The sequence below is a fragment of the Poecilia mexicana genome, unplaced genomic scaffold, assembly GCF_051168715.1.
Source record: "Poecilia mexicana isolate PSO_F unplaced genomic scaffold, ASM5116871v1 scaffold_3, whole genome shotgun sequence".
NCBI classification, from domain to species: Eukaryota; Metazoa; Chordata; class Actinopteri; order Cyprinodontiformes; family Poeciliidae; genus Poecilia; species Poecilia mexicana.
Genome location: NW_028263372.1, coordinates 29,245,894 through 29,390,072, shown reverse-complemented (window position 1 = coordinate 29,390,072; position 144,179 = coordinate 29,245,894). Strand labels below are relative to the sequence as shown.

At 39.4% G+C, this 144,179-nt stretch overlaps 1 protein-coding gene across 2 annotated transcripts; it reads left to right on the top strand.

Annotated features, from left to right (window-relative positions):
* The first annotated feature begins 79,818 nt into the window (after positions 1 to 79,818).
* Positions 79,819 to 134,742, top strand: sall1a (spalt-like transcription factor 1a). Of its 2 annotated transcripts, XM_014980553.2 has the most exons (4): positions 79,819 to 79,920; positions 90,782 to 90,940; positions 128,824 to 132,233; positions 133,062 to 134,742. In XM_014980553.2, the coding sequence occupies exons 1-4, from the start codon at positions 79,914 to 79,916 to the stop codon at positions 133,506 to 133,508; spliced, it is 4,023 nt and encodes a 1,340-aa protein (XP_014836039.2). In that variant the 5' UTR covers positions 79,819 to 79,913; the 3' UTR covers positions 133,509 to 134,742. The 2 variants fall into 2 exon arrangements, with proteins under 2 accessions (XP_014836039.2, XP_014836040.2); XM_014980554.2 differs by lacking the exons at positions 79,819 to 79,920; positions 90,782 to 90,940 and adding an exon at positions 122,798 to 123,980.
* The last annotated feature ends 9,437 nt before the right edge of the window (positions 134,743 to 144,179 follow it).

Here is a 144,179-nt window from a genome sequence, read left to right as displayed (position 1 = left end):
TATCATAACTGCTTTTCACCACGGCTGCACAGAAACCAAGTTATTCTTTGTTATTGTGACTTATATTTTCTTTTTTTTTTGCTGTATTTACACTCTGCAGAATTTCATGGATGCTCTAATTTTCTCTACTGCTGCCTGGCTTCAGGGTGCATACCACTTTAAATAAAGAATGTTAGTAAAGGCTGAAAGTTTTATGCGAAAACATCAGTAACTCATAGTACACACGCACACTTGCTGGTTGTGAAGAAACAGAATTAAAATTTTAAATGTCAATACTATATTTGCTTAATTATTCTTTAATTGACATACTGCGGACATATTGCAGAATAAATTTAAATGCCACCTAAGTTTGCTGGGATCTCTGTAGAGATATTAGCTGAATGCTGTAGAGAAAAAAGGACAAATAACTAAAATTATGGTAAAGAGTTCTGCTGCCCCAACACAAAGGGGAATGCTGTTCAACAAACATATCAAACCAACAACAAAATTATGAGTTCTGAGTCCTACACTGTCTGGCAATTTGCTCTTTCTAAATTATTCAGGGGCAAGGCTTTTTTATGTCAGCAACTGTGTGTTTTCCATTGAAAAAGCTAGCCTCACCTAATAGTTTCACTGTGTCTGCCGTTTTATGACTGACATAGCAATAAGCTGATTGTCCAGCTATTTATGCCATCTGCAGCTAGGAGAGATAATTAAAGTATATAAATTAATCAAGTGCAATTAATTAAAGGCTTTATGTTCACAGCAGTACATCTTTGCATGTATAATTTATATTTATTGATTTGTTTGGTTTCATTAGCCCATAAGATAACAGTGCAGATGCATTAGAGAGGAAAATGCACAATTAGCATGCGGTAAGGGCTGCTGGTAATTGATACATCAGCGAGCACTCCCTGCAGATATAAAGCTGTGTAAACTGTCATAAGCAGTTACGATCGATGACTGATATTTCGCGCCATATCTCCTGTTTGATTAATGGTGTTTTTGAAAGCAGCCCCCCACTTAATGGGACGCTGATAGGCGTTCAGAATTTACTGTTTAATCAGGGGGAAAAATTTATTGCAGTGCAGAACCTGCACCGTTGCTGGCGGAAATGTATGATTGGTCTCGGTAAGTGCTATGCTGATGTTATTTGCTCCCGTCAGCAGCCAATATGGCTGAGCATTTAGAGCTTTGTGCTTCCCAGTTGATTTTTCATTGACTGTGCTGCCATCGTTCATCACTGGCTGGTTTCCCTCTGTTCTGCAGGGCTGAGAAGAAGTCAAGCCGTGTAGTCAATAGCAGTGGAGGTGTGCTCTGCTTTTCTGGGACTCCATGAAATGCTAACAGTGTTTAAAATGCACTGAAAGAGAAGGACACATACTTATTATCCTGATGGCGAGAGTACATGCTTATTATAATTTGTAGATTAGAGGAAGTATTTTTTTAGAAGTTTATAATTTCACTTATTGATCTATTTACGTAATTATTATGTGTTGTTTTTTAATTTTTCCATCCAATGAATTGTGGGGCAAAAGTTATGTATGTGTTATGTAATTGTAAATAAACATAGTTATTTATGAAATAATAGTGTTTTTATTCAAATACGCTATAAAGTGATCAAGTTAACAAATAAATAAATAAATAGAAAAACAACCAATCAGCCTGATTACAAGAAAGCAATACATGCCACCAAATGCAGAAAACTGATGTGGCAAACCGTTATCTAAATGCTTTATCAATTTATTTTGTATCTGAAAGGATGCAATTTGAAAGGATGAAGTTTTTTGATTGTTTTTTCTAAGAAACAAAGAACTTTATACACCTCTTACAGATGAAGATGCATATGTATGAAAAATAATGATAAAGCATTTGATTCCTTTGCATTCCCATCTAGCATGAACAACTGGATTATTGAAAATATATTTAAAGAATTCCATAACCTGCAACCTTAAGCACAACGACACAAAAATAACACAAGGGCCACTCAAATTTATTAGCAATAACTCAATAATACCGTCATGCAGAGGTTCACTCTGCATCAATGAAGAATGAATTCATCTACACAGTCTGGCAAACTCTGACCTTCAAATTAAATTAGTGAATAAGTTGACCAACCAAGGGAACTCAAATTTGATTAAGACTAAAGCATTAATTACTATAAGTGGGACCAAGTTGTTGTCTTGCAAGTCTCAAGCAAGTTTCAAGTTTTTATCCTCAAGTCTTGAGTAAAGACAGATAACTGTCAAGTCTAGTACTGTGTTTGAAACTTGGAATTTCAAGTCCAATTATAAATGATTATTTATCTCAAATTGTAGTGAAACATATGTAACTGCACTTACAAAGAATAAAATCGCATGTTGTACAGTTCAGTTAAACGTAGCTGCACCAATAGTCTTCCTTTAAAATATAAAAGCAGAACTTCATGTTCAGACTTAATGCATAGTCTGCAGTAAACAATCCATTTATTCTCAATATGATTTCCTAACATAGATGTATTAAAATATATATGACCCATCCTCTGATGAAACTGGACCTGTTTCAGGGCGATGAGGAGGAGACAGAGCTAAACTCTCTTCCCTCAGCTGAGATACAGAACTCGCTTTCTGAATCAGCTCCCCACACACTGTCTACAAGTAACCTTGAGCTAATAAGCTACATGTTATTCTTGATTGCTCTACAAACATAGCATGACAAAAATAGTATACATGCTAAAACAAAACTGTGTAATCAACCTAGCCTTGAGAACACTTGCAAATAAAATGAAGCTAGCTATAGTTAGCTTTGTCATCATAGCAAAAGAAAAGTATCACCTAGTACCATTCTTCATTGAACTTCAAATGTGAAATTGTTCTATCTCACTCTGTTATTTTTTGTGCATATTTTGCACGCTGCACTTTGTTTTATTTATTTTATTTTATTTTTTTTTGCTGAGTTCTGCACAGTTTATGTACCTGAACAAAATAAAATAAATGTATTAATGTATCTCACTTTTTAAATATAATATTGTTTTAGATAATTTCAAGTCCCAAGTCATTATTGCAAAAGTCCAAGTCTAGTCACAGGTCTCTCAACATGTTTTCAAGTAAAGTCTAAAGCTAGGCTTTATGCATACATAGTGCCATTTATAACAAAATAAAGTGACCATGTTACCTTCAGTTGTTATAAAAATGATGTATATGTGACTGGCCATGGGAAAACTGGGACCAAGTCTGTCTGGGGGCATTTTGATTTTTTTTTTGTTTTGTTTTACAGATTCTTAAAATTTGGACTCTAAGCGTTGTGTAATGATGTCAAACATATTGGAAAAGAAAATTAAAAATGTTGGCTGCCAATCATTCTAGGGGTTTGTCAGCAACTGGCCAATCAGTGGTGGCAGTTTGTCCGGAAGTACACGCCCCCCATGTGGAGGAACTGAACTTCGTCATTGCTAACACGCTGCGGTTATACAGATTTTGAGGAAAATAATAAGAAAATTATGATGTGTTGTCTGTTGGGAACATGTAATTCCGACAGCCGTTACCCAGAGAGTTCAGCGAGCGGAATATAATTTATTACATTTACAAAATCCAAACGGAGTCTGGAATAATTCAAGAAATTAGTCAAGGTCTGCAGCCGACCTCATATCAAGTTGAATGACCAACGGCAACTACCACGTTCTTCTGCACAAAGCTAACAGGTTGTAAACATCCTATTTTTTTTTTGTTTAACGACACTCATTGATTGTCAAATTAAAAATGATTAAGTGAAAGTGGTTATGCTTAATTTTATCTGTGTATATTCCAATGGTAGCTTTATGGCAGAATGGAAGTATGTGTTGCTGTAGTATTTACATTTAAGCACCTTTTTATACTAAAGTGTATTTTTAAGCAGGCTAGTAGTATTCAAGTCATTATTCACTCCTTTTTTTTACGTCCAAAGTGCGTCTGACACAGCTTTCACTGTAAAACCAATGAACTTTTGTGCCCCTCATTCTTCCTCTGGCTGCGAAAGACTTGAGCTTTAATGTTGATTTTTCTCTGTTGTTTCCCGGAAATAACCGTACAGACGTCATGAAGGACTCGTTGGAGAATTTTCTTGCCTGTCTTCTTTGCCTCAGTGTCGCCTTATAAGGCAAAAATGAATCAAAAAATGTTACGCTGACGCATTGAGTTCAGCAACCACTGTTTTAACAATGTTTGTCGGAGGTTTGCTCTACTAAAGCATGGGCGTCATGTCAATTACTGAGAAATAGCTCTCAAAGTTTCAGCTGAACTTCATTTTACCGAAGGAGATAAACAGAGGCTATAGCTTAATTTTGGTGACTCCACAACCTTGATTTTTACTGAAAATTATACAAAATTATCATTTAATTCACTGATAGAAAACGTCTATGTTACACCATCATCCTCTACTGAGTGGTATTCTGTGCAGTGGCTTTCCAGTGTTCAGAAAATGTGCCCCGAATGTCACCATGAATGTTTAATTAATGTTGGCAGAGAACATTGACCTGTATTAAAGAATTAACAAGGAAAAACATTAGTAATAAAATATAACTTTATTTAATGAATATTTTAATGTATGCTTTAATGTATGTTTCAAACATTATTTGTTAAACTTTTATTAGAAAAATTTAAATGGTGCTAAAGGGATCGAGGGTGGCCATGTGGTATTTATTCAGTCATGTAACAGTGATAACATAGAAGCAATGTAAACATCGTGGTCACTTTTACACAGTGTCAAAAGTGTAGGGAAATAAATAAATAATACATTAGATATCTGTAAATATGGCTATAACAGCAATATCAATATTGGATATCAAAATTTTCACTTTTGTGTGTCCCTAGTAATTGCTCATCTGCAGCTTAGAAAATTAATTTAACCTGGACAAGAATTACAAAAAATGTGAAACAATAGTCAATGTAACTACAAATATAAGAGGGAGGAGTCTCATAGAAACATATAAAAAGAAAAGCATTATTATTATTTTTTTCATTAAATTGACTGATTAAATTTCAGTCAATTTAATAAATAAACTCAGTCTAGTTTCTGTGTCCGTGTAAACTACTGGATCTATGGCACCTCTGTCACATTTGGCAACATATGCCAGCTATGTGAACGTTGCGCTCTGCCACCCATTTGTTGTGATCAGCACCATATATAGGAAATTTATTTTCCGGTTCATCTGTTAAGCATCTTGTAAACATCATCAGCAGCGCAGTGGAGCGACTCGCTGGATAAAAACCACCCACTTGGCTGCAGCTTGGAGAGGATGTCATATTAACTGCTATGCATGTTGTATTCTATGCATAGAAGCAGTCAATTTAAGTATGCCCTGAAAATGATCAAAGCCTGGGCATTTTCATCAAAGAAAGACTCCTGGATGCCCCAAACAGATCGTGTAAAGTGGCCGCTACAGCAGCCCACTGTACCTTAAAAAGATGAAAAAGTTCAACAGATAATTCTGCTTTTGTGAGATGGTGTAGGGTATATTCACTTTAGACTACTAAAAATGTAGTTTTTATTCTCTTTTTTTCCCCCATAAAACCTTTGGTTATCTTCAAGTGTGTGAGGGCTGTTTTAGTCATCCGAACTGTTGCTTCTGACGTATTTTGAGGATGTAGTCACTACATGTTGCGTCATTGATAATTCATGTGGCTGTTGCAATTTAATTACTCTTAATAGGATGTGGGGTATATGGACACCACATGTTGTTGCCCAGGCACAGCTTCTGTGCAGTATTCATGAAAAGTGAGTGGAGGAGGCCATGTAAAATTAACCAGGGTGCTGCCTACTATATATGCTTTGCATATACTTCTGAAACAATGAGTTTCAGGAGCTGCTTTCTCCAGGTGGGTGCCAGATCCACATACATTGTTTCCCTCTGTCTGAAACAATTTCCTCCACTTATGTCAATGTAAATACCTATAGCAACACCGCCTCCTGTTTAGGGGTGTATATGTGCTATATCAGAGGAAGAAGTTATTTGGCCTCTGGTGATGTGCTTTAAATCAGGACCTACACCTGTTCTTATCTGCTTCCTCTTCCCACCCTTAGGTTATTTTCTGAGTTGCATCAGTGGAGAAAATATTCGGTCTTTTCCTGGGCTTGCATTGAGGAATCTTCCACACATGGTTGTGGCAGCATTTGGAGAAGGATGATGGAGGAAAGCAGCAAATAATGCAAAAGTAAGAAACTGTAAGAGAAACCTTTTGACCTCCCCTTCCCTCCATCCTGAAGCAGTACTGAAATTTAACAGCTGGATATTTTTGTTCCTCTCATGTGTTCCTTTGATTTTGCTGCTATAGCTGGTAGAGAGTTTGACCCTGATAGTTTAACCATTTTGGCACCTTTGTTCAGTTGTTTGTTCAGTTGTCTGGCTGCATGTTTAGGGTTGTTGAAAATATCCTTTTCAATAGTCAGTGGCAAAATCTTTGCATTACTGCAGGTAAATTCTTATAACAACTGCTGACAAATAAGCTCCAAGATTTTGAGGTTGATCTCAAAGTCAAGCTGACTTTGAGACTTTGAAGCTGACTCTAATTGGGACTCTCCAAAACATTAATATTACTTCCAATCAGAAGGGTTTCCCCCAGTGTATTATAAGCCTGGCGGGCCACCAGGCTTTATTTGTACCCCCACCAGGACAGGCATTATTTCTTTATACGTTTGTCTTTTTTAAGACTTTATAGTTGGTGTTTAGGTATTAATAATGTTTTAATACCTAAACCTCATGATATTTTAAAATTCCCCGTCAACTTTAAAAGGTTTTTAACTCAAAAGCAGAAGGTCGCTGGATAACTGCCCTAGCACCACAACCACCAGGCGTAGCAGGGTTTCTGTGCGAATCCCTGGGTACATTGTTCTGCATATTTAAGTGGCAAACTGTAAGAGAAACCACTTGACCTTCTGTGCTACCCCTTCCCTGAAGTCGAGCTGAGATGTTTGTTTCTCAGCTGGCTGGTTGACCCACCTGATAGTAAGACCATATTGACACGGACGGATCGCCACAACCTTAAAGCCATAACAGGCTATCTGATTTCCTTCTGAGAGATCCCCAGAGAGTGAGAGGTTCCATTTTTTTATTTAATTTTTTTTAAACTTGTGTATAAGGAAACTGCAGGGCCCGGCAGGGAGGTCAAATCAATCTCTGCTATTTATTACACAGAAATGTGACACTCCATCCTAAATGCTCCCATCCCAAGTGATTTAGCATCTTGTCTGCGCTGTCTGCTGAGCGTGCGTACTGCTGTGTGTATTTCTGTGTGCCAGTGAGGTGAGGAGCTCTGCGTTTTACGACCGTTGTGCCAAACTGTCTTCTTTCTCCGACTCGTCTCTTGTAAACAAAGATAGCTTAATATGCTCTTTGGAGACAGTTTTATGTAAAGCTTTTAGCCCTGGTGTATGTATCATATTTACTGTAAGTACACTTCAAACACAAGAGCGGCTTAATGCAACGCAAATGAGTAAGGATTGCAGGGTCAACTCTTGAACACAGCGGCTAAATATGATCAGTGTCTCATTCTTTGATGCTCATTCAGGTTTTGTCTGTATTAAGTTGTCTAAACTGTGCAGGATACTGGGACAGCAGTCCCATTTCAGCAGGAATTAGAGCTCTGTTTACTGCGTGACAATGTGATATTGTGTGGCTCATGCTGTCTTAATTGGAAACAGTCTCACCCCTCAAAAAGGTGCATGAGACCCCTGGTTTGATGAGGCAATCCCAATGCTCCCCTTTCCCACCACACTTCCTCTCACCCACCTCCTTTTTGCCTGTGAATCGCAGCACAATTCCCTGAAGCATTTCCTTAATCCTCCAGAAGATCATGCTCTCCCACTAAATATGGTACCTGTGGACAAACAATGGATTTTTCCATAATAATAAGCTGAAGATTTCATTATGACTGGCTAATGGATGGGCAGGTCTAGGTCTAGCAGACACTCAGAGAAGCTTCCTTTTGATCAGCAGCACAGGGTTAATCCATGGTAAGAAATAATGGAGACTTGGAGAGAGAGGAGGGGGAGAAAAGTATTGAGCTGGGCTGAATTTACAGCTGAGAGGGCTCAGTAAAAGGATGATTTTTAGAGCCTCTTGCTGCGTATTGAAGGGAAGGCTGTCTGACAAGTCATCAATGAGCCCTGGCGCTGTACTAAACTAATGAAAGCTGCATTTGATCTTCTGCAAAGAGGTTCAATACTTCTCCTTCTATTATTTAAGTCCTCAGCTCTTCCAAACCTGTTTTCAGATCCACAAAATCAGTAAATTGCACAGGGAAGTAAACTGTGTTTGTAAGTATCGGACGGGGAGGAAATATTCAAACTGCTTCTAATGTATCCCTGTTGATTGCACCATGTATATGCTTCCTTATTTGTTCAAGTCTTTTCTTCTCAACCTGGTTGGGCAGAAACGTTTTAGGTTGGGTCATTTAGATTCAAACGTTAGGTACACGGACAGTTTTTGTTATGCACTTAGCCGTTATCGCCTTTCTTTTTATTTTCTCTGGTCATCTTGTGTGGTCTGCTGTCTTTGGTTTGCTTTTGCTCTTGAATATGAACCAGTGTATAGCAGTCTAACAGCACTTGAAGCGTTTAATGTGTTTTGACCTTGTCTGTGCTCGGCTTTCCAACGAGTCCAACTCTTCTTCCCAGATGTCTGCATCTTATCTCCTGTTCACACATTGAACAAAAACTCTAAAATCTGTTGCCAGCCATATTATTTTCTCATCGAAGCCAAATCAAAATAAAGCCTGGCTGTGGAATTTATATTAATGCCCAAATGTTACAGGCCCACCCCAGCTGCACTTGAGAGTCGAAGCTGGATGAAAGATTTGGTCTGAGCTTGTGCCAAGGAACAGGGCATGCGTCATCTGCTAACATCAATGATGGGGCTGGACCGCAAGGAAAACAACCCATCCTTGCACTTGAACTGCTGTGATTCAAGGTTATGTTAACTGAAACATGTTGAAGCAATAATATAAACACTGTGATAAACCAGCAGTTTGGTAGATTTCAGTAATAAATCTGGCCAGAGGGGGCCTGACTGAAATTTGTGACACCAAGTGGTTGTAACTGTTGAAGTCTCCCATTATGCAGCTGTTCAGCTTCACAGTTCATTGCAGCAGCGTTAAAGGTATTATTTGCAGGTTTTATCTTTGCTTAAAAATAAATTACAAATGCATGCTCTAAATATAAAGCTTTGGGTTACATACGGTGCTGTGAAAAGTATTAACCTTTTACAGATTTATTACTTTTTGCCCTTTTTTGTCACACCTAAAAGGTTCGCATTTAATTAAACTCTGATAAGAAAATATGAGTTAATGCAAAATGTCAAATAATGATTGTTTGCCCTATAAATACAGGCTGTTGGTTCGATTCCCAACCTTGAGACCTTTTCTGCGAAACAAACTGGTAGAGACAGAACCTTTTTTCAGGGAGAAGTGCTGAAAAGAGGGCAGTGCATCTGAATGAGATAGGCCTGCTAATCCTCACATATATATTCCCCTAATTAATCCTGATTACTACATTTTAATCAGCCTGCTAAAGCTGCCCTGGAATAAAGTGACACTTCCTAATGAATTAAATCTACAGTTACCAGTTGGTGCTCTCTTTTTTCTGACTGGTTTCTTTTTAGCGTCCCATGTCAGTTTTGTGTGGAGGCTTCCACTGTTTCAGCATGTGGTCTCACTCTACAGCAGTGAACTGCTAAATGCCTGGGTCACACCTGCGCCCCTTTTATGGGGTCTGCAAGTCACTTCACTGTTAAATCCAAGATTTAGAACTTTACAGCGATTTAAAAAGTGTTTTTGCACATTTTGCGCAAAAGTTCATAAACGTCCAATCCACAAAATTCTACACATTTTATTGGGATTTCAAGTCAATAAACATAAAGTAACACATGATTGTCTTTTCTTTGATTCTTTGATAAATAAAAGTACAAGTAAACCCTGTGGTTCAGTCTCACTGAGTAATTAATTTCTTTTGTGGTGTGTCTACCACCAACTTTGCATGTCAAAAGACAAAATTACCTCAGTCAATTGAATTTAGGTTGGACTTTGACTGGGCCATTTTAACACATGGATAAATCTTTCACTGTAGCTCTGGCTGTTTAAGAGCTGCCGTTCTACTGGAAAAACAACCTCCAAGTTATTTGTTTGGGTTAGTTTTCTAGTCAGCTGTTATAGCTCAACTGTCCCTGCTGAAGAAAAAAACAGCATGATACTGCTGCACACCTGCACAGTGAGGTGGTGTATTTAATGTGTAGTTAGTTTTCCTGCATCCACAACCTTTGCTCTATGGTAACCTTTACATTGGATAGCCTGTCTTTCTTTCAACCATAGCTTTTTTTTTTTAACCTTTCTTCCAGGTTTATGGAGTGCATGACTTAGCTGTCCTGTCAAAACCCGAGTTCCTGAGGAGCTACATCTATGTAGCACATCAGGACCTGATTTTTCTCTGACGAGTTTAATATGTTTCTGGATCTTTATGATTCCGTTTGTTTACAAATTTTCTCTAAAATCCTCAGAGCCTCTAACACAGGGGTCCCCAAACTTTTTCCTGCGAGGGCCACATAGCTGTTCCTTTCTCTGGTCGGGGGCCGGTCTTAGTTTTTGGAGAAAGAAACCTTAGAAAATTCTTGTCGACGGGGGGGGACTGCTCTGTCTTTGAAACTGTCGAGCGGGGGGGCGGGGGGGGGGGAGATGGGGGCGCGACGACACATTCGCGCTTTTAGATAGATTTTTACCCAGAATGCAAATGGAAAAAACCGTGAGTGAAACGGTGACTGGGACTGACGAGTATATTGAGGGAAAGTTAGTTTCACATCTGCTCAAGAGCCCCCCTGGTGGTTGAAGAAAAATCCACATATAAACCGGAAAATACAATATATGAAAAAAAACACTGAATGCTCTCTGGTATGAGGAGGCGGGCCGGATCCGGCATTGTTCAGGGGGCCGGACCAAATGACGTGGCGGGCCGGATCTGGCCCGCGGGCCGTAGTTTGGGGACCCCTGCTCTAACAGAACAAAGTCTAAAGGGGCAATATGCATTTTCCAGGCACATAGTGCCATTTTGTAGCACCGCTACATAACTGTATTACCTTCAGTTGTTATAAAAATGCTGTATATATGAAACATAACCATACAAATTTGACTTCACAATTTAACAGATTGATATAGAAAAAAAGTCAATTTTACATAACACCCTCCCCTTAAACAAGGCCTAAACTACACATAAGTGGAGTCAGCTGACCAGTTAGTTGACTTCTGAAGGCAATTAGATGCACTGAATTTTTTGGAGTATCAGCTTAAAGAAGGCTCACTAAAAATCCATCGATTAAAAAAAAAAATCCCTAGAAATGCTTAGAAATGTGTGGTTATTGTGTGACAAAACAGGGAAAAGTTCCTGTGGAATTACCTCAGCAGACATTGTATATTTTAAGTCTTTTTTTTTTTTTCTTTTTTCAAAACAGTGAAGGCTTTTTGAATGTACCGAATGGAAACTTGTACTTATTCAAATCCCCAGCCTACCTTTGAACTTCAATTGAAATATTCTTGATTCTTGAAAGCAGTGATCAACCGTAACCCCCTTGCCAGTCAAATGTCCAGTTCAATGCAGTGTGTTTTTAGCTGCAGAAAAAAAAATAAACAGATAGGTGACCCCGCTTTTCCTTCCGGGTCAGCAGCTCCCGGTGGCCGAGTGGTTTGAGACCATAGCCGTAATGAAGTCTGTCCCCCTGCGGTCGGGCCCTCTGCCTCCCTCATTTGAGTGGTCCATCCCTGGAAGATGGGATCCTGTGAAGCAGTGATTGTTTCCACAATTAGGTGAGCAGAGTGGAGCGGGAGTGCTCGTGGATCCCTCCCGCAGATTTGCTCCCTCAACTCAACCTGCCCTGAAAAACAATAGCTAGCTGTCGCCCGTCGGCTGATGTGCCTTTGATCAGCCAAATGAAGGCTGCTGGCATTTCTTATGGAGTGGAGATTGCTTATCGATCTATATCAAAATATTCATGCTAATCCCGGGCAGTGGGAGACTATTTTCAAGCTGGGTTAGCAATCAGAGCTGCCGTCCTGTCTGGAGCAATTCGCTGAGCTGGGAAGTCTAATCAGCTCAGGGTCCTGCAGTCAAATGCACTTTGCTGTTTAAATTTGGACCCCTGACATTGATGGAGGAGTCCAGAGAAAGGTGTTGACAAACCAAATTGTTTGTTCCAGCACTATTTTGCTAGAGATCAAGTCCAGAGTAATGCGCAGTGAATTTGTTCATTACTAGCTGAGGTTGGAGAGGAGAAGGCTAAGATTTCACCCTCACTCCAGCGGAGAAGGGCTGCTGCTTCAGACTTGTAGGGGAGGGCTTGATCATGGTGCTGAGTGTGTGCATGTGTTTAGGGTGTGTGTGAATGGTAGATGAGACGTATCATGTGGACAGTTTGGAGGCAGGTCTTTTGTGTGTGGTGGAGTTGGAGAGAGTGTTGAAATTTTGAATTATCCACATGATTCTTCATTTCCCCACTTCCTGGCCATTTCCTTAAATATCACAGTGCAGCAACTGCAGAACATATTCATTGGGTTAATAGAAAAAATACATTCTGAGAGGTTTGGTGTGCATTTGTGAATTTGGCCATCTTGAGCAGGTACCTTCTAGAACAGGGGTGGGCAATCCTGGTCCTGGAGGAGCGGTGTCCTGAAACTCTTAGATGTCTCCCTGGTCCAACACGCTTGAATCCAACAGCTGAATCACCTCCTCAGTACAGTTAAGTTCTCCAGAGTCCTGCTAATGACCTCATTACTTGACTCAGGTGTGTTGAAGTTGAGACACACCTAAAAGTTGCAGGAGACCGGCCCTCGAGGCCTGGAGTTGCCCACCCCTGTTCTAGAACCACCATTCGCTTCATGTCCGCTGTGGTATCTCTTGTCCAGCTTTGCACCTCTAAAGGCTGAGACGCCTCTACAGGTTTTCTCCAAGCATCAGAGTATAATTGGCTCCGTCCAGGTTCCCATCCACTATGGCTACCCTGATCATGCTGGAGAAAAAAACATTCCCACAGCATAACTCTGCCACTACCATATTTTACAATATTAGTTTCACTTACCAGAGATAGTTTTGCATGTAGGTCAGAAAGTTCAGTTTTGGTCTCATCTGATTAGAGAATCTGCTTTACTAATTTAGCGATCTGTGAAGGCAACTGGTTGAGCATTAGTTTTATTTAAAGTATCTTACTACGTAGCTTTTTATTTGAAAAAAAAATAGAAGTATCGTTTTCCTTCTTCTTTAGCTATCCATTGCTTTATATTGGTCTATCACAGAAAATTCTGGGGATAAACATGGAAGTCTGGTATTATGTGAAACTGACTTTTTGAACTGTATATAACTAGCCTCAGCAGCAGCATTAGCAGATACCTGGTGGAAATCTGCAAATCTGCTGAGCTAATCATATAAACTATTTCTCATTCAAACGCTTCTAAGACTGATTGTTAACGACAGAATGAGAAGCAATGTGTTAGGATCTGTGTTTTCTGTGTAGTTATTTTTTAGGTTTTTCTGTGTTAGTCCAGTTTCCCCTGTGAATCTGTCTTCCCTGTTGATTGCTCCCAGCTGTATCCAGTTCCCTGATTACCTTCCCTGTGTATTTAACCCCACCTGTTGTCTTTGTGTCGGATCCTCGTCGTGTGTTATGTCGTCAGTCTGTTCCCTGTGCCGTCTCTGTTGGACTTATCAGTAAAATTAATTATTTTCATCATCATCCTGGGCCTGCCTGCGTCTTATCTCACCTCACCAAAACCTGAATCATGACACAATGTTGTTGTGATGATGTGATGAAGGTGGAGTGTCTTAGAATAAGAGCTTCTTAAAGAGACAGAGGCCAATTTCAAGGCATCACATTGTGAAGTCACATTCCTTTTAGATTGTATTTGATAGACAGAATCTTTGTTGCAATATAAGGTAACATAGTTACTTCATTGTGCTATAAGATATTATTATGTGGCTGGAGAATCCACAACACTGTCCCTTTAAACCATGACAAAAACTGAAAAAGTTCAAGTTGTATGAATGGTATAAAGCTGAAAAAAAAATCTGGAGAAGAGCACTTCACCAATACAAATAAAGCAAAACAAAAAGTCAGGGTTAACCTGAATGACTTCAATGTGCATGACTTTCTTGATCACAAATGATTTGTTTCTCTCTGCCTCTGGCTAAGGCCCCTCCTCCTGTCCTGTGACGCAGGACATGCTAAATCTGTCTCAGCCAGTTAATACTGTCATGCAACAATTGTGCAAAGAAATCTGAGAAGAAAAAGCATTGCCAGAATGGAGAGATTATCCTGCTGGAGGGTTGAAGGGCTAATGTCTTGCCATATGGCCCAGATTGTAATGTGCAGTGTCCTGCTTCAGGGTCAATCATACATCAAGTATTAGTGTCAGGTGGGGATTAATGCTTAATGTTTCCTCACCTCCAACATACAGTAGTGCAGCACACTCCACCTGGCATAATGGATTTCCCGTCAGCCAAGTTATAAAACTGGAGTTTTGTCGAGGAAATAAAAGAACAATAAAATATATGTAACATATATATTCATGGCTAGTAACTGTTATGCACTTTTTTGGTGAAAACAAAACAATCACCTCTTTCATCTGTTTTGCTGCTTGTTTGGAAACATATTTCTGCTGGCTGTTGCTGCATAAACTACTGATTAGTGAGATTATTGCTATTGTTGGCTGATGCCGAGTCGTACGTTTTCACAGAGCGTGATTTACGCCACACTTAGGCTTGCGGGCGCTACAGCCAGAGTGGTTTCTCTGTGCATAATAAAGATTTATTTTTCTCAGTTTCCGTGCTGATATTTAGCTCATATCGGTCGTTATCATTCATCCAATAGAATGCGCTCACGCTCAGGCCAAAGAAAAGCTGTAATTTGATGCAAAGTGGAGTGGATGTAAACTGGGACTGCACAATCTTATATTATTTGATTATTGCTGCAGTTAAAAGGATCTTAGCTTCGCTTTAACACTTCTCTGGACACCTCTTTGTAGAGATAGTAATTTCAATGGATTTGGCAGTTGCCCTATAAGTGGCCTTCTACTGTTTGTCACCTGGCAAAGCGTTAAGCCAAGTCCTGGCTAAGGAATTAACCTGAATCACTATATAAGTAATTACCCTCATAATCCCTTTTTGACTGATTAGAATTGATGGGTTGTTTCTCAATTGACATGCGTGCCTGTCATTATGAATCCTCTCCAAACAAAGTGGCAAACGCAAATGTCAGAGGAGAAGGAGAGGGGTGGGGGCAAAACACATTGTGTATTGTAACCTTGAAAAATGTGTTGATGGAGATGAGGGTGTGACATGGGAAGGTGAGGCGTTTCTGCGTGTACGCGCGTGTGTGTATGTGTGTGAGGTTCACATATGTCAGACGGCAGGATGTGAGGTGCAGGTGTCGCTAGGCTTTGGTGCTGCTTGTCACCTTGTGAATAAACAGCAGTTGTTCATCGGGGAAAGGCGGGACTGATTCATGTGAGACGGGCGGATCATGGCAGATGGATGTACTTTTTCATATGTGTAAATAGTCGCAGCTAGCTATTAACATTCCTCTGTGCAGATGGCAAACTGTAATAAAGTACAGGCGATAAAACAAGGCTGCTCGTCTATGGCTGATGCCCAGCCGATGTTTGTTCATTTTTACATACAGTGCAATATGTTCTCTATAGCACAAGGGCACAATAACTAGTGGGGGATATTTAGAAGTGCCTGTTGTTCCTGAATAGTAAACAGTTTTAATGTCACACTAAAAAGCCATTTGATCTGTTTTGATTTCACATGGCAGAACTTGAAAAACTTATAATTGCATGCTAGTTCATATTCAATCCAGTGAAATATTTTTATTTAGGCACATCTCAGTAAATTTGAATATCAATAAAGAAATAATTTATTTCAACGATTTTATTAGGTGAAAGTGATACACTGATTTACTTTTTTTAACAAATACAGCTGTGTATTTCAAGCATTTATTTATTTATTTTTTATGATTACAGCTGACAATTAAAGAGAACCCAAATTCAGTTTCAGAATTGTGAAGTAAATTACTTTCCGCCTAAAACATCAATTTCTTAGACATTAATAATATTAAAAACGGGCTACTTAAAGAAGTGAATGATAGTATACAAATGTTAATCCACTGAAAAGTAAGTACATGCACTGTACAATTTTTTTTATTTATTTTGACACAATGTTTAATAGATGTTGACACTTTTGACCAGGTCAGGACAATAAATCGATAACAATATACATGGCAGTAGACAATTGACCAATATCAATAGAAAATACGTCTTATAGAATGTTCAGTAATTTCGCTGAACTTAGAGCCAGAAACGCACAGAATTGTGGGGGATGTAGGCAGAGGAAAGGCTTTTAGTTGCTCAACCTCTCAAGGCCAGCTTAACGAGGTTGGTGGCATCATTTAACCCACTCATGCTTTGGTTACCTAGCAACAACCTATTGAGTAATTTGCGCAGCAGCAGTTTCAAGTTTTGCCACTTATGTGTTTCATAAATGCTTAGTTAAAAATAAAAAAAACAACAACAGTGAAGTGAAAGGAGAAAATTAATACAACAACTCTAGAGGAATTTGAGGATAAAACAGGAAAGGTCACGTAAACAATTTGGCAATATTTCAGATATTTAAAACAAAAAAAATAATTAATTATGATACAAAGTGCCATATTTCAGCCATATTTCCCAACTAACCAGGAGCCAAATCCTGTTGGAAAATATAATGATCTGTTTTGTAAATGTTGTCAGACGAGAGGGCATTCATGAATCATAAGGATGCTTAACGTGATTCTGCACATTTCAAAGAAGTATTGAGATGATAACGTTAGTTCTACACATACTCTCTCTATGCCATTGTTTTCAAAACAACTACAGTGGCAGAGTTGGTGTAGCAGTCTTAGGAGACTTATAATCTCCATCAAATGCTTCAGACTTAAATTATTTATCTCACATTTTTATCCTTTATTTTGATGTTTGCTTATACTTCTAAAACCCATCAAGCCATCCTTCATTCCCTCAACCTTTGACTTTACATGCATCAAATCAACGTTACTATGATATTCTAAACTATTAAGGTGCACCTTTATTGCATTATAGTCATATGATGATATTTGGCTTATGGTTGTACTGTAGACTGTGCAGCATCAGGAGTTGGCACATCCCGGATCAGGGGAGTACGCTGATGTCAGAGCAACCTCGGTCCACAGCTGGTTCCCCTCCAACGAGATGATCGGCTACTTCCTGAGACCTAGAGGAAGAGAAAAACCAAGGCAGCAAGTGAAAGCAGCAGAGCCAGATGTGTAAAAAGATGAGAAATGGAGGGAGGAAGGGGACAGAGAAATGCTGGTGAAGATGTGTGGGCACAAGTCCTCGGCATGCACAGCGTCCACTCCGATGTGTGTGTTTGCGGCGGATCGAGCGTGTGTCCGCCAAGCCATGGGTCTGTCTGCTGGTTGTGGCAGCCAGCTGTCAGGGGGAGCTCAGAGGAGGGGACAGGGGAGACCAGGTGAAAGCAGGGCCAGCGGCAGACAAGGACTGGAGCCAGGGCTCGCTCACTCTAAATGAATGGTGACAAGAGCGCGAGAGCCATTGATCCACTGGTCAAAGCACCCCTAAGGCTGCAACCTAATGTGCTGAAAAAAAGAAACATCAGCCCCAGTAGGGGCTCTTGAAGAGAGACAATCCTCATCGGATGAAACACACCTTACACACAACACAGAGGGGATCAATACAGAGCTGATGGACATGGTTATTTAATACATTTGCATCCATTATAGACTAAAGTCAAATAAGAAAATATATAAATATGTTTTTACAAATTAAAAAAGAAGTTACAGTGTAATCTTTCAACTGAACTTTTATTCTGCTTTTCTACTGTGGCATAACAGCAACGTAATTATCTCCTTACAGATTAGTCAAAATAAATTAAATATATAACACCCTGGTGAGGAATAAGTCCCTCTGTTGAAGTTAAAATCTTTGAAATGTAATTATTCATCATTTTGGAGCATTTGGGATGCAATATAACACATATTATTGCCACATCCTTTGTCTTTCCAAAGTCTTCTGAAGCCAAGGCAAGCCAAGTGGACACTTTCAAGCTCACTGATAAATTCCTACGATCTGTCATAAAACATGGCAGGGCGAAGTGACGATAGTTCATGGTGACAGCTGCACTTCATTAAACAAAAAATAGGTGAACCCTTATAACTCCTACTTTTTCATGTAAATACTTTCCCCTAACAGTCTGGAAAGTCTAAATATTTCACATAGAATGCAAAGTAGGATGTAACATAGGACAGTCTGCAAAGCAGCTTGTGAGCATAAAAAAATGCATTAACCTAGCTCTGTTAGATAAGGGCAGCTACCAACTCTCTGCTATATTGGGGCTAATTACCTGAGCTGCTCCACCTGGCTCTGTACTATTCATTTGTCATGACAAGAAATAAAATTACATGAATATAAAGCATTCCATACAATTAGTTCTCTGGTTGAGCAATTGAAAATTCATCAGTTGTTCCCTTATTATTTAGCTCATTCCCAGTTGCTGTGATTTGGGTTCTGCTAGGCGCTGGGACACTTGATTGGGCGGTGTAACTGGAGCCAGGCGGTGGAGCAAAGAAGAGGGCCCTCTGAAGGTGCAGCGCCAGCTGATTGATTGGTGATAGGAGCTGAGGGAGATGATTGATTGATTGAGGTTGGTTAGGTGACAAACAATGCAGCGCCTAGCCTATCAAGGTGCAGCCCTGTCAGTGGCAATAAGCCCTGATTGCCTCTCTTTGCTGGACTCCCCTCCTGACTCCCCCCCATCCTCCCTGTCCACCTCCTCATCGACTCCTTCAGGAGTAGGCGTATTTGTTGTTGAGTCTGTTCTGCACAAACATAAAGATAAACACGCAAGTTTATTTTCATTTATACAAAATGATGTACAGTAAAATAAAGTTGATAAAAATGATGATGTTGGAATGTAACAACATCTGTAAACGACAATGTGTTCAGTTCTGATTCAACAGTGAGTGAACTGGTCACTTATGATCTGAAGGTCTATATAGTTAATATCTGTCTATATAGTTAATATAGTTAATATCTGACTTGTATTTTTTTTTCATTCAGTAGCTCATAGACATTAGGATATGTAGCAATTTAAACACTGCTGTGATATGCAATTTCCCGATGTTAGTCAGTATACTATTAAGATTTTGGACGAACTTTTTGATTTATTACACAGATCAGTTTTTTTTTTATAGAAGAGCAAACACACTTTTAGAAAATCCTAACTTACTGAAATTAAAAGCATGCACTCATTTCTGTGTTTTGTTTATTCTAGCAATGCTGTTGGGATGGTCGCAGGCCAAGTTCCTGACGCCACAAACGTTTCTTTATCTCACTGGTATTTTTAACCTCATTGAGCCTATTTGAGTCCTTATTCTAATCTTGCATTTTTGGGACCAACACCAATAAGTTATGACTTATAACTTATGAGCTAATATGGACACACTAAATCTGTGACGGAAATCAGCGGCAATGACACACAGGTAGGAAGTTATGAGCTATTAGTAAATTTCTTGCAAAAGATATTGTTGTACTTTGACCATTTGGTTTTTATAAATTCAACAAAGTAATACTGGTCTGCAGAAGAAGATCTGAGCAATCAAAAATATCAACTGTGTTAAATGTACCACAGAGATCCAGTAAAACAGATGTTTTAAATGTTGTGTTAAGATTTAAGACCTTTAAAACCTTTACCAAGAACAGTTACGTTGTTGAAATCCTGAGTGGAAAGCGTTAAAGAGCTTATTAAACGTGTCAAGCATATCTGAACATTACTGGTATTCAAGTGTGTGAGAATGAGATTAGCATGTTGTTTCCCTTCTTACCGCTCCTGTTCTGTTAGCATTTGCAGACACCTCTGCCTTTCAGAGACTCAGACCTGCAAAGTGCACATGCCCGTGCCTGTTTCAGCCATGTGTGCAGAACTGTGAGTGATCCTCTGTCTGTTTCACTGCAGAAAATATTACAAGTAGCCAATGGTTATGAGTCCCCCCCCCTCCATCCTCCTTCTTCCCACTTGCATATTACTTCCATTACTGTCGATTTTGAAAAATTAGTTTCCAGGATATGAGTGCAAGATTGCAGAGATTATCAAGATCAACTTCAAATACTTCCCAGATTCAGTCAGAGCACCACAAAGCATGTCTGAGCTGGTGATTGTTTCAGGGCATCAATCAGGTGCTGTTTTACATTGGCTGAGGCGAATCACTGGTGATGCGGTTTCCCTTTTTATTTTTATACTTCCTTTAATAAATAAATGGCTCGGTCATACCATTTTGCATAGATTTATCCAATAATATGAATTTTCGCCATAATTTCATTAAGACTTTCACAGCAACCTTTGTTTCTGCTTTAACTAATTCAAGATTTCAACTTTGCTTCCTCCGTGTCTGACAGACTGCCCTGGAGCTCTTCCGCTCAATGTGGGCGGCCTGGCAATTCTGCTTTGCACGTTTGCTTCATGTCCCACACATTTCCTATCTTGTGGGCATCACAAGCATTTTGCTTTAATTGCAAAACGTTCTCCGAATGAGTGCAGCTTATTTGTATGTTTGCTTGCCTCCCTGCCTGAGCTATTGGTAATCTATTCTCCCCCTCTTAGCAGGAAGAAACACAGGCAACCAGTGTCTGAATTCATTGAGCTGTCAACACGGTTAGAGCATTACCATGCTGGGTTTGATGTGGAGACAAACTTAGCCGTCTTTTTCTTTTTGCAAACTCTAGACTACATAGCTGAAATTGTCCTGTTTCTTTTATTACATTTATATATAAGGAATATAAAAAATACACTTTGAGCAAATTAAAAACCTCTCACACTCTTGATCATAGCCATGCGACATACTCTATTTATTTGCAGCAATGTTATGGAGAGATTAGTACTTCTTATCCTCAGGAGGAAAATACATGGATAATCTTTGAGGAGATCAGGTTCACAAAAAGCAGATTTTGTTGATAATCCATCTCAAAATTACAACAGCTCTAATTGTGATTGTCTGTCATTTATTTTATTGTTATGGCTTTCCATTCTTTAGTGCAAAAACTGAAATTTCATCCACAACGGTGGTGTAAGTGCTGCGTTAAAGCCTCACATCAAAGTGAGCAGATAACACTGTTTATGATAAACATTACTATGAAGGAAGCCTGATTATAGTTGTTTTTCTGAGATAAAAACAAAAAAACAAAAATACGTCCTTGGATGTGGAGTGAGTTCAAGGATCAATGATATAATATTTGTGACATAAACAGATCTGAAGCATTCAATCTTTTAAGTTCCTGTATCTTATCTTTTAAAGATAATAAATGTTTATGAGTCCTTCCAGTTTCTTTAAAAATACACTTAAGGGAATAGGGGCAGCATATAGAAAATATGCACACGCACATGAAGCTCAACCATTGTAACCTTGGTGTCAACACATTTTTTCTTTCTATTTGCAGAAAGAAAATATAAGTTGGTTTACTGAGGTCTGTTGCCAAAAGATAAATGCATTAGATGCAAAGGTTTGAGCCTTACAAAAGTATTTATACCCCTAAAACGTATTCTTGGTCCTTTTGTCACATTGCAGTCAGACATGCTGTAGATGGACAACAGGGTGGTGCAGGGAAATGATGCATGCTTTTCATGTTCTTACACGACTCCTGTATTTATCCCCCATCTATCTTCCAGCTCCACTGTCCTTACTGATGAAACCCCCACAGCATGATACTGCCACCCCCATGACTGACAGTGGAGATGGTAGAGTTAGGGCCATGTCTTAGTTTTCCATCACGCATACAGTTCTGTATGTAAGTCAAAGTTCTGACTAGAGGACTTTGAACATGTTTGCTATGTCCCCTATAAGGCAGATGGTTCTGGCTGTTTTCAGAAATGGTGCTCTTTTTTTCCCACTTGTCCAAAAGTTTAAATTTTTGGGCTGCACAACTTAAAACGCCCTGATTCTGAGCTGAACTAAGGATCTCTGCAGCTCCTCCAGCATTACCATGAACCTCTTGACTGGCCAGTCTTTCTGTCTAACAAACCTCTGAGGTTTTTTCAGAACTGTTGCAAATATACTAAAATTAAATCAAACACAGGTGGGTCTCTAAAGGATTCTTAAAGCAGCTGGTTGCACTGGACATTTTTTTAGGTGTATCGGAGTAAAATGAGCTAAATATTAATGCACACTACACTAATGCTTATTTGAGAAAAGTATTAAAAACACATCTCTTCCCCTTCTCTTTCCAGGTTATGCCATTTGTTTTATTTGTCTATCACAACGAAGTCCAGTGATAACATTAGGTTTTGTGGCGATTATGTGATAAAATGTGAAAAGGTTTGATAAAAAATTCTTTTGATCCTGATTGATTATATTCACATCAAATGAACATGTTTGTTCAGTTAAACTAAAAAGGCTTAAAATCAACAGCAAATACTTGCAGCACAAGACTGAAAAAAAGCTTCTGCATCCTGGACAAAAGCCAGCACAAACCCCTGGTTAATAATCGACATGTAGACTGACGGCGTGTTTGCTTAAGATGTTGAAAATATACTTTCCATATTCACATTTCTGGGAAGCGGATTCATACGCACACATGCTCCGGCAGCCCCAGTGATATACAGCCAGAATGCTGAGTAATCTAGTAACGCTTGAACCTCTTTAACCTCTCGCACTTGCACTCGCTCCCTGTGTCACAATTAAGCAGGAACTCAAGCAGAGCATGGCAGTATTATAGATCACATAAAGAGAATATTGTCACTAGATTAATATCACTGCTTGCTGGAGTCCTGACATGGTGCCAACACAGACAAGTGTGAAATATGCTTATCGAGTTCATAATTATGACATCTATAACCTCCATGATAGCTCTTAGCGCAATATTAACTGAAGAAAATAGCAGGTTTTAGTACAGTATGTGTTAAAACCATGAAACCCTGTTTAATTGAAATATGACAAGGGAGTAATGACGATTAAATTAAACCCGGAGATAATCGTCTGACACAAAGATAATTGAGCTAAAATCCTCGGGCAATGAAGAATAGCTCAGCGAGGGGAAAGAAATAATCTAGCCTTGCGCTGGGGAGGAATAAGATTATTTCTCTGTGATGGGGGGTGGACATAGAAATTCAGCACTCTGATTAAAGTGTGATTAATCAAAGGAGTAATCCACAATTTGAGTGGAATCAGAATGGCATGTGTCCACTTTATGTAATTTACTTTTCTGTCTCCTCAAGGAGACATTGTGCTATGAGTGCCAGTGTTTGTTTTTGTTCCTGTCCTCTGAGATCTCTCACCCGTCCTCGCAGGATGACTTGATGACTGATCCGATTGCAGCGGGAAGAGAGGCTGGCAAAATGTTTTCGTCTTTCTTCCCCACTTAAAATAGCACAGGGGAGCTCTTGTGCGTTTCCTAACATACAGGTGCTGGTCATAAAATTAGAATATTGTGATAAAGTTCATTATTTTCCATAATGTCATGATAAAAATTAAATTGTCATATATTTTAGATTCATTGCACACCAACTGAAATATTTCAGGTCTTTTATTGTTTTAATTTTGATGATTTTGGCAAACAGCTCATGAAAACCCAAAATCCCTGTCTCAAAAAATTAGAATATTATGAAAAGGTTCTCTGAACGAGCAATAAAAATAATCATATGAATCAACAAAGTAACTCTAAACACCTGAAAAAGATTCCTGAGGCCTTTAAAAACTCCCAGCCTGGTTCATTACTCAAAACCGCAATCATGGGTCAGACTGCTGACCTGACTGCTGTCCAGAAGGCCATCACTGACATCCTCAAGCAAGAGGGTGAGAAACAGAAAGAAATTTCTGAACGAATCGGCTGTTTGCAGAGTGTTATATCAAGGCACCTCAGTGGGAAGTCAGTAGGAAGGAAAAAGTGTGGCAGAAAACGCTGCACAACGAGAAGAGGTGACCGGACCCTGAGGAAGATTGTGGAGAAGGGCCGATTCCAGACCTTGGGGGAAGCAGTGGACTGAGTCTGGAGTAGAAACATCCAGAGCCACTGTGCACAGGCTTGTGCAGGAAATGGGCTACAGGTGCCGCATTCCCCAGGTCAAAGGTCAAGCCACTTTTGAACCAGAAACAGCGGCAGAAGCGCCTGACCTGGGCTACAGAGAAGCAGCACTTTGGACCACTGTTGTTCAGTGGTCCAAAGTACTTTTTTCGGATGAAAGCAAACTTTGCATGTCATTTGGAAATCAAAGTGCCAGACTCTGGAGGAAGACTGGGGAGAAGGAAATGCCAAAATGCCAGAAGTCCAGTGTCAAGTACCCGCAGTCAGTGATGGTCTGGGTGCCATGTCAGCTGCTGGTGTTGGTCCACTGGGTTTTATCAAGGGCAGGATCAATGCAGCAGCTATCAGAAGATTTTGGAGCACTTCATGCTTCCATCTGCTGAAAAGTTTTATGGAGATGAAAATTTAATTTGGTCTGGAATCGGCCCTTCTCCACAATCTTCCTCAGGGTCCGGTCACCTCTTCTCGTTGTGCAGCGTTTTCTCCCACACTTTTTCCTTCCTACTGACTTCCCACTGAGGTGCCTTGATATAACACTCTGCAAACAGCCGATTCGTTCAGAAATTTCTTTCCGTTTCTCACCCTCTTGCTTGAGGATGTCAGTGATGGCCTTCTGGACAGCAGTCAGGTCAGCAATCTGACCCATGATTGCGGTTTTGAGTAATGAACCAGGCTGGGAGTTTTTAAAGGCCTCAGGAATCTTTTTCAGGTGTTTAGAGTTACTTTGTTGATTCAGATGATTATTTTTATTGCTCGTTCAGAGAACCTTTTCATAATATTCTAATTTTTTGAGACAGGGATTTTGGGTTTTCATGAGCTGTTTGCCAAAATCATCAAAATTAAAACAATAAAAGACCTGAAATATTTCAGTTGGTGTGCAATGAATCTAAAATATATGACAATTTAATTTTTATCATGACATTATGGAAAATAATGAACTTTATCACAATATTCTAATTTTATGACCAGCACCTGTATGGCCCCATGCTAGTGCTTGGGCCGGTTCAAAAGGGATTAAGCCTGCGGGTCGAGGTGTCTCCGTGTCAGCAGTGGCACCCTGCTGAATTTCCAAGCCTCTGCTCTGCCAAGCACCAGTCACACACGCATAAGCTCACAACACTGACAAATTCATGCACTCTGATATTTTGTCATACTTTACCCTCCCTAAGTCTTTACGTTTGAAAGACGTGATAGTTTTTTACATGGACAAAATTACTCTATACGCAGGGTGAAGCATCCTGGGGTGTTCAAATAGGTCTCCAAACAAAATTTGATCAGTTGCCCACCTCAAAGAAGTTTTCTCTTCTTAATGAGGCCGACTTTCTTGCTGATCGCCAACATTCAAATCGCCAAATTGCATATTTTTTTATTTTTGTGTTTAGCATCATTAGGAAGCTAGAGGGGTTTGCATGGATGCCATTCATGCAAGAATCACCACCACTTACAGTCAAATCCAATCGATAATTTTTTCAGCAACTTTTTTCTATTCAGCTGTTGATAGGATATTGTTTCCATTTCCTTAGCTATAATAGTTTGACAAAGATTACATCATTTCTAAGTTTTTAAAGAAGAAACATGACTTCTTTACAGAGGAACATCAGAAGAAGAATGCTACTTGTGTACAAATATGAGATAAATCAAGCGTACTGTCTGCAATCAGCGTAGTATTGTATGGAAACTCTTAGCAACAAATGAATACGTGGTAAAGTCAACACTGCCAGTTAAGGATGCCATATTAAAAAAATGTAACAGTAAAGCAGTACCTTGTATTCATACTGTAATTAAACACCTCAACAGAGATTTCTTGTTAAAACGTGACAGATGTAAGTATCACATGTCTGTTCTGCTCTGCCACCAAGTTGCCGTTAGCTTATTAAATTTACAATAAAAGCCATAAAGAGTTTGTTTCCATTTTTTATGAGATTCTGTGAAGTTATTATTGATCATAGTTCCCTCGCCTGTAGTTGAAAGACATCTAATCGCTTTAAGCATGTTGAAATAATATTGTAATTAAATCTTCTTAGGAGTGAAAGCTAACAAGAAATGTGTTATGTATTACATGAATTTATCTATTTAAAAAAATGGATTGAAAATATTCGCATCAGTGGAATTTGATGTTTTATGAATAGATATCAGCAGTTCACAATTTCATTACAGACAGTTATGTTTTAGTGCTGACAATAACTGCAGAGGACCTGCCTTCAAAAAATCAAAACTAAACGTATAATATAATTGATCCCAGCTGTAACTGCTAATTCACTGTGTGCATGTAAATCAACTCAAATATAATTATTATGGCCTCATTTGTCACTGTTGGTAATTGATTTTTTTGTGCCACCCTTTTTATTTTATTGCATGTTCATTTACATACTATTCCCTTATTTCGTCTCTAGAATGCACACAATTCTCACAAATTGAAAAATATAGATTTTAGAGTCATGTACTGTAGACTAGAGGTCACTGAGCTTTCATGGATCAAGATGCCTGTTTTGGAGATGAATAATTTAAACTGTGTTCATGGGGGTGGTGTAGCATTACAATGCAAGGAGAATGGGTTAGAAAAGGCCAAATTACTAAGGGCAAAGGGCACAAGTAGGAATCGCCTCTAATTTGTGGTTACCCTGGTGCAAGGCTCTCTGGATGAACTGCAATAAAGGCAAGCTTAGTAGTTGAACATCCAGCTTAAGCAAGCACAGAAACATAAACGTAAGCTAATAAACTCATCTGACTAAATCTAAGTTGTATCAGTTAAACTGGGTTCAAGTGTTTCTTTTAAATGTCTTATTTTTAGAGAACCTTCACTTTAACATTGACACTGCACAGCTAAAAAGAGCAAAAACTGACGCTGGTGTCATTAGTTTAAGGTTGAACACTGGTTATTTTAAGATACCAGTCGTTTCCTTCCTTCCTGTTTGTTGCAGGTGGTACAAATTAGCCAACTTTTCAATTAGGTCAACTATCTTTATTTCTAGCCAGATTTAGGGTTCTTTTGGAAAAAAAAAAAAAACTGACAAAGAATAGTCGTTATTCTGTATTTATACAAATGCAAATTAATTGTTTCCAAACCTTGATCACTCAGTTTAGACTATGATGAAACCAAAAACAATGATTCTATAAGCAAGTCTACAGAGATGTAACATTTTAATTTAGTGTCCAACACTTCAGAGCTGTGCTATCAGAATAGTCCCGCCCATTGTGGCTAAACATGGGGAGCCAGTAGGATGCAGAGGTGGATAGAAAGAGATAGTGGAGTGTAACACATTACAACATACCAGGTCAGAGGAGGAGCCGGGAGGACAGAGAGTGTTGTTCCCAGAAGCCAAATGCATTGAGGAGGGGCGTCAGCCAGCACAGCAGCGATCTGCCTTCCCTCCGCCTTCCCAGCTGCTGGGAAAGATGGAGATACCAGCAAATCTGTGTTTGTTCAGCCACTCCACAAATATCCCCTCTCTAGATTGCGTCTGGCTGAGGAAACGGCACTTGACTGGGATTCAGAAATGATTATTGGTGGCAGTGTCCTTCTGGGGCTGCTTTTCTAAATGTGCCAATAAATTTCACATGTCTAGCTTTGTTTTGCTTTCATTAGGCCTCTAATCTCCGTCCCAGGGCCAGGCAGTTTTTGCCATGAGTGAACTCTCTGTTTTCTCTCGAGTTGAGCCAGTGATTAATGACTGGACAGAATTATTACTAAGGTTCTGCTTCTGAGTTACATATCTGCTTTTGTAGACATTGTCACATCTGAACAACGCACAATGAATGTGTGCATTTAATCCCTTGCAAATTTAGTCTTTAATATTTTTCAGTTTATCACATTGCAACAACAGGCTCGGATGTATTTTGTTTGAATTTTGTAATGCTCTAAGTAGTGGATAACTTCACACTTTTTACAAATAAAAACCTAGAAAGTGCAGCCTGCATCTGTTCTGTGAAAGCCTGAAAACTTTGAGAATATTAGTGAATAAAAAACAGTCATGGAGACAAGTCAGAGATAAAGTCTTGGATTAAATTAAAGCTGGGCTAGTTTATTAAACAGTATTACAATCTCATGTAACACTGAACCACTATTATCCAAACACCTGCAGCTGTAGTTGTGGCAAAAGGAATTTCACACACTGGAGCCATGTGCACACAGGAGAAAGTGGTTCATATTGTGTTTATTCACCAAGTGTCCCTTAAAAATATTCATAACTTCTTGCATTTTACTTTATAGTTATTCATAATTTAACATAGCTGTTGTAATTTTGCTCTCTCAAGTTTATTTGCAGTTAGCATTATGTGACAGTTTACATTCAGACATATGTTTATAAAGCAAACACTATTGAATCATAAGTCAATTTGAATTTCCCTTCTGCTAAAGGTTATTTTCCTGTGAATTATTTATGTTGATGTTTCTTTGTATATACTCGCCATTGTTTGTCCCTTTGTTCGTATCCTACATCCAGGACAGGTGTATGGGAATAACAAGTGTTTCTATAGGTTCATGATGTCATTGATTCTTTGACTGGAACAACCAAATAAAGGTTTTCTTTTGAATGGTATTATTTATTCTCTTTAAAGTGGCCTTTTGAGCTGCAGTAAATGGAGCTTTTGAAAACCATTTAATTGTGTGGATGAACTTGTGAATTAGATTAATAGTCTTGTTCCCGTTGCTTTGCTTACGTTGTACTAGATTGTTTGGTTTAATTTATATTCTAATGGTACAGAACTGATGAGGTTCAGGCGTGTTTCCGATTTGTATAAAAACCAGATTTTGCTAATGGGGAGCTTAAGATTGAAAATTGTCAGAAAAAGATAAATCTGTGATTAAAACAGAATTTTAAATGGCCTGTACTTGTACGACATTTTATCAAGTTCAGAGGACCCTAAAGCGTTTCACACTGCATTCAGTCATTCACACACACATTGACACGCTGATGGCGGGAAGCTACCGCATCACCAGCAGGCAAAGCAGGTGAAAGGTTTTCCCCAAGGACACAAAGACTGAGACAGACAGGTTGAAACCAGCAACCCACCGATTATGAGACAAACTCCTACCACACCGAAGAAGCTCAAAATTTCTACTGACACTATCTATCTGTCTGGTACAGAAATAAGCTTGCATCACAAAAAATTCCCTACTGCTACATTTTCTCAATTAACATTTACTTTTGTGGTTTTTTTGCATTCTATCTTTCCATATTATATCTCCAGACTGTTTATGAAACGTGATTTTTGAACAACCACATACCTCTTAAAATGTGACCATTGTTCACACTTCACTTTGAACTTGAATGAGCCATCAATAGCCTGCTGTTTTCCTAACATTTACAGTAGTTTGACTCTGGCGTGAGCTGATTCATGAGTCACATTATTACTGATCTTCAAGGCTGTTAGTCAACCATATGACTGTGGTTGTAATATCATATTTTCAGTCTTTGTCTCAGTTCAGAGCCTCTGGCATGGAGACCTATGCGTGGCCTCACAAACCAAAGCACAATAAACCCAGCCTTTGTGCTGCGTCATAACATCCAGCTAAGCTGACTGTGTTTCCACATGACTAATAGATGATGCATGCTGTCCGCCAGTGCACGTTTTTACTTTAACTAGAGTCCAGACAGTGTGCGATGGGAACAGGAGGGACAGTTTTTTTTTTTTTTTTAAAGAAAGGCAGAGCAACTTGTAGAGTGCAGTCAGCAGGTGCTCAGCCTCTCAGATCTCAACACCTTTGGTGTCTGGGGAGTGAATGAGCTGCCTGCTAACCAGCTGCCTGAGAGGAAGGGAGACTTAGCCACAGAGAAGTCAGCTCTCTGCGTAAAACGTGTTAATATGGTAACACAGTACCTGCACCAGTTGGACACTAAACTCAAAGTAGCTTGACCCACAGGAAAAAAAAAATCTTTAAATAACTTGATGAATGATATTTTCACAGCAATGAAGCCTTCATTGATTATTTTTCCTTTTTCAGAGTGTTTTTTTTTCTGTACTAGATTGAGTGTTTTCCTGAAGACTGAGTAAGCCTGTCCCTTCTATATTAAACACCAATAAATGGACACCACCTGTTTAAACGGTCAGTGCCATGTTAGGGTCAACCAGGGTCCTCTTTGATTGGCCACATCGAGTGGATGGAGCACGTCGGATACCCTCTGTGGTAACTTTAAAAAATGTTCAGGAAGTTTGGTTCACCCTTTACGGCCTAGGACATTTCCTACTACAGGAGTTAAGCACTCAGGACAGGAAACCATTTGCTGTGGCTGTAAGATCTCTTTAATGACTGTCTAACTAGAAACAGGCTGGCCTAATTCAGTGCCTGGAGCCAGCAGGAATGGCCTTGCATCTAGACGCTCTTAGAATATTTACTGCTTCTTCGATGGGAGTCTTTTTGACACTGCTGTAATAAAATTTACAAGGAATCCCTTTTTAGCGTGATGCGAGGCAAAGCATGGTCAAGAGGGGAAGAAACATGCCTGAAAAAGTAGAGGGCCATTAAAGTTATCGTTTGTCTTTGTTTATGTGGATCAGGAGCTACGGATGGCTGACGTTTAAACAGCGTTTGATCGGCTTTGTCCCCAGCTGCCTCAGAATGCAGCTGGTTGATGGTCAGCGTCGTCTGACTTTGCTGGATGTCAGAGGAGATTGCTGTTTTAGCAGAGGGAAAAGTGTCAAGAGTTGTCATTGTGATGTAAAAAAAAAAAAAAAACCTGCTGATTCAGGGAAATTGAGCTGTTCCTGCCCTTTAACTTTCCCTTCGCTGATGTTGGATGTTGTTATACTTCAGATCAAAGGCTCCTTTCGCTCAGAGAACGTTGTGGTATACATATTTACCTTGGATCCCGACACTGAAGGACTTGGTGGCTTGCTAACAGTGGGATTGGTTATAGACTAGAGGTGTTTGTGTACATGTTCATGTGTTACTTGCCTATGTGGGTGTCCATGCACTGCCGTACACAGCGTGTCAGCGCTCCTGCTGACTGAGGAAATGAGCTGGGACCACCAGAGGTGATTGTGCTTGTGCAAGTGGAGACCAGAATTGACTTGTTCCAGTCACTGACTGGGTCTGCTCTATGACCCACCAAGTTTAACCCCCCCACCCCCTTCAATCCCAGTTTAATAAGCTCACAAAGTGGTAGCCCCATTTTTTCCCGAAGTGCTGCAATGTCTGGACAAACTGACACACTTCACTTCACTGTGACCCCTCCACCCTCCTTTCTCCTTCTTCTGTTGGTTTAAACAAATGCAGTCAAACCCAATTAGAGGAGAGTGAGAGCAGCGCGGCAGAGGCGTTGGTAATAGTAACTTTGTTCAGCTGGTTCCTGCTGTGACCAGCCCTCATTTAAATGAGCTGCTTGATAACCCTCAGAAATACGATCCCAGGGAGAAAGGCAGAGAGAGAGGCAGTCTCTCCACGTTCCTTTCTCCCAGTGGAGCTTCTCTGAAACGCCTCTATGTGGAGAGACACCAAAATGATGCAGAAGAGTCAACCGGGACCAGGTAGCTGTTTAATTTTTTGCAATACTGGTAAAATCTTTATGATATACACTTCAAAGTTCCTCACATGCATGTGCCTGGATGAGATTCTTATGATTTTATAATTTTGAAGAAAATAAAGGACATTTTAAAATGTCCTTTATTTGAAGCAAAACAGCAGAGCCGACCCAAGGCATAAGCAAACTAGGCTGCTGCTAAGTGCTCCCCAAAACTTCATGAGGCCTCATAAATACTTTAATTTTTATACAGACCATTTATCTGGAATTTTAACATGAGTTTATTCAGAATGAGAATGCTATTAAATTAGAACTAGTGGGTTCAGCATAAGTACATTAAAATATTTTAAATTGTCCAACATTTAAATTTAGGATATAAAGGAATCAGCAATTATTTGCTGAAGTTTAGAGAACTGTGTTCTTAGTTTGACTGTTGTGTCACCATACCTGCAGTCCAATGCTATGAGTTTAATCGTGTTTGTACAACCTTGGACCAGCCCTGCAAAACAAAAACAGCTGTTGCAAAAATGTACAACAAATCTGACATTACTAAATGCTACTAAAGGAAACTTAGTTTGTACAATATAAAGCTACTGAGGGCAGAAACATGAATAAAACCTGAAATGTTTTTGACAAGCAGTTCAATCCTTTGTTTTGAATCCTTGAAGCAAATGAAGTTAAAATTAAAATGGACAACGGCATAATATTTTATGAATACTGCAACATCCATAAACAGCGTTTTAAACAAAAGAGGATAGCCCACCTTCATGTGGAGTTTATTTTAACATAATTGATCTGTTCACCAGCAGACATCTCAGCTGATCCTAAAGCCTGCTGCCCTGGCTACTTCAGGCAGATGGTGCTTTTGTCACTTTGATAATAAAAATCCAATAAAAATGGTAATCATATTAAATGCAGCATACTGTTGTTGGGGCTTTTGTTCTGGTCCTGGGAATGGCAAACAGTTTATAAAGCTAGGCACCATTCACCAGCTGACTTCCTTTGAAAACAAACCCACCTTTTTATCATTTTTAGGACTTACAGTGTTATCATTTTTGTCTGATTCCCTTTGACGTTTCCAGCAGGTCAGAGAGGGGGACCTGTTTGGTCTTTGATAGGTGCTTAATTGTCTGTGTGGTGGATATCTCAGGGAACCCACAGGTCTCTTTGCCTAGGCTCTTTCCTCCACCCTTTCATTGCACAAATCAAGCTGTGACACCAGCTTGTGTTTCCATCGGCACTTTAAAAGATGCAATTTATGGGACTATGGGGTTGATGTCAGCTCCAGAAAAATGACAAATGGTAAAACAGGCGTAATAGCGCTCTATCAGCAGCAGGACAATGGCCTGCCACTTATGTGTTGGCAGAGATACGTGTTAATGCCTCCAGCATCTTTATCTTTAAAAAAAAAAAAGCATTTAGGCTTAGAACAAAGCAAACCTTGTTATTTTACAACAATGTTAAGATGAATTGTTTATTGGATTGGATTTTTTTTTTTTGTGATGTACTTTTGTCCATGACAAAAGTCACAGTCTCTGCATGGCACTGTTGCATTAATAAAACATACTGGGGGAGGAGAGGGCAGGGTTCAAGGTCCTTTTTTTACACCACACTGAGGAAGTCTTTGTGGGCACTGGGGCCACGCTTTAAAAGGCTCTTTATTTTCACACCCTTTACACACTTGCATCTATGGTGAGTGTATGCGTGTACGCTGATAAAACTTGCACGCCATGCAGAAGTTCTTCTAAAAGTACCGCTAGCCAAGCTCTGCATTTTCCTCGAAGAGTTCAATGATTCCCTCCACAGTACACCAGCACCTTCCTAATTCATGTGGGTGTCTTTTTTAATTTGACATTGTCGTCAAATCTGGTTCCATTTATGTATCAGAGAGCCCCTTTTGTTGTTATTGACTGTCGTGGGGTTCTGTAATCAGATTAGTGTGAAATGCCACAATGACAGACACAGCTGTTTGAGAGGCTTCAGGCATCTGGCAGGGAGGGGCAGTGGACTGCAAACTGAAAACACAGAAATGTGGACTTGTTTTCATTGACTGCTGCAGACAGACATATTGAAATCAGATTGGACCAAACCAGCATGATGATAAACATGTTAACAGTTATAGATCATTTATAACACCTTGTTCATTTTTTTTTCATTAGAGACTATTAATAGATATCTATAAAGAAAATAATATATTTTTATTTATATAATTGGAAATGCCATAATCGGGGTTAAGCATTCAGGAAAATCAGTCTGAATTATCAATCTGTTTAACTTTTTTTTGCAGAAAAGTTAAAGCATGTAGATAACTGAAAAAGAAAACATTGGCTTTATAGTGCCTTGCAATAGTATTCACAACCCTGTGCTGTTCTTTTACATGAACTTGAAATAACACATTAGCTTGTGGTTTTGCTCAAACACGTTCAAAGTATTTACTGAACGTCCTGAAGACCTGCTTGATTGACCCAACAGCATTAGTGCTGCAGCAGCACCAGCTGTTTTTTTTTTTTTTTTTTTTTTTTTGACAAGTTCTCCCCATGACTTGACAAAACGTTGTAGACATATTTAGGAGGAAAAGTTAAAGGGCAAGCTATGAGGCAACAGGACGTAGCAGCTGACTTGCTCCTGTCACTTCACATGATGAATGAATCAGTTTCACATCAGTCTGATGTCTGTAATTGGATCATTTTCACTCTATGGACGCACGCAGGGATTGACCATCAAAACCCCGGGTGGGCTTCTGCTCCCAGGCGATGGACTCTGACCTATGGTCAATATCCTGCTGCCCTGCTGGTTATCTCTAACTAACTAGTTCTAGCTGCTAAACTCGAGATGAAGCAACACAGCAGACTGGTAAGAAAAATTCACAAATTTCACAGGTCTAAGAGGAGGTAGCTGTTGTTAGCTGGAATCCTCATCGCTTGGAAAAGCAGAAAGCCTGTCCTTTCTGACGTTTTTTAATATAATTTAGAAAAGATTTACAATACAACATTTCTAAAAAAAGTGTACACAATCATTTTAAAATGAAAGGCTTCCACCATAATTCCTTTCAAAGCTTTTTTGTGGATTTGGATGCATTCTTGGACTTGCTGTGAAGCTGAGAAACAAAATCAATCTTTGCCATATTTAGCTGTCTAACAAACATGTAAAAGCTTGTGGTAAAAACTGAGTGGCATTTGGAAGTATCCTTGATTTCACCCACCTTGATGAAGTCCTCTGAGTAACCAAATTGCATGATGCTGCCACCACAGTGTTTCCCTGTGGGTGTTCTTTTCACAAAACTTCAAGTGTAGTTTAATTAGGACATGGTAAAAAGGTTTCTGCCCCACAACCCAATTCTTAGTCTAGACATAGAGACGAAACAGATTGTTGTCACATGAAGAACACAACCAGTCCAAATTCTTTCTGTGTTTCTCAGTCGCTCAACTTCGGAGAAATGTCCAGTTTTTGTAATGCCTTTGTTGTTTGCTGTTTTTATTCATTTATCACTAACCGTCTTCAGTGTTTTGAAGCCAGGGAGGTTTTTGTACTCTCCTTCTGACTCTTCAGCTTTAAAAGATGCAATCACACCAGCCCTATTTAGTCCGGCTTAATCAATTCTGGATAAATACAACCAAAACAAATGTGCAAATCTGGCGCTAGAAGGAGAAATGGCTTCTTGTCTTTTAGAAAAGAGAAACCTTACAACAGCTGAAATCTGACGTACCTCCATTTTTGTTTACACTTTGCAAAGGACCAAGTTGTCTTCTTCAGAGGTTTTTGTGTTGATTCCTTCTTTGTGCAGCGCCACCACAGGCGAGGGGTGAAGACATTTTCAACTGGTCTGGATCTTCTGACACAGTGCAGTGTGAAATGTAACGAATGCTACAAATGCGGTCCTCAATCGATCCGACTCTACCGGACTATCAGGTGCGAAAACACCCTCAGTGAGTCCTTCTGCAACAACACAGAGACGGGCAATGTATTTAGGATGTGTGCTGCTTCTTAATAATAGTGTCTGATCACACCTCAACATGCTGGAAACACTAAATTTGTGTGTGTTGAAATCCAACTTGATGTGAAGAAAGTCTTGGTGGAGGACAGATTAATTTTGTCATGAAGCGTTTTCAGTTTTATTCTGGCCAGTAAAAGTTTTAATAGAGGTGGATTTTTAACATTGGATTAATATGTAAATTCACATGAGGGCTCTCTTCAGTTATTGCTACTATGATGCTTTTATGAGCTGGAGTTTCAGGATAAGGAGGTCTATTGCAGATGAAATGTAATACAGTGGGCTATTATCTAGTGTTCACTTAAATAGTGTTGATCATTTTACTCCTTGTTGCTGGCTTTTATTAAAAGTTTTTTACAACTTACTTTCTTTTTTTTTATTTTTTCTTCAAGAGCAGTTTCCAAGTTGACCAAAATAGTGCCATTTGACAATGATCAAGAGTTATTTTATATACTTTTTTATATTCCCCAATAAAACAGTCAGATTTATCTGTGGCTTTCACTGTTCAATAACTACACCCAGGATCCTCATCACTTCCATGCTGCTGTCCACACATTAGATTGTCTCTGATTAGCGCTGAAGACCTCCCACAGGCTTATTTACTCTGATTAAAAACCAAAACAGAAATGTGTGTTGTCCAGTGAAAAAAAAGTGCATACCCATCTTTTTTGCATACTGCATAAATTCAGTGGAAAATTCCACGGGATTGTTTTTTATTAGACTAAAGTTCCCAGGAGCTGCATGGCCAATAAAAAGGCAACAAGATAAAAGAGCAGGGAGGATTAGGAAGGGATGAAAGCTGTAAAATTTTCCATATTATCTTGTGAAAAGCTATGTCCTCTGCTCTCTCTTGTTACATTTACCTTAATTATTCTGAAGGACAGAACCAAAGTAGGAGTAATATGAACCTCTTGTAAGTCATTCCCACTACTCTCACTCATAGATGGCATGATTTTTTGTTATTATTTTTTTCTGCATTAGTGTTTGGATAGGCATTTCTTTTATTGGCAAAAAGAGGCCCATGGACTTGCTCATAACTTAAGTACATTGTTGAGCAGACAGCCAGGTTCGCCCCCTTCTTTTGCCCGCTGTTTTGCTTTTCTAAGAATCGCGCCACAAGTCATGGAGACTCATAAAAGGAGAAGCGAAGACGCATTGAAATATCCGAACCTTGCAAAGATAAACAAACTCAGGTATTCATTGCAGTTTATAGGCTGTCCCAACAATTTCTGTCCGGTCAAGAACTCTTTGGTACTGCAACGCGGAGATTTCAAAGCTGCAGATTCATTTGCACAATCAAAAGCACCAAAACAATCCTATTATGTATAAAAGAAACTGCACATGCACTCAAACTGGGACGCGCACACTTACACACACACACACACACACACACACACACACACACGCACGCACACACACATACACAATGAATAAATAGTTAAATAAACAGGCTTTACTTTGCCCAGTTCATAGATCAGTTTTTACAGTTTTGTTCTAAGAACCATCTGGGTCTCTCCTTTCACTCTGCTCTGTGGAGCACAGATGCTCCTTTTGTGGTGCGCTCCAAATCTTAATAAGCAGTTAAAATATTTACCGAGGCGGAGGTGGTGGTGGGGGGGTTCACCCCGCATTTTTTGTCTTCCGTTCCTCTTTTTTATTATCATTATTATTATTTATACCTTTTCACTGGCAAAAAATGGAGATGTCCACTAAATGTGATTGATTGGGCTTAAAAATGGCCATTATTGCCATTAAGCTCCACATGTCAGCTGCTGCTTTTGTGCCGGCTGTATTTCTAAGCTAACCAGTGATCCATGAGCGCAGACAGGAGGGGGAAGAATGTAATGCTCCTGAAAGAAATGCCCATTTCTCTATGGATCCTTCACTTGATTAAAAATACAGCTGCAGACACTAGCATACAAGAGGCTGAGAGAGTCAAAGAAAAGAGGAATAAGAAGAAAGGAGAAAGTGAGGCTGAGAGCAAAGGGGAAACCCTAATGTTATATGAAAAGAAACTCTCTCTGAATTGGGAGAAATAACTTCTTTCAGGCGGCTAGGAAGGAGAGCGTTTGGGAAACCAGGGGCATGTGCGTTTAAGAGTATGCATGTGCAATTATGTGGCCAGGAGCTAACTAAGTTTCCGACACACATGGAGCCGAAAACTTGTGGAATGTGAGGAGGGGGTTGGTGTGAATCTGTTTACTGTTGTCGTTTCTAAACAGCAGGTTGGGAGCAGGCTGCATGCAGTTTAGCTTCTACTCACCGTCTAATGAAAAATGTGAGAAAACAGTCACTGAAATGTGCAAAGGTTACTCAAGTATTGTTTTCCACATGTAAACATGTCATTTTGTTGTGCATTTTCTTCCTTTGAGGGATTTGAAATTATCCACTGTGAATTTACACCACGTAGTTTAACTAAATCTGTAAAACAAAATAGAAAAATGTGCATATTTTTAGTTTTGGGTGTAACAATGTGTATTAAATTGATAGAGCTAAATTTACCGTGGATTTTAAGAACAAACCACTCATTGTGTGACGGTGTGTGATTCATGTGCTAATCATATGGATGCAGGGTTTTAGACATCCTGATTGGGCACGGCTGGCATTATAATTGTGTGTTTAGATGATATGAGGAAGACATTACCTCATGGGAGATATAAACAGCATAGCCTCATAGCTGTGTGATCTGGTGACTCATCAGAATCACACAGTGGTGTTTACTTATAACTTCCTTGGCTTTTGCTTTTACTGAAGGACGCTTGCTGTCTTATTCAAGCTACACAGAGCAGCTGCATAAATCGTATTGGTCACTTCAGAAATACAGTGCGATAGTGTGCATACTTCCTGAGTTTCCTCATATCTGTTATGTTACAACTTATTTTAGGGTGATTTTATGGACTGGATATTGTGAACTGTAAGGAGAATAGAACAGAACTTTCATATTTTTTACCCCCCAAAATCTTGAAAATGTGGTGTGCATTTATACTTTATAAAATAATCTGTTGCCAAGCCATAATTTTAGCATTAGGATATGGTTTTATCCAAATCTTTTCATAGAAGCTCTGGATGTTTGTTTTAGGACAGTGGCTCTCAATTATTTTCATAGTCCCCTAAGAGGAGGCATTTTTCAGGCCTCCCCTGAATTGAAGTACTTTTGAGAAACTGATTATATTTAATTTATTTATTTATTGGTGGTACACTGGTACCACCAATCTTCATGCAATTATCTGATTTTAAAAACGGATGAATAAAATTTAATTTATTATTTTAAGTTTTAAAACAATTTGAAGTTCAGTTTATTAACTCAGTTTGTAACATGGCATTAAAACGGCTCCATCTTTGTGATCCTTTAAACAGAAAACATACAAATATTTCACTGATGTGCATTTTTAAGATTAACTTTGCACAGTAAGCCTTTAAACTGTAAACTCTGATTACTTGTCAAAGTCACCAGCTTGTTCTTTTTCAACATTTCTTTGCGCATAATAAATAAATATGTACATTGTATAGATCTACAGTTTAATGATCCAGAAGTATTTTTTAGCGCATTTGCAAATGAGCTAACGGTACCAGAACAGGTCTGTGTTTGCTACTTCTTCTACTGGGTTAAACAAGTAGCCTGCTCATTAATTTGAGCGCAGCTGCCACCTAGTGACTGGAGGCTTGTTTATTATTCAAGCATAAAAAAGACACATTTATTCACTCTGATCATCTTGTTTGTAGCTGCTGAAGAAAAGCAGCTCCACAGCACCATGCTGCCACCACTATGAGTCACCCTGGGGGTACAGGGTAAAATAACAAACCATACAATAATGATGAAGTGTGATTTTTAATATGACAAAACATGAAAAGTTCAATGAGTAACACAATACGAAGGAATATACGTTTGAGCATTGTTAATTAAAGATTTTCCACACGAGTTACCACAGAATCCTTAACTCCTCCATGGTTGTGGTTTGGACATTGCATTTCTGTAGTGAATCATTTACTTTAGAGGTGCATTGCTTGAAACCGATTTTTCTAATCAGAAACAACAGCCCAGCATCAACTTTATCTGTTGAAGTGGGATTCCTTGGGGTTGCTTGAAAAGATCCAGTGACTCAGATTCGAGAGAGATACTAAGGTGACAGTGGCAACCCGGCTCCAGAGGTCTCTCTAAAAGTCATCAGTCATCTCCACTCAGCTGCTCCAGCCATTAATTTACTGTGTGGGACGCGGCTGTCCACCTCTCAGTCCTATTGACTTTTTTTTTAGAGGGACAAACACAGCCCACACGTTGCACACATTTTATCTCACCAGTTACCGACCTGCGCAATATCAGTGACATGTTTTCCACCATTGTTCACTAGATGGCATGGGGATATGCTTTGGTCGGCCTTGCTATATTTTCATAACTGCAGAGCTGTGTTGATACAGTGCACACAGAGGACAGGAAAACACGACACCGAGCGCAGGGCCTGGAAAACATGACCTCACACGCGTTGCAAAGTAGGGGAAGATTCCCAGAGGTCAGAGCGTTGTTGTTCCTCAGAGGGGAAATGACCTGGGGGTCCCTGAGGCTGCAGAGTGACCTCGGCAGGCGACATATCGAGCAAAGGGCAAGCTACTCAAGACGCCCACTAGCAACACTGCCAGAAAGGAAGGTTCAATCCATAGTGGTGCACTGCACCGATTAGATTCATTTCTGTTTGAAGTTGTCATAAAATCAACCAGTGCCTGTAATAAAATCCAGGTCAAACACTGCCTGGTATTTGGTGAGAAAAGCACATCAGCTAAAGTGTGTTCTGGCCTTTTGCTGCACATAAAGTCATTTAGTTACAAACGCAGTCTTCATAAATGATACTAAACACAAAAACCTGATTCCAAATGTTTTGTCCCTTCATTTGTAATGGATCTAGGTGTAAGATCGCTTGTGATTCTCTTTTCGATTACTTGGGGGAGGGGGGCGAAGGGGAAGAGCCGCTGTTTTCAGACACAAAACACTGTTTCAAATCATCCCACAGTATTTCACACAGTTTTATGTCTTTACTTTGACTAGGCCCATGCAAAACCTTTTCTGGTTTGCTTTAAATCATCTACTCATGTGCAGCAACCATCCATTGCCTCCGCCTTTGAATGTTGTTTTTTTCTAGATTGCATGTGAGTTCAACTCCAGTTTTGTCTCAATGCTCTGGAAACTATTTTATGAAATGTTTGGGGCTTCAAACAGATACTTTTTAGCAAATGTGTGACAGGCGTTTTGGTCATCAGTGGTTCAGGCATGAGAACTCTCCCCCTAATGCCTTTTTTTCTTGTATTGTTCAGTCATGAACACTGACCTCAATAAGTGCTTTAGAAAGTGGTTCAAAATTAAGATTAATAAATTTAAAATGCTATTTATTGTATATTAAATGTTGATGAAAACAAACTTTAAGCATAGCATGTTGTTAATATTCATCCCATCATCCCAGTCTATCGCTTTATGTCCTCCTTTTTTCCACTATCTTTTCCTCAGCATCCCTCTTTTCATCCCCTGTGGCTGTGACAGTCTCCCTACTCTTGGTGAGTCTGAAAATGTTCTGTGAAGCAAACGCCACATACATAGACCCCCTCTACCTCCCGCCCTAGTTTTTTTTTTTTTTTTTATAGCCATGCACCGTTTGTTTTATTTATCTGACAGACGTCCCCCCGCATTGTCTGGGGTTATCAGCGCTCTCCTGCAGATCACGTTACCGCATGTGTGAGGCTCTGACCCATCTCAGGGTTCACCTTTAAATCTGATTCTTATCATTACCTCTGATAAATAGGCACGGCTTAGAGGGAGATTACTCCGCTCGTCCTGTTCCCCTTTTCCCACTGTCAACAGCGCTTGCCACTGGGCTCCGAGCTGTCATCCCAGTCTCAGTCTGAGGAAGGCAAATACTCAACCCTGTTCCTCTAAAGATTTGGTGACTTTAGAAATAAAGAGGGGGGCTACTGATGTTCCCATGTGAATGGTCTCTTATCTCCAGTGGGCGTCCTTAAAACCCTCTTCCCACTCTGCATTGCTCCTCTGAGAGTTAGTCAGCACATCGTCATACTGACAACTGAGCTTCCGCATCGATTTTTCACACGGTTCTTATCTGAGCCAATACCTTTAAAAAGTTTTTTTCTATCTTTTTTTGTTTTAACTAATAAAATACATGTAATATCAAATGTAATGTCCAGACCTGAGTTCCAGTTCTGCCTGTGTGCGCTTATCTTCTAGAATTTAGTCAGTTTTCAAGCATATCTTCTTTATTTTGCTTGCTGTGTTGTAACCCAAAGCTTCCTGCCCATTATCCTATCCGAATGAAGCCTTCCAGAAAAAATACTTTGGTAAACCACCATTGGCCACAATTGCACATGTAAGTCATCTGGGGTATAGTGTATGTATGCCATTTTTGCACATCTATGGCAGTTCTTCTTTGCACAAATGGTCAAACTGGTCAAATTGGACAACTCTTGCCACAGATTCTTAATTGGATGTATATATGCATTTTGATTGGCCCAAATGAACATACTTCTGTGTGAACTACTCCAGTATAGCTGTAGCTTGTCATTCTAGGAAATAAGCTTCCACCCACCTTACCACTTAACCAAAACTGTGGATCTTTCCAGGTCCTACAGAGTTACAATTGTCTTTTTGGCTGTTTCTCTTACCGATTTTCTCCATTCAATTCATTTGATTATGAGCAGTGTCCCGCAGATATTTAAATTGTTAAATATTGCATTATATACTTGCCTTGCCTTAGGTCAGTGTGTAAAACATTATAAAAATCATCTATCCTTTTATTTCTGTTTTATAATTTTGTATTCAATTGTGCTGTTCCTTCACATAAAATCCACCAAAATTGTATTAGAGCTTATGATAAAATGTGAAAATGTTCTAGGTGTATGAATGATTTTGGAGGTAAGACCTTTCATACCCCTTTAGATTTCCATTTCACCTTTAATGTGTTGTTTGATACTTCATTTGGTTCTCTGCCGACTTAATCTTTACCATCTACAGAAAACATTCATGACAGAAAAACAATCCTTTAGAAATCCCTTTAGCAAGCAATCAGACCACAATAGTACCTGGACTATATGTGTGAAGCAGTGGTCAGGCGTGCAACCTCTCAGCTTTGCTCAGTTTGATTGATGGTCACTAACAGCCAATCCTGCCGTTTGGGAAATATGGAATTCATTATTCAGTTTCCCATATAGGGTCAAAGGTTAAACTGGGACAATGATAAAATTGGGGAATCGTTTGCTTTGGAGGGCATCTGGGGGAAGAATGCTGCACACTGACGGTAACAGCTGGCTTCTCTCACCTATATCATGCGGACAGCTTTAATAGCACTGGACTGGATGAAGCGAGTGACCGGGTTGATGGAGGATGCTCATGTTAGCCTTCGGTCGCAATATCTAACCCTGGTTCACAATCTTTAAGTAAACATTTCCATGAATGCATGTGTTTGACCATATTCATCAGTGTGAGTCTTCCCAGCTGTCTTCGTGTAACCTGAACACAGCCTATGGACACTGCTCTGGTGGTCTTTCTAAAGGGAAGTCATATGGCAGATGGTCCTTGTATATTGTTTTAGAAATCACATATTTATACATCAGACAATGGAATTCCACCTCTAACAAATCTAACACTAATATAAACGTACTCATCACATATTTCTTTTAAAATCTTGGCTATCTAAAGTCAACTTAGCATTTTTTTTTTACTGCTTCTTATTTGGTCCAGTTATAAAGTCAAATGAAAAACCCAGAGGCAGCCAAAACAGGACTGTGATTTCTTTTCTCCATCATATTTGGATAGTCACTTAATAAGGGAAGAGCACCACATTAATGATGATAGATCCCACACCCAAGGCCTTCGGAGAACAATCATTCCCAGAATGCCATCTTACAGTGTGACCTCGTGACCTCTGTCAGACCACACAGCAAAGGAAATCTATAAGCAGGTTCAGAGCCAGAAGTGACCAGTCTCCAAACTGACCGGTCAGTGAGCATTAGAGCCTGTTTGCTAGACAAACACACTGCAGCTTACCAGCCCCACAGCTGGAGAATAATCCCATTGGAAACCTCTTGGATATCTGGACCATGTAAATTAGAGGAGCTGTAAAATATGCAAATCTTTCTAAAAGCTAATGAAGCACAATCTTATTTCACAACAGGCTGAATGTTCTTATAAAGAGACAATTTGAATTGAGTCTCTCAGTGTTTCTCTGTGGGAAACTTGTCATCTTTGAACTCTGTGGGGTTCCATCCCTGCTCCTCAGCAACCACTGTGAAGCTGCTCTGTTTCCACTATGTGTTTGCAGTCAAACCACCTTGTAATCTCAAAACGGGCTGTTTAGATGAGAGACTCTTTAATGGTCTTACAATTTGATTTGATTTGATTACTAGCAATTTAGCGCAAATGGAGATTAATCTGATGCATCATGGGGTTAGGTTACCATAGAACCATTTACAGGTTCTCATGCATCAATAAATACACCAGATTAAGCTAACCATCCTGAGAGTTTTGTGTGAAAAACTAAGACTACAGATGTATATATTGCTGTTCACAGTTACATTTTGAGTGATCTGTCATGGCACATAAGTCCTGTGAATAAGCTTTTATCTTCTTTATCTGGGTACTACTTAAGGCAGGTTGACTAATTGTCAGTGACTCCAGTTGCATCACCCAGTTAGTCCTTGCAGGGTTACAGGCGTGCCGGTGGCTATCTCCAGCACAACAGAGGCATAGTAGACCCGGGAAACATCTCTACATCTCCACATGGCAACCAAAGCCCCTTTTAGATCATAATTTGAATGTTTTATTTGCACGTGTTCCTTAAACTACACAATAAGCTGAACTGAAGTAAACTAATGGCTATTGCCAATGGTGGAGAAAGTACTCAAAAAATTTACTTAAGTAAAAGTACAAATACACAGACAAAAATGTACTCAAGTAAAAGTAAAAAAGTACTGGCTTTTAAAAATACTTAAGTATTAAAAGTAAAAGTACTTGCTGAATGCATTACCTAATCCCTAATACAATATCATTAAGTGAACCGATCGTATTTAATTTTAATACATCAGAAATGTGCCATTTTAATGAACAATGTATTAACATTTATTTTGAAAGAAATCCAACAGAAAGGGGATGGAAAGAAGGTGGGTCGGGGAGGACTCGCAACCGAGGAGCCAGTAGCAGAGTTGTAGTCAAGACCACCTACCCAAGACCAAGTCAAGACCAGGACCCTGCGCTACGTGACACAAAAAAATTAAGCTTTACCTTCAAAATTGCTTCTCAAATTGATCTGAAAAATCCACATTCCCATAAAACACCTAGACATTAAATACTTAGAGCTGAAATAAATTTAATCAGTAAAGATCCGTCCAGACGAATCGGATCGTTCCTGAATGTCATATCAATGCAGACTTTGGTCACAGCGTTGTCCCATATTTGCGACACCTCAGTCAACACCTCCACACAATAATTCAGCGCATGAGTAACAACTTTTTTTCATTGCAGATGCAACATGTGTGTCTCAGTACAGCTAGCTTTGCTAGCATCACGTCCACAGATCTTACCTTTTTTAAGCTTTCCTTCCAAGTGACGCTAAAAGTTGGACGAAGTCCTCACCGTCTGTGAAAGCGAAGAGCTGCTTATTTTACATGTCGCCATATCTTATGATTTGTGCAGAGCTATATTACTCACGATTAGACAGACATCTTCTCCCGCTCATAGAAAACCACTGCGCATGTCTTGGAGCTCCGCGTGCGAGTAAAGGTGGAGGCGATGGGTGACAACAGACACTAAGTCACGTTATTGCTTGGATTTTACTGCGCCACCTTAAGTCCCTGAACTTCACATTTTAACAGACAAAAAAGAACAATACAACTTGGATGTAACGAGTAACACGACAGTTTTGTAGAAATGTAGTGAAGTAGAAAGTACAGATACTTACTGTGAAATGTACTATACCATACCATACCAACTTTATTTATAAAGCACTTTAAAACAACCACAGCTGATACAAAGTGCTGTACATTAAAACACAACATAATAATAAAAAAAAATAAATAAAAACTTACAGTTTAAAAACAAACAAACAAACATACAATTTAAAACTAGATCCTGCTGGAGTTGAAAGCCAAGTAAAATAGATGGGTTTTAAGACGAGCTTTAAAAGTGGACAGTGAAGGGGCCTCTCTAACATGCAAAGGCAAGTCGTTCCATAACTTGGGGCCCATGACAGAGAAAGCCCTGTCCCCTCCATGTAGTGGAGTAAAAGTAGAAAGTACCCATTATTAAATCTACATAAGTAAAGTACAGATACACGAAAATTGTACTTAAGTACAGTAACGAAGTACTTACTTCCCACTGGCTATTGCACCACTGACCCACTTTGGGAGGTAGGCAAAGAGACGCAGCGACCATAAGATAATAAGGATAAGCTAGTGTTTCATAGGGATAAATAAACTTAAATGAAAAATCTTTGCAGCAGCAGCTCTATAGGTGCTTAAGAAGGCCCAGGAAGTCAACCGATTTAAATAACTAACAATTCGACCAAGATGAGCACCAAAATATCCACCAAAAATCATGGCAAACCCTCTTCTGCTTTCAGGACTTCATATCTTATTCTTCGTATCATTGATTCAACAAGGGGTTGGTAATATTCCTCACCAGTTTTGCTGCAGATTTTGCAAGCTGCACATCCATGTCGTGAGTTTCTTGGTCTGACACGCCCAAAGATACTTGGCTGGGTTGAGACTTTGGGACTGTGGAAGTCATTTGAGGACAAGGAGCTCATTGTCATGTTCAAAAAAGCACTCAGTAATAATTTGAGTTTTATAACATGGTACATTGTGGGAATTTCCGGCTAGAGATGGTTTCACTGTGGTCAAAAGGGGGTGGACAGGTCAAATCTGACGTTCAAACAATATCAAGGGGCCCAAAGAGTGTCTCCCACACAATTACATCAATAACTCCCTGAGCCGTTGGTGCAAGGCAGGATATATTCATGGTTTGTTATTATTTACACCAAATTGTGACCATAACATTTGCATGTTGCAGATAAAGTTGAGGCTCACCAGACTGGTCAGCATTTTTGAAATCTGTAATTATCCAATTTTGTATATCCTGTGTGAATTTTAGACTCGGCTTCTTGTGTTTAGCCAACAGTAGTGGATCCAGGTGTGGCTCTCTAATGCTGAAGTACATCTACTTCAAAGTTTGTAATTTAAGAAGTTGTCCTTCAAATACCTTGATTATAAAACCTGGTTGTTTGAGCTACTTCTTCTGTCACCAAAAAGGCATTTCATAATGTTACTGGATATTACCTCTTCTTCGAACCATTATGTACCACAAAGGGTTCTGAAGGTTCTGAAATATTTAGACCTAATTATTTTGTACAAACAGCCATACCGCAATCAAAGTCACACAAATCCCCTTCATCCCCATTCTGACAGTAATATAAACTTCATTTAGTTGTTTTCATCCTGTCTATATGCTTAAGCACATCAGCTTGCTGCTATGTGATTAAATGCTTTTGTGTCTACAAATATACCATGTACAAAAGTAGATATTGTGTACTTAAAAATCTCCCATATTTTCACATCTGTATTAATAAACAGCTGTTTATATCATTTGTAGGTATTTTTATGTTTAGTGGTCTATATTTTGTTACTGTGCTGCTGTAACAACTGAATTTCCCCACTGTGGGATACATAAAGGACTATTCTATAAGAAATTGAACAGTAGCAAATAAAATGAACTCCATGTATATGATATGGCACGGCAGTTTGTTGTTGTTGTTTTTTTTTTACCATTTTAAAACAAGAAATAAACTGCTAGACTCGTATGTTCCTGCCCTCTCCTTTGGTCTGGCATCAGTTTAATCATACAAAGCAGATAATATCCCACTGACTCCACATGAACTTTGACACAATTAATTTGAAGTATTCTTTCAGTCTCCCTGGTTATGATTATAACAACACAATAGTAATAACAAATTGTTATAAAAACATTCACTAGTAAAATTTAGAAGGACTTGTTATGTTTTGAAGTAGCACTAAAGGTGTAGCCAGTGGAATGAAGACAAGCTACTCTGAATGTGTGTGCCAGTGTTTTCGGTTCAGTTAGATATTGATTAATCTCCTACGCTTATCTCTCACTTAGGGGATGTGTGTGGGTGGGGAGGTTTCATGTGAATTTGTAAATGGGATCTTTCATAAAAGTCCATGTGGACAAACTGTGTTCATTCAAGGACAAATTGTTTTCCATGAAAACCTGATAAAACCATCTGTTCATCTCTGTGCAAACTTTAGTCATTATTTGTGTTCAGAGAAAAATTCCATTGAGCGGCAACACGCTGATGGGTTCTGCAAACTTTGGCTTGTCTTCAGTCAAACTGAGCCACAGTTGATTAGTTTATCAGCCACAAAAACCGTGTTGTTGTTAGCCTTACTGGTAGATTATTTCATAGCTGTCAAGGCTGTTGTCCAGCAGGGCAAACAGAGACATCTTAACCTGTCAGGAACACATTCAGTAACGATATAGGTTAAATGTTAAATATTTAACCTATGAATAGGTTAAATGATGATGTCCCTGTCCCCAATGACATCATCCTGAAATGATGTCATTGGGGACATCATAAGATTTTCCAGTGTTGCAGAAAAAAAGTCAAAACACAGAAAACTGTATGAAAACTACACATGAATGCTTTAGGAATAAAACATTCATGTTGGAAATTTACTGAAAATTATGCAGGTTTATGGTTCTGATGACTAACCCAACTTCTAGGAAAATCATACGTGTGTCACATTTAATATCAGTAAGACCCTCCATTTAATAAGGGTGACTCGTGAAAAAATATGTTTTCATGTTTCATGTTTATGTAATGAATCACTGCTGAGTCTCCAGCAGCCTTCCTGTTATTTTAATGACTCATGTGGCAGCAGGCTGTATGAAGACTGATTCTCTTCTTGATTTTTTTTTTTTTTTGCCACTTCTTTGTTGCTGTCAAATACGAAATCCATATGATGTTGTTTCTATCAATGTCAGATAACAGCCTGGTGTCCATTCAGTGATGGCATTCCTGCTGGGAAGGACTTAGTGATTAAAGCAGACAGGTGTTCTTGGTCCTCGGAGAAATAAAGAAAAAAAATCATTGATGGCAACATGCAGCAATCATGGAGGAACATCCATAAAATAGATCAAGGCAAAGAGAAAATGGATCAGAGCTGGAGGTTGGACAGATCCAATTCATCGCATGGAGAATCATTACTGGCTGAAAAAGCAAAGTCTTAGAGAATCTCTGAAAAAGCAATGCTACCTCAGTTTTCTGCAATTTTTCTACTTTTGCTTTGCAGTGGCTTGCAGAAGTATTCACACCCCTTGGACGTTTTCATATTTTACCACATTACAACCACTAACTTCAGTGCATCGTAATCTGATGTCATGTGATAAACAAAAAGAAGCACACAAAGTGTGAAGTGAAAGGAAAACTCAACATTGTTTCACATAAAATCCAACACAAGTAGTTAAATTTATTAGTAAAAATATTTCACAAGTGGAGAATCTTAAAACAAAGTTAGATTATTAATCAATATGTTCAAGGATAGCATTAATCAGAGAAGTAACTCTTGGGGAGCTGCAGAAATCCACAGCTCAGGTGGGGAATAGTGGTGCACAAAAAAAGTCTGGACTTTATGGAAGAATGGCAAGAACAAAACTATTGTTGAAAAACAGTCCTACTAAATACTGTCTTTCACAAGCCATGTAGTTTTGGGTGTGCGTCATCTTATCGGTGATACATGGTGGTGGCAGCATCCTGCTGTGGGAAGGCTATTCTTCAATAGCAACAGGGAGGATGGACAGATTTGATGTAAAGATGGATGAAGCTGGAAGGAGTCCTGTTGGAAGATGCAAAATTCTTCCGGCACAAAGACCAAATATAGATCAAAGCTTATTATGGTGTTAAATTTACCCAGAGTCAAAGCCCAATAAAAAAATTTAATGACACCTCTTAGCAAATTGTGTTGAGAAAAAAAAGACTCACCATGCAGTCTGACTGTGTTTGAGCTATTTTGTTAAGACAAATGGAGAAATTTTAGTTCTACAATGTGCAAAGTTTATAAATATTTGAAGTGAGTGAAATTAACTTTTTCAGCAAGGAATCTAAATCAGTGCCACACTTTTCAAATAATTAATTCTTTAAAAAAAAAAAAACTTTTCTTCCCAATTCATAATTATGCACATATCTGTTCTTGGTCTATCAAATAAAAGTCAAGTAAAGCATATTAATTTTTGTGATTATACCAGAAAATGTGAAAAAATGTTTAGTTCTGGTTCTTTTGCCAGACACTAAACTTCCTAAGCAGCGTGTGAAAACAGGCCTGCTGTACAAAACTAGCCTGCAGTCCAAAAGATCTGGCATAAATGTTTGTAATCAAATGGATCTTCTACTTCCTGTCAGCGGAAGAATTCTCGGTTTAGTCACTGTGAAGATGATGGATCAAACTATGCAGTGAGTGAGCTGTCAGCTCGGGATTAGCATGCCGCTGTCTGTTTTTTGGCACTCTCATTCCTAAGGGAAGTGTTTGTCTATAATTTTATCATATTACAGTGTGCCACTCTGACAGCAGGGCGGTATCGTCGTGGGAAAGCTAATTGAATTTGCTGACTGAATGGGCCGCAGCGCAACCACTGTGGGTCTGTCAGGGTAGTGATGACACGTCATGTTGCACTCTGGCATGTCAGCAGCAGGGGGGGAAAGCCCCAGGCCCCGCAAATATCATAAGACTGATGAATTTGTCACCCTCACATCACAGCACAGTCACCACAACTGTGCAGGCTTGATTTATATTACCCTGCGTGTTAGATGGCGGCTTCAGGATTCTGGCAATTTGGAGCTACATGACGACTTTATTTAGGTTCATTGCTGTTGTGGAAAAAAAAAAAGTAACACAATGAACAGGGGGAGCATTGTATATTAGGAGCCTGTTTAAGAAGCTGACACTAGGTTGGACTCACAGCGTGGTTGTAAATAGATGAAGACTTTGTGGGCAGTGGCCTTGGGTGAAAACTGCGCCGGCAGAACTAAAGAATGATTTACTGTATTCCCAACTCAGACTACTCTTTTTCACCGAGGAGGAGGATAAACTGAAAGAGGAATAAATGTTGCTGAAGTTTTCCCAAGCATTGCTCAGATTCATTATGTGCATAACTTATTTAATGGCATTCCTTCCTTGTACACTTCACGCCATGCCTACCCAGCATGCATTGCAAGGGCTTTATAAGCTCCCAGTGCAGTAGACCAGCTCAAAGTTGAAGGGGTCTGTAGAGGTGGTGCGAAACTGGGTAAACCAATTTCTTTTTCTACTTGTGACATAATGGTTTTATGCTCACAATTGACCAAAAACGTCAGAAATTTTAAAGAACTAAGTGCACTTTAATGACACAGAACAAGAACAAGTTGGGAAAAATGGGCTTTTGGTGAGAAAGTTTTTTATTTATTTATTTTTTTTATTAGAGTCTGCATAGCAAACAGAGCTGATTAATTCAGCCCCCACCTCTAAAAATGATCCCCCCCCTTCCTCAGCGCAGGAGCACTTGGGCATGTTTAGCACAAATGTAATTACGGCCTCGGAAAGCGGGCAGCTTTTTAAAGAACCCCTTCTCCTCAGCTCTCACTTCAATACCTGATGATGTCATGCCCTTTTGTGGGGTCGCAGAAACTCCTCAAATCAACTGCCACTCATGACCTTTTCTTTCAGTTTCTTCTCCCTCTCCCCCTTCACCCAGCTCTTTCTTCCTCTTTTTCTTTCTCTTGTTCATAACTGAGTTTCCCTTTATGGGTTGATCAAGCAGCAGCACCCCCCACCCCCCTCACAACTCCCCTCTTTCTCCTCCCATTGGCTCGCACCGCTTTTGGAGCTGCTTTATGAGAAATGCATGCCCCTGTTTAAATGTATTGATAGTCCTCGTAGACGTCCCGGCCTTTTGTCCTCCCGGCCGGCTGATTTCTAAAAAGTTCCAGAACATGGAAAAAAAAAAAAAAAGCACTCAGCATCCGGCTTTGTGCTGACAGTCCTGCCCCTAAACATATTTGACTACAGACATATTGCAATTTGAGAGAGCATTGCAATGCGGCTCGGAGAATTTGACCCTTTTTACTGCCACTCTCTGTGGCAGAAAAAGAATGTAGTCTGGCAAACAAATGTTGTGACAGACAGCTTGTCTAGAGAATTTTATGGTCCGTCTGTGCAGTTGGTACACGGGTACACCAGCCCCCTGAACAACTAATGCTGCAAACATTTAATTTTGTTGTGTAGATTATGCTTTGGTTTGTTCTGTTAGTCCTTTGAAAGCATGAGATTTGGAAAATGTGCATAATTTATCCAATTCAAAGCAGGATAAATCATCATTCTGAATATGAACGCATTCTTATCTGGTTGTGATAAAGCACTTGCAGTACAGTAAACCCTTCTGTCTTCTTTTACTTCTCATGAAGACTTCTCAGACAAACACAAAGCAGAAGAACGGGGAAAGGAACTATAAAACTCCATGAAGGTTTTCACTCCCAGTGGGGACTTTTCAGTGCTCACAGTTTATGTCTAATTATATTTGTCAGTGTGCTGAGGAATTAGTGGAGGCATTCATTTGTCCGACGGCCTGATTTTCCATCTCCTCCATGGGTCGTCTCTTCACCTATTCCATTCCAAGTGATTACAGCACACTTAAATGCCTAATTGGCTTTGCTCCTTATTAGCAATACAATTATACAGGCCTTGGGATTCTCATGTGTGCAGCCATCTGTGGAGAGGAGACACCATTCAGATGTATCCATAATTCAAACCGCAGTTATTCTTTCACCGGTGAGCCGGGGCCTTTGTGAGTGTTGTTCTTATCCTGGCTCGCAGGGCCCCCTTCGCCTTTGCAGTCTTTTGATCATTGCTTCACCTTTGTTCTAAAATAAAAGAAACCTTCCAGATAACGCAAATCACTATTGTTCATTTGAGGCCCGGGGATTGAAAGCGGGTTCTGGTACTAAATTTAGTTGGCATACAAACTGTATTTTTCCAAGTAAAGAATGGACATGTCTTTTTTTTTTTACTAATCATATGTTTACTTGGAAAACCTCCCAGAATTAAAGTAGGATATATTTCACAACATTTTTGTCTCTGGTCAGTTGTTGTAGTAACTCTTAATGCAAAAGTGAATTGCGAGATTCTCAACACAGAGTGACATTTCAAGTTCTCTGATTCAGATTTGTGTTTCCTTGGTTGCTTTAATCTTAGGCAATTGTAAAATCGTGTTGGGTGTAGTATTTATCAGTTGGTCTTGGTAAACGGAAGTTGTTTCAACAATCTTTTGATTCATGGTGCAATAGTTGCTGTATTAAACTTGCTTTGTATTTAGAGGTGATTCCTGGTTTTAAGGAATATTCAAAGAAAATCTGTTATTAAAAATGAGACATGAAAGGCCGTTAAATAGTTTATGTTTTAATGCAAGGTTTTTATAATTAGTCAGTCATTTCTTCTAAAAAGTCACAAATTAGAAGATTCCACCTGTGGGTAGCTGACTCCCAGCTGTTCTGTGAAAATCTCAAAGGTTTTTTAGAGAATACTAAAAAATAAAACTCGTTGTCTCTCTCTGCTTCTGTTTTGTCATTTGACAAGCTGCTACATGACCGCACATAGTATCTGTAAAACCATATGGAGAAAGTTTTGAATGCAGAGATCGTGAGCAGTAATTACATTTCCTGTTTTGCATCCAATCAGGTTCAGCATTCAGTAACTTGCAAAACACACATTATTTTCGGGATCAAGGTACCACGTCACCATGTTTTATTTCTGTGCTGGTTCCTCAAGTGCAGGTGTTACCTTGACAGTCAGAAGTTTATAGTATGCGAAGGAGCTCCCTGAACTTTGGCATTTGTGATGGATGGATTAACTCAGCCAGGTATATTAGAGCACACTGATGCAGAGCTTCATTATCAGATGGCCATATCTGTACACGGAGGAACCCGTCTGCCTGCCTCGGGTCTTCCCCAGCTGTAATAAGACAGCACTGATAGTATCTAATGACAAGGCAGACACCCCAGTTCCTGATGCCATTATCAAAAGTGGCCTCATCAATCAGACCGCTGTGTGACGGAGGGATGTGTGTGCGTGTGTGTGATGACAGGAAAGATCGCTGATGAGAGGTTGGATGAGGAGAAAGGGTGGGACAAGATGAGCGGAGCTGGGGTGGCAGGCAGGAAGAGGCGGGGAGTCTGTGGTCGTAACGAGGTGACCCACCTATCAACCCCTCTGCTGACCTGCTGAGAGATGCTCTTATTGGGGGTGTGGTGCAGACTCGGGGAACACTGTCTAATGTCAGTTAACACACTTGGACTATTTTTTTATTTATCTTTTTGCTGGCATTTCATGCTGTTTCTTAATTTTTCTTGGTAGAAAACGTCCCTACACTTAGAAACTTCAAAATGTTGTATCTGGATTTTAAGTTAAATGCCACTGCAATGGTGCATAGTTAAAAAATAAAAGTTGATGCTTCATCTGGCCACATTTTGCTTTATGGAAGCCACATGTATGTCTCTGAGCTTTGTACAGAGACTGAAAGCTTTCCTCTTTGAAAACAGCTCAACTTCAGACAAACTGGATGAAACGCTTCGTTAAACATTAATTTTCAAGTCTGGCCACAGCTTCTTAATTAGGTGTAGACCTGGACTTTGATCAGATCATTTGAAAACATTATAATATATCTTAGCATTCTACTGTGACTCTTTCTTTAGTGTCATCTTGCCAGAAGATGATGCTTCATCCAAAATTCAAGTCTTTAGCTGAATCATAAAACCATAATAATGCCACAGCTGTTTTATTAAATTACACACAGATGGACAATTGTTTACCAGACAGGTAATTTAGCTGCCCAAAATTGTATTTGTGGGTTTCAAAGTAAAGAAGGGTGAATAACATATGCTTGGTAACCTTTTCAGATTTTTGTTTGTAAGACTTTTTGTAATACTGAAAACCATCTAGAAATCTCCTTATGTACTTTGTGTTGGTCAACCATATAAATTCCTTTAACTTTTTTTAAACTTTGTTGTAACGTGACACAACATGCAAAAATTCTATGTGTATTTATGCTGAATACTATTGCAAGACAGTTGAAGTGAATATTTCTGCATGATGCAGCTCTAAGCTTAACTGACGCTCGTTTCACAACATTTAAGGATGTCCACTTTTACCCAACAGGTGTCATTTTTGCTTTATGAAATCAATGCATGATGAAGAAACAACTGTAAGTGAACTGCATGAATTCTGCGACCGGATTGCGTCACACATGCACGCACAGACGCGGGCGCGTGCACACGCACACATACGCACACACACACACACACACACACACACACACACACACACACACACACACACACAAAAAATTCCTGTATTCAAATTGCATCTTAACTCGGACACTTGACAAGCAACACAAGTTGCTCAAGCAACTTTTGTTGCTTAAGCACAGGAAATTTGTAATTCACCAACGTGAACAGCAGAGCGGTGCGGAGGAAGGGGCTGAGCTTACGCTCATGGGGATTAACACGTTTGGAAATTCTAACTCTCTCTGTCTGACATCTTTGTGTGAGAAGAAAAGCTGAGGACCCTTTTGACAATGACATTTTTCACATGATCAGGGCTGGAGGAAAAAGTGCCTTTGAGAGGCAGTGAAGCCCGGGAAAATTGTTTGTTGACCGCATAACAGCCATCGTCCTGTGGCTGTCAGGCCTGCGTGGCAGGAATTCCTTTGGGGAAAAGATTAATAGTTCATTTTCATGGCAGTTTGCTGAGAGGAAAAGCAAAGTGGAAGATGTAAGGAATGCTAGAAAACACAAATAAATGTATTTAATACATATGCAAAAAAAGAAGAATTAAACTTTAAATAAATTTAATGCAAGATAATTGCTAAATTGACTTCAAATAGATCACATTGCCTTTTTGACAACAACATCATTTGGATTGCTTTCAAAGAGTGCTGATGCTGTCTTATAATATCTCATTTTACTTTATAAGAAACCTTAGATATTGCATAAACAAGAGTTTTAATTTTTGAAGATGTTCTACATACCTTTCCTGAGAAAATTCAAATTAGAGTGGAATTAAAAACTTGTATTGCACTTAGGAATTTGTTTACATTTTAAAGCAGAAATTCCAATACAGAAAAACCTTGCTGTGGGTTTATGCCTCTCAATCTACATATATCTATATGACAAATAAGGTGCTGGTCTGAAATAGATTTGGTGTTTGAGGACAGCAGCAGATAATTTGCTGATAATCTGTGCAATTGTGGAATGGCAGGGACAGCACATTCTTTTGCAGGTTGTGCTAAGTTTTCATTTGGAACCAGAACATTAGTCCTTATTTGTTGGTCGTGTCACACTTTATAGCCTCAGGAAACCGCTCAACAAACAGTAACAAATCACTTTCCCGGGACACGAGCAGGTAACCTCACTATAAGTAGCACAAACTTTTGTCCTTTCCCAAAGTTTTTACACCAGTAATTGTTCTAAGTGCAGATATCAATCAAAGCGCTTGCCATTTACAGTACATTATCCCCTACATTAGCTCACTTAAATTATGTGGGAGTGCAGGTAGAGGCAATACAAACACAAGCGTGTATGCATGTGTGTTTTGAGAGAGTGAATGTGTGCGTGCACGCAGTTACCTTGTTAGCCCGTGTCAGTGCAGACAGAGGTTTGCTCCCCAATAGATCACGGCCTCACTAATGGCATATGATGCTGCTGCTGCCTCAAAATGAGGCATGTAAAAGAGCGACATTATTGATCGTGCCTGGTGAGTCGTGTGGCCTGCAAACACCTGCCATTTTAACGGCACGCTTACTTTTTCATGGCTGTGGGGATAAATCACGACGTAGCTCTGTTCTGGATCAGGGGGGCCTCGGCAGTGTGGCAGAGCGCTCCATCACATTTTATATTGTGTTAATAATGTCAGATGTATCTGTGTGTGTGTGGGTGGGGGGGGTCCATGCATGCATGCATTCATCACGGGCTACGTGGTATAAGAGGAGAGGACATTACGGGGGTGTCTTGCTAGGAGACAGACGCCTCCACTGAGCTCTCCGTCATTCCTCCACAGACTCAGACAGAGACTGCGAGGATCTATATAAGAACCATACAACGATCCATCTGCTGGGCTTCTTTCAAAAGCACTAAATTTTAGCCCAGCAAACATTAGTCAAGACATATGCTTTCATTCTGGCTATCAGAGAGGTTAATGGGATTAATTTACAATTTCAATCACTTTGAAATATAGCCATAAATAATTCATAATCCCAACGCAAAGGGAGACTTTTGCTCATTAATTCTTTGAAATTATTTTCGCTCACTTTCAGCTTGACGAATGATGTCCGCAAGAAAAACATATTGAAAAGTGCAGGAAAAGAAAGAAATAACTGCTGTCATCTTGTTTTTTTTTTTCTTTCTTTTGCAACAAAGGCAATGCAGTAAGACTGTTACATCTGCTCATCGCTGTTTAAATCTCTGTCAACGAAGAAGGCGCAGATCGTCTTGGGGGTGTAGCTTCTGCCTAAGCTGCTCCTGCAGACCTTCCAGGAAATACACTTAATCTGGTCAGCGTTACCTAGAATTTACAAATGCATTGGTCCACTTGGGACATGATTTGCTATGTACAGAGTGAGGCATGTTTGGAACACCAATTAAAATGACTACTAGAAATTGTACCTGCAGTAGCATAATTTCATAATAAAATAAAATAAATGTAAATCTTTAAATCAGATTCTTATTTTACTGTCCCTGAATGTTCCTGGACAGTTTGGACAATGAATGATGAGTTTTTTTAGTCATAGTTGAACAATCTTGCTTGCTCCCATTCTTTTTGTGTAAAACACAAAAAGAACAAATAAAATAAACATTATTTAAAATTAACTTGCATTTATGCACAACACAATGCAGCATACAGTTATACAAGTATCCCAACATATCCAATCAAGTTTGAGAATGGCCGCCAAAGGTTAGCACAAATATCACTACCTTAATCCTTTTGGGTGTGAAAAATCTCATTCATTGCCAAAGATTAGCATCAGTGTTATACTCATAGACTTAACAAGGCTGATGGAAAAGTTTTCTGTTAAAAAGATGTAATTTGTTGCACTGTTCTGACCAAAATATTGGAGTCTTTAAATAAAAAGACATTCTGAATCATTCTAGGTGAACAAGAACAACAGGTAATGAACTAGTAGCACCATGCTATTATGACAACATCTAGGAGCGATACCATGTAATCCACAAGCGCCCGTCCCTGCAGGCACTTAAAGACTTTGACCTTTTGCACTCTCTTGCAATGTGGTTAATGCAGATTACAATGGTTTGGACTACTGAGAGCCTTCCTAACAGCTGCTCCCACCTCTCCCGGTCCACATGGCTGTAATTTAGCAGGCTGGCCGGACAGCTTCTTTCTGGAAGCTTTGAAGCCAAGCCAGTGGAAATTAGGAACTTTGTCGTGGAGATATAAAAATGATAATAAAAGAAAATGTAGCTCTTTATCCTCACGCGTCTCAAGTTGAGATGAGGAAGACAAGAGCCGGAGGCTTTGAAGGGAATCAGGCAGCCCAGCTTGAGACGAAAGTTGGCACTTCTGCCTTTCTCTGCCACCGATTTGAGCTTAAGCAGGATCAACTATCAAACTATCGTAAACAGGTTAGCCACATAAATGTTAGCTTATGATTCATCAAATGTGATTTTCAGCATCTACAACCTCAAACTGCAGCTACAGTTGCTGTGTTAGTTACTTTTTGTTGCTGCTTTCTTACAATTGTGGAGTTAGTTAGGGGTTAGAATAGCAGCAACGGTTATTTTGGACACTTTCCAAGCCACAGGATTTATTATGCCTTGTCAGTGAATCGTTGTGTGTATTGAATATATTCGCTCTAAACTAATTGACCAGTACGGTGAGAGGCGCTGAATTAGGCAAATGGGCCCAGGATGTGAAGTTAGACTTGATTTATTACTTTGAATGCAACTCAAATCAATGGCTTAGTTCCCCAAAAACCATTGCATTTCCCAGCTGAAATCATTGTTATGCTTAAGAAAAGAGAGATTATGCAGCCTTAATGAGTTTCAGTGGTTGAATGTGTTTGTGTCCCATTCAGGGGCGAAATCATATTTAATGGCTGACACTCAGTTCATGGCAGGTCCTCCTTTTTCTCAGTGGCAGGTCACCTTCGTCAGTGGGAAGGCCCATTCAAAGGGGAGGGCCAAAGATAGGGTTCTACATTCATGAAAAGAGGAGCACAAATGCCGTGCATGAGAAATGAAATGGGAGAAAAGCAGCTGATTTGCACACAGCGCTGCAGCTCAGCTTAGGGCTGGCTATAGGCCCCAGCCGGCTGACCTCACTGTGCCAGACTGGGACCTCACTTGTTTTGGGAGATGCTTTTGTTTCTCCAGCTTAAGAAGAGATCTAATTTCATTTGGGTCTTGACAGAGCAGTCGCCGTGGCTTCTAGATAAAAAATGTTGCAGGTCATTAATAAATTAACATGCTCATTCTTCTGCCTCCGTCACAATGTCCCAAACAACCACACTTGTATGCTAAGCAGCGATTATTTTTCCAAAATCTATTCAGGCTTGTAACGCACAACAGTTATAGTATTTTCTTGTCAGAAATGTATAAAAATGATTTTAACACAAAAAGCAAATTTCTCCATTGAAAACCAAAGACTAACTGTGATTCATTTATGTTTTATACTCTGAAAGCTTTCATGTGTTCTAGTTCCCTAAAATATAAAATATGCCCTTTAAAAACTGAAGTTGGAATAATTCATATGAAAAATGTTATGAATGATTCTTTTTAGGAGAATTAATACATTATTTGTGGTAAAGTTTTTTTGTCTATACAAAGCTTTTGCTGCACCGTGGAACCTTAATCGTGACATTTAAAAGTCAAAAATGTTACTGAAGTGCCACAGACCAAGCATTAAACACCAGGATTACTGCTTGGAATTAGCAATGAGCTCAGGACTTACTTGATTGATTGGTTAGGATTTACACGGAACCCCAAGCCAGTTAGCTTTGAATGTTGTTGCACAAACAAATACATTACTATATAATAATCGATGGAATTGTTGTAATCTGACTCGGTGTCAGTGGTGATGTGCTCCTAGTTGGAGCATTGCATTAGCATGAGGAGTTATGAGATTAACAGTCATTGACTGACAAATGAAAAAAGACCATCTCAGCTTATTCCACTTTAATAAGCATTGAATCCACTTTATTGATTATTCACTGCTAATATGCAGTAGCAGAAATCAATAGGCAGTCCAGCTCTCATTTCAATATAAATCCAATTATTGCTATTGCTAAAGCTGAAGAAATTAGAGGGGAAATGGACTGGCATGTTATTTCATCATTTGCCCCTCTATAATGACTTCAGAGGTAGACTTTGTTCAGTAAAATCACAACATGTACTGAGTAAATATTCTTTATTATTATTTATTGGAGGTGTGTGCCCAGTGTAAACTTACAGTGACCTCAGAAGTTAATTAGTTGTCATGAATCAAACTTTATTTGCAGGCTTTTATGCAATTCAATCACTGATTCAGTCAAACATCATTATAAACTAACAATTGTATTTAATAACTCTGCACTGAGCTTCGTTAATATGCTCTGGATTTGACAGTTCTTCTCATGGAACAAGCAGAAATATTTCCTACATTCCTCAGAAGGCTTTGTTAATCCTGCTTAAACCGCCTTAATCACCTGGTCACACATTAGGGTGTTTGGTTTTTCCAAATCATTTCTAGTTAGAGAGAGAAGTGAGGGGGGCAGAAAGAGACATCATTACGCTGTAATAAAGCATCCATATGGTGTAAATGTTGAGCTGGTGCAAATCCCTTCAGCTTAGCTGCAGAGCACCCTGGCAAGAAAGGTCAGGAGTGGCTGCTTCTCGCTTAAGCATATGTTTCCGTTTTGTGCTATGTACATTTCTGAAGCGATGCTGCAACTGAGCACTATTAAGGTCAAACATGAGATTACAGTCGCAGGTTGATAATTAAAAAGATTATGTTTTTCAGAAATTCAATTCAAAAGATGAAACCCAAATAATATTCTGTATAGATTCATTACAAACAAAATTGCATGTCATTTTTTCTGTTCTTTTTTTTATTATATATAATTAGGCTTACTAGTAAAGTAAATCCAAACTTCATTTTCTCCAAAACAATCACTAAAGCACTGGACATCAATATTAAAAATGAGTAAGGTCCATGTCCTGCTGGAAGGTCAACCCATGTCTTAGACTCAGGTTTCTTGCAGACTTTCTTCCATCATTGCCCTGTATTTTGCAGTCCTGCTTAGTTCTGATCAGTTCCCTCGTCCCTGCTTAACAAAGCAACCCCTCAGCATAATGCTGTCGCCACCATGTTTCACTCTCAGGATGACGTGTTCAGAGTGATGGTCAATGTCAGATTTCTTCCACACATGACATTTTACAAGGAGGTCAAAATGATACATTTTGGCCTCGTCTGACCAGATTATCTTTTTCCATGTTTTTACCATGTCCATGGCTGCAAATGACTCTTACCATAACTTTTTTTAGTAATGACTTTGTTATTTCCACTCCTCTGTCACCTGGGATATTTTCTTACATGCAACTCGTGCTTTAAATGTCTCCACAACTTTATCTTCTTGCCCCTTGATCTTCATTCTCTTTAGGCAACAGATATGAAATTACACCTGTGTGAACTTTTACATATTTATTATGTAGTCTAAGACATAAAAGGGACATGAAAGATTGGCATTTTTGCATTTGTAAAAAAAAAAAAAAAAAAAAAAAACTATATTAGACATGTTTTGGTCAGTCACATAACATCCAAATAAATGACTTGTGGTTGGAACTGGACAATATTGTGATCTGTTTCTGTTTGCATATGATTCTTTCTTTTTTACACTGAGAATATTTTTGTTGTTGTGTTTTGTGTGTTTTTGTGCTTCGTGTTGAGTTTCTTTTTTCCTGTTATGTTCAGCTCTTTGTGTATTGTATAAAAAAAAATCTTGTTTTAGTTTTAATCCTTTTCTCCTTTGATTAATAAATCATTTTGTGACAGAAATGGCAAAATGAACGAAAACAAAAGTTCAAAAATATGAATACTCTTTTGTGTAACAGAAATCCAGATTGTTCTTTATTTTTTGTCCTCCGACACCTGAACACTGAAAACGTCTCTGCTATTCTGTAAGCACATCAGCTGAGAATATTACATTGTTACGGAAGCACAGCTTCTTAACATTGCAGTGAAATATTCCTAACCAGTTTCAGCCTTACGTGTTATTTCAAAAGTTAATGTAAAGCATTTCGTGATGGAGTTTAAAACCTACAATTAATACCCACAAGCGTGGTTGCAAAGTAATGAGTGCCTGCTTACAGGACACTCAGACAGACAGGGCTCGACAAGTGGGTGGAACAACATGAGGTAGTCATTACATTTAACCCTGTTTATCATTGACACATACTCGGTGTTTGAGTTTGCTCAGATATAAACCAGCAAATCTCTCCTTAATCCCACTTTCTGTTTAGTTGCACACTGTCCTCTCAGGTCTCCTAATAATAGCTTTGTCCATAAAGAACAGCCGTCAGAGCATCGGGACGTAAGACCGTGCCGCTGTGCAACTGTCACTGTCTGTTCATCTTGGAGAAGATACAGAAATTGTCCTCATACATTTTGAAATGTGTTGCTGACCTCGGCTTAAAGGTTCAGAAAGCGACATTATTCTACGTTGCATTGGAATATGGGAACAAAACTGGAAGCATCTTACTTTCACCCCCCTCCCCCCATCCGAAATCTTGTACTTTGCCAAATCCTTTTAAAGTAGACAGTAGTCACCGTGGTCCCGAAGGCTCTGCCCCTAATTACAGAGGAGCTGTAATTACAGAACCTGGATGGAGCGCGAAAGAGAAGAAAACCTAAATCCAGCTATTGTAAATGTATACTGCCTTTTGATGATACCTGTTTTCCTGCACTGAGAGGTGCAAATAATCACATCAAAAAGAACAATGGCTGCGCACCTGCCTCTGATGCATGTGTCCACTCACATGCAACTAAACATTACGGCTGCCCGCCCCCGTGCTCCCAACATTCACCTTACAATAATACCAAGGGAACCTAGGAGTATCCACTCCTCTGCTAATGATCAACTTATTAAAGCCAAATCTGGGTCGGTGCTGTTTACTAAATACCTACAAGAAGACATTGCGAGTCACTGCTTCCTCAGAAGATGCACTTGTTTTTAAAGCATCTGTTTTCTCTCACATTTGCCGTTTAGTGAAGTCAAACAAGTGGATTTTCTGCTTATATTTCGGTACTCACAACAAATGAAAAAATTGCATATAAATGTTCCCAGAGCGTTTATCACTGAAAAAAATGTCATTTAATTAAACCAAGTGAATACACGTTGTTTGACATTTGAGAAAATGTCATGTTTGTTGCTTGCTTGTTGTGTTATGCTCTCATCATATAAAGCACATTGAACTGCAGAAATGGAAATAAACTTGCCTTACTTTGCCTCTGCGTTTGAAGTGAGCGCCGCTCGGCTTTCATTTCCTGCTCTGAGCACTTGTTGCTCATGACGTCTCTAATTAAGCGCCATGCTGAGTTTCCCATAGAGCGACTGGCTGCTCTGCTGATGTTTAATACCCACAACCAGACATGACGCCTCATTGACAGTGGTATGGTTCACTGGCTTTACATTTACCCTGAAATGTATACTTTCAGGTCACCCTCTCAGGTGCAAAGTACATCTGACTAGGTCTCTGCATGTAAACCGTACTTCTGTGTTAATCAAACCCAGCTGCAGACATTTATTTAACCTCTTATAACTTTATGACATTATTACGAAGTTGTTTTAATGTTAACAGTGGAATCTGCAAAGTTCAATGCTCTTAAAGCATGTGTGAATCTTATGTGAATCTGTCTGATGTGAATCTGTTCCAGCCTTGCCTCCAGAGAACAAGTCAATAATCTCCTCTGTTGCAAAAAAAAAAAAAGTTTAAAAATAGATTAAAAACCAAGCATGTTTTGGTAACTGCTTTTTCTAGTTATTTGCTTTTCACCAAACATACTTGATGGGTTTCTTGCCACATGAATTTCATAGCTCTATGAATTTACTGCTGGGGCTTCAGGCTGAATGGGACTTTTCAAACAAAGGTCAAAGTAGACGACTTAAGTGGGTCTGGGTTGTGTGGCACAGCTGGAAATAAGGCCCTGGGATTTTTAGTGCTTTATGAGCCCGTTGTGAAGCTGATAATGTGCATTGTGGGAGTATATTCTAAGGAAGAAGAGGTTAAAGACTATGGGAGGAGATCAGCAGCTTGGATGAGGAGGTTTAGTGGTAAGCAAATCATTCCACCAATATTGCAAACAGACAGAAGACTTACTAGATCATTAAATTTATGTGGTAATGAGACTGGGAAAGCTTTGTCAAATCATAACTGGTAAATACATTTATTAAGACTGGATATTTGCTTTTTGTTGCATACGAAACCCCAAAATCTATAAACCGGTCCCACAAGGCCATATTGTTTCACAGATTTAACAGTGTTTTGTTTCTGCGTCAGCCAGAGCCCAGTGTGTGTAACTGTTTCTGTCATGGCTGACAATTTGATAGGTTTTCACACTTTGGTTTGCCAAGGCTTCCCATTTTTCTCCTTCTCCCCATTTCCGGGCTAAAGCCAACCCGAGGTTTACAAATATTGAGCCCTAATCCTCGGGCCTCAGACAGCGGGGCCTGCTGTGTGGTGCTCAACAAATGACTGAGTGTTCATGAGCGAAATTAGTTCAGGGAGGCCTCTGTTTCCTCTCAATGTTGATATAGGGGCAAATAAAAAAGCAGCATAAACGTGGAGTCCCACTTCGTGAGAGCCTCCGGGCCCTGCCACTGAAATAAAGCTGAAGGCTGAAGGCTCAGTGTATTTTCAGAATAAGCACAGTTATGATGGAAGACTTGCCATTCTGTCAATACCTTATAGGCACATATTCTTGGAAAGCTGCTGTGAAGGATCAACATGCTTTGAAGAATCTAGATTTTAATTCAGTTTTCCTCACCTTCTGTCCTCAATGAAAATTTAGCCGGACCTATTTAACTTGTAACATACTCTGACAGTTAGCCAAGTGCCAGAAACGACCTCTTTGTTTTTAATGGCTCTCGTGTCTCTAATTTAAACAGCGGTATTTAATTCTGTTCTGGTCATAAACCTCGGTAAGACAGTGAAGCGTTCAGGTTGTCCAGATATTGGAATGCTTTACATTTGACACACTTTTAATCCACAGACACTGGCTAGCACCTAGCTACAGCTGATGTTTTGGAGATAGTTGGTTCCTCCCCCATGTGAAACCATCTGTGGACCTTTGTTTTGTTATTTGTTTGATCCAAGCATGGGATACATGGCAAGGTTGCACGCTGGGGGAGTTATGATGTTTTTGGTTTCCTGATACTGTATGTCCTGAACAATGTGTGCCCCGAAAATAAATATTAATCCATGCGCAGACTTTGTTCCCACCCAGCCGCTGTGTGTGTTTGTGTGTGAGTGTGTGGATGTGTTTCTGTTTCTGGACCAGACCCAGCTCTAGCCCCATTATCTCTCTGTGTCTTTGTATGTGCTGATTTATTTCAACAGTGCTCTTTCGGCCAAGCGCTGGGTGCCTCCTCTTTGTCAGCTGCTGTGTGAACGCAGAAGCCTTTGACCACCTTTGACAGTGTGAATATTTTAGCTCCCTTTAATATGCAGCCTAAACTTTTTATGTAAAGATGAGGAGTTGGAAGGGGGTATAGAAATAGGACAGGATAGCAAAAGAGTGCCAGGGTGACGTAGGAGTTCAACAATGACGCTATAAATTAAAGGGGGATGAAGAAAATAATGTGTGTGTGTGTGTGTGTGTGTGTGTATATATAATATACATATATATAAGATGCTTTCACCTCATTATTTATTGTGACCATTTTTCATTTACCGCAAATAAATACTAAATTTTCGCTTGAAATTTCAGAGACATGTTGTCAATAGTTCATAGAATAAAAGAACAATGTTAATTTCATTCAAACGTTTAACTATAAAAAGTAAAATCAGATAAACTAATTATTTTAAGTGGCCTCTTAATTTTTTCCAGAGCTATATATATATATATATATATATATATACACACATATATTATTTATTTATGGACCATTTAACATTATATATAATGTGAAAATGGTGTTTTGAGTGAGGCAGTTACTTTTGCCCTCGTCAGTTCAAGCTACCTATTTTTTACTTTTTTTTTTTTATTTTAGAAACTTGCTGTCCCTTATCTAATAAGTTCTATTCCAGGATATCTCTGTTTTCAGCTCCATTCATCTACACGTCAGTTCAAGGAACCATAGCTTTCAGGGAATAAGCAAGGATTAAGCAAATATTTACTGAATCATTAGTGAAAGGTAAATCCAGGGATCAAAACACGCTGGAATATATATATAAAAACAAAGCAATTGATCATTTTGCTGTAAATGACAGGATAACAGTCTATGCCAAGTTTTTTGAAAGTATTTACTCTGGGGCATTTACTTTTTATCTGTTGTACATATTTTTATTGGAGTTATAGTGAGTTTGCCCCTTTTTGGTAAACAAACAAAACCTGTCCAGATGCCTTTTTCTCCCTGGTCAGAATAACTGAGAGCTACCAGGTTCTCTGGGATCCGGCCTGGTTGTGAAGTTTCAAGAATTACTAAGTTTTTGAACAATGTTGTGGTGAAACTGTGGAGGATATGCCTGTTGTTCTAAAGAGGACAAAAATGCAAGATGCAGAGACAACAGAGGCAGATTAAATAAACGAAGTTCAAAAGAGGCACTAAAAATGAAAAGAAAACAGAAAAAAGGAAAGCGACTCGGCACCAGTGAAGTCAGTCAGACACAAGAAGGATGGCTGAATGTAGAATGACATACAAACTAAACTTAGTTGGACTGGATAAGGTTATCATGAAAAAGTAAAATAAAAGTCACTTATTTAAAATGTGGAATAGATTAGCAAAAGCAAAACCTGCTGCACAAAAATAAAAAATAATCGTTCATTTCAGAATGAAGGAAAAGACCTGCCAGTTTCGTGGGATCATACTTAAATCTTTTGTGCTCTATCCCAGCTGTAATTTATTTATGTTGTCAAGTTTTCCCATATGTTTGCTCAGCTTGCAAGACGCTGAAAATAAAATCACTTCCCTGAACTGTATGTTTGGCTGGTTCATTTTAAACTAAAAACATTTTTTTTCTTTCATAGCTTTGACCTCACAAATACACACACGTCATCCCGCTGTGAGGAATCAAAGTTCAGCTGTTGGGTTGCTGATTTCTTGGAAGTAGTAGTTGGAGTTCAGCTCCAGCCTGTAGCTGGGCGGTGCGTTTGAGCTAACAACAGCAATATTACGATTTTACTGTGACCGTGTTGTCACAACCTTAGTGACATATGTTCCTCAGCTTCAGATGGGTCTGTTTTAATCAGATGAAGATTAATATGTTTAGTGTATGCTCACTATGGCTTTATTAATGCAGCTTCTGTTTTTTTTAATATTATAATCCCTCTCCTTCTTCCTCAAAGCCCTGTCATCTCATTACCAACCCTCGATCGGCCATGTTGACCTTAACACTGACTCCAGGCTTAGTAGTTTGGTACCTTCTATCTCTAGTCAAGCTTATGAGTACAATAAGTCAAGAAAAATCATTGAAAAGTATTTTTAATTCAGTATTTCACTTAAAAATTAACATTTATATCCATATATTATAGGGGATTATTACACACAGAGATGTTATTTTTCATTTCTGTTATTTTAATGATTGTGGTAAACAAACATTCAGGGTAATTAAAATATTGAGAAAGACCAATAAAAATATATTTTAATACAGGAATGTTATAGAATTGCTATGTTATAATTCACACAATCATTTGAAAGTTTAGTGGAAGAAAAAAAAACATGTACTGGACTGTTGTTTAGCTTTGTTTAGATAAAATAATTTAAATTGGATATCAAGATTTCACAGTCTGGAGGGAAAGTTGAGCCACACAAAATCCAAGTTGGTTGAGGTCCAGCATGCAGTTTCCACAATCAGCTATGCTATGTTGGTTGCACCACTGCTTTATTCAGGTAGAAAGTCAGCACAGACATGCATCATCCACTGACCAGCTGTATCAAGATGCTAATTTAATTTTCCAGCACTTGGACCTGCCAACACTGAGAAAGTACCAGCTTTAATTGGCATGAGATGACTCTGCTTGGTTAGCCAGCAAACTAGCCTTAACTAAACATCATGGAAAAACTATGAAGGATTGTCAAAAGGAAGATGAGAGACGGCAGACTGAAGGCCGATAATTAACCTGAACACCTCAACAGGTTGATCACCTCCATGCCACGCTGCACTGGTGCAGTAATTCACACAAAATGAGTCAAAACACTGTAATGAGTGCATATGTGTGGTCTTTACTGTTTTAGTGGTATAGCATCCCTGTATTGAACTCTTCTTTTAATTAGACTAAAATTTTTAAAAATATACTTATTTACAAAAATAAAACTACTTTTCAGAGACATTCTAATGCATCTTATTTTAAATTGTAAGATGTATTCTAACTTAGAACCAAAAAGGAAGAACTGCGACCTACTTCTCAGCTTGCAAACATAAAATTTCTGCTTAAACTTGATTCATTAGCACATCAGCCATCCAGCACGTCTATAGCTCCAACAGAGCAAACTATAGAACAGACAGACAGCGTGGAGATTATAGCAAATCAGACAAGAAGACCTCTCCAACCAGACAAGACGGACACGGGAGGGAGTGAAGAGGAGATTTGTATGGGAAGCAAAGGGGGGAGCGGCTGTGTCATGGTAAGGGTAGACCAATGGAGCGCGGAGGCCCTCATGCCCCTGCTGATCACAACAGGGGATTAATTATGTCAGCATAATAAGTACAAATGGTGATCTGAACGTGGAATTAGCCCCCTGAGCAGAGGCTTCTGCAGCCTGCAGTGGAGAGGAAGAGTGGGTGGTAATGGAGGGGGGAATTGTCCCAATTTGTCCCAGCCTGTGCATGCACAGGGATGGAACCTCGGGTGGGATATGCTGTTGTCTGTCGGGCTGGCAGGCAGACTGGCTGGCATGCATGCTTGCTTGAAGTGCCTGGTTGGCTGGGTGGGTGGTGGGCTATCTTGGTCAGTCATCTCTGTTATGATTTGCATGGATGTCAGTCTCAGTGGCAGCTGGACAAGTTTCTAGCTGAGCAGGAGGTGTTTTCTTTGTTTATTTCACAGTGTGCCCCATCACACCCAGTTGAACTTCAGCTACGGGATAAATTCTGTGTTTTAATTAGTTAACGCCAATGTGAAGTATATAAAAAAAAAAATCAATATTTAGTTTTATTCTTCTCGTTACATTTAAATAAAGTCCTCCCTAGTAAATAATGTTGCAAGTTTTTCATATCCTATAATAATAATAATAATATTGTTGAGAAGACCAAGTTTGAGATGGGGCTGAGTTTCAGATCGAGGTCGTGCTGCCCCAGGACTCAGCCCAGAGGCAACAGTGTTCATCCCCAGCCTGTTGTACTAGCTGTTGTCTCTGCTGGCCAGATGCCTTCAGCACTTCCCCATCAGAGTCTGTCAATGTCACACATTCTATGTGCAAAACATGTAAACAAACCATGGAATCCTGATTGAAAGGAATTTCATAAAAACGTGCTCTCATTACCATGCTGTCAGAAGATATGCTGTTGTTTCAGGTATGTAAAAGCAGCCTGATATGTTAAATAGGGAACCTTGTTCAAATTTTACAATCTCATGTTCAGGTAAATGTGAGATATGGAAAACTCTCAAAAACCCCAGGGGTCTTGCAAAAGCATAAAATAAGCATCAACCCAACATTCTGCATTGTTAAATAAGTAGGCATGTGTAAACCTACTTGCCAATAATGGGAACATATCTCAGAGGAGCTATTGCGTGTTAATGCACTGCACCGGATTTCTTCACATCTTTAAATGTTACAGTATTTCCCAGTCTTGCTTAATTGCAAAAACAAACACGTTTGGAGCTCCAGAAAACCATTTTACTACTCATTTTCTAGGATGATGTTTTGCATTTTTCACTTCGACATGCAAAGTCTTTCCACAAAGTATGCAGTAATAACTACAAACCAATATAATTTTGATCTATGAGATGCAAGTCAGAGTAATCACCATTGATGAGAGGGGATTTTCCCAACAGCTGTCCATCCTGTTTTGAGGTTTTATTTTCATATGAATGTAGTCTTCAAAAATGTCTAAACATTAATATTGACAAATTGTAAAGAGTTAGATTGATGTATAATCTCTCCGCCCAGGCATTGGCTAAACTTGTTAATGTTACTGTTCTCCCAGACACTTTTTTTTTTAGGAGGCATCATCTCGAATAACCAAGAAAACAGAGTCAAAATCATCAGTCCAATTTATTAAACCCAAATAAGTAATAACAATGTACAGAAGCAACAGAAACATAGTTTAGTGTTTCAGAACTGAACCACTGCCATGAGTCCTCAAGGGACAAACACGGAGCGGCCCCAAACGATAAGATTCAACTTCTCTTAAGCCCCTAAATCAGCTGTGAAGTCTGTGAAACTTAGCTTAACATATGTGTGTGTATGCATGTACAAGCGAGCAGATAAAAGAGACGTAGGAAAGACACACAGTCATTTATCCTTACTCAGCATCAGCAGAACTTCACCACTGTCCAAAATACTCAGACATGTAATATAGGGTGGAGATTAAGTCCGCTTTCTGTCTCTCAACTGTTCTGATCACAAAAATATTTAACTTGATTAATATGTAATATTAGTAAAATTTTGTCATTGCAACATAGTCTTTACCTGTCTGTCTTTACCTGTCTGCTAGGATCAAAACGTGCTTTTGGAAGAATGTTTTAAATTACTTCAAATAAAGTCATGTTAATACAGTTTAAATGAGAGAAATCTTTTTCTTTTCTTTTTTTTTACTTATTGTCTCTGCTACTTGAACTGGGAGGGAAATAAAATGATTATGATATTTTCTTTCAAAATTACAGCACGTTGTTTGATGAAGAAATCTGTCCAGATTTCAGACTGCAGACCCTGCAGCCTGCATGCTTGTAGTAAGTCCATGAAGCTCGTTCCATGCAGGTGAGTGCAGATAATGATTTCTCCTCTGCTGCGGTGAAGCTGCTGATGGGGTAGGTCACATGCAGACTCAGGCCTCATAAATCCCTGCTCTATGATGAGCTTCTCCATATGACTGATGGAGATCAGAGGCAGCCAGTTAAGATGCTCGCTCATAAACATGCTACCCTACTGCTCTGACGGTGCTGTCAATTTTCATATTTCACCAGTTATTGGGCTCAGAGTCCTGAGTTATAACCCCAGCAGACTCTTGTTAAGGACTTGAATTGTACTGCTGACAAACAATTTATGGAGAGAGCAAGAAAGGAATCCAATTGATGTTTTTAATTAGGACAAAGATTAAAATGTTTCTGCAAGCAACAGCGTTCTGTCTCGGATACGGGAGTCAGAGTGATGGTTGAGTCTTTCAAGCATCTTTTCCAAATAACAATGTTAAGGATTGAGTTAATAATATAAAGTTCTCAATTAGTTAAAACCCATTGAATCACTTAAATATCAACACTGGTATCCTCATAACAGTTAAGGGGTTAAGCATTTTTGATGGGCCACTCATGATGCATGAACATTTTCAACCTTAGGACAACAAAAGTGAAAAATGTTGGCATAGATACCCATGAACAATTTAACTACTTCTCACTTCATCTGACCCGTCACCTGACGTTTTCCTGTGAAAAGCTCACTTCCTCTTCAGGCCCTGCAGATGAACCAGTTAGACTTGAGGTCAGAGGTCATTCTAGATAGATGTCCACTGGGTCCAATACCCCTGTAGAACTGGTCCAGGTCCCTGTTATGACCCCTCTACTGAAATGATGAATCAATTTCTTATGGTTTTAAGGATTCTTATGGCAAATAAACCATAACTAATTGATCCCTTGAACCAATTCCATTTTTACCTTCACAATTCTACTTTAACAGTGAATTGAAAATCAAAGTGTTGCACTTTTAGCTTCAGCCATATGATCACAGTTTTCATCTTCCAGATAGGGGTTTGCAACTTGGAAATCTAGAGCCACAAGTGGCTCTTTGGTGCTGTGCTGTGACTTAATATGCTGAAATATTGCCCTGTTTTTCTCTGTTCTGTTCTTTTGTTCTGTGCTCTCATGAAAAAAGAAAAAAAAAAAAAACACTGGCTCCATCCTGCTCTCCACCCCCCACCACTGCTTACAGTGAAAAAGATATGAGCAAGTTTGGCTCATTTCGCTGTGTCCACTTCAAGGTTTTTAGACTTTTTTTTTTCTTTTTCTTGCAGACCCTCCTTGCACTTTTGTGCTTTATTCATTTCCACTCCTGTCAGCTTAAATGGCAAAATTTATAACCTCGCTCCAAGGGAAGGAAAGAGGAAGAGGAGAGCTGAGGGATGTCATTGGATTGAACCAATATCCTTAAAGCAAATCAACCAGCGCACAGTGGCAGTCGATACAAATAATTTTTAATAAATAATTAACTTTCTTTCCCCACAAGTGTGTGTCAGCATGGTATGCCAGACTTCCAGTCCATTCCAGTACAAAATCACCCACAATCCCAATAAGAGGGAACAGCTGTAACTTCATAAAAAATTCAAAGTTTATGTAATGTTTCGGAAGGCCCTGTTACTGCTAGTGAATTGTAATTTAACTTAAAAAAATAACGCAAGTTGTTCATCAGCAGTTTGAAAAATGACTAACTACAGGCAATTTAAGCTAATTTAAAGGTTTCTGCATATGTAGGGAAAACTAGCCGTTTGTATAACTTTTATTTGCTCCCACACCACAGTAACCGCTATTCTGTATCCATAAATGTGCCAACTTATTTTGACACATAAATCCCACATCAGTCTAAGGGCCCCTTGCTTGGCCAGCCATGACTGATGATGCACACTGACTCACTCGAGCCCCCTCCCCCCAGGTGAGTGCTGTTCCGTGTCACTTACTGGAACACACTCCTCAAAAACACAATGAATGCCTCACAGAACCATAAACACACACACACACCGATTCACATCTATGTATGTAAAAAAGTACTGGACTTTGCTAATGACTCAGAGGGTGGTTTTCTCTTTCTTTCTCTACATCCACATACCTCACCATCACCACCCCCTGAAGCCCAAAATATCCAGCATGCATCAGACCAGGTGCTCTTCAAACACAGAAAAATGGGATTAAAATAACAAATGAACATTCATAGCCAAAGTTGTCATCGCTGTGATCAGAGAGAGGGCTTTTGTGTACTCAGACAGAAGAGATGATGTCATCTTTGCTACTATCCAGTGAAGAGACAGAAAAAAATAAAAACAAATGACAGATTTACCGCAAACAGAGCAGGATTCACATCCTGCTTATCTTTTCCTTTCCCTTCCTCCTTATTTGCTATAGTTAATTTAATGTGAAAACTGTGATGAATTTAGCAGTAGCTGCTTAAAATATGTCTAAATGAATGCAGTTTTTTTTTTAATGACAATTAGACAAAATTGTATGCAAGCCCACTGAGCCCAAACCAGAGTATCAAAATACCTTTTGGCAATCCTCTTACAAAGGCACGCATTGTACATCTGAGACACACAAATGCTCTTTAGTACCATTTCCTCTTATTGACGCTGTTGGCATGTCTAATATTTACAAAAATGTTATGGCTTGACAACCTACAATTAAACTTGTCATAACAGAACCCATCCAAAAAGCCAGACAGGAAGGAGGAGATGTTAGGAGTGATGTCAGCCCGGCAGATAAAATGAAGAGGCACGCAGGCATGTAAACAGCTGTTCTGTGATTGTCTGTGGTTCAGTGCGGTGTCAAAGCGTGCCGTATGTTTGTGATGTTTTTCGCACAGACAATGGTTTTGTGTCGTTAGGTACTCTAGGAGCTTAATCCCAGTTAATTGTTGCCTGTCATATTTAAGAGTTCAGGCCAAAATTCGCTCTTGAAAATTCCTTAGAGCGTTTCAGTGATTGAGAAAATAATTAGAAGTTAATTTTATTCATTAATGAAAGAATTAAGTGGTAAGCGATTTTTGATACATTTCAAGGATTTTAAACAAATGAAAACCCAATTTCTGTTTCTCACAACATTAAAATATTACACAAAACCAACTGAAAAAATGCAGCAGTGTATTTATGACTAGTCTGTTGCCTTCTGATATTTTTCTGCATGGAGTCTGGATGTTCTGCCTGTTCGTATCCATTTGTTCTCCATTGGTGCATGGCTTCTTCTAAAAGTCTACAAACATGACTGTTACGTCAATTAACCTGTGACGGTCCACAATGGATGGTATGATGCTAAACAAGTTGACTGCTCACTATGTTCTGCCTTCACGCATATGAATGAAAGGTTTAGTGGAAGAAAGAAATGGAAGGAAAGAATGTAGGAGCAACAGGAATGTCTACAGACTTATATGGTCTGTACAGTAAATCACATTCAAAAGTTGGGAGGTGATTCATAAAGAAGTCGGTTGTGATTGAGTTTATGAGCCAGGCTTACAGCTGAACTTTAACATCTAAATTCCGTATCATTCTCTGATAGGAAATTTTGGAGCATTTCATACTGCCCTCTGAAGAAAACATTTTTTTAGATGGGAATTTTGTTTTCCAGCTGAACTAGGCACCTGCCCTCACTTCCTAAAGCACCAATATTATTGCTGACCGTTCACCTCCGTGCCACTCAGCACATGTTCAGTAACTCGAACAAAAACAGCCCAGAATAAGGCGATCTACAGTAAACTGACATGCTCTTCAGTGGGATGATATTCTGTTTTATTTCCTTCTAATATAGCAGTCTGGATAAAGTTTTAAAATTATTTATGATTGCCTATTTTTCACAAAATTCTGCCACTTTAATAAACATTTCACAGCTACTATAGGCAATATTGAGTTTTCTCAGAAACTATCATCAGACTTTACAGAAATAAGTGCTTTAAATACATCACCATGTGTGCAATGAATCACTATAATAAACTGGATTTCACTTCCTCAAATAAATTTCTTTAAAAAAAATTCAGATTTATTTCACAAAGTTTGGAGATTTACCTTTCACTGCTCTGACAAAGAGAACCGTAACTCATATTTATTTAACTACAAACCTTCAAACAACCAGATCTGTGTGGTTAATAGAGATTTGGTTGTTCCATCTGTGTCTTCTTATTCAAAAATCAGCTCCCAAATGATTCCACATCTGAAACGTTTTCTCATCATATTGCATTAGTCCTCAGCTATCATTCTGCCCATTTCTCTGCTTTGAAGTTGATCCACTTTTTAAGCAAAGCAGAGCTCACTGGAACAGAACGCGGGGGAGCGATGGTGGAAAAGAAATCTTCTTGTATTACATCTCTGAATTATTACAGGCATGTGAGCATGTAACCCTAGCTAAAGATGTAGAGTGCTTTTTGGAGTCTGTGTGTAAATGGATCTAGTCAGAGGTGAAGAGAAAACAAGTCTGACCTCATGCACTGTGCACCGGGGAGGTCAACCTGTCTGTTTGGTTTTCTGAGCCAGGACCATGCGCTCTGTTTGAGAAAGGGGACTGCCCGTGCTGACGTCGTAAATTACAAAGTAGGTTTGTTTCGTGAAGCTTGTGTGCGTGTGTGCGTGTGTCTGTTTGCTGCTTACTTCGAGCTTGCACATGTAAATGCGTCAGCCCGGCCTCTCTGTGAGCTACATCACCCACTTTCTTCGCCTTTTCCTGAGCTAAACGCGCCGATTTCTTGCTGTCTTACTCACAAATATGATTCAACATGGAGATGACGGGGCCTCTTAAATGCCATTTACCGGGACTTGGCATGGCGATAATTGAAAATGCCAGTAAAAGTGCTTAGGAGAAATTCCAGCAGGATTATCGCCCCAGTAACATGGACAGACAGAGGGCCTGTCTCTGGAGAGCACAAAAGAACTTGTCTCCATATCATAAAACCTGCTCTGTTCCCCTGCTTTTTTAATCAAACTGCTGCTATGCCAGCCTTGGGAGTGGAGTTAGAGTAACATCTTCGTTTTTTTTTTTTGGGGTGGGGGTGGGGGGGTGAAGGTTAGTGATATGCGTGTACGTGTTGTATGGATGGGAGGAGAGGCCGTGTGTGTCGAGGGGGGCAGGGCGGGAGTATTGTTGGGCAGTTTTCCTACCCTCTCTCTTTCGAAGGCCAGTGTTGTCGGTGCATCATATAAAAGAAGATATACAAGCAATTCACATGCAAATGTTGAGAGTGATTTAGAAAAGAGGGGGAGAAAGGGGAAATGTGCTATTGAAAGCCAGTGGAGGGATGGGGGAAGACAGGAGGGCTGGGCAGATTGGAGGTGGTTGGTGGTGGTGGTGGTAGGAGGGGGTGGGGGGGTCGCATTAAGTATTGGAGAGGGAGGCGTGAGGTGGCGGTGCTGTGAAACAGAGAGACATTTGTGTTATCTGGCTTTATGTATCACCACTTCTGAATAATAACATGGGGAAAAAAAAGAGAGAGACTTGCCTCATCAGCCTGGTAGAGCCAAGGCATAAATAAAAGAAAAGAGCTGAACAATGGAATTACTATTGCCCCAGTCTCTGCGCTGAAGCTGCATCACTGGTATTCTTTGGAGCCACTGGCAAGAAGATTAATGTTTAGTTAAATATCAGTGTGGGAGCTGCTGGAGCAGGGAGTGGGGAGGAGGAAGAGAGTTGCTTACTGGGTCTTCTAAACTTAGTCAGCCCTGGCTCTCTTTGTAATTATGTTGTGTTGCCACGGATGAGTCCCAGACGCTCCTCTCTCAAGTTTTGGTCAAACATATTAAGAAGTTAGGTGCATGAATTTATAGACAGTTTTATGGGTTGTTTCTGATTAAATCTGTGTGGGGTTTGTAGGCTTCATACCAAAACAGCTTGAATTCATATTTACTGGGAAATGACTCATACCTTTGTTGGAAAACAATAAAAAAAGTCTCTCAGTAGTCGGTTACGGTACATATTCGTATTTAGATTCTCAGTAATAATAATTTTAAAAAATCATTCTATTAAGTTTGGCTTCTGTGAAAAATTTCTATGCATTTTTTAATGTTATAAGAATGCAATTAGTGAATAGTTTACCATGAAAATCCGAAACCTTTTTCTACAGAAGTTAGAACGTGCATCTCAATAATTGAAGTTTATTTGAGTAACTCAGTTCACCAATTGACACATTAATTACACACAGACTGAGGTGTTCAATAGTTTTTTTGTGTTAATTATGATAATTTGACAATTATAACCATTAAAAGTTTCAACCTGGATCTGGGAATAGCATCAGACATAATTAAAACATGCTTTTATTTGTGTTTCTCTACATTGTGTACCTTTAAAAACTGACGACATGTTTTCTAAAGAATGTATATGAATATTTATGTTTCAGATTTAATGAGGTACCATTTGTCAGACGGAACCATTTTTATGCCAAGAGGACATTTTAAACTTTGAGATCAGAGTCTCTGTGAAATCTTTGTAATGACTTTTTTGTTGTTTTCTAAGTTCAAACTTGGAAAACTGCAGCTTTGAATAAAACATAGTATGCATATTTAAACTGCACTCTGCAACCAACCGCAAAAGGTTGCTTTATAAGACTTTTTGTTGTTGTTTTATGACGTCTTTAATGCAAAATATCTGTCAGGACAAAAGGGTTGTGGAAAACCTGGCATTTACTGAAGTAATTGTTAGGAAACATTTTATATGTTTTACTTGGGCTTGTGTTATTTGATCAGGATAAAGTTAAAATTGTTTTTGATTGTGTTGAACAGCAATTAGATTTAAACCCACAAGTCCTCAAAAGAACTGCTGTAAACGAACAAAATACTTTGGTTTTCTATGTCCTTATCTGCCATCTGTCTTTTCAAAATTGTAGGCTTTTTAAAAGTTTAATAGTGCTTCTGCAGGCATTTTATGCGCATTAATTCTGCGAGATAAAAAAAAAAAATCCTTTTAGCCAAAAAGTGTCTTTCTCATCTTCAAAGTAAATATGGAGGGATTAAAATCTTCTTCCTGGCATATCCATTCCTGTAAATAATATTTATACTATTCCTTAAGTGCAAATAATTGCTGACTCACTATTTTTCATGACAGTTCTGTCTTGTTATGGGTGATTTCCAGGAACAGAGCAAGAACTTTCGAGTCTTTATTTCTCCAATAACACCTAAGTGATCAGAGCACCTCGAAGCAGGAGGCTTCGTCTCGGCGTCCGTCCTGAACTGCAACCTGCCTGTACAACCACAGAGCTCTGTGTTTGACCACAGAGCAGCACTGCGGTGGTTTGGGGTTTAGTTCCTTCTTCAGTAGCACCTCAGCAGTATTTGAACAGGCACGTTTCCAGTCATCAGCACTCTTCTCTAACCTCTGCTCCCCTGTGAGCTCCCATGCGTTAAATATAAGAACAAGGATTTACACAGACCACAAAAATCAAGAGTCAACAGAGCAGGCTGTTTACATAACTAAAAGTCCTTGGTAACAGACGCATCTCCCAGCTATGATGTTGTTGTTGCTCATAATCAGCTTGTGGTCTCAAACACAAAAATATTTCCTTTTCCTTTAGTTTTTTAGCAGCTTTTCCTTCTGCACCACCCACAGAGTGAGTTCTTTACATTTATATGAAGTAATTGTGAGTCAGCTTTGGTAATTTAATGACTGTATTCCTGTAAAGCATACATGGATTACATTTAAAAGCTCCCACACACACATACAGGCACACGCAAACACACAAAGGCGACAGTTCTTTTCCAAGAAAAGAGGCCTCTGCAATTTCAGTTTTAATGGCATTTACATGTGAGTCTGCGTATTTGCGTATCCATGTGACCCAACCGGACATCCTCTGCGAGTATTAGTAGCAGAACTTAGGGGGTTGGGGTTAAAAGGAGGGTACCCACAATATTACACATCCTCATAAATCCAAGGCCCCTGCAGCATTCACGTCTATGGCTTGTGATCTGGGGCGAGAGGCATGTCCGGACGCAACTGCCCTCCCTCCCTCTGCCTCGGCTCTATTTTTCTACAGCATGTACAGAAGACACACGGGTCAGGGGTGAACCCGGTTGCATGACAGCAGGTTGACAGTCTCAGTTGCTAAGGGGATAGGTGACAGGGTGGCACGGACGTGGGGTGGACAGGGTGATGGCATGAGGTGACAGAAAAGTTACCAGGTGAAGACGTAGCTGAGTGACGGCAACTGACCGACTCGATGGCATCTTACTTTCTCCCTCTTCTACTTTGTCCGTCTTCCTCCCTGTCATCCGTCCACCATCTTGTCCAACTTCCATGTCTCAGCCGCACCAGCGGTCGCACCTCTCCGTCAAACCTTTGCACTCTTTTCACCGGGGCTTTAACAACGAATGAGTGTTGACTTTTTTTGTTTGGCTGCTTTAGCAGTCAAAAAAAAACCCCACAATCAAACATCTAACTTGTTGTGTTTGTCCAAACGTGCTTGTGCTTGTGTGCAAACATGGGATTACTTTTACATTTACTTCACACACATTCTGTGCAGTACCCTAAAAAAAAAAAACATTCACACCCTTTTAACGGTTCCAAATCTTGTCAGATCCCGACCACAGAATGCATTTTATTTGGATTTTATCGCATAGATCAACACAGAGAAGTGATTGATTAAGAAGTGTAAGAAAGTGTGGTATGTTCAGCCTTTTAACTTTGTAGAAATACCTTTTACTACAACCATAGCTCTTGCGAAATCTTTGGGCTCTCTATCCGCCAACATTTCAAGTTTCGCAAGTTCTGTCTGCTTAAGTGAACTTATAAGTTAGTTTTATTTCATTTCAAGCATACTAAGATATTTGGTGTAGAAATTAAACCAAAAATATTTGGTAAAATTTTGTGTTTTTGCGGTGTGCTTATGACTGTAACATGACACAATATAGTCACCTTCCTAAAATAGTACAAGTCATTTTTGTCAAGATGATTTAAGTAAAAAAAAAATAAAAATCACTCATGGCAAAAAAGGCAATTCTTTAAAGAAGTTTCCAACTGTAACACTTTTTGCAAAGGACTGCATGTATTGATAATTATTAGTGAACACTTTTGCACCAGTTACACTTTTTATAAATTGCTTTTTTAAACCAGTCTGAATTTTTTTCCCCCACCCCATATATATGCGCGTCTGTGTGTTTCACCGCAATTAAAATCCTTCCTGTTTGCTCTCTCAGCTGCGAGTCACAGGCATGACGTGGTGAAAAAAAGCCAGAGAGGAGGCGTCCATACTGCTCTGGTAGGAACCAGAGGGAGGAAATGAAAGGTACTCCCCTTATTTCATACACCAGCAAACACATACACTGATTCAGCAGCCGCAACCAGAGTGTGTGAGTGTATCTGTGTGTGTATGTGCACCTAAAGCTCACCAGTTCCTGCATATTGCACAGCTTTCAAGCGGTCCTCATTTTCTGAGAATAACTATGAATTGTAACATGAAATGTTTGAGCTCAGGGGTCATATTTGCGCAGTCTGCAGCGCAGCAATGTGTTCTCACAGTATTGGGGAGGTATTATTCCGGCGGGTGCTGAAAGGGTTTTGACCTGTCTAGCCTCGACACACACCCAACATCTTGTCCGGTGCTGCTCCCGCTCATCAGGGAGGTGCAAGAGAGACACAATAATACCAGCACTCATTGACTAGGTTAATAAGTATTCTGTCTTGGTCCGAGGCGCTGATGCTCTCTACCTTCTAATACACTGCATGTGTGTTTCAGTCTTCAAAGCTGCGCGCTGACCTAATGTCTGCCTCACACAGCTTTTGTAAACTAATGAATGACAGGGGCCGGGGAATCTGCTCTGTGACTGAAACAGGCCAGTGCTGTGCGTGGGAGTGTGTGTTTGTGTACGAATTTGCACGTATATAACTCATTTCTCCTCCAACGCTCCCGTCTCATCAACCTTGTTGTTGAGACCGCTTCCGTGTCTGCATAAAAAAAAAGATTTGAGTGGATAGATGTGTGCATGTGTAGCGGACAAGAAATTGTGAGTTGGTCGCACGTACTGCGTTGTCGTGATTTTGTCCTTACTGGGTTTTTTTTTTTATTGTTAGTTTAATCTTTGTCTGACAAAATTGATTTTACTGCAAAATTCTTTACATTTCCAGTTCAAATAAGAAAATCTAAATTATGTTCAGATTTTCTTAATTTTCAAAAACAAACAAAAATAGAGTATTGAGAAACAGCATGGATTGATTAATTTTTCATAAATCATAAAATACAGGTAGATGTCCCAGGGCATTCCAACACATAATCAGGTCAGAAGGAATATCTGGTCTTTCCACTGACCTCTGGGTCACCCTTGGGCCTGCAAAGCCTCCAAAAGGGGCTGGTTGTATGTGTCAAAGTGTAAAAATAAACGAAAAAGTAAATTAATACTGATCCATTTAAAATAATCTCTTTATTACTTAGTAATTATAGGAAATCAATAAGACCTTTGGCTGAAAAGATGATGATATTTAAACATGCAGCTGTGAATTCTGCAGACGTTATTTTACAAATATTTGTTTCTTAAACATTGTTTTGGTTAAAAAATAAACTAATTGTGTGGCTAAATAAACCAACACAAACTTATGCTTGTGTGGACAGTGACTGTGTATTATGTTTGTTTTATTGTGAGTTTATTTTGACATGATTTAAAATATATATATATCAAGGCAAGACCTTCTCACCTCAAATAACCTGTATCTCGACTATTGTTGAAAATTGTTGCTTCAGATTCATTAACTATCAGGTGCCATGAATTGTCCAACTGGTATGCTCCGCCATACCATACCAACTTTATTTATAAAGCACTTTAAAACAACCACAGCTGGTACAAAGTGCTGTAGATCAAAACACAACATAACAATAAAAAAAAATCAAAACTTACAGTTTAAAAACAAAAACATACAATTTAAAACTAGATCCCGCTGGAGTTGAAAGCCAAGTAAAATAGATGAGTTTTAAGATGAATTTTAAAAGTGGACAGCAGAGGAGAGCGGCAATGCATGGGGGACGCAAACCATCAGAGTCAGAGGAGGGACAAAGCAGCTCATGCCATGTCCAATTGGCTCGTGTTGTTTGTTTGCAGGAAGGTGCCATTTGGATGTGTGTTTGTGTGAGTTGCAGTTCCTTGTTGAGTGTGTTTCACAAGATGACAGCTTGATGAGAGCACCTGACTGGCACTTCCTGGCATTGTAAGATGCCAAAAGGAATTGTTTGCGAAGGTTTGTCTACATGCAGCCATTGGTGCGCAGCCATGAATCAGGAGTTCATGTGATCTGCTCTCTAATTGTCTTGTTTAGGTCTTTTCAAAAGGAAGAGATGGAAAATTCCAAACCTTGGAGGTCATGCACTCGAGCTACCAGACCGTTTTTTTTGTTTGCTCATGGAAGACACAAAAACGTAACAGTCTATGTTTACATAATTTTATAGCTTTTTATGTCAGGCGCCAAGAAGAAAAACAACACTTGCCCGCAAGTTAGTTGGTGATTTATGTCATGTTTGGACAAGTATGAGCAATCCATCTTTATAGATGGTCTTAATTTCCCTAAAAATCTTGCCATTATTTCTGAAAAACAAGCATGCATTTCAATCAGAAGCTTAATTTTCAGATTTAGCCCACGTTTTTAAAAAAATTGTTTTTAAGTTTATAACTAAGCGGTTGCTTTTTCAGCATTACAGTAGTGTGGAACTGCAGAATGTGCTTTGTTTTCGTAAATATGTATGAAGCAGCACTCTTTTGTTTCTTCCAGCCTTATTCCAGTAATCATACTTTTTAGAAGCCCTGTCATAGTGCGACACCTCACAATTACTTATCTGCATTTTGTTGAGATGTTTATAATTCCCACAACCCAATACAGAAGCATGGACTCAAATTACAGGCTTTGAGTTACACGGTGAGAACTTATTTATTGTGGCACCTTCTCTTTCTCTGCTGGTGTCAGTCGACTACAAAACCTAATTAGTGCTTTCAGCTCGACACCCATTAGCTGAAACCCGATACTTGCCCTGGTGTTGAAAAATAATTATGACATTCCTCTTATAAATCATTGGTTAGATCCTGAACCCCTTTCAATGGAAATATGATTTCCCACTACAAATTGTCCGGCCTGTTTTATGTTCTCCAACACATAATTAAAGCCGTGGCGTGTGAGAGGAAGTAATTTTGTTCAAAGGCTTTTGGCAGCAGCAGCACAGCTATGTCTTTTCTGCTTGTTTAGAGAGCAGCTACTGGCAGACCTGGACATGTGAGCTGTGTAATGGATTAGGAACAACAGCAGCAACATGTGTGAATAACCTGTGTTTGTCAGACAGCCAAGAGACATGGGAAATGAAATACATCACGGAGCGGCAGAGGTGATCCCGGGGTCATCAGATACAGCAAGGGCCACTGGCACGCCACTTTTGGGCTCGGAGAAAATGTGTCTACACATTAGAGTTGCGGGGGCAAAACAAGCCCGCTTCAGTCTCCTGGGGAGGTTGCCTTCTAACCACAAGCAGCCATGCGTGACCCAGTGAGTTCAGCCTTGCTGAATGAAGACCACAGAGGAAAGAAAAAATGTCTACGGAGGAACCTACATATGCTGAAGCTTGTTATAGGCAGGGATGACATCCACAAAGATGTGAAAGGCCAGAAGTGAGTATTATTTGGCAATGTTCTCACTAAAACCAGGAAGATAGATAGAGCACATCACCTAAAGTCCTTACACTGACTCCCTGCACCTCAGAGAATAGACTTTAAAATACTTCTGTTAGTTTGTAAATTGCTGAACGACTTAGCATCACAACACACTAAAGATCTGTTGTTGCATCAACCTTCCAGACCACTCAGGTCTTCTGATTCTGGTCTGCTCTGCATCCCCAGAACCAAACATGGAGAAACAGCATTCAGCTTCTACGCCACAAATCTGGAACAAACTTCCAGAAAACTGCAAAACAGCTGAAACCCTGAGTTCCTCTAAATCAAGACTAATTGATTTAAATTAGTCTAAACTGTGCTTAGAGTTGCCTTTGAACCATAGAAAATGGAATATTGACTAACATATTTGATGTGTATTGGTGATTTTGTTGATTGCACCCATCAAAATGTAACATTTGTTACTGGTTCCTCAATTGTTGACAGCATGTTTGTATGATTTTTTTTATTTTTTGTTTTTATCATGTAAAGCACTTCAGCAGTTTCCTATACAAATAAATTTGATTGATTGATAACATCTATCTATCTATCTATCTATCTATCTATCTATCTATCTATCTATCTATCTATCTATCTATCTATCTATCTATCTATCTATCTATCTATCTATCTGTCAAACGTAAGTAGTGTCTCAGGTTTAATCCTGCTTATTGTTTTAGAGGATGGCTAATCTCCCTCATACTTGTAATCCTCAAATTGGAACATTAGGTTGTGGTGTCTTCAACTGTGTCCTTCCAGAGAAAGGTTGGGCTCTATTTGTGTGTGTGCGTGTGTGCGTGTGTGTGTGTGTGTGTGTGTGTGTGTGTGTGTGTGTGTGTGTGTGTGTGTGTGTGTGTGTGTGTGTGTGTGTGTGTGTGTGCGTTTGTGTTTTCTGTATTTATAAATAAGCAGTAACATCCTGCACCAACCTCACCCAAATACATGGCTGCCTCAGTGCCCTACAAAGGTCATAGTGCAAATCTTTTGGTAATCTGCTAATCCAATTGGTGTGTTGTGCTCACATGATCTGCCGGTCAACAGCACAGCCATCTTCTGTTTAGGCATACACACACATGCACACACACACACACACACACACACACTCCCTTCGCAGGCTCACACACTCGCCGCCATCGGCCTTTTCCCCACGACAGTCTCTGACTCCGTGACACCGGCCCGGTTTGATTCTGCTTAGGCTTGAAGCAGATTAGTGAAGGTGACTCCTGAGGGGGAATTCCACTGCATAATTGGCAGAATTTATAAACTAATTAAGACACTTTCTAAAGTCTGCTATTCTCAAGCAATTATTAGCCCGTTGTGATGCGATAAGAAGGGGCCAACTGATGCATGTATCATACATATAATGGTTTCCATGTGTCGTTTGAAGTTCATCGCGGTCCAACAGTTCACTAGAGAGCTGCTGTGATTTCAAGAACTTGTTCTTCAGGTGAATCAGAATCATAAAAAACATTAAAGAATATTTTATGTTTTATGAAGATCTAAGCTAACTGAGATGTGTCATAGCACCCTTGATGTTACACTTATAGTTAAAACAAGATATTCACATAAATATTTGTATATTTGCCTTGTATATTGTGCAAAATGGGACAAAGTTTTGGATATCTTCCTGTAGACTTCTCAGAACAGTACGATGAAACTTCTTCCTGACATGGCAATTTCATACACACAATTTTCTCACTTTTTCCTCCACTAGCCATTATGGATAAATACTTCAACATTAGATTTATCAGATCACAAAGTATGTCTCCAGAAATGAAGGTCTTTGCACTGAGTTTATTTGTAAACTGTAATCTATGTTTTTATGTGGCTTCTTCCATTTTAGTAGCCTTTCAGCCCATGTCAGTACAGAAATGTGATAATAATAACAACAGGTTCAGTTTCATAGTCTTTTGCTTTTTTCTGAGGATAGATATTCCACACAAAAACAAGTTCACCTTTAGGACACCGAACTTTTCTTCTTGTTTAATAGTATAATGATGCAACTGCACAACATTTTTTAAATCTTACCCCTTATCAATTATCAATACAGCAAGGAACTCAACTATATACTTGGACTGCATTAAATGTTAACTTATTTTAAAAAATATTATGCATTCAAAATCTCTTTGTCAGTATATGACACTTATTTAATGATGCAAAACAAATTATTATTGCATTAAGATGATCATCATTAGGAATCTATAAGTAGATTGCTTCATTGCCACAAGAGCAAATGTAACCAAAAGAACTATTTCAATAAATTCAGATTGTGGCAGAAGGAGGAGAGTCCAGTTTTTATTTATCAAGTAAGTCATACATTTCATCACATTTACAAAAATGATTGCAGATTCCATTTTGGAATATTGGAATTAATGTCATCATTCCTTGTGATTGGACATTCCAGTGTTTTTTGTTAGTTTGAACAGATGAATGTGGCACTGTGAGGCTTCTGTGAATTTCACCCAAGACTAATTCAAACTTGTGGAGGTCTACAATTATCCTCCTGACATTTTGCTTAATTTCTTTTCTATTTTCCATAACAAAGAAGCAGTGTGTTTGAGATGAGCCTTAAAATGCATCCACAGATGTGGTTCCAATTAACTCAAATGTTGCGAATTAACTTACAAAGTTAAAAATGACATCACAATTGGAGGTTTCACAAACCCTTTAGAGTTATAGTGATATTAGGGTATATAGACTCCACAATTGCAAGAAAGTATAAATAAATCATCTCATTCTGGTATAAAGGAAATAGAAATAATTTTGGTGTTCTTTTCTGACCTACAGCAGGAACCATTTAGTATGATTAATATCAGACAGTGAGAAAAAAAGTGGTTACTTGCATTTTTATACAGCATGTGTGTAAATATAGTTATAAGTATGTATGCATGTACCAAATCACCAGGATATATTTACCCAAACTGTCTTGCCTCCTGCTAACTAACAAGGCATAATGTATGAAAGGAACGTATGGAAAACATGTGGTTCCTATGCTAGTCACAGATAACAGCCCCATCAGAGCTTCACTGTGAGTGTGTGTCTCTGTAGCACCAAAGCAGAGGCTTAGCAAGGGAACTGGATCCCATTTCCCAGGCTGAAGTAGGACCTGAGGGCAGTGTGTGGAAACTGAACTAATTGCAGGATATTGGTCCTTGGATGATTAGAGGAAGACATGGAATGCCTGGTCTGTGATGCAAGCAGACCAAGGTGAGACTAATGACGGATGTATTTTTTAAAATGATGCTCAGATAAGGTTGTGTCCTGCAGCAGAGGACTGCAACATGCAGCGCGAAGCATCCAAGGCCTGTTTTAAGTGTTTTAAAACATTACTGCGATCAGATCTGTACCAATAGTGTGCAATTCTTTCATAGTTAGTATCTACCAGAATAAATATAAGGACACTACAGTCATTTAGCCTTATCATACCTTAGTAGTTTTAGTCATTCCAACCTTTTCAGGTGTGAAATGGAGCCATTTTTTACAAAGTATTTTGAAAAACAATGGAATTTAATTACTTTAAAATGTTGAGATTTTCAGTCTATAACATTAGTCTTTACAATAACAAATAATTTAATGTATAATGGAGCACCTGCTTATTGAATTATTTATTTGTACTTTCTGTTGTTTAAAGTGCAAATAACAATAATACATTTATTATTGATGGCCTGCATTGTGTGGAAAGTTTGTCCAGCTAAAAGGTAGATAAATACTTGGAAAATAATATCTTAGTAGATGATACACAACCACACTCAAATGTGAATAAGTTGGAATGAGAAGTGAATATATTGGGGAGAGATGGGATGTAAAATTGCTTTGGGATAACAACACAGTTTGAATGTCAGACTGGTTTTGTATTCCCAGAGCGAGTGGCAGAAACTGTGTTGTTACAAATTACTATAAATCAGTTTAGAAGAACATGCTGCAATTGCTCTCTTAAGTCAACTAGACTCTCTAACTGCTTTGTAGACACCATCTAGATATTAAAACCCCAGTGCTGACAAAACACAAGCCTTACTGAGTTTTCAGATATGTTGCACCAATCTAAGCTTACAACTACTTTTTTGTATAATTGGAGTGTTTTGTCCATGGTTTTGTCAGTAGAAATACTTCACTTGTTTGTAACACTACATCATTCTCCTGGTTTCTAACTGTCTCTAAGGGCTTGACTGTCAGCCTGCGCCATGAATCCTCTGCAGATGGTCCAGAATGTGTCGGTGGGTCTGGTCTCCCACCCTGCATGGACCCCAGACTTTCACTCTTGCATCTTTCAGAAGCATTTTAGGATTTGCTAGAGTCGTTGCAGATTTGGGTCATCTTGTTGTCATTTTGTTTCCTATCTTGTTGTCATGAGTTGCCATTTTGACTCTTCCTACTTTCATTTCATACTCATGCACTTAAACCCCCTCACATCAGTTTATCTCCGTATTAGGTAACTATTTTCATGACTTATGAATATTAACATTTTTTGCAAAGTTTCTAAACACCCCACTTGCAGTTATTTTGGTGTTAATGGACTCATGAAAACTAGTAGATAAGGACCCTGGATCAATATTAGTCTATAAGTCCCTTGTAAATATCAACATTTCCTTACAATAGACTCTGAACTGCCAAAGCTACAGGAGTCCAACATGGCAAAAGATTGATGTTGTCAAATGCTGGGACTTATTTGTGGTTGCTTACTATTAACCAATGTTTAACCTGCTTATAATGTTGCTTATGGATTAAATTGCTTCAAGCATGAAGCCTTATTGACTTATCTCTGTTTTTTTTAGGGTTACAACAGGGCTGAAACACTCTTTTTGTTAAGCTTATCACATGGCTCTGTGCTTTTATCCAACTCCTTCCATTCTATTCAAATGAGAATGTGTTGACATTAGGATCAAGTATTTAACAACACAGATGCACTTAGTATCTCAGTGGAAACATTTGTTAAAAAAAAGATCTTCCTGAACATTTTTTAGAGTTGTAGTGACAAAATGTTTGTCACTGTGAGTTTTAAACCTCACAGTGACAAACAATTTAACACCTTAGGATCTAACTAAGCAAGAAAGTTAATGATTCAAGAAGTCCTAAGCAAATTCACAGGTATGTCAAAATGTTAAGGTCTTCTTCTTGAAATTTTCTACAAGTTAAAACTGACATAAGACATTGATAAGCTGTCAGCAAAGTACATAGCTCATTTATAAGATGAAGTTTGACTTCGTAACGATAACAGTTGCCGCTCTAGTGTATAATTGTGTTAATAATACAGAAAACGACATAGTTAGCCTTTGTCTTTTATTAAAGATGCTCTACGCTGCCAGCAACAAGTGGCAATTATTTATTTGTATGATACAGCTGGCCTGAGTCCTCAGCTGTGCTTCACTCTGTTGTTTGTGTCCAGAAATGTTGGCCGTCTTGGGCAGAAGGCATTTTGGAAGCAGTGAAGTGTTGCAGCCCCTCTGTGCAGACATCAAGCCTTTGATTCTGTCTCTGCGTTCAGCCGCCGCCTTTGTTTGCTGTGTTTGTTTGATGTTACTTTAGCAGAAAGAGACAGACACCATTGAGCGGTGGCAGTGCTGTTCTTCTGCGTGCCATTCACGCCTGCTGTAGAGCGCTCAGAGTCAAACACAACGAGGCTTGGCCATTGTTTACCAGTGGAACTAATCACCCTCATGGCACCTCCATAAACCCCCTCCCTGTTGACAGTGATTGGGGTGTACCTATGTGTGACCATGGACAATACAAATGTGCCAAAGGCAAATAGAATAGGGGTGCACTGAGGCAATATTTAGCTTGGCCAGATGGCCGGTCGCATGCAGCAGGCTTCTTGGGTCTCCACATCTGCTCCTTGTGATGTGCCAGCAGAGTGTCTTAGCTTTACACAGCAGGGTTTTCCTCTGCACCCAGTTTTGTTCTACATACTTACACACAGAGCCGTCTGTTTTCACTTCAACAGAGGCAGGCTGCTCCTATTTTGTGACATTTTAGAACCAGATAAAAACACCTCTAATTTCTTTATTTCCTTCTCCCGGAATACGCTCAGATTCCAACTTGTGGTGTGGTCCTGTTGCGTCACCAGTCCACACACAGAAGCTTGCTTTTTCAGCTGTATAATATAAATTCTCTTCAAATATCTCTGCACAGATGGTTTATTTTTACAAACAATACACAGGGCCGCATTCCTACCGAGCTCCATCCCCACCCGCTTAATGCCTGCCTAACTAGACAGCCTCTTTTTGAGGAGCAGAAAGGCAAGTAGAGTGTGCACAGATGGTCCAGTGACACTGTTGTCATACAAACAGGCTTCAATAAAAAAGATATATACACATATAAAGGTATGGATACATATCCCACATTGACATTTGCACATGTATCCATAAGCTTGTTCAAGCGTTGAACAACAGATGTTTCAAGAAAAAAAAAAAGGAGAAAAATGCATATGTATGAATTTTGGACTACATACACACCCATTTTTTGTGCAATCAAATATTAAATTATTTTGATGTAAGATTATACCTTAGATTCATCAAACCTTAAAGCATAAAACTAAAATACTTCTTAATGTCCTTTTTTATTCTTAAACCAGATTTGTAATTAGAGACCCCCATTAAAAGCAGTCATTCCTTATCACACATGTGTTTTTTTTTTGTTTGTTTCACAACTGACTTTTGAAGCTATGAAAAGGTAATGTGTACCAGTTTGAGGTTTCATATCAATCGTGTGTCAATGTGCAGGCCATATTGGTGTTTGTACCTCTGTCAGCGAACAGAAGGAGGAGGCCTGAATGACGATGTTGATTTTCTGCACTGTTTTAAAATTAGTCTTCTCCAAGTTTGGCAATAGAAGCGAATAAAGCCATTCAGTCTGTGTTGGCCACCCTTCCAAATTTTGAACAATTAAAGTTAGATCAAGAGGGATATATAAGACATTTTATTGCTGGAAAAAGATGTTTTTGCTTGGCACTTCTGTCTTCGCAGTGCGGAATGGTTGTTTATGTTTCCACTAATCTTAATCGATCTGGCACATTGCGTACATAATGGCCAAACTTCAGCGATTACGGAAAATCAGATCCAGTCGTTTGGAACTGGTTTTTACCAGGCTAGACTATAACTGGATGCTGATCCACGATAGTCTCCACAAACATTTGTGTGATTATCTTTTCCTTGCCAACAGTCTTCATCATCTGAGCTTCCATTCAAGTTAGAGACTTCATAGCTGGTTTTCTTTCCCTTGTTATGACATTTTCCTGTCATGACATTTTTACTTTTCACTGTTTGCCTTAGCTACTATTGTTTTGTTTTCAGTGAGTGTTTTCTTTTACTTATCTATTAAAATGAATGCTATTCTGAACCAAAACTGGGAATAAAATAATCATGAAAGTTATAATGTATATCAACAACCAAACTGATGAAGAGAATGGTCTTAAAAATGTTCAAGGATTTTATAGCAGCATGATTGAAATGTATTTTTGATGTTTGGACTGTGCAGGTTCCTCGTCGTTTCCCACATCCAGCTCTGCTCAGGCCATGCTGCCACATCCACTGCACATCCTCTGCTCCCTTCCGGGCCCCAAGCTCTGCAGCCCCACAAAGAGTCCTAACAACAGAGAAGAAAGAGCCAGTGCCACTTGGACAGGATTACATCCTAGTAAGATTCTTCAGTCCTCTTGGCCAGCCGCCCCTTAACCCTCCCCTTCCCTGATTAGAAAGTGAGCAGGGAAAGGCTGGCTGGACACAGAAAAAAGGTCCACACATGTCCATTGAAGTGTTTCACTGCTGTATGGAGCAGGTTATGTCTTATCAGTAATCCTTCCAGTGTAGTAATTGTGAAGACTGATTTAGTAGTACATAAACAGACTGAAAGGAATTGTTTGGATTCTTTAAATTGGGGTTCTATAGAGACGTTACAGCTGTTACTATCTTATCCACTGTAGGTAACTGTCCTAAAGAAGTTTGGCTACATATGACATTAAAAAACCCCCATCAAAACAAAACAAAAAAAAACAAAAAAAAACAAAAAACATTTTTGGTACATAATAGCTATCTAATGCAGACATGACAGTAGTGTTAATGCTTACAAAGCAGTTTTCATATTAACCATTAAGACATTTTAAAGGTCAGATTTGTCTGATGTGTGTTGCATCTTGGCATTAGCTTGTTAGCTTTAACTGAAGTTCTTGGGACTTTCCACCAGCAGGTAAGATACTATCAGCACATAATGTCCCAACAGAACCCTACATCAATAAATATTAACCATTCCTTTAAGACAAATAATCTACTTAGTTAAATTGTTGTTTAATTTAGAGAAACAAATTTTAGTCCGACTTAAATCTATGGTCTTTATTCCAGAACATATTTAATACCTATACCTGTTTAATCATTGTTAAACCTTAGTTTATTTATTTTCTTACTTTGTCTCCATTATAATCTTTAACTTTAGCATCACTTGTATTCCCACAAACTTATTAATGGCTTTATGTTTTCCCTTGCCAACCCTATTTATGCACAGCACAATATTGTAATATTTCAGGATCATGGACACAAAGAGGTTGCAGCTTTCCATGTCTCTGTTACTTCTCAAACATACAGTCATATTGTAGTGTTAAAAACATTAACATAAATGTGCTTTTGTGTGTTAGAGAACATTAGTGAAAAACAGCAAAATGAAATCAAGAAAACACCAGACAATTTAGGGATAAAGGTATGGAGAAATTTAAGAGAAGATTAGATAAATAAAAACTCTCACAGAGCAATTTTCTGTCCATCCTCTATCCTAAAATGGAAAGAGTACAACAAAAGACATGGTTATTAACTTGAACTGTTTGGACCGAACTAATCAGAAAAGCCGCAAAGAGGCCAATGGTATTTCTGGAGGAGCTACAAAGATCCAGAACTCAGGTGGGAAAATCTGTTGACAGGAAAACAATTGTGCACTCTAAAGTTTTGCCTTTATGGAAGAGTGGCAAACCGAAGGAAATCATGAGTCCTGTTTGGAGTGTGCATCCAGTCTAGAACACAGCAAACATTCAGAGATGATAAAACAGAGAAAACCTTTTATAATCTGTGACCCTGACTTGAGACTGTACCTGAGACTTCCCTTCTACCAGGATGGTGATCCTGAACACACTAAAGCACATGGATCTAAATAAATGGCATGTAATTAAATGATACTGTCCATGTTTGAAGAAGGGAAGTGTATCTATTTGTGACATACTATTGGTGACGATGAGTGATTGCTCCTGTAATCCTGCTCCCCTTTTCAATCCCACCTGAGCCCCACTGCCCCTCCAGCGGTGGCAGAAAGGGTCAGGTGACAGGTGGACAAAAACCAGTAGCTCCAGAGTAAATGATGCATGCCCTAGGATCTGAATACGAGGCATTGTGCCATTAAAGAAGGGCCACCTCCAGAGCTGCCATTCTTGCTGGTGGGTATGTTTGGTGGTTTGGGTCACCTGGCTGGATGTCACATTTGATTGGCAATCGCAATTTTTCCTAAGATTTGTTTTACTGATGACAACTGTGAAGAATCCCCTAATCAGTTATCACTCGGATGGCTTTAGTGAAGCACAAGTACAAAATACAAATGATCTGTTGACTGTCATGTCTGTCTTGTGGCTTCGAATTCATGATTATTCAGCCTGTGAGATCTTGGGATTTATTGTTTGGACCACTTGTGTCTACACAACAACTTTAGAGCTAAGCAAGACCAGGAGAATTATCCAGTGGTGTGGGTGTGTTCTGGCTCTCCCCTGAAGTTTCATCGTTCATTAGAGCCAGGGAGGCAGCTGCTTGCTCACACAGCCAGGGCTCCCCTCAGCCAGGCCCCGCAGCTTTTCTCTTCCTCGCGCTACTCTGGAGCTGAACTGGGGAGCTGAAGATGAGGTCTGGAACTGCTTCGTCTTGTAGATCTCAGCCAGAGCACCAGCCACCAAGCCAACTTGTCAGCCGGCCAAGCAAGCCCACTCCCCAGCCTTAGCTCCCAGCCAGGGCCCTTTGTGGTGCTTGACTGCCCAGTAATTGAACCCTTGCACTTGGGATATATTTAATCACCATAACAAGAAATTGGTGTGAATAAAAATGATCTTGTAAAGGGGGCACAAAGCACCCCTTTATGCATGGGATTATAGTACAAGACTGTGTGACTGAGCATGCATCTGTGTACTTTTACTCTTATGTCCTTGCAAAAAAACAACACAATGTCAAAATAAGCTCACCTTTGGCTCTTTGTCTTCCTCTCTACCTTAACTTCACTCCCAAAATACAACCACCGGCGAACAAATTTCATTACAACCCTAAACTGCACAGTTTTAGGGCCTTCTAATTATTCGTCTCTCAGATGTGGTCATGTTGAGAAAGGCTGTAAATCAACAGAAGTAGGAGTGCCAGGCCTGGAGCTGTGAGAAAACTGGAAACAAATGATCTACCTCTTCCCCTGCGCCTTCTGTCTCCCCTTATTCTGCTCTCCACACCTTGCCTTGTGATAAGTTTCATTTACCTCAGAGATTGGAAGTCAGATTTACTCGTGATGTCACTCTCAACTTTTTAATTTTGTTAAATATCCCATTGTTTGTTCAGTCTTTAGTGTTAAGTGGTCGTTGTTAACCCTTAACTTTTACCCATACAAGCTGATATTGACATGTTTACATTCAAGCAATGTTGCAAGATGTTTCTGTGAGCGGTTGAACAGAATCTATTTTCACACTTCACACAACATTTGTTGACAAAGTTAGCAATTTAGAATTTGAGCTAGGAGTGATGAGAAATGTCTGACCTCCAAAGTTAGATTTTTGACTTTGTGAAGATTTAAGTAGATTTTTCCTATTTGGAACTTTGATATTTTGACTTTTGCCATTGTTATTATCCATCTCTGCTTTGATCCTGGGATAATTCAAGATAAAACTAAAGGAATGACAAAGAAACTCAATGATAGGACTGACGGATCAACTGGATAGTGGTATGGGTTTCCCTCTTGGACCTTTCATTTCTGCAACGATGATTAAGAAAGGTTTTAGTTCTGTTTACATGTTTTAATTTGACTACGGCTAAGCCCAAAATTGGTTAATTTGGGCACACCATTTATGATTTTGTGTTTTATTCATATAAAAACAGACACCTTTCAGTTTTGGACTCAATAAAAACGTATGTACCACATTCAGCCTGTAGGACACTACTACGTTCAAATGACAAGACATGATCTAAATGTAAGCCTTTAACAATTAGTGCATTTGCTGTTTGAAAAGCAAATCATTTCTTCCTGTTTCCTATTGTACTTAGCAAACGCCAATTGAAAAACTGTAACGTACGAAACCACAAGGCAACTCTCATTGTCAAGATCACTATTATTTTCCTTCTGTTATTTGACAGACATCTTTTTTGAAGTACTTGGTATTAGATATGTGTTGATATTAGATTGCTGTGAAGTATTGCGTGGTGGTGGGATAGCCAGAGGACACTGTCTTACCTGGGACCAGGTCTGTCTGACTGCTTTCAGTCCCTGACTGTCTGTAATCAGCTTCTTTAAATGTTCCAGCTAGTAATTGCTCAGCATAGCCCCAAGGTAGCAATCAAAGAGATGCTTAGCTCTGTGGTCTCTCTCTCCTTCCCTGTTTCTTTCCTGCTTCTTCCTTCTTTTTTTCCCAAGAAGACTAGATCTCTTTTGAGCCATTGTTGGAGAAAAGCATCTTAGCATCTGTTTTTTAGTGTTTGAGCGAAGAAAATCAATTCAAATTGAGCTAATGGCAAAACTGATATTGCTTTGAAGAATGCCTCCTGCCCCCTTCCCTCGCCTCTCTCCATTCTCTCCCCTGGTTGCATTTTTCCCAATTCTCTTATCTTTCAACAATTACAAGAGCAGTCTAATGGCCCTTTTAAGTTGCCTGCCAGCTGTATTTGCAAAAAATAATGGCGTCTTCTTCATCTGTGGGCAAGTGTAGCTGCATTAACATTCATTCTCATGTAAGGCCTGCCGCTGCCTTTCTTCTGAAGTCATGATGAGGGCATTAAAGCTGTTTGTCTGGGCACAAGATGTAAGCTTAGATCTCATGATGTTATGTCAGATCTGTCAACCATCATAAGATACCAAGCGGTGTTTGATGTGGGATGAATTCCTGAGATACAGGACCGTTCATTTTGCGAGCCAAAAACCATTAGTTGATTAGCCAATAAGACGATTGTTTGAAAACACTTCATCAGGTGAAAATAAACACTGTCAAGATATAGTCTTATAAATGTTTTTGTCCCTCAGTTGCCTTTAAGTATGAATATTGTATTTTTTTAATGGACATATAACAGTGCAAAAACATAGTTTACCTTTCCGTATATTTCTAAAATTATTTTCATAATGCACACTAATTTGCAAAATCACATAAATATTCCTTGGCCCTTGAGAAAACATAATCCTAGCTCTGTATTATTGTGTTTTTAGCCTGTAGTAGAATCTTCTTTTATTATTTTCAGCTCTCTTATAACCACATACAAAGTCTGGATATAGGAACATGGTGTCTCTAGATGAAGTCATGACTTTACCCTCATGATAGTCAGAAAACACCTGCAGTTCAGCAGATGTCCCATCCGTTATCACTCCCTTCTCCTCTCTATCCGCACCCAGCAAGCATACACTCCTAATTCCTGGAGGGAGGCCCATTCTAATAAGAACAGCTTTTCCCTTCAATACGCGGCTTCAATCATTTTGTCCTTTGTAATTTCACACCTTTTGTCAGTATTTTGTCTTTTGCTGTTTGATTAAACTGGAAAAAAAAAACATCCTGAAAATTGGCAAAGGAATGATGGGCAAAGTGTTCTAAGAGCCTGTTCTGCCTTGACTCGATAGCGTGTCAAAATATAACTGTGTCCTTTCCTCCTCAGACTTAGAAGTTAACCTGCTTAACAGTCAGCTGTGTGTGGGATATCAAGTCAGGATCATCCAGCATGTGGGATCAAATCTCATCATCACTCGACACGCAAGCCTGATGAGGCCTAATGTAAAGTTGGAGCACTGCAAAAGGAAGCAAGAAACCATGACAGAAGAAAAGCAAGACATTGTAGGATAACACAAAGTGTATATATGTATACAGATATTTATGTATATTTTCAAATACTGCCACAGATTCTCAATTGGGCTTAGACTAGAAAATACGTTGAACAAAAACATTCTTATAAACACACAGCCAGTATCTTTAGGTTTGTCGTCCTGCTGGGAAGTGAATCTTCAACCCAGTCTCAGTCTTACTGCTGTCTTTGAAAATAGGTTTTGCTGTCTTTAAAGAAAAACTATAGAAATGGTGTGTCTCCACATGGGAATAATCTTGATTTGCTTTTGTGGAGGAAAGCACTAGTTTTTCTCGACAAAGTGTTTCATATATACCAGTCCGCAAAGTTTAATTGTAGTAGGGAACATGCCATGTTTGCTTGAGTAAGAATTTTAAAAAACAACCAACATGATGACCCATTAGACACATTTTCACCTGGAAGCAGATGAAAAACAGCTGCTCTTACCTGCTACTGTGGAGGGACTTCAAAAAAGCGATTTCAAGGATTCCATCCAATATGAAAAAGATGACGCCACTTATGAGGTTCAAATAAACTTTTACCATGAAGGATTTGTGATTAACAGTTGAGAAGAGCTAACACTTTCACGCTGTGCAGTGCTCAGGACAGTGACACCCGAACGCCCACAGAGTCCATAACAAAGTGATGGGAATTGCTACAAGCAGATAGAAAAGCTCAGTTTCTGACTTGATGCTCTAAAGGAGCAGGAAATAAGAGTCCACAGGTGAAAATATAAATGAGCTGCAACAGAGGCTGACTAATAAGAAAGATATATTCTTAGTAGGTTAAAGATTTTAGACTTTATATATATTTTTGAATGAGGTTAGGGGTTTATATTATTTCACAATGTAATTCAAACCTGGTTATACTTTATGTATTTGGTTGTGTTATTTTATTGCCTATTTCAATACTTTTTCTTCTCTTTTGTTTAACTAAAATATGTTGGACTTTACAGTTTTATCAAGTTTGCAGTGTGCATTAAATCATCCTAATCAAATTAAATTATGAAGTAGCTTAAGATTTACACTGACAAAATGATTTTACTAATTAGGAAACTTCTGAAGGCAGTTGTTTTGAAAGTGAAATGCATGTTGCACTTTTCAGATTTTAATTTTAAATTGAAAAATATTTATAATTTTTCTCACTTCAAAGCAATTTTGGTTTTTATTTCTTGTAGTCCACTGCATACAATCTTATTCAAATACATTGAGGTTTGTGTTTTTAGCATGACCAAATGGGACATGTAATCAAATCATGTAATTTAATTAAGTTTACTGACATGAGGAAGGCAGTACATGAAGTCATGATCAAGGAAATCACCTTACAAGTACAGAGCAAAATAAAGAAACAATCAAGGGAGAAAGGTGTCCCTCTTCTAGTCCCACTGGAAGATAACGATGGCGAGAGTGAGAAACAGTTGTAGCTGGAAAAAAAAAAAGGATGTCACAAGCCAAGTGTTTGAAGTGGATCCCTGTAGGCTAAACTTCTAAAGAGGACAAGACTGCAAACATGTCACAGTGCAGCCTGCTTGCGTTTAACAACAGATGTTTGGTCTCTTTATCTCTGCTAGTGTTTCCACTTTCAGGTTGGTCTGACCTAGTGAATGAATGAAATGCATCTTTTGCTTTTAAGCCAATAAAAAGGATGTTTATTGGCATGCAGGCCTGACTCCCACTTCTGCGATGTCTTCCGTTCACCAGTGGGGCTGCAGATCCCTGCCTGAGGACATGTCAAAACAGTTCTTGCAGGACGGACACATTATTGAATAACTTTTCTTCACCCAGTTTTTTTCCACTTGAGCCCAAGAAGTCAAAATGGTGTCTTCACTCAACAAGCCCTTCCTCCTAAATATAAGCAACACGAACTGTAATAACCCAACAAGTTGGTTTTTCCTCCATATGCCCTGGTCTTCAAAATGCTAAGCCACGCTTCTTTACTTACTGTGTAATTATTCTGTGGCTTCACCTCCCATACATTCTTCCCACGTAGTGGCGTTGCAACTCCTAATTTATGTGTGTAGAAAGCTCAAAGTTTTAATAATATTTAAGTAAAATCATGCCAGTCCTTGTCTGGCCCAGTTGATGGATGAAGATTGGTCCAAGCAATTGCAATTCTGAGCATGAAAAGATACTGGCAGAAAGCAGCTTTATACCCCTGAACTCCTCTACAGGGGGAGGTGGCAAAGACCGAGCCAAAGGACCTTCATGAATTATAGATATAAGGCTGAATAATAAGGATGAACAGTGGACAGGCGGGACAGAGAGTGGATTGCAGGTGCGCTCTTGTCCCTTTTGTCCTGGGTGCTCAAGTCCATATAGCTTAAAAGTTAAGAACATGAAGAAATGAAGTATTTTACTGGAACAGTGGAAAAAATACTTTATCTAGATAATAAATTGATAATTATCATCTTAACCGCTTTTGACTATAATCAGAGAGATATCAGTTTGGAGAATCAGGAAAAACTGCCATTGGGTTCCATATTTAAGAAATGTCCAGCGGAGAGTTCTTAAAAGAGTAACTAAAGCCGCAGTATGCAGCCTTTACAGAAAATGATTTTTTTTTTCCCATATTTGTTGAAACTGTCACAACATAGTGACTGTATGAGAGATGGATAATCTGTGAAAAGATCCATCTCCTCCACCTCCATCCTGAGCTGCTATTGCTGTCTGAAGAAATGCACCGCTCCCGGTCAAAAACAATCAGCCAGAGCCAGGAGGAGGTCTTAACGCTGCCAATCAATGCTGCTCAAAGTGCTACTGGTGGAGAAACAACTTACCATTCCAAGAAAACCATTGATTCACCGGCATCCGTGGCCATGCTAACTAGCTTTAGCATTTGTGGCAGGCTATGTTTGTAGTGCACAAGATGTAGCGTAGCAGAGAGCCAGGAGGAAGGGGTGAGAACGAGGATGATTGACAGCGCTAAGGCCCTCCTCCTGGCTCTGATTGGTTGTTTTTGAATGAGCGGTATATTAGTACTGGAACTACTGGGAGAAGGCAGAGGAGCTTAATTCTTCACAGATTATCTGTCTTATTACATTGTCACAACATAATGATAATTTTAACAAATATCTAAAATTGTATTTATTTTTTTTATAAAAGTTACGTACTGCAGCTTTAAACCACTCAAACTCCAAAGGTGTTTCAGTTCATCATAGGACAAAAGTAATCCATCAGAATTTTCTTACAGTAAACTTGTAATTTTATCATGATTTCAGGAAACATAATATCATAGCTCTGACATAAAAAAAAGATGGTTATAAGGTTAAAAATAACTTCTAGCAAAAGTCTTCAATGCAGTGAGGTCAGCTGTGGTGATGAGTTATCCAAACATCGTAGTGGCTTTCATTAATGAGTTAACCTAAGACAGAGTAGAATATTGACACTGACATCCAGAGACCCTGGGTGGAACAAAATATTTGTTGTTATCAAAACATGATGAATATGAGGAAAAATGTCAGAGACTCTAGTTTCCAAAACATCACTGGTGAGTTGGTCATGGTTTTCTGAAGTAACATGAATTAATTATCAACCAGGTAAAGATAATTTAACTTTAAAAACTCATATTTTGCTTAGTTTCTTCTCTAAAACACCATACAAAGGTTACAAGTAATTACAGTACTTAAGACTCTGAACATTCAATGAAAACCAACCTAAAGCCACTTTTATATATTCTCAATACTCCTACAGCAATTTGAGGTATAAGCAAAAGTTTATTTTCAGTAACACGTGTCTAAAAGTCCCATATTTTTCACTTTTAACCTGGATATGTTTATATATATATATAACCCAAGGTGCTAGCATGCACCTTGGGTTTTCCACTCTGTCTAGAATGTGGTTTCAAAGTAGAGAAGTACTCTTCAGCATGAACTATCACAGAGTTTCTGTTGTGAAAATACCCCAAATCTAGCAGCTGAATGGACTCACTCAGCAGGCATAAGTTTAGCTACACTCTGGCACTTTGGACAGGTCACCGGTCCACCACATGGTTCATTTTCACATATTTCCAATCTCTAATTAGATTTAGTCGTAACTGTAATGTAAATCCACATTTCACTTTGTGCTTTTCATCTTGGTGGACTTTGTGCCAAAGCACATCTGTAATACATGGAATTAAACATTATGCCATTCTGCTTTAATGAACCACTTGTTGGAGGAGCGTTGACTGTGCAGACATTAAGCCCTTGCTCGGATAAGATAACAGAACATTCTCTAATCTTGCTCTGTCCTACTTCACACTTGACCAGATGGAGATTTTTTTTTATCACTGAAAGACGAGGAAAAAAAAAACTCTTTAAAAATTAATGCATTATTTACACCCACCAATGGCTTACCTCCAAGTGTAAATCAAGTCCACAGCAGGCTGTGCTCAGTCCCTCTTAATGACTTCTTAAACATATGCTTTTTTAATCTTTCTTTTCACTTTTTCATTGTTTAACTGCAGATTGTAGCACATTGTGTGCCGTTTCATCCTTTATTGAACCATGCAAACACAAGCACACACAATGAGATTTCCTTTTTGCCATTTCAACAGTTTTTAGAAGAGAGTAGATAAGTTTTAGAAGATACATTTTCTCATCCCACTTTTCTATATGTTATTTTCCTCATCTTTGAAGAACAGAGGTGGGTTTTAGCTTGAAATCTTGTCCACTGGGTTAGCTGCTGCTGTTCACATTCAACTGATAAAAATCAGTCAATAACTTTATTGTTACATTGGTAATGTTTCTATATCCAACCCAAAGACTATCTGGTGGGCGGTACTGGGAGATTACCACTTTATATTAATTAAAATGGTCAGTGATAAAAAGAACAGTGTGCCTTATTCAGGTTGGGTTGGTAGATCTAATTCATAATATGCAGATGATATGTCTTTATGACTGCAAACCAACCAGCAAGGGTCTGGCAGTGAACTGCCTTTCCAATTTGCTATCAATTAGCAAAGACGCCCAGGTATGCCTTTGATGATAGGACAAAAAAAAGAGGAAAAACATGTTTCATCGAGGAAATGAGATGAAGGCCAGCCAAATAATAAGTAGTCAAGCTATTGTCAATTTGCAGCATCGACTGGAGGAAATATTGTGTTCTCAGATTAGTTCAGATTGCAAAATAACTGCCTTAATGACATCAAGCTGAAGAGTGGAAAGAATTCATGAAAATATGTTTCACTATGTAAAAATAGTGAAACTATGTAAAAATGTTATTTTTACATAGTGATAAGTTGCAGACACTGCTAGCTGAATTTATCCCTGGTGTAGCAATCAGTACACTGCCGCTCCTCTTTTTTGCTTAATTTATATTTTAGGATTAAAACCCTACAGATGTCCAAGCATGCTCTGCAGGCGTATGTTTTTTAAGAGGATATGTGTAGTACAGCTAGAGAATATTGAAAATGCTAGTCTGAAATCCTAATCTGATGTCCAATCAAAGCATGAGTCTTAGTCTGATTAAATCCGTCATCCACAATTCCATCTGCCTGAAGACATCTCTGAGGGAATAAACATTTTCTTTGGAGAAAACATAGCAAAATTAGATCTGGTCCCACAGCCCATAAGACTTCCGTGTTTGCTGAATCAGTGTGGATTAAAGAGCGGACCCTTTTCCTGGCACTGGAGCAAGACTGCACAAAAGAGCAGGGCAGCATGGCATTCCTTAAAACTCTCAATCCAAGAAAAAGGCATAAATTAATGCATTAATCCTGTTTAGGTTGAAGCCTATATCTGCAGCTGTAATGTTGGACTTCTGATGAGCCTAGGGATCATAGGTGGGATCATTGTTCAGAACTTAAATGTTTTGTTGGCCTCAGAAGCCCAAGACACAATAGCCTGTTTTCATCTTCATCACTTTATGGTGAACTTAATAAGGAAGAAAAATTTGTTGCTTTTCCACACCACTCAACTCCAAAAATGACTGTTCTGCAGAAAGTTGTGGCACTAAATATTCTTTGCCAGACTCAAGTCCAACTTGTTGGGATTTAACCCTTCACCTTAGTCCTCTCAATCTTGGTAAACACTGGGATTGAGTCAGTCTTACTTCTACTGAAAGACACTGTGCAGAGAAAGGAATTTAGCAAAAACGGTCCAAACCATTTTAACTCTATCTGAAAAATAAATTCCCCCAATTATATCATTACTTAACTAGCCACACCCAGACCTGACTCTATCCAGACATCTAAAATCAAGAAATCCCTCAGAATAAGCACCGTATAGGAACACAAAGTTATCTGTAACATCTGGAAAAACAACTAGTCATGCCCAGATCTAAACAAATTCAAGGTTCTCCGTCCCATTTCTGAGACTTTGGGTCTTCATTTAGCTACAGTGATTATTAAAAATTATGAGAAAACATGAAACAGTCAACAGAGTGGTGGTCATAACAAAAGACGTCACAAAATAAGCTGGTATAATCTACAGAATGACAGGCTTCAATTACCTCAGTTAAGGTCAGTGTTTAAGAAACAAAACCATCCATGATGGACTTCCAAACACAGCGGCCACACAAGACAAATCTAGTGAGAACGTTTCCAGCTATAATTTCAGTGATTTATGTTTTGAATAAATGTTTTCTGAGAGCCGCTTGGAGACATAACAAAATGGCACCCTACTCCAAAAATGTAAAGCCCTCTTTTGCAGTCTCTGTCTCTGTGACAAATCACTGATTGTGACAAAAACTGTAATTTAAAAAACAGAAGAAAAATTCTGGCAGCATTTAGAAACCCAGTGAGTTGAGCGACTTTCAAAACCAAAACCGTTTTTGGACTAAAAGAGAAGATGAAGACTTATCTCATGTCCGTGAATAAAATACGTTGCCACGACCGATTACTAATGCCAGGACAAGAATACTTTCTCACGCTGGGTCAGGTTGGTTTGGATTGCACATTGCATAGTAGCACATTACATTAACTCTAACGCAGATTGCACAGTGGCACAGCTGCTGGTGTTATTGCTCTGCAGTAAGAAAACCATTGGCTGAAACTAGGCAGGAAAATGTTGGCATGGAGTTTGCACGTTCTCCCTGTGCATCTTTGAGTTTTGATCATTCAACATTTCCCTTAGGTCACAGTATGGTTTACATGTTTGTTTTTTCTTTTTTCTCTTCGGCACGACTTTGTCTTCAGCTGTGATAAACTGGTGACTTATGTAGAGAACTACAACCTATATGGGAAAGCTGGGAAAAATAAGTACATTCAAAAAAAATGCTAGATGTAAACAGAAAAAAACCCCTAGAATTGTAGTTTTCTGTTTACTGGTTTTTTATATAAACTACTTATATACTTTTCAGTGGCACTATTTTTAAAAGTTAGCATATTTCTCTTAAATTTTCAAGGAAAATGAAAGTTTTAAATTTTTTATGTGTTTTAATAACTTTTAAAATAGTTTTTATTTATTTCTCCTAAATAAATGCATCTGAGGACTAAGCAAATTGTTCAGAGTTGTAGCATAAAATCATGACAGCAAGTTGTTGATGCTGCATCTTTTATGCACATACCGTTCACATTGAGAATTATTCAAACATGTGGATTACTGTGATTTGAGGTGCATATTTGTTGTTAGTCACGGATGAAATAAAACCACAGTGTTCACAGTATCACGGATGAGCTGGAAATCTAAAATCCTCATGACAAAGAGGCTAAATCGGAGCAACTGAAGAAGGGAGATCAGAAAATCCAGCTTTATTATCCTGTGTATAACATAAATTGTAGAAAATTAATGTGTTTTTTTTAAATAATGACAAGGCATTTGAGTCGTAGGGTATGATATCCATGAACAAAAAAAAAATCAGTTTCACTGTATTTACACAAAATAAAGTACATATATTTGATTTCATCTTGTACACTATTATTTCTTTCTTTCTTTTTCTTTTACCAAAACCCAGATTGATATAATCTTAAAATGTTTTATAACTAGTAAGCCCTTTCACAGTGACGGGGCACGACAGCAACACACTGTAATCTCCCTGTTTCACACATAGCTCTGACTGCAGCCAAATCCGACAGTGGTGTTTTAGGGATTTGATAATGCCGTTACACATGTTCAGATACGTCTGAGGAAACTGAGATGCACTTCACTCTTACTGTCTCTCTTGGGCTGCTGTCATAAAAACAAATTTATAGCACTGTCTGTCCACAGTTTGCTGCATTTCACACATAGGATTAGTACATTACTCACTTTGTGTTTCACACTGATATGTCTTAATATTTTAACCAGTGGCTCCTCCTCTGTTTCCCCTTGTAAATAACTCAGTTTCTGTTTAGCTTGTTTTATTTTTTGTCTTTTTAATAGGCATAGCCAATTGGATATGTTCTGTTGGCAACTGTCTTGCTCGTCTGAAACACTGGTCCATTGTAAAGAAGAAGAAAAAAACAGAAACTGACTGGGGCCACAGCATTTGTTTCATGTGACTCATTCTTTACCAACTTTTACTGCTACAACCTGCGTTAGGCTTGATTAGCAATATATGTGTGCCTGTCTTTATGTGTGTTTGCAGTATTTTTACATGGTTACAAACATTTAAGAATGTTGTTCTTTCATTACTTAATCTATATCTACTAGGAAATATTTTGATGGCACAACACTGTCACATTTGGTGATATTGAATGTTTTTCTGATGGGCCTTTTTCTGTCTTTCTCAAGTTTTAGCTCTTATTCATTTTTGCCCTTAACAGTAAATGTGGTTCTACAAGACTATAATTCTTTACAAAAGTAAAAAGAGTATCAAACATTTAGCTTTTTTAATGAATATTATCCACAATTCTCCTTTATTATTGTGTTTGATGAATGTCGCTAACAATTGTCTGCCAAATTTGAAGAAAAAAAAAAAAAAAAAAAAAAAAAATATATATATATATATATATATATATATATATATATATATATATATATATATATATATATATATATATATAAACTTGTGCATCAGTGACTAAAGCATAACCACACAGGACTAAAGGATTAAGATACAATTAAAGTTAATAAAATAATTTTTATGGTCAAGAGAAATGTTTTCTGTATCAAATAGAGACCAAAGAAACTGGCACCCTGTCCAGAAAATTAAAAGTCTTCATTGCATGTCCAGCCTGTCTGGAAAAATCTATTTAAAAAGCATAAAGTTTTGCTAACATTCAGCGAAACATTGATATTTTTGTTTCTGCTCCGACTGCATTAACACTCTGATGTGCTCTGGTATGCATCGGGACTTCATTTCCTCTCAACTACTGACTCACATGAGTAGCCTGCCTTATATTAGTGAGCCTTACAGAGGTTGTGTAAAACAATGAACGGAAACAGCTGAAAGTCTCACTTTTCCACACATAATCAGTCTGTTTTACTCCATGTCAGAATGTTATTCTGTTGATACCTGCCAACAAACTGCAAGTTCATCTACAGATAGTTTTCTCCCTCCAGTTGGCCCCACAAAAGTCACTTGCACTTTTATATATTATAGCAATTTGTGGGCGGCAGCAGATATATTGAACAGGCATAGAAATTAAAAAACATAGTAAAACATTGCCTTTTATTGGAAACTTCAACCTTCCAAACTTTAAGGTTTGACGGGATGCCGCTGTTGTTTCATAATACAGGGCCAAAAAGTTTTTCTTAGAGAGAGAAATCTTATTGTGGGTGAGGGAAAAATCCATCTTTCTTGAGCCATTTTCATTCACAAGCCCTTTTTCTGCATAGCTCACTTCTGCATTTTGTGTTTTCCCAGAGATTAGCAACACATAAGAGGCCTGAATTCTTGCCCAAATCCAAAGTTTTTAGCTTTTCTGGCTTGAAAAACATGATGGTGTTCCCTTATTATTTTGTAGTTAATACAATGTGATCTGTCTTCACATTAATCTGATGCTTCATAGACTGTGCCCACTTATTTGTTTTCTCTGAACCAGATCAAACTAAATAATATCATGCTAATAAATTTAAACAGAACCGATACCAGTTTAACCTCCGTGAGTGCACACTGGCTTGTTAGTATTAAGACGTGCAGATAATAAAAGCGGGAGGAAGTAACATAATCTCTCATTACATCATTCATGGAGGTTATTGCAAAGTCATAAACCACTGCTGCAGGAAATGACTTAACAACTGTCATAAAAGTCAGTTAAATGCTACTCTCCCTCCATCTCCCACCCTCTATTTCCAATCAATACAGCATATTTTGTAATGAGAAGCATATTTTCTTCAGCGCCTACTCTGTTGAAAATGTGTGCCTGAAACTTCGAGTAAGTTTAGGCAGAAAGTGTGCAGTGTATCATTCAATTAAAAAACCGCCTTCTCTAATATAGCTGAGGTGATACCTGTTTTCCACAGAGGCTGGTTCAAGGTGTACTTTGGTGTACTTTGTAAGGAGAGCATTCCTCCTAGCTCCAGGTAAGTTGTCTTTGAAGATGAAAGCCTCTTAAATCTGAAGACAGTGGCACAATGGATCAAATGCAATATGTGCAGTCAAGAATATCAGAACTTGTTACGGGTAAGCCTTTTATCTTCATCTCAAGAAACTTCTCAAATAATTGTCCACAGACTAGTTGTTAAACTTGAAACACTTGTGCCCTCCCCCTCCCCTCCTGTGTTGACCCTCTTAGGGCTCCCCTAAGGCCATGTTTTTGGTGATGTGCCTTATGCCGAGAGTTAGCTAAATCCATTTTATCAGCTAATGCAGACTTGCTGGACCTCCCTCTCAGCTGTGTCCCAATTATCCTTGTGAATCTTCCAGCAGGTGCCCAAATGTCAAGCGACTTCTATGTTATTTCATTCGCAACTCCTCTGAGGAGTGGATTCGGTAATTAGTACCTGTGGGACGTGTCAGAGTGATCAGAGGGCGAGGGCTAAGCACAGCTCCACACTCAAGCGGTCCTTCATAACGGCTCCATGGTTGCTTTCTTCAGAGAGGGATTTTTGTTCGATACAGCCCCTGAATCAGACATTGCAGAGGTTTGGGTATGGAGGCCTGGCCAACCGGTGTACTGGCGGGGAGGGGGGCCTTTAAGTTCTCACAGCTTTAAGAGTTGCATTCCCACAATTACTCAAAGCAGCATGACTTTGTGTAAGTTTTAAAGTATCCATAGAGTCAAGCGGTGAGTTGAAGGAATGGGAAGAGGAGATTTGATCGAGTGTTTATAATCATTTCATTTCACTTTTGTGGCTTTTTGTTTGGCCTGGCCTGCAGAGGCTCCAAAAAAAATTAGAAGCCTCAGATGTCGGCCATGACAGCAGTCACACCGGGGAGATTTTCCAAGAACTTTTCTGACACTGCTTGATATTTATTGTTGGTCCTGGAAGTATTAAATCTACGTTAGGTATGTTTGTCACACTGAACAACCACAGACCACTAAAGCACACAAACAAAATTTGTTTTTTTGGCAAAGATGAAAGATAATCACAGAGGATTTAGATGAGAATTTATGACAGCTAATTTAAACGGTGCAGCAAATTCTTTGGTATTTCAAACAAATATTTATTATATAAATACAAAAGAAACAAAATAGATTTAAAGAAATAAGGCATTCAATCACAAGATATCAGAATCACCAAGCTCACATTTTACAGATAGTGATCTCTTAAATCAGGTCTGTATTTACGATACTTAGATTTAACTAATTATATGCATATTCTATTTAATAATTAGGTGACTTTTAATAACAACTGGCTGCACTGGATTTTATTTAAGGGTACATCTGTAAATGTACAAATGCATGCCATATTTTTCTGCCAGAATTAAAAAAAAAATGTTTTCTATTAATTTACGAGTATATTCTAATTAGTGTTGATTTATCATTTAAAGTAAAAATAAAAATACATTGAAGTTTATGCTTACAATCTAAAAAAAAATATCTGAAAAGTTCAAGGAGTGTGAATACTTTAGCTAGGGATAACATGTGTTATATGCTCTGGCTTTGGCACATAGTGAAAGGAGATTAAAGCCAGAAAGCAGTTGGAAATCGACTGATGAGAGTCCTCAGCTCGGTGTCTCTGTTTGATATAAGAGCTTTTCTATGCAAAAGCACTCCTCGCTCATTCTCACCCCCCAGCCTCCCACCCTTTGTCACTTAAAGAATGCTTGGCGCCTGTGGATTAATTAAAGTCTAAACATTAAATATTGATTGATGCATTATCAGTGGCTCACAGTCGCCTCCTCTCAGATTGATTTCCGCTGTGATTTATTGTCATATTTGCAGAGTCATTTCACTTGATAACAAAGAGAAATTGCTTGCAACCATGGTACCTTCACCATTAGCCCCCGCATTGACACTCCCTGGCACTTAGCCCTCCTCCCATCATTCCCACTATCTTTCTCTTGTTTTTCCATTGTCTTGTTCCGTTCTCTTTTTGTAGCAACTTTTTATCCTTCTTTTCCTGTTTCAACCTGTTGACCTTGAATCACATCGTTTTTACTTCTTTCACATATGCTGAGGGTTGAACCACAAACATAAAGAGAAAGTAACCAGTTCAATTCAGAAAAGATTAAATGCATTATTTTTTTCCAAAAATCTTTACAGTTTGCCTTTGATTGAAAGGAAGAAGCAAAGTCTATCTGAAGGAACCCAAATGTGTTTAAGTTTGTAAGTCATTTGTTCTGTTTTTTTCTTCTTTTTTAATTTCATGATTTCTTTGATCTTAAAGACGATTTTTAGGAGCTCAAGAGTTAAAAAAGGCTCTGGTTTCTTTTACAGGTCTTTCCTCCCGTTGTTGTGCCATTTTCATGTGCCAGATGTAATTTATGGTTTTCCTCCACCGCTGTCAACTGTGAACTATATTAATTTGTAAGGGGGAAGTCTGATTTATAGGCTTATGAGCCTATGTATTCACATCATCATTTGTTAGCTAGATATTTGCTGCCAAGTCCCTGGATGATGGCATCATCCAATTTTTCTACAGCAAACACACACAAACATATTGTGGAAATAATCACAAACTCACTCAGGAATACCTACTATTTAAACAATTATTCTACCTTTATGTAATATTCTTGATCTATTTCTGGCCTTACTAAACTCTAAATATCCACCTATTCCTGTAATTCACCAATCAGCTTTTGAGCAAATTAAGAATTTTCTTCTTTAGTTCATATAAACACACTAATACTGTCCTGGTCCCTTATTTTAACACAAGGGATTGTTTACCTACCTTTATTATTTTTAGAACTTCTAAAATCAATCCAAATTGCTTAAACTTGAGAATTTTTAGGAGTTGGGACAAATTGAGTTCTCCTGATTGCAATTGGATTTGGTCACATTGAATTATGAGATATGGCCTAATTTGTTTTTGTTGCATACAGTTATGTGTCTGTGAGTGCACACGCATGTTATAACACAGATCTTGTTAAGTGACGGGCGAGCAAGTGACAAGAGGAAGGTTGCGTGCATCGAGGTTTCACACAGTATTGTGTTGCTCTCTGAATTACATTAGGACTCATGAGGACACGGTGTGGGAAACACAGTGTTCCCAAGTTACCTGCCGAATAAAAAACAGAACACGAGACATGAGCAAGGTTGATCTAGAAAGACTCATCGTCCTGCTTCTGCTTCAAAAATGTTGGTCCGAGTCTGTTGCCGAACATAAGAAAAAAACCTATTATGTAAAATTGAAAACAAATATATATCGTATTCATGATTTTTAAATAATTCAATTCCAATTAAATGTGTACAGGAATCTCATTGTGGTTCATTTGCCATGAATCAACCTCCTATTTAATCACGACTGCCCTTCTGTGTTTGACATCCATAATAGGTATGCAGCGACGCAAATTATTCAATTAACCCTAATTAACACAGTAATATTCTATAAACTGCGTGAAGATTAGTCTAGTGCTCTGAGTGTTTTGAAGCGTGTTCACACACACTGAACAAGCTCATCTTTTGTCTCGGAGCGGTTAATTAGGGCTACGTCTGCTAATTGTTCATTTGTATTTATCCTATTGGCCTGTCATGATAAATCACTGTCCTGTAATTCATCACAGCCGATGTACTTCATCTCTGTCGTATGAGAGCTTGTGCTGCGACTCAAAATGAAATGTTCATTGTTGGCATCATATGTCACGCTGTGGGAGGAGAGCAATGACACAGATGTGATTTGCTGGAGTTCTCTGACTCTGGGACTCTTTCCCACATGGATGGACTTCACTTGGATTAATAAGTTTGACAATATGGTTTTGGCTTTTTCTTCACCACTCATAAAGCACCTTGTAGCATAGATTTTATTGATTCTACAGTGGTGTAGACTTTGTCTTTGTAATCTTTTCTTTTTAATTGTATTTGGGGTTGTAGTGCATCATAGTCACATTAACGTCCTCATCCAAAATAAAATTTTAAAAAAGAGTGATAGCAAAATAAGTTAAGCAGTTAGAAACAGTCAAAGGTTACAAAAAAGTTGTGTTAAGTTATGCTAACATTGGAGACTAAAAATAAAAGTATCGATAGCAATGATTGAAACTCCAATATAATCCTGTAAGGTAAACTTTTATGCTGATTTGTCCAGTGAGGATGAGAAAGTCAGAATTGCACTTCGTTTTTGCTACATTTTAATCATCCAGAAATGTTTTCCTATATTAAAAATAGATGAATTGTTCTATATTACTGGCTGCTGTAAAAGTCAGATGTTCACTTCTATGTTAGCAATGGTTTTAGCTTTTGGCAAACATTCACTCTGTTTAACAAAGAGTTGCTACCCACATGAAGGAGTTTCATTGCTGTTTTGATAAATTTCAGTGACTTGTCTTTTCTGGGATGAAGCAGGACATTCAATATGTTCTCATCTCTCTATCCTGCAGTGTCTCTCAGCTGGATGCGTCAGCTTCAGCCTCTACCGGTTGTCTTATTGATCCCAAACGAAACACTGAACTCATCAATAAGGTCTTAATGTGAATTTGTTGTTCAATCACTTGCTATTTAAATCATCCTGCTCAAGTCTGGCAAGCCATCCGCTTTCTGTCATATGTTGCACATCTCTTCAATTTACTTTGTCATTTTGGGAGTCATCCTTTGTCAACCTTGGGATGTAGTGTGATTCTGCTTCTGAGTCTGTCCTTTTGTATTATTGTTTAGAATTAGTGATTTTTCTCTGCCCTCATTTTATGTATTAAATGAGTTTTCATGAATGTCACAAAGTCCGAGAGCAGCCCCATTGATTAGGCTGGTAATTAAAATGTAAATGTGGTTTTGAACGGGTGACCAATCACAGTTAGTAACATCACCAGGGGTCTGACTCCCATGCAGAGTAAAGCCTTATCCATGTTTGGAATCATTTTCTGTTTGAACCCCGGCTGTGTATCTAGCTCATGGTATTTGCGGGTGTGCTGTAATTAGTAGGTACCAATGATTGAGACTCAGGTGCACTTAAATCACAAAACCAAAGACTTTAGGCTTGACCTAAGTGCATTTCAGGAAAACAATAACAAGGTGCCTCAGGGCTTTTAAACCCTTTTACAATTCTGTTGCATAAACCATTGTCAATCTGTTGCTCGCTACCTAACCCTAACCCTAAAACCAGCGTGTCTTTGTGCAAGTCAGCTGATGCTGAGCTGCAGAAAACAAACTCTGTTACTAACTAATGTTCCCATCGCAAAACGACAAGAAAAACAGGGCTGCAATATTTTATTTTTGCAGAACAGTCTCAATTGTTCTTCAGTCAGACTTAACTTTTTTACAGTAAAGTTTTGTAAATGTTTCTGATTTTATTTTTATATTTTTTTCTTTTTCTAGAAGCTGATGAAGCTAAATTCAACAACCTTGTATATCATTTTAAAACTGTCTAGGAATCGTGTATATTTCTAGTGAGGTAAATCTAATCCTTTTATCAAGTAATTTTGAATACATATTTAAATGTGGATTTGAATATTGTAAAACAAACAAAGGCAATGACATTTAATGTTCATGTGTTAAATCAAGCTAAATGGTGATTATTCAAATTCTTAACTAGCAGTAATATTGTGATTTAAGCTGACTAGATAGGAGGAATCTGCTGGGAGATTGCTATTTTCAGTCATTAGTCTTGAGACGTGATTTGGAAAAAAACAACATCTCGGGCGGATACTGGTTTTTAAGGAAATGACACCTTTCTCCGAAAGCAGCAAGTCTCTCCGGAGTTTCTACTAAATGTTTGGACTCTTGTGTTAGCCACCTGGGTAAACACAGGACCAACAGACAATTTTAGAGCAAACATTATAAGTGAGAAATAGTATTAGTGCCAAAGGCAATTAATGTTGAAACATTTGTCATGATAAAGTTTTCACATCTCATGTTGACAGAAGAAAGCAACGTAGAAGTCAATACAAAATAAAGAAGATATACTGTATCCAGGAATAAGGTTTATTGGCCACAAATTATAAAAAAGAAATAAAACACTACGTTGTGTAACATTGTCTTTAGTGAAAGTCATCCATTTGATTTCACGCTCACATTTTTTGCCACTTTCTGCGGCAAGCAGATGTGAACGTGGTGTGGATTTCTGCAGGAGCGAGCATGTGCAGCCGCTGGCAGCCCTGTAGGCTCTGGGCGCTCACACGTCTGTGTTAACAGTTTAGCTTCGGTGCCAGGTAGAGAATGAATGACACGGGGCAGGGTGGCACATCCTTGGAGATGTTTGTCAGGAGATGTCCCTCCCTTCTGCATGTTTACACTCACGGGGGCCCGCACTTGGCTGTTGATGGGGAAGAAAACTGGGAAAACAGCCATCTTGTGAGAGCCAAGTCTCTTACCGTGAATATTAAAGAGAGAGGGAGAGAGAGATATCTGGACAAAACAAAGCTGGTTTTGGAGGACCCGGAGCACATAATAAGCGCGGCTCTTTCACTGCGCACCCAGGGCACTCTGGAAAAGTGGGGAGGCCACTGAATGGGAGAGGAAGTAATAAAAAAAGCAAACTTCTTTGAAAAGAGTCCTCCGTGTGTTTGTGTGTGTGCGTGCGTGTGTGTGTGAGCTCCTTGTGCATGTTTTTTGAATGGCTTGTGTTCGACTCTGGGTGATGAGACCTCATAGCTTACCTGTATGGCTATTTTTAGAAATGATACAAAACACAAATTTTCTGATGGATTTATAAGAGACAGAATGATGGTAAATGTCACCAAAATAAGCAGGTGGAGTTTGGATGTGAAAAGGTAAGAACGTAAGTGTTGCTTTCCCTCAGCGGACATTTCAAAGAAGGGGTGCTAAAAAAAGGAAACTCAACAAACTAGGGAACCAGTAAGGTAAAAAAAAAAAAAAGTACCGTATTTTCCGCACTATAAGGCGCACCTAAAAACCTTCAATTTCCTCAAAAGCCGACAGTGCGCCTTATAATCCGGTGCGCCTTATATATGGACCAATATTGAGCCACAACAGGTCTAGCAACTACGGTAAGCAGCTGCCGACTTCATTTTCGCCCGTAGAAGAAGAAGCGCGCGGTGTATGCTGGGATAGTTGTCAGAACGTTGGTTTGTTAATAAAGTTTGACTGACCTGCAGGTCATTTAGCACCACGTTCTCCACGAACATGCTGTGCGCGACCGGAGAAGGGTGACTATCGTCTGGCCACGCACCGGCCCAGTCGCGGAAGGCTCTCCTCACCAACCGGAGTCGGACTATTTTGTTGACATTCTTTATGTCAACAAAGTGGCTTTAGACATTCATCCGGGGTGCTTCAACTAGGGTTACCAAGGGACCAGCCCCTATACATTTAAAGCGCGGGGGTGAGGGGGGAGAGAGACGGAGACTGTGGCGGCAGCGTGTCGGTTGGTCTGTGTTACCCAGAAAGCAGTTGGGCACAATATCGCAACTTCAACACCGTGAGTGAAACAATTTTTAATCAAAATTATATTGAAATAAATAAGCAAAATTCTGAACTCACCTTTGTTGTTGCTAAATTATTGAATAAATACACATAAGAGCTCAATAACAAATGTATTTACTTTTGCAATCTATTACTTTGGTTATTCAACCATCAGCTTTTATACCCATTTCAAATTAGAATTCAATGATCATGCATGTAACTTCTTTGAAAAAATGTCTATAAATGTGGACTGTAGATGCTGGCATTAGTGTCTGATTGCTGCTGTTTGTTGCCAATGTCTTCCATCGCTGATGTTTGCAAATATTACTTGTGCATCAGATTTACAGATCTACCAGAAACATGCGAAAACAAAGGTTCTGCTCAGAACTTTTGTCTTCACAAAGTTTTGTTTTGTATATAAATAAAAAAATATGATTGTTAAAATTTTCATTGTAATTAATTAATAAAAATGAACACATTGAAGTTGATTCTGATCCTTGTTTTGAGCTTATTTCCCTGAAACATAGTTTTCCAACTTGCAATTTTATTGCAAATCATTATTTATTGGGGTGAAATGTGGCCTTGCAAAACCTACACTTGCGTTTTGTTTGTATTTCTCCGAAACATCAGAGAAGGCATCATTTTGCAGAAGTACGTCTATTTGAAACTCAATCCATGAAGTATTTTTGAGATGTTTCTCAGAACACCGCTAAGGTTTTCAGGTAACTTGGAAACAACAACAACAACAAAAATCAAACAAACGGCTCATAAAGTGGGCCATGGCAGACCGGAATGGGCAGATTGGATTTTCAAGTACTAACTATATATCTTGTCGGGACCAGCAAAATAACCGCGTCATCCACATCGATTGCCACAAACGATCGGCAAGCAGACAAACTTAAGATGCGTTCAGTGAAACCGGTCACCCCATCATGCCTCCACCTGCAGTAAACCCTATAAAATCACCATTATTTCAGGAAACACTAGTGGAAAAAAGTTAAAGAAATATGCCATTTTCAAGTTAAGGTGAATCATGAAAGTATATTATTAATTGCCACATAAAGATTGAGACACACTGCATTGAATAAGAACAACTAGAACTCAACCCTCACTTCAGTTATGCAGGTTTTAGTTAATTCCTCCAGGTTGTAAATGCATTTGGTCTGAACTAGATTTATATGACTGTTATACGGAAATGAAGGAATAAATAGATTTTTACCAATATGAGTTCTGGAGACAATCGTCCCCATCACCAGTTGGTTGCTGTCGTGACCTGTGGATCGTCCACTATATTCTACCTCAAACATGTACGTTTGACACCCATGAAGGTGAAAATGTATAAACTTTGTCACATTATTATTTATTAAAGGTGTATTCCTTATGAAAAAAGTTCATGTGTAAGACTCCACATTGAAGTCTGCTCAAATCGATTGTCCAGGACGTTTTCTAAAGCCAAGAAATCACCTCGAACACATAAGATTTCTGTCACTCATATGCAAGCAGTATACAACTTTTTTATGGCAGTCCGAAAGCCCCAGATCTGACCTTTTATTCCAAAAATATCCAATTTGTGCCACTTCCATTTGTGCACCAAATTGGATATGTATCCAATAGTTTTCGAAGGGTCTTCAGTTGAATTCCATCTGACTTTTACATCGTTCGACTGCGCATCGTACTGCTCTGCAGAAGTTCCAGTCAATGCTCCACAAAATGCCGTTACTATTAGTTGTGCTTTCTTTTTTCTGAGCTTCTTTCATCTTATGATCTTCAGACAATACTGTCACCTCCCCTTGCTCGGTATCAATTAATACTAAACTGAACCGTGCACTGCTGTATGACTTCTTCGTTTTTCTTCTGTGCATGCGGGGCGCTTTGCGGTTGTAAACCGTTCAGACAGAAGTCTGATTGTGGTCACATTTAATTGATAGTATGAACGACCGAGCAAAAACAAAAACAAACAAAAAAAAAAAAACAGATTTCAGCATCAAGGCCTGCTGTGTGAACACAGCCATGTTGTTGTCAATTACACTTGTTTACTACTTTCACCGTCTACTGTTAGTCCTCACAACCTCTGCTGGCCCAGATGTTCACCACGCAGAAATAGGTTGTTTGGTTCTTTTGTAAATTTCATGTCGCTTTTGCGTTCCTGTAGTACTTAAAAAGGGAAATCACATAAAAGGTGTGAAGGAAGAGGAACAAACAACAATCAAGAAACAGAGGGGGGAACAAGATGTGGCAGAAAAGCAGCAAATTCGGGAAGTGGTGGCACCGCTGCAACTTTCCTCGGTTTACCCCTGAAGGTAGTGTTTTCTCCACTCATCAGGGACTTCTCTGATGTCCCGTATCCGACTAGACTTCCACAAGTGGGGTAAATAAAAACGACAAGCCCTTCCCCCTTCACCTCCAGGCAGGTTTTCTCCACAGCTCCACCTCTATCCATGTCAACATGCAGCAATGCAACAATACGTGGAGATGATGTTTCATTTCACTTCAGCTGTGCTTGTTAATAGATGCTACATTTTTTTTTTTTTTTTTTTGCAGAGTTTAAGAAAAAGAATTTGCCCTTCATGTTTTATGATGCGGTTGTGAACACAGACTTCCTCTCTGACGTGCGCGCACGCAAACTTACATGTAGAGCTCTAGTGTGGTTACAGGGAGAAATAAGAGGACCTCACATAGAGTTTGTAACACTGTTCCTCCCAATAACACATTGCTGATTTCACCCACTGAAACCTCAGTGCTTTACAATATGTGCTCATGCTTGTTTTAAATAGCAATTAAGGATTGTGAGGCGTCATATTTAGTGCTTTTTCCTGTATTGGGACATATCAAGTAGCACGGGGACCATCTGGAGAATATGGATAAATTATGTGCTGCTGACTGATTTAGTTGGCATCGTGAAAACAAGCCTATCAGCACATCCTCAAATAAAAGCGGGAAAAGCAGGAAGAACGAAAGGTGAGACAGAGGATGAAGATTAAACTTTAAATATATTTCGAAAATTAATGTTTACAACATAAAAGCTGATTCTGTTTTAGTTTTATGAGCTCCTGTTTTATGCAGTCTGTCGATTTTAAATCAAAGCAAACCAGTACTTAGTACCACAATGACAAGCAACACCAGTAGCTCCTCCAGGGTCCAGACAGAGAGTCTAGGAGCTCCAAAGGAGGCTCCAAACCGATTCCTCTCCCTCTTTAGCTCCAGGCCAGTCGGGAACGAGCCGGAGATCAATAGCTTGTGCTTGCCTAAAGCCATGCCATTCCTCAGCCGGGACACTGATGCTAACTATCAATAGCAATAAGGGGCTGTCTGAGGCACAGTTAACTGCTGGCAGACCAACACAGCTGTCTGGCAGCAGTTGATAAACATCTTGTGCCCAGAGTTGCAGCGAATAAAACCACTTGATATGTTTCAACTCTGTGGGTGTATTTACTGTAAGAATGCGAGTGTGTGCGTGTGCGTGTGTGTGTGTGTGTGTGTATGTGTGTTTTTTTACGTGGCGTGTCTGCTGGCTCAGTGGTTACCTGCACGCTGCTTTGTTGTGTGCTTCCACTGCTCGCCCGGCTTGCTCTGCGGCTGTGACACAGACATCACATGTGTATATACTGTACGTTCTGTGTTTACGAGCGTGTGAAGTAATGCAGGGATAATTCGATGTGTAATTTTTAGTTTTGCTTCCAGGTTCTTAAAAATACATAAACACTCGGCGTTCGGGGGGGTTATGTCTGTAATCTCTTCAAGATGTTTTTGAAGGGTGCATGTCCTCACCAACCTCCAGCCCTTTAAGCGGGTTTTGTGTGCGTCGGCGCAATCCACCTCCAGCCCTGCGAAACGTCTAACCATCTAAGCATCTCACTTCGTCCAAATATCATCCGTCAATGTCATATGAAAGCGGAATGTGTTTGTCAAGAATCCGAAGGAGCTAAAATTGGGACTCTTGGTGGTCGTCCAGTGCCATGGTGTTTCTCGTTACTGCAACTCAAGCGAGCATGTTTAATCAGATACAATCAAGAGAATTTGGTTCATAACAATTGAAGGATTTAATGATTGCATTTTGGTGACTGAGAAAATCTATGTGGGGGGCGGGGGGACGTCAAGTGCACAATAATGAGAAACAGGCATTTTGTTAATCAGATTAAAGAATAGGACTGGATGCACGTTATGTACACAAGGGAGATTCATGAATATTAATGATTATCTGAAGAGATAAACCTGATTTCAGATGTAACATCTGAATGCCATTGTTTCCACAAATATGTGGATTTGGGTTTCTGGTTGACTTCTCTCTGTCTGCGGTATCTGGTTTCCTGTTCTACCAGTCAGGATGACTGTCACTGCCCTCTCTTCTCTCACTGATAACAGGAAGGTGGAGGTTCCTTGTCAGCCATCCATCAACACATATCTCTTTAACACTTGTACTTGAGCAGCTAAAGCTGATACCTTCCACAGTCAGAGGTGAGACCAAGTCATTATTTTACAAGCCTCAAGGAAATCTGGAGTTTCCTCACCTAAGTTTTAAATCCTAAATCTGTCGATCCCTGTTTTAGTCCAAACCCTGATTCTACATGTCATGTGTCGAGACCTGAGAGCTAAACACTGAATTTTAAGTCTTCAATAAGTTATTTCATCTATTACACAAGTTGATCACATAATCATACAAGTTTCAAAATGCAAAATGTATTAATGCAGCTTCAGCTATGAATATATTTGACAGTATAAATATAAAGTTGAGCTGAACTTCAAATGAATCCATCTCAAAGAACATTAGGATTTATGTTCTTACCCTTTTTTTACTGTTCCACACAAAGAAAGTGAATTTCCTGTCAAACTATTATTTTAAAGTGATAGTCTGAAGCCCTTTAAAGTCTGATGCAAAAAATAGTTAGTAAGTTTAGATTTTAAAATTTGAGCTGTTTACCTGATGCTTTTACCAAAATACACTAAACGTACTTTTCAAACATTGCCTGGCTTTTTTTTTTTTTTTTGCTTTATCACAACTTATACATTAGGACATAATTCTGACTAAACAGGTAAATTTTTTTCATGCATTTTATAAAACATATGTAATATTTTAGATATAAGTTTTCTAAGGAAGGTATTAGTTTTGCTAAAGCAGCAGAGGTCTAAGAAAAAAAGGAAAGAGAAACAATCGATGCCTTCTAGACTGCAGTTCTACAGTTGCTCACCAAGAAAATGATCTGGCATTTACATTTAAGTAACTTTAATTTAAAAAACAATAGTTAATGCAGGTTTTAAAAATATTCTAGATACTCTTGAGGTTTATAGGTTCTTGTTAAACAAGACAAGCGAATGCATCACTTTTACTCTTGGATTATATTTTTTTGTGAAACAGATGATGAGAGCATGTAGCTATTTCATTTACTTTTACTAAAAGACTTTCCAGCTTTTTTTCTTTTTTACATCAACTAAAAAAAAACAACTTTTTAATACTTACTAGCCTTGATTTATTGTTCATTGCGTAATTTCAAGCGGTGGAGGAAGCTGGTCGCTGCGGCCTCTGTGTCCGTGGTTTGTTTTTCCCATTCAGGGATTTTTGGCTGAGAATGTTACTTGATTCAAGCAATTTATGAAACATCAAGTATTTTCAACTCCGGTAGCCTGATCCAAGCAAAATCACTAGTCATGGGTGTTAAAGTGTACGTCGAGTCTGAGGTCTTTTGTGATTTAATCAAGTCAAGTCTAAAGTCTCAACTGTATGACTTACGTGCAATTCATGTGATTTAGCCTCCCCACCTCTGGTCAAAGCTGACCCACATTTACAGACTCTTCCTCTCTGTGTCTCTCTTTTTTCCCTCTCTCTCTCTCTGACACCCACACTGTCTTGTTGGAACGCACGAAGCCCCATCAACCTTCTGCACTTCACTGACACCCTCGAAATGTTTGTTTGTTTGTTTTTTGGTTTTTTTTACCCCTAAACAGGACAGCACTGGAAGGAGGGAAGGGTGTCTGAAACTGCAGCTGAGATGATGTAAAAACAAACACGGCCCACTGATATTGGGTGATGCTCCAGGAAGTTGTAGGGGAGGCGGGAGGGTGGAGCAATCTGTGCGGACAAGTGGTGGCAGGACTGCTGGAGGACAATGGAGAGGGTTTGATCTCTTAATTAATGGAGGTTGGCTCGTGCTGCTGCAGGTAGTGAATTTTAATTATTGAGGCTTCCTCCGGTACAAGCGGAGCTCTAATTCTCCCTCATACTTCAACTATATTTTCCCTCTGTCTTTAATGGGCCTAAAAATTATGCAGCAAAGCTATGCAATTAAAACAATATCCATAAATAAAACTATTTGTACACCTTTTAAAGCAGCGTTTTAGGTTGCGTTCTCCGCGACGTTTCCTGCAGGACACCTTGAACACATCTATGCCGTGTTTTTACAGGGTTTACAGTGACAGCATGTGCAGCTTGATGGATGGAAAATGTGGTCTTATTTCTCTATTTCTTTGAGCATGAGGCCAGCTTTAAACAATCCCTTTAATCAAGCTCCTAATCCTTTTGAAAAGACGTCAGCGTGCCATTAATAAGGCCATGCACTACTTCATATGTGTGTTAGGAATGATGATCAGGGACTTCAGTGTTTGGTCTAAATTGAAAATAATGGGGACGGATTTTTAATGCATCATAAAAACTTTACTTTTATTTTAAACTAGTTATGTTTTTAGTTCTATAACTTGAACAGTTCTTTCCTTATACATATATATATATGTAGCTTCTGTCTAGTAAACCTAAAATTAATACTTTTCAGCATATGGACACTGCAGTTCTGAGAATGTGCATCCTGGTGAAACTGAAACCATGAAGTTTTTTCGCCACTCAAGCTCCTGTGATCTCTCTCTCTCACACACACACACACACACACACACACACACACACACACACACACACACACACACACACACGCAGGGACACTGACGTGCAGCTGACCCAGATGAAGGCCCGATCCAGCTCGTTGTAATTCCCTCAGCGTCTTGCATGGAGCAGCGGAGCAGTGCCGGTGAATAGAAACCCCACCACGTGTTGAATACGGTGTCAGACAGAGAGAAAAACAGAGGGAGGCTCTTTCCAGTTAGAAATACACCGTGTGAGGATCACTAACAGCTCCGGTTTGGGAGAATCCACCGCTTTAACTACCGCATTATGCGCTCAAACGCGCCGCTGTTCCTGAGCCATATATGATCAATCATGACGTGTCAGTGATAATGGTGAATGATGGCGCGCGGGCCCAGACCTGATCTGATATGGAGCGCGCACTATTGATTGCGCGTGACAGACAGTGCGCAAAGCTTTCTGGCGTCAGTAAGATTTTTTTTTTTTTTTTTTTTTTTAAGGAGCGGCAACTGGTGGAATGAAACATAGGTGGATTAAATTGAACAGTTTAATAATTACATAATTATTATTTAAAAATCGAAATTAATTTCTTGTATATTTATTGTTATTATTATTATAAATATTGATATTTGAAATATAATTATTATTTTTTTTTATTCGATTGAAGAAGCGCGTATTTCTTTTGATTCCTTCTGAGTTTGTTCTGCGGTAGAGTTTTATTGCAATATTTCAGGAAACAATAAACAATAAAATATTATATATGTTTTTTTTATTATTATTATTTAGACAAATAGGCAAATGTTTTGAAACTTTTTCACTGTCTGCCCCTCCAAACTGTCACCCGCCCCCACCGTGGCTGTTAACACTGTATCCTCTGCGTCCTGAGAGAATCTCCTTTTAAAATGTCTGCCGCTCGCCTGGGCTGCAAATCACCCTGTTTACAATCTCACACCAACACTCACATCAATTAACTGGCCATTGATTTTCCCGCCCGGGACATTACAATATTGCAGATCTACCCCCCACATCACCTCCACCTCTTTTTTTTTTCCTTCACTCCTGCAACATTTTAAAGTTTCGCAGCTCATAATTGCCGTTGCACCCATTGATGTGCGCATCTCTGATTCAGGTGGACACAGCTTAAAATTAAATTTAGCTGCCGTCCTTCAGAAGTGAAAATATGTCTAAATTCAGACTTGAATGATTTTTAATTATTTGCGATCAAGCAAAAAAAAAAAAAAAAAAGAAAAAAAAAGAAGAAGATCTCTCAGGGCCATCAGAAGTATCTGATTTTCCCCTCTTCCTCTCTCTCCATTTTTACTCCCATGAATAAGTAAATAGTGAGGCTAGTCGAAACTAAAAGATAGCTGACACAAGAGTGGACCAGATCCATCTATAGCCTGCAGCTCCTCTTTAAATATTCAGGGAAAAATAATGGCATCCGAGGCATCACCTATAGTAACGTTATTATCTTCATTTCTCAAGATCAGCCCGCAACTGAGAGCTTCGTTTATCTTTTTCAGGTAATAAATCTGCTTGACTCAGCGCTCACGTGAAGGCCCCTCTGGGACCTCTTGCCCCCTTGTAACATAATAATAATAATAATAATAATAATAATAATAATAATAATAATAATTTGATATTTATGTAAGTTATACATTTATTATCTCAGCAATTAAAAATATCCAATTTATCATAAGGAAAAGTAGTCAGATAAACTGACAATTTCAAGCAAACACCAAGTTTTTATTAATATTTTTCATAACTGAATGGATATGCACGTCTTAAGTGCATTCTCGTAAAAAAAAAAATTTGCTGCGCTCTAAAATTAAAAGCTGTATCTCTCTTAATTCGGATGAAAAGTCTTCGCTCTCTGCGCTCCTCTCAACACCCCGGCGTGCACTGCACTTTTGGATCTGCTGCGCGAAATCAGAGAGAGAGAGAGAGAGAGGAGGAGGGAGGAGGTAGAGAGAGGAAGGTAGAGCGAAAGAGAGAGAGAGAGAGCGAAGGGAAAAAAGGAGAGGATGTTAGAAGGAGGTGGAGGTGAGTGGCGGAGTGACTGAATAGCCCGGTAACCAATCACGTCCTCGATGGGCCGGGCTCCGAGTTCGTCCCGCTGCCGCTTCACGGGCCCTCAAAGTTTGTTTATTCGCAGAGCGCTGTGCATGATGAAAACGTGTTAGTTAAGTAACTCCCTTTCTGCAAATAATAATCTAATAAAACGCTGTTTTGTTTTTGGATGTCCCGAATCAGCAGCGTGGACTTTTAAAGGAACGCGTCTTTTCGCGTGGGACGTTTATGCCGGTTTTTCTTTCTTTTTTCTTTTTTTTTCTTTAATGTTTTTGTTTTGTTTTGTTTTGTTTTTTTCTTGGCACACGAAACTCTCCAGGCAGTTTGGTGTTCAACGTAACAAGAACCCGAATCCCAACCATCTTTATGCCAGAGCGCTGCAAAGTGAGAGAAAGAGAAAGAGAGAGAGAGAAGAAAGTTTGCCGAGAGAACGGCGGAGAGGCTGCGGTGCGCATCTATCCAAACTGATCGCTGCTGAATCTGCGTGAACGACCAAAAGATCCGGCCGCAGGAATGGACTCGAGAAGCTGACATTCCCCTGTAGTAGTCCAGATAAGCCCCTGGCTTGGCTCACAGAAGGGGTTAAACCGTATCCAAAGGGAGTTTGGAAAAGCCAGCCTTTCTTTCCCGTACGGATCAACTCATTGGGTGGGAGCTGAGAGAGAGACAAGAGTCCCCAGCAAATCAGGAGCTAATTGATTAAAGAGACTTCATTTGAATAGGAGGGGGGCTGGCGAGGTGCCAATCGCCTTTCAAAGAAGCCCCCCCTCCAGCCCTCCACCACCTCCGTATGATTAATCGCACAGCATTATTGATAATCATAACGGGGCACATGCGCGGTGGATGGGCTCGATTTACGTAATTTTTGAGGAGGTTTTGTAGTCATTTTTTTATTCTTTGCCTGCTGATGTGCCAGCCAGCATGTCGCGGAGGAAACAAGCGAAGCCGCAACACTTCCAGTCCGACCCTCATCTGCCTTTACCGGAGCACAATGGTGAGTCTGCCCCTGCTTCTGTACGAGTGCGCCCACTTTTTAACCGTGTTTTATAGAAACTTGACGGGAAAGCTGATCTTTAAAGTTAAAAATCTATCTTTGACTTCTAACAGAACTTTGATATTTTCTTAAATCACTTTTTTTTCTTATTTTGGCAAATAAGATTTTAATCACTTTCATAATCACTCATCTGTACTAAACAAACTTAAAATAATTTAGAAAGTAAACAGAATTTACACATGTCTGAACGTTTGCGTTCTTTAAGTTTTAAAATATATCTGCATCTGAATTAAAATAAATTAAAATAAAATAAAAACTCACGCCGGGCGCAGTGTTTGCTGGACTCCCCTCCGTGCGCCGACACGGACCACCCTGTCTCTCCGACCGGGACCCCGCTCCCCCGGCTTCAGTCCTGCACTATAAAGACGAAGCGCTCTCGGCGTTTCCGCTCTTTTAAGGAAAGTCACAATAACAAATTGCTCCTTGTCTCTTTACATGTCTGCGCTTTATTTACGCGAGTCAGACGGATTAAAACATCCACAATGTGGTCAAAAAAGAGAGAAAGATAATAAAATACTTTTTCCACTTTGTTTTTCACCTTCTGAAAGGATTGACTCATCCTTACAATTTTTTGCGCAAAAACTAAAAGTTCAGCCTCACACTGGATGAAATGCGCACACTCCAAAGTGCAGCCCTCTTTTTTTTCTTTCTTTTTTTTTTATATTTCTTGATGTAAATCAGCGCCGGCCACAGATAAGGTAGTCATTTTATTTCTTCTGCCTACAAACACCATTTCACTTTCAAAGTTGTGTATTTGCATGCGGCGTGTGAATCCTTTATGTTTGGTTTTTGCTCCTAAAATGAGGGACGAGTTTGCACAAAGTGACATTCGAAAGTGCGACTGCATAGGAACCGAGGCTCTCAGTGTTTTTGGAGCTATAGGAAAATGGCATAGAACCTGGAGTTGATCACATTTTTGCAAGGTTTTCAGAGTTAAAGAAATACATGAATGAAACTATGATATTGATAAGGACGTTAGATAACTTACATGACGTGTGTTTTGTTTAGTCACACATAATACCGAGCGCTCAGTACTAAGAAAAGAGAAAATCTTCTGTTTTTCTTCTAAAAATAAAAGTTAATGTATATTAATCAAATGTCTGCTTGAAATATTTTCACTCCTTACTCTGGTTTGCTGAGGAGTTCACAACACTATATGAGAATAAAAAAATAAGATGCAGTAAATAAAAATAAAAGATACATCTGATCTTACTCAGGTCCTATTTAAGGCCTTCAAATGTAACACACACATTGTAAATATTTTTTCCTAAATGTAACAAAATAGTGCTTAATTATTTCTTGAGAACGAAACGTACAAGCACTTTTGCAGTCCAGTTCATGTATTATTTTTTTTTTTTTTTTCTGGGAGGGGGCATGCTAGTTCATGCAATACTTAAAAGTAAATCTCTGAGTGTTGTGTACATTCTCCTCAATTTCAATAACTTAAGAAGTCAACTTTTTTCCACTCAAGCATATTCCCGGCTATTTTGCATGTAGAAGTAAATACAAGTGTCCCATATGTGTGTAATTGTCCAATAACACAACACGTAGACGTCGTCTGTGTGAGTTTAGAAATCCTTCGCTGAGACAGTGCCAGTGTTATTGAAAGAGTTTTGTGAGAGCTGTGCGATGCGGAAGTGAAACAGAGAGTTGTGATGCTGAGGGCGCTGCAGTTGCCTGGGAGGTCGGGCATGAGAGCCGCGGAGGGTGGGATGTCGAGCTGTTTTAACCTTTGCCAGTGGCCCCTCTGTGTGGAGGTGATCAGAGTTCAGGGCCCAGTGTGTTCCTCTCAGCCCTGTCATTGAGCGTGCTGATCGGAGCTGCAGGCGGCCCAGCAAGGCCTCGACTTTTTATTTAAGTGTGTGGTGTGTGACTGCGAGGCCTTATCAATGTCGTGTCCATCCCCTTGCGCCCTATCAGAGTGGACCCCCCTGGAAGAGAAGACTGGGTAGGCAGTCTTCTCTTTGAAGGGAACACTGTTGTTCCCTTCAAAGACAGAGTGCAGTTGCTTGTCAACCTGCCAGTGTTTATGTGGTGTGAGTCTAGGTGTAGCATGAAGGACTTGCTTTGTGTCTTTCCCTCCCCTTAAGTTTTAATCGTGTCACCGGGGCAGAGCTTCTGAGATGTGAGTCTCTTCCTGGACCTTCGGCAGCTTTTAGTGGAACCCTATCCAGTGTTCTGTGGGCTGGAGACGACGTGAACAGAAACCCCTCTGAAGTTACAAGTGTCAGGAAGCTCACAGAGGCCCCCTGCGAAAAAATAACGTAGGATCTTTCAAAGCTCGCCTTTAAATTTTTCAACTAATCCTTGCTTTTCAAACTCTGTCCTCCGACTCTTCATCTTTTCTAACTCCTTTTAGTGTTGCACCCTTTCTTTGTGCACAAACTCTATAGACATTTTGCACAATCCTTCATACCTACTTGACTTTATCTTAATTTTAATTCGAAGTTAATCCTTGCTATTCTGGGACTTAAGCCTAATGCTAGCATCTGCGTTGTTGGTTATACTTGTCTTATGTGGTCAGTGGATTTGTGGTGATGAATTGACTCAGATTTGATCCGTCTTTGGTCATCAAGTAAAATATGGCAGAGTTTGAAGATCAGATTTGCAGTTCCGGGAAGTTACTGATGTAAACAATATTCTTTTGGCTTGTAAAAATATCATTACTGTTTTCTGATGTCGTTGTTTTAACTTAACTCTGAACAAGGCAAGATGAGACCAACCATTGCAGTATTAGTCAAATACGAGTACTGTTTAATAGTGGCTTAATTAGTAACGTGACAAATGGCCAATTTTAAATTTGCTTTATTTTTTTACTTGATCTTAAAGCAAACGTTTTATTGGATTTGCATTAAAACTTTTTAATCATATTTTTGACATATTTGAAATTAGGAAGATAACTATAAATGTATTGCATGCTTTTTTATTTTAAAGTGAAAGTTTGTTTCAAATATTCTGTTTTTCAACAAGGTATCTTGGTAGTATTTTATTGTAGTATTTTCTTTTAGACAACACACGCTTTAACTCAAAAAGACATCGTTTATTTAAGATTAATCTCGCATTTCTCCAAAGAAATTAATAATTAATTAATACTTAATATTTTTTTTTCTTTTTGAGTGTATTCCAAATTCCTGTGTATTTTTCCATTTTTGTCACTCTCCATTTGTGTAAAGTGGAGGGGGGAAAAAAAGATACGTCTTTTTTTAATTTTTGTAGTCTTTACACACGCGTATACACACACACTCACACACACAGTTTTTTTTTTTTCTTTAAAATTTAACACTGATTGTAGGTCGGCGGGTGGGTGGAAGGGGGGATTTAACATGAAAAGTTATCATTAAAGTTGAATCTTCCGTGTTTGCATGGTTTGGTGGTGTGAGGGCCGGGGTTTACTGTCATGGCAACTTTGCGTTATCCAGTGTCTCTGAGCGGAGAAACATTGAGGGAGATAATCCCTGAATTAAACAGGATCTGCTTTGAGTCGACTGGGATGAGCAGAGGGCCAGGCTGCGCCGACGATCCCCGCCGCTCCCATGCTGCGCGAACAATGGGAAGGCATCCTGTCTCTCTGTGGGGCAGGGCTGCGCTCCTCTGGGTTTCATTTGCAAATGAATTCTTGGCGCTGATGAAAGTGTTTTGAGGGGCCGGAGCCACAATGAAAGGGATTCATAGAGAAATGCAATTTGTAAATCAACTTGTATGTTAAATAGCAAGATTTTAGTGTGACAAAGAGGGACGTGAATGAGGAAAGTCTGGGGCGCAGCAGTTGTTCTGGGGCCAGGGTGTTGTCTTCCCTTTTCACTATCTGAATTATCATGTTTTAATAAAAAGGAATATTTAGAAAACCTGTTTCTGTGTGCATGCCAGTTAGAGACATAGCTTTTAAATGATTGTCTGAGTAAAAGCAGAAGTTTGTGTCTGCAATGCTTGTTCATTGAGCTGCCTTGTCCTGTTGGTCAGTTTTGGCAAGTTTGTGATGCAGACTAGAATATGCAGTGCTAGCCCTCTATGTGATAAAACACACTTTTTAAAATTCTGTAAACTTTTTCAGACTTTTTCTGTTTTTCCATTTTCAGTAAATTGCTGTTTTTTTCTACAGCAAATTTGTCAGATTTTTTTTATTATTCAGTCATGGCTTTATATGTTATATATATTCTAGTTGGTGTAAACGAATCTGGGCGCCACAAGTCTGTGTTGTTTTTGCCTCACTGTGACTGCGGGGATGGTGAAAACAAATTAGTGACATGGATAACCTGTCCAAGTTGCCCATAGTTGGCTAAAAATGAGCAAAGTTGACAGCATATTGAAAGTCTAATAAGTCCTCAAATGCTTTTTTCTTTCACCGAATGGACAAGAAGACTTTGAAGGGCATGAGTTATAGGAAATCAATGCTTTTCTATGAAATTTCATTAAGAACCAATGTCCTCGCTTCACTCTGTTTAATATTTTGATGGATTATCTGAAGAAAATGATTACCTTCTGCGGGCCTGATGAAACTCATACGCACATCTCTAAAGATCTCTTTTAAACAATATTTGCATAGCTCCTATTGATTTTATATCTCGGCTCATCATGTTTCTGAGGTTACTGTGTTGAATAAAGCATTTTTTTTATTTTCTTGGCTTATTGTTGTCTTAGAATCATTGTTTTTGTGAGCACTTCAAAAGGATAAGTGTAAAACTGATTAACTTAAGATTAACAACAATGGAAGCTGACAAGATAAAGCTGCTTTTTCAGCTGTAAAATATCTCTAATCACTAATCCTCTGTTTCCTATTTTTCAGGGGACACGGAACTTTGCTCCGAGGACCCCCCCTGCAAGGAGTCAGACGCCCATGTCTGCAGCAGATGTTGCGCTGAGTTCTTTGAACTTTCAGATCTCGAGGAACACCAGAAAAATTGCACTAAGAATCAGTTAGTTTTGATAGTGAATGAAAATCCTGCCTCCCCTGCTGGAAGTTTCTCACCCGGGTCTCCTTCCCATAATCCTGATGACCAGATGAATGACACAGCTAATAACACTGATCAAACAGAGTGCAGTGACCTTTTGGAGCCCAACATCCTTGAAAAAGACGAATCCATGGATGTGGATGTTTCCGGAATGAGCAGTGGCCACGAAGAGGAAGGCGGTCAAATAGAGAGTGGGAGCTCTATTGATACAGTCAGTGGCCATGCAGGGAGGGGCACCGCTGGCCCTGCAGTAGGTACTTCAGCAATCTCTGCCTCACTACCTCAGGTCAGTAACCTCACTGAACTGGGAAACTTCTCTATGATCAACAGCAATGTCATAATTGAAAATCTGCAGAGCACTAAGGTGGCCGTGGCTCAATTCTCCCAAGAGAACAGGTCCACTGGAGGGCCCAGGGTGGCTGTGCCAGCCCTAATGGAGCAGCTTTTAGCCCTGCAACAGCAGCAGATCCACCAGCTGCAGCTCATAGAGCAAATTCGTCATCAAATACTACTATTAGCTTCTCAGTCCCCAGAAATGCAGGTACCCCCAACTTCTGCTCCAGGCACAATGGGGCCTGCTGCCAGCCCACTGACCACACTCAGCTCACATCTCTCTCAACAGCTGGCTGCAGCCGCAGGCCTCGCGCAGAACCTGGCAAGTCAGTCAGCCAGCATTAGTAGCCTAAAACAGCTGGCTGCAGCAGCGCAGCTACCTCAGCCCAACCCAAGCAGTAGTGAGACATCTCAGAGTGTTACGACACTGGGACCATCAACAGTCAATCCTCAGTCCTCTGACAAGAGGCCTAGTGTTATGAGTAGCCTCCACTCTCAGCTAAGTAACTCCTCGCTTCCTAAAACATCAACGCCAGCATTTGGAATAGGTAGCTTGCTAAGTTCTGCAGTGAATCCCCTTCTACCTCAGCCCCCACCTGGAAACCCCATGTTCTCAAGCTCTCTGCCCAGTGTTGGAACCACCGTTGAGGACCTAAACTCTCTAGCTGTTCTAGCCCAACAGAGAAAAGGCAAGCCACCAAATGTAACTTCATTTGAACACAAAACTAGCTCCGATGAGGCTTTCTTCAAACATAAGTGCAGGTTTTGTGGCAAGGTATTTGGAAGTGATAGTGCCTTGCAAATCCATCTTCGCTCTCACACTGGTGAGAGACCATACAAGTGTAATATCTGTGGTAATCGCTTCTCCACCCGAGGTAACCTGAAGGTGCATTTCCAGCGTCATAAAGAAAAATACCCTCATATCCAGATGAACCCGTATCCTGTCCCTGAGCATCTAGACAACATACCAACAAGTACTGGTATACCATATGGTATGTCCATGCCACCTGAGAAACCTGTTACCAGCTGGCTTGACAGTAAACCAGTTTTACCCACTCTGACCACCTCAGTTGGTATGCTTCTTCCACCAACTATGCCGAGCTTGCCCCATTTCATCAAAAAGGAAGATCATTCTATAGCCATAGCTAGCCCTTCTGTTACTGCAAAGAATGACTCAGGTGTAACTGAGCTTTTAGATAAAAGTAACAATAATGTGTCTGAAGAGGGTGAAGGTGCAACTTTGCCTACCTCAAATGGAAAAACTGAAGAAAGAAGCCACTCATCAGTCTTAATGACAAATGTGAGCTCTGCATCAGAGAGTACTGCAGAATATACAACTTCTAACAGCCCACCCATGATGACCAACCCACTCATGCCTCTTTTGACTGATCAGTTCAAAGCTAAGTTTCCTTTTGGAGGTATCTTGGATCCTCTCCAGGGGTCAGAGACCTCCAAACTTCAGCAGCTTGTGGAAAACATTGACAGGAAGGTGACAGACCCAAACGAATGTGTCATCTGCCACCGGGTGCTGAGCTGCCAGAGTGCTCTAAAAATGCACTATCGCACTCACACAGGGGAGAGGCCGTTTAAGTGTAAAATTTGCGGCAGAGCATTCACCACCAAGGGAAATCTAAAGACTCACTACAGTGTTCACAGGGCTATGCCTCCTCTAAGAGTTCAACACTCCTGCCCCATTTGTCAGAAAAAGTTCACAAATGCCGTGGTTCTACAGCAACATATTCGCATGCATATGGGTGGGCAGATCCCCAACACCCCTCTGCCAGAGAGTTATCCAGAGTCCATGGCATCTGATACTGGCTCATTCGAGGAGAGAAACTTTGATGATCTTGACAATTTCTCTGATGACAACTTGGAGGGTATGGAAGAAGGCCCAGATAGCAGTGTGCCAGACACACCCAGGTCAGTTGATGCTTCCCAAGACAGTTTGTGTAACTCACCAACTCCCCATGAAATGGGAAACCAAGAGGGGCAGGAGAAAAGTGGTCAAGAAAATTCTCAGAGTAATGAAATGGAAGAGGTTCCAACCGGTCAGTTGAAGCTTAGTGCAAATGGCTTTGTTGAGGGGGATTGCCTCACCAATGACTCCTCATCTCTCGGAGGGGATGTTGAAAGCCAAAGTGCCGGGAGTCCAGCTGTGTCAGAATCTACCTCCTCCATGCAGGCGCCATCCCCCACTAGCATGCAGCCACAAGCACGCAAATCTCCCAGCCTTGAAGAAAGGCACCAGAGGGCCTTATGTATGGACCACACCAGTGCAAGCCTCCTGCACTCTCACCCCTCCAACATCGGAGCCCTAGATCTGACATCTGTCAATCCCTCAAAAGACCCTCTGGGCATGATATTTCCCTTCCGTGAGCGTAGCACCATCAAAAACACATCTTGTGACATCTGTGGAAAAACCTTTGCTTGTCAGAGTGCCTTGGACATTCACTATCGAAGCCATACCAAAGAGCGACCATTTATTTGCACGGCTTGTAACAGAGGTTTTTCCACCAAGGGTAACCTCAAGCAGCACATGTTAACTCATCAAATGAGAGACCTGCCCTCCCAGCTCTTCGAGCCCTCAAACACCAGCCTGTCCTCTAGCCCAACTCCTTCTCTCCTCTCTGTTGGGTCTCTCAGCAAACCTGAGGTCAATGGCTTCCTCCACAGCCTCCATCAAGAGAACAAGGACGTCACCCCAGGCTTAGTCACGTCATCTGCATCCACCTCCCCGGTGCTCTCTGCAGCTCCGCCACGCAGGACTCCAAAACAACATTTCTGCAACACCTGTGGGAAGTGTTTCTCCTCATCTAGTGCCCTACAAATCCATGAGAGAACCCACACGGGGGAAAAACCATTTGCTTGCAGCATCTGTGGTCGGGCTTTCACCACCAAAGGAAACCTCAAGGTAAATTAAAAAGAAAATAAGAAATACACTGCTAGGCCTTCTGGTTAGTTGTACTCCACTTGTCATATAAGTTGAAGTTGAATGTGATGAACTAAATATGAGATAAGTGCACAGAGTTAGTTATAACAGTGATCTAGGTCAGACTGTGTTTTTCCACAGGGAAAGTCACATGCTCAGTCAGAAAAGCATCTGCTCAATGATCAACAGAAACTTGTAACTAGTGTGCAGTGAACATAAAAAAAAAACATTTTAGTGCCAAATTCTGGTCTCAAACAAAATTTACTTCCAAGTTAGCTTCTAAGATTTCATTTTCAGAAATATATATTCATCTTTAGCTTTAGTTCTTTAGCTATGTTTTAGTTGTAAATAAAATAATTTTTAAAATACAATTTTAAAAAAGTTGTATTTACGGATTATGAAGAGGAAGAAGTGTTTATGAAAACACGGTATCAACAGATGTGAAACGCCACATGTATTGTTGTCTGAAGTAATACAAATAGACAGTATAATTTGGCACAAACTGGGTAGGTTTCCGTGAGATGAGCAAATTAAAGTTAAGATTAAACACTATGGGTCAGTCTTGCCAAAATAAGATGTTTACAGCCTGTTGGTACCTCACACAGCAAAGGCAGCTAACCAGGCTGCAGCTCCCTGGGTGTGAAGCCATTTAAATACCGTCAAGCATTATGATTATTTTTTTCCATTGCATCATCTCATGTGCAGCTCCTGTGGCCAAGATTGTAAACAACACTAATTTTCATCCCTTTCTGTGTCTGTCCTCCCCTCCTTCTGTTCCTTTTATTCCCTCCTCCCTCTCCACCTGCATAGGTCCACATGGGCACACACATGTGGAACAGTGCTCCTGCCAGACGTGGCCGCAGGCTCTCTGTGGACGGACCAATGGCCTTCTTGGGCACAAACCCAGTCAAGTTCCCTGAAATCTTTCAGAAAGACATGGCATCAAGGCATCAAGCGAGCAACGGAGATCCGGCTAGCTTCTGGAACCAGTACGCTGCGGCCTTTTCCAATGGGCTGGCGATGAAGACAAATGAAATCTCTGTCATCCAGAATGGAGGCATCCCACCTCTGTCGGGCGGAGTGGGGAACGGGGGCAGCTCTCCGATAGGCGGCCTCACAGGCAGCCTGGACAAGCTGCACAGTGCAGAGCCCAATGCCGCTCTCGCCGGCCTCGAGAAAATGGCCAACACAGAGAACGGGTCCCACTTCCGGTTCACACGCTTCATGGAGGACAATAAAGAGATTGTCACCAATTAGACTGCAATGCTCCCATGTTGGGCACAGACACGCAGAGGTGCCTCTAGGCACCGTGAACATATGTGTACACATGGAGAAGAGGAGACCGGAAGAAAACAAGACGAGGATAAAAATCAACTGAACTGCTTTGCTCACCATTGAATCTTTACGAACACTCGTGTGAAGACAAGTTGCTTTTTTTGTACAATGTACATGTTATAGTTTTACGGAGCTTATTTATTAGTGATTATAACCTTGCTTGAAAACAAGTGGAAACATTAACAGTTAGGGTTTGTTTATTTTTAAAACCAGAATGGGTATGTATGGGTGCTTTAAATATGCGCTTCGGAGACTTAGAAAATCTGGTTGGATAACCTAACCTTGGCATTAAGTTATTTTCTGTCTGTAGTAGCTATAACTGAGCTGTCTGTGTTCATGTGATACATTAGCCCTGTAATAAAACAAACGTTCTGTAAATAATGTACACTGATCTCCTGTAGATGGTCTAACATCTGTGTGTTTCCCTTCCCCTTTTCGAGACAAAACAATGACATTCAAGCAAGGGACAAAATGATGTGGTAGTTCCTATTTTCTAGTTGTTATTTACCTTTATCTTATTTAAAGAAGACAAAATATTAAAGTTTGCTACATTTCACGAGTTTCTTTAGTGTTAACTTGTTTTATTGTTACAGTCCCTGGCTATTTTACTTTTCATTTTTCTGTTTACTTACATTTTTTCCTTCTCTCTCTTTTTTTTTTCCTTTTTGTTGCTCTTGTCTTGAGGGGAGCAAGACGTTTACACAGAGGGGGAATATTCTGTCGGGTTTATTTTATTTGGAGCTGTGGCAGCCAATCAGTCGAGACGGACTCTCCTTTAGTTTCTCAGCTGGATTTCCACATTGCTGCTATGTCCCAGCATCCTCCCTATGTCATCAAGTGCAAAGTCATGTGTTGAAGCTTCTGTAAATACATTCAGATTTGGAAATGCAACTTCCTTTGTGGGATAATGTACATACTGATCACATGAGAAGTCCATCACGGCCAGAAATGGGTGGGTAGGGGATACAAACTGAGAGCGTTTTTATAAATATAAATATATATTGGGTATGACAACCTTCGGACTGTTACATGCACTTTCTTGGAAAGTTGGAAGATCTTTATGGGTCCAGTTTCTCTACACTTTAATACCTACTAACAACTAAGATACTGTAATTCTTTACTCTAATAATCAAATACATCAGTTTTCCAAAAGAAACATCTTGTGTGTGTTTGTGTGCTTTTATTCGCCCTTTGGAAAGAAAAAAATAAATGCATTCTCGTTTTTTTTCCATTTTTCCGCATTCATTCAATTTATTATTAAACTTGAAATATCTTTTGAGCTTCATATTTTTAAATAATCGCGGTTTTGAATTTATTTTTTGATGTGAGATTAAAGTTTCCCACTTTAATTTAAAAATAAGGTTCTGATGTAAATTTCAAAAAAGGAAGAAAAAAATCGAGCAAAGCAATTTCTTTAGCTTAAGCATTAATACATTTTGAAGGCTTGTATTTCGGAGCTGAAACTAATTGCGTTTCTTCTGCTTTTTTTTTTTTCTTAATTCGACAAAAATCCGGCGCAATGAGCGCTATCACGACGCCAAATTTCCGATTGTTTAATTTTTTTTTTGACTTACCTAAAAAAAAAAAAAAAAGAATCCTCCAGCTGCATTCAATTTAACACATCGCTGCACATCCTGCAGCGCAGGATCTGCTCGTTTCTCCCCAGTCCAGCATCCTCGGCGCGCTCCCTCCTCTCTTTCCCTTTCCTCTTCTCGAAACCTCGCCCCCCAACCCCGCACCTCCCGCCAAAAAAAAAAAAAAAATCCCCCAATATTTACGTTTTAGATTTCAAGACGTTGAAGCTAAATGATCCTTGCCCACAGCGCCCGCTTTCTTTTTAACAGTCACATGTGTTCCCCTGAGCTGTGTTGGCGCAGCGCGTCGGCTTCCTGAGAGATTCCTTCAAAGACAGAAAGAAAAACAAAACTGATCCACATTCCTGCCTAATTAGGACAAATACTTCCTCTCTGCGAGCTTTGTTTAATTTTTTTTCATATAGCTCATATTTGAACTACAACGGAATAAAAGTGATTATTGTAAAATATTTTTAAAGAAACTTATTACATTGATAAATACATAAATAATCCGGTATATTTTAGTTTAAAATAATTATTGCATCAAAAACATGAACTTCAACAAATGTCAGGTTCCAGAGTGGAGCAGAAACGTCCAATAAAACCTGCCTTCTTTACCTCTGTGTGAGCCCTACCAGAACCAAGCATGGATTGGACTCCCTCCCCTCCCAATTCCTTGCTTACGTATCGATTGAGCTGTGCAGTATTACAGAAACACTTGAATCTCAGGTGGCAGGAATGTGTACGATTGATCTCTTCCACTGTGGCTCCCCAGCAGTGGCTTTTTGCTCTACAACACGCAGCACCACAGGAAGAGCCGGGCGAACACACTGAAACACAATCGCTGCTCAGTAAGAGGTGGGGGGGCTGCCCCAGTCTGACCTGCACACAGTTTATTCTGGTGCTGCTGGGAGTCTATGAAACTGTCAGAGGCACACACACACCAACATGCATCTACAAAGCAAGATTCCTTTTCAGACTCTTGCCTTAAGTTTTATTTTTCCTAATTTGAGCCAAACGGCTCGATGGTCTGCAGTGACTGAAGAGGATGGGAACCATCAGCTCAGAAACATTACTCTCTGTAGCTGTAAGCCACTCCTGTGCACTTACTGTACACTCAAAGGTTCATTAAAGGATTGGACTTTAGTAAGAGCTGTGTGTGCAGCTGCTGCATCGCAAAAGTCAAACCATTCATCTCCAGTGGAAATCAGCTTGCACTAGAAATCCCTTTGTCAAGAGTTTCAGAACTCCAAAACTTTATCATGTTTGAACGCATAGACAGATCAGATGTTAAAAGAAACTAAAATAAAATGTTTAGTTATGCCAAGTTATTAAAGAAGAAAGAAAGTACATTTGCACTGGATAGCAAGTTCCAGTGGGCCTTGTGATGTGTGTGTGTGTGTGTGTGTGTGTGTGTGTGTGTGTGTGTGTGTGTGTGTGTGTGTGTGTGTGTGTGTGTGCGTGTGTGTGTGTGCGTTAAATTGAATCTGACAGAAGTAAAATACAGGGGGAAGAAGGCAGGAATGAAAGAAACAAATAGCTCCTTCTTGACTCAGGCATTAGTTGAATCTGTTTCATTATCTGTTTCATCCTTCAGTGTGCAGGTCAGGGGGAGATGAAGCTGCAGGAAGGGTACACCCCCCCACACCATGCCCCCTCCCACAGCCTGTGCCTTGTGCTGTCAGGCCTCCCGAGTCGATACAAACCGTAGCCTGGGGCCCAGCCGGGGCTCCCCACTGAGGGGTTCTGGCCTAACACTGGGAGATCAAAGACCTACTGGGAACAATGGCGAACCAAGCGCCGGCCACTTTCCACACACACCTGCCCACGCTGTCAGTCACACTCAGGTGATGGATCTTAAAGGAGGAGTGTACCACTTTAACGGCACACCTGTGTGGGATTTTATCATTTCTAGGATTTATCCGCTGCAGTGTCAGCCTCTTCTATCTGTTTTTGGTGTCACCTTTAAGTATTTGACTCTCTTCATAATAAGCGCCATTAGTTTTGCCTGAAACTGCATTTAAATTCACTTGTTTCAACTTACAGCATTTTATTTTATACCAGTGAATGCCAAAATACAAAACACGAGTGAATCAAAAACTGAAATTTTAGAAACTGAATTTTTAGTCTGACACATATTTCGTATAGATTCATCATACATAGAGTGTGTTTTCGCATTTTTTTAATTATTATTCCTTACCGCTAATAAAAACCAAACACTTCTTAGACAATTTAAGCATTACATAAAACCACTAAAACATTTTTTTATTCCAGAAATGTTATGATATATTGATGCTTTACCACCTGACAGTAACTGTAACCCTTTACAAGGTGGGTAAACTTCAAAAAGTCATTCCCAAGGAAGCTGGCCATTTAAACTGTGCTGTATTCAAGCATATGGAAAATTGAATCAAAGGAAAAAGTTTGAAATAAAATGGTGCATAAACAAGAAGGAGAATCTCGCCCATGAGCAAATTAGGAGCTGAAGCGGATTCAAAAGTTTGAGGAAGATTCACAATCAGTAGTCAGAGCTTCAACTGTACTGTACATAACAGAGTTGTAACATATGTGATATGTGATATGTTTGCATTACAAATTCTTTTTTTATTGATCACATGTCAAATAAACTGAATTTTAGGTTTTAATTAAATGCTAAGCAACAGTCACAAGCAACAGCCTGTAGAATATAGGCCTGAAATATATGATCTACATATTTTTAAATAATCACAGTTTTAAATTTAGTTTTTGATGTGAGATTAAAATTTCCTGCTTTATTTTAAAAATAAGGTTGTGAAAAATAAGAAAGCTGTTATCGAGCAAAGCGATTTCTTTAGTTTGACTGTGGCCAGATTATGAACTCAGGGCAAGACCAACAGGGGTACAACGATGCCACCATGCAGCCCAAACTCTCTGTCAATAAAGTAGAAAACTCAAATATACAAAAAAACATCAGAGGAGGAATCAAACTGTAAGAGTATCAAAAATGTTTCACTTTTTTACACTGGCATTGGCTTAGCTTGTAATTTTTGTTGTTCAACCAAGTTCTGCTTCAAAGTTCTGAAGATTTAGTGTTTTTTTTTCTTTGCTTGGTTTATTTTTATGGGCTAGTCATGTGGAGACCATCCAACAGTCAGGCTAATTTATCTTCCAGTTCATCTGCTCCTTGGCTTTTGTGTGGTGAGAAAGAGTGGAACAGGCCCATATTGCGTTTCATGACCTATTGTGTCAAAGGAGTACCCAGACAAACAGGTGGGAGCCCTAATGTGAGCCCTTCCCGGACCCGACTCACCAAACTCCGGGTTCCTTGGGTCATTCTTTAATAAGGCACCCATGCTTGCAGAACGGCCTCAGTTCTCGGTTTCGCTCGTCATTGGATGGGAACATTCTGGGATGCTAATGAGCATACACTGGAGAATTGTCTCAAACACACTGCTCCTGCTATCTGTATCTCCCAGTTTATCATCACCACTGAAATTGCAAGGCCGTTTTCTTGGGCTCTTACTGCGAGGCAGACATTTAGGCCATTGTGATGCTAATTCTTTAAAATTTGAAATCCAGAGTTTGTTCCTTTCAGGTCAGGAGAAGTTTATGAGACTGGGCCTTTTTGACAAAGCACAAGCACCTTTTTTGTTATCACAGACAAACCTGGTGTCACGGGTTGTCCTGCTTGCCCCTAAAGGCAAATTTAATTTAATGTGTATTTCCATTTTAAGATGAATCACATGTTTCCTTGTTTTGTACAGTAGAATGGAGACAGATCGTCTTTCTCTGGTTTTAAAGAACAGCTTCAAGATTAAGTAGGCTGATTGTGGCGCTTTCACCATCAGAATTACGCCTGGTAACCCTAGACCGGCCTGTCTGCTCTGGGGCTTAAACACACACACAGTTGGGGACACTCTCTGTTAATGTCATCTCAGAGATTCAGTTTCCTAATCACAATCTTACCTCGAGTCCCACAACCTCTGACACATATTCTTTCTCACAGTGTCAAAGCGTTCTAGTCAGACAGAGATATATTCGTCGGCTGCAGAATGAGGTATTGATATTAGGATGTCAAGATGAGATGTCAGGGTGGCTCGGAGAAGCCCTTCAGCTGGTTGTCAGGTGCGTTTGATTCCATAGGTGAACTGGAGATCTGGCTTGATTTTATTGAATTTGTCATTTTTGGCTTGGGAGTGAAAGAGGCACCTGTGCGCTGCCGTAAGAGCCCGCGATGCAGCCGCCACCCGCATTAGCGTTGACAACTGATGTGCAGGGACAAGCCTGAAGCAGTTGATTTTTTATTCTTTTGAAAGCAGCCCATCCAGTGTACATTATTCATAAGGTGAAACAGCTGAAAGGATATTTACCTTGTCAAATTTCTCATAAAAGGCTCCTTGGGCACAACAGGAAAAAAAAAAGTGGTGGTGGTGGTGGTGGGGGGCGGGGGGGGGGGAGGTGACAGTCACCCTTGGTTACGGCAACAAAAACGTAGCTATTTTAAAGTAGGTTCTTCGCCCTGCCAGGCTCAAATTGAAGACTGTTAGAGTTGTGGATAATGACCACCCACATCAAAGTTAAAGTTTAAAACGGTGGCTAAATATCCGAGGTCCTCCGCTGTGAAAGTTTTCTTTATTTTATTGCCACTTTTGACATTTTGATCAAACATCTGCAAATGGGCCCTTTTTGAAAGTTTTCTTTTTGGATATCAATCTCCACTGCAGATTTTCATTTGGTTTCATTTATTAAGGGCAAAAAGCTATCCAAACCATCCTGACCCTGTGTAAAACTTAATTGCCCCCTAAATCTAATGGCTAGTTCGGCAACTGTTGGCAATTACAACTGTCATCAAGCATTTGCAATTTATTGCCAATAACTCTTTACATTACCAGGCAGGAATTTCGGTCCATTCTTCATAGCAGGTTGCTTTTAATTCTTGCACAATGGAGTTCTTTTCAGCACAAATAGCATGTATGAAATCCTTTAATTATCTCCAGGTCCTGAAGCAGTGCACGGACTCACACCATCACTCTATCCCTGCATGTTTTTTTTTTTTTTTTGTCAGTATGTCAGTATGAAGCTTTGCATCTTTTAAAACTATATTCAGTTTTCTTAAAATGTTAAGTTAATTCTACAAAGGTGGGCAATCATCTTTTTTGAATGTTTTTTTTTTGTATTTCCTCAGTTGATCTTTGCCTAGTATTAAAATATAATGGTAAGAAACATGTAACAAAAATAAAAACTGGAAGACATTTGTAAGACTACAATACTTTTCACAGGCCTGCAAATCTGGACTTTGATTTGGCCATTCTAAGACATTAGCTTTTTTTTAAAAAAAAAAAATCTAAACTATTTAATTTCAACTCTGCTTGTATGTGTAGGGAAATCTAAAATACTTTCTTTCAGTATTGGTCTATTTTTACTGTAATTGGTCTATTTTTACTGTAATTCCTTCGGTTCTAACAAACTCTGCAGTCTGTGCTAAAGAAAATCATATTTTTGGACTGTGGGAGGAAGCCCGAGTACTCAGACAAAACTCACACATGCACAGGGACAACATACAAACTCCATGCTTTCTTACTGCAAAGCAACAATGCTATACAATCTGTGCTCCTGTGCAGCCTAGAAGCCTTAGAAATTTGCACGAAGGATTCAAATTGAAGTCTGTTGAAGCTTGTGTGCTGACCACACTCATCAAAGTAAAGGCCAAAAACAATGACTGAATATTCAAGTTAATCCACTTTGACATAAAGTTCCTTTATTTTACTGTCACAGTTGGGATTGTTTGTTTGTGTAGCGTATCTTCTGGAAAAGAAGCCCTTTTGAAATCTTTGTTAGTCTTAGTTTTCTCATTGGACACAGTGATGTAGACATAAGGAAAGCGCTTTCCTCTGTGAATTGTACAATCAAAGGTAAGATAAGCGATCCATTAGGTCATGGTAATTCCCACAATGTTCTGCTTGATATGGAGATGTGTGCGTGTGTGTGTGGGTGGGTTCATAACTTAGCTGCACCACCAGAGTTGGACATTGACTCCCACTTGTTCCTCTAGCGATAAGAAGGCATAGCTCGAGTATTCACTGAATGGCAAATGTTACATTTAGGTGATTTCATTCAAGTTTGTATTCGCAGCATCATGGGTGGACTTTCTTCCTGAGAACACGCTTTCCTTATGCTCAGTTAAGTTTGTGCCACCTGTGATTAATAAGAAATATCCCAGATCCAGCAGGTTAATGTTTAATCAATCAACTGGGAGAGAAGCTTCTAAATGGGCTGGTTTATTTTTAACCATCACATGCACCGCATTAACAGCACCAAGGTCTTACGCAGCCAAATCTAATTATTTTTGCTTTCAGCTAGCGTTTATCAATCCGTGGTGGGAATTTTTAACAAGCTTATCTGTCATCCTGAGGAAACGTTGGAAAAACAAGACTGCTATCTGGGATGTGATGATTCTGAATTGAAGCACAGGTTAAACATTTTTTTAGGTGTTGGGGGAGAAAAAAATCACAGAACAGTCAATGCTTATAAATTTAAACTCCAGCTATTTCAGTAATATTATAAATGATTTACTGTTTTATTTTCCTCCGTGCTTGTGTTTGGGGTATTTGTGTGCTCTCTTCCCTGGGAGCTGCTGCTGTGTTATGGGGCAAAGCACCTGCGCTATGAAATCAACACCCCACTCAGCAATAATGCTTTCTGAAGCCTGGCTAGTTTACGAAGGAATCGATCCAAATAAAAGCAGCAGATAAAATTGACTGACCCTCATATACTTAATTATTGCAGCTATTTGACCAAATAGCATTTTTTCAGGATGCTCTGTGTCACAGGCCATCAATATTCCTTTAATCGCTGTTAGTTATTGCCCTACTTTGTTACTGCTGTGGATGGCCGGTCTCCAGTGGTCAGTTTGGCCCAGGGCAGCGAGGGAATGAGATGCTAAATGGTTGCGCAAACAATTTGATTATACTGTTTAATTCCTGTCATATAGATCTGCCGGGCCTGCTGATGCACTCATTTCTGTGAAGGCTGTACAGCAGAATGCTGACCTGCCTGCCTCACACGATCGGGTCTGAAAGAGAGATGCTTTTTCCCCTTCTATGGCTTCGGGATCAATAGTAGCTGCTCAGTGGGTACGGGCCACATCTTGCAGGTTTCACCTCTGAACACTCACCTTTTAACTCATTTATGGAGGGTCTTGTTCCACATCTAGCCTGAGAAGAAAAGCTGAAAACTCTTGCATGTCTTTACCTTAAAGTGCTGTAACACTAGGAGAGCCGAGGGTTAACTTTACCAGATGAAACAAACCACCTCGGCCAAGTGAAAAATGAGAAATGAGAAGGGGCAAACTCCCAAACCCAGTTGCCCAGCTCCACAAAATTAACATTTCAATTCAAAACCAATAATAACGCATTGTGTCTGGCATGAATGAGTGCTGCTGCAAAGGGAAGGCGATACCTCCTGTTCCTGTGTCAATGAAAAAGCTCCTTCATCTTGTACTAAAGGGCCCACACAGTCTGAGGTCAGCCAGTCAGCCTTGGTTACACTGCACAGGCATGCCTGGGAAGACGGCTCGAGCATCCCGGTGCCGTTACAAAAGCCAGGAACTATAAACACACATACACACACATGCACAAAAACATTCGTGTCATGTACTGCATGAGGCTGATGCCTCTTAAGTTTTGCCAAGTACTACTTAGCACTCTGAAAGAAATGTACACTAGGCAATCTTTGAAATGAGCTGTAGTGACTAATTGCAATCTCATATGGTCATTTTATGCTTGGAAGCATGTTATGATTTGAAACTGAATACTTTTATGAAGGTAAATAATCCCTAGATGTGCATTCCACTTGCTTCACCCTCCACTGGTCTGTTGGAGCCGAACTCAAAAATACGTGACACTTATCTCCAAGATACTCAGCCACATGGTTTTCATACTGTGTCTCTTCATGTCAAACCTTCCCATATGATCACTGACAGCGCTTTCCGGGCACTTAAAAGCAACATCACAAATGAGCAGGGATTTTGGCACCTGGGCTTCTGAGATGAGAGCTAGAGGCCAGAGTCAGTGACTTGGCCAAGAAGGTGTCAGAGTTGACCTCCACCACATTGCCCTGCATGAGAGAGGGATACAGGGCAATTTTAACGGAGTACTGGCCTTCTTGCGACTGAACTGAAGAAGCTCAGGAACCTTTCTGCTGGCTGTCTGGCACAACTGATGCAATGTGTTAAGTGTGAGTTATTTCTTGCAGATACTGCTTTGTCTGCAGTCAGGAGGCTTGTCTGGGTGAGTAAGCCTCAGTCTGCTGTGGCTGATGCTCCTCGTGTGTGTTCGGCTCCGAGCATTTTGTTTGGAGATGGTGGTTAAAAAATTCAACAACATGAGTCCTGTGCAGAAATGTATAATGTTTAATTGAGGCGTCACAAAAGATTTACAGTTTTTCAGATCTCTGCTGTGCCTTGCAAAAGTATTTATACCACTTGAACTTTTTCCACATTTTTACACATTGCAATCACATTTTGTTAAACATGTGCTTTAACAAAATGTGTGTAGTTGGAGGCAAAGGATTCACATCTTACAAAATATTTCAAATATTTCTTAAATCTTGTCCAGGAAAATCTGAAAAGTGTGTCATGTAACAGTATTTAAACCCTCCACCACTCATTCTTCTTCACAAAACAGCTCAAGAAACAGACTTTACAAAAGACCCTCTTTCAGCAAAACAAATATGTGTAGGGTATATTCATTTATTTGTCACCAGATTTGTTTATTGTGAAGAAATAGAATTGCTTGGGTAGCAAAAACTCCACCCCGCCCCCAAAATAGATTATCTAGTTACTGTACAAAAAGTGCTGGGCATCTGTTAACTCTAATAAAATTACAACAGAAAGGTAAAGGGTCAGGGAGCGGGCGGGGGGAGGTCAGTATCAATTCTGTTTGTCCAGGTGCAGCTTCCATGACTGAGCATTATTTATGAAACATTTATTGCACGGCAAAGAAAGCATCTGACCCTGCTGCTTCCAGCAAAGACCCCAGCT

Coding starts and splice junctions, on each gene's coding strand:
- sall1a (XM_014980553.2), top strand. Junction 90,941..128,823: donor TTGGACAGGATTACATCCTA/GTAAGATTCTTC, acceptor CCTATTTTTCAG/GGGACACGGAACTTTGCTCC. Junction 132,234..133,061: donor CCACCAAAGGAAACCTCAAG/GTAAATTAAAAA, acceptor CCACCTGCATAG/GTCCACATGGGCACACACAT.